Genomic DNA, 127,729 nt, shown 5'->3' on the forward strand with positions numbered 1-127,729 from the left:
TAAAGCCGTAACTATAGTTTGGCCAACCTGTTTTAAATCCAATAAGAATATAACTGAGTAGAACACGCTCACGTGACAAGATGTTGTTAGCCAGTTTATTTAATCTCCTAAGCACATCTCGAGAACGCAGACGAAAATGGGAAATGAAAGTTTGTCATGAAAACTGGAAAGCAACATATAACTTTTTTTTTTCTGTGGTCATTGAGTAACCCTAGCTTTTTCTTCGTTATATTTCGTTTTTATACTAAATTAGTATTGTGCCTCATTATTTATTTCTAATCTTCTTTTGGAATTTATGTTACTATTTTGCCGTCACTACTACCAACAGAATAAAGCGTCGTAAATTTCCTCTATGATATATCAAATAGATGTTAATGATGAATCAGACAATCCAAGGAATAATACATTCTTTGAACATTCCTACTATAATAGATCCTTTGAAGATGAAGATTAATTACGGTAGGTATAAGGCTGTGGGGCATTACCCCTTTCCCTTTAGAAAAGGTTCGGCATGGCGAGGTGGTTAAGGCGATCCACTCCTAATCTGAAGGTCGCGGGTTCCAATCTCCTTCACACCAAACATGTTCGCCCTTTCAGCCGTGGGGGCGTTATTATGTTACGGTCAATCCCACTATTCCTTGGTAAAAGAGTAGTCCAAGAATTGGCGGTGGGTGGTGATGACTAGCTTCCCACCCTCTAGTCTTACACTGCTAAATTAGAGACGGTTAGCGCAGATAGCTCTTGTGTAGCTTTGCGCGAAATTAGAACAAACAAACAATCCCCTTTAGAAACGATTTCACTGCCACATAAATATAACTAACGTGGTAATTTAAATACAGAATGCTGACATGGTAGTATATGTATTCTTGGCTGTCAGAAATAATATCTTGAGCATGAGGGAAATTAACTCTTTATTTCCTATGATATTATTGTTTCCTAGACGAAGTTGTAGTACAATTAATCACCTTATCAAAATGTAAAAACGAATAAAACCCATTACTATATGTTTCTCAAGTTTTTTTTTCTTTTTGCATTATATATTAGGCAAACGTGGTCAGAATGTCGATGAGTATCTTCCTTATACTGATCTTGAGATCAAGCCAGACATTCTGATTAAAAAGTGCTGTTGGGAACTGGTAAAACAATAATAAAATTGCTTTATTGCGAAAAAAACAAACATAAAAAAATCATAAATTACTAGCCAAGGAGCGGAGACATTAGAGAAATTTCCTTAGATACGAAAATACTCAAAAAGGAAATATAACAAAAACCTATAATTTTGATAAATTCGAAAACCCGAGCCATGTGATCACTTTAAGCATTGAATGGTTAAATGAACCTTCAAAGCTTTCAGCTACGTTTTGCTTCTGGTGCAGCAAGTTATATGTTACTCCTCTCTCATAATTAACCTCTACCATCAGTGACGTTACCGAGAAGGAAGTTTGAAGTCATTTCCATGGAACCAGGTGTTCTTGATGAAGTGTTTAACTATCTGCAGTTGAAAGCAACATCTATGAATGGTACTGAAAAAAGAATGCTGTATATCTCTTGAATAGATATCACTCCAGACACTTTTGCAATGAAACAAGAGCTTCAGCTGTTTGCGAAGATCATAGAGGTGAACCAATCCGTGATCTTTTGGTTATGCTTGGAGGGGTGACAACACGATGGAAAAAGACAGCGACATATCACTTTACTGGGAACTCTGTTGTTGGAACATTTTTTAAGCCATTTATTCTTAAAATCATCGAGTGAACACAGGAGGTTAGGATTGAAGTCAACTCCATTACATCATGCTTTCTGGTAAAGCTTCAAGATGATTTGATCAAAATATTGTACGATTGTTAATAGTATACTAAAACCATTCACGAATAGAAAACATAAATTCGTAAAAGAACAAAACGGAACTTATTAACAAATGAAAGACATCCCTTCCAGCTACCAAATGTAACCACCCTTAACTACTTATGTATTCATCTAATCTTTTCCTGAACTCAGTAAAACTTTGTGATTACACCACCCATGTTTGAAAATTAATACTTTCTGAACTGAAGACCACTCCTACACTGCCAAAGATTGAATTTATTATCCTTTGTCCTATCGTATTGAGGAAGGAAGCCCAAAACTGAACAATACAATGTTCTAAATGAAACCTTACAAGTGATCTATACCGTGAAATAATAATATCCTTTGTCTTGTGTTCTATATTTCTACAGATGATACCCCAAATCCTATTAGCCCTATTGCTAGCTACAATACACAGTTTAGATGACGTAACTGAATTTTCAATCACAACACCAAGAAGTATTTCTTCAACCACAGTATTTAATGTTTAATTTTTTGAATTTACTATGTTGATCATTAATACGATTTCTTGAACCTTTACTTAACCATACTGACTTATTCTGTGCTATTACCCCCCTTTTTGTGTAAAGAATATGTATATTCTGTATGCATACCAATGTTTCTCTAAATATTTCCACATCTCTTCAAGATCCCCCTCCCAACCCTCAAGTCCAATCCACAGAAGCGAGATCATGTCTCATTCCATCAGCATTGTTTTTCCTGAAATTTGGAATCAAGATACTATTCTTTTTCAATTTTACATGCAGTAAAATCCAAAACCTAATATTGCAATGATTGCTTGTACTTAAATGCTCATCAACCATGATTCGGTAAAATTCATATTAGATGCTAATATTAAATTGTTGATGTGAAAGATTTTGAAGGCAGCTCTTATGAATAGGAAAATGATCACCTTGACCAATAGAGTTGTTAAGAGGTTTTAACCACCATCTTATAAAGGTAAGTCTGTACCATTTTAAGGCATTTACGGATTTTTACTTGGACAAAGACCTGAAACTTATTGAGTCTATTGTCAGTCTTTCCCTTCTGACAAAATGGGAGTGTCTAGTGTTCTCAACTTACTTAGTCACTCTGTAAATTCTGGACTGTGCTATTTGTTTCACTGCAAAGTGTACGACACAGCACATCTCACGACTGGTATGTTCATCAACTTTGTGAACAGATGATTTGGCTTAAGGTCAAGCAGACATTCCATCATGACTCTGAACAAGTTCAGTAAGGAGGCGTACGAGAAGGTGATTTCACATCACATATCAGCTGTGTGGGTGGTATAAAACATTGATTAGAGACAAAAGATTCTGGAAGCTTTTTCACACAGACATTGTCCTACTCACAATTTCAGTTATGAACATACAAGCTGAGCTTATAGCAGAGGGTCACATTGTTGTCTGAAAAAATTATTTGGCTACATCCAAATGAAAACTCCACTTTCAACAGCTTTACAATTTTCCAAGCACTAAAAATTGCTACAGTTCCTCAATTTCTAAAGTGCCAACCAAAAGGTAATTACCTGGAGAACAACCAAAGCTTCTTGGCAGAAGCTATTGATCAACCAAAAGTACCTTTAAAAGATAAAGCTATTTTCGATGATGCAGTCAATTCAACTATTGAGAAGCTGTTTTTAAGCCTAGTTTTTTTTTATATTCAAAATAGACAATTATAAAATTATTTTTTATTCTTTTCTTAAATCAGAAATAGATTCATAGTTGAAATTTCTATCAAAATTAATAAATACTAGATCAGCAAATAGCCTTCTTCAAGTACATTTTTATAGTTCCAACCAACCATGGCGCGAAATAACTGAGTGTTGGAAAGCGTCTTCTGAATTATTAAATATATTGAAGTTTTTCTGTCTGTCTGAAGATAAAGCATGAAAATTAAAAGTGAACTAATTTATCTTTCTCATCACCACGTTACAAAATCATCTTTAGCAACACCTTGGTTTAAAAAATTAAACTTGCATTCATATTACATCACTCTTTAGAGAAATTACTAAAAGAATAATACACAAGCACAAAATACGCATACAAGAATATTTTCAATTATTGTAAATACACTCCCTTTCTACGAAGTTGTTAAAGAAAAAGGATATTACGGAAACAGCCATAGGTCAAATCTAAGTCAAACTAGTAATTTTCTAAAGACTTACTGTAATGCACTTTTCCCACCAGAAGGATGTTTATGTCAAGCTGCTTAATGCAAAAAGTACCCTAGGATTCACCCATTCAATCTCACTCAGCAAGGAAAGTTAAATCAACAGAGTGGCGTATAGGTGTAAATGAGAGAAAAGTTTTGCCTATATTTCGCTGCAGCAGTGATTCCAATGAATTTTTCTGCATCATCACACTTAGCGGGTTGTGTGAAAGTTGTTGGTAAAGTCCCTTAGAGACATCTCAAAGGATTGTAGCTAATAGGCAATGAAGATATCAGTCAAGTCCTTACAACTTGCTGACTTTCATACCTTATGGAGATGATTATCGTTGAGTGTGGGGAAAGGAAAATCTGTGGGAGGGGACACTTGGCGCAGCATGGCTGGGTGGATAAAGCACTCGACTCGTAATCCGAGGCTCGCCGGTTCGAATCCCCATCGCATCAAACATGCTCGCCCTTTCGGCCGTAGGAGCTTTATAATGTGCGGTCAATTCCACTATTCATTGGTAAAAGAGTAACCCAAGAGTTGGCGGTGATGACTAGCTACCTTCCATCTAATATTATACTGTTAATTTATGGGCGGCTAGCGCAGATAGCCCTCGAGTAGCTTTGCGCGAAATTCAAAACAAACCAAACCCTCGGAGGACTGGTGGAATATGACAACTTTGGATGGAGCTGACCAAAGCAGTTCTAGATGATAATCTTGTTACCATTTAGGTAAACCAACTGTAAGAACTATGTACAAATATGTGTTTATTATATTTCATCGTTACTTCACTTGTTATGAATGTTTGACTTCCTCGATGATTTTTTCGCATTTTATTAAAGGCAGTATAAATTATTAGTAGTAATTCATTGTTCTTTCGAGATGATTTTAATTACGTTTCATTTAAGTGCGATTTCGTGAGAAATCACATTTTACGTTTTTATTTTTTTAACGATTTTATTTAACATCCTCTTTTAAAGAGAGTCTTTCTTCAATCATCATATGAAAGATATTTTACCCTTTCTTTTTGTGATTTATTTGAAAGCGATTTTATTCTTATGTATTTTTGGTATTTAATTACCCGTTTATGTTTTATTTCATATATGTTGTTGCAAAAGTTTTTATCTCGTTCTTGAGTATATAAAAGGAGAGAGATTATTATTTTTTTTTAATTTCGCGCAAACCTACACGAGGGCTATCTGCGTTAGCCATCCCTAATTTAGCAGTGTAAAACTAGAGGGAAAACAGCTAGTCATCACATCCACCGCCAACTCTCGGGCTATTCTTTTGCCAACAAATAATGGGATTGACCGTCACAACATAATATCCCCCACGGCTGAAAGGATGGGCATATTTGGTATGATGGGGATTCGAACCAGCGACCTTCGGATTACGAGTCGAGCCCCTTAACCACCTGGCGAGAAAGGTTGAAATGAAATTATAACCTCAAATTTAATTACATAATGTGAGATTATAATTTGGTTTCAGCTGTTTTATTGAGCGATTTACTGCCATTTTTATTTTATCATGGTTAGCATTGAATTGTTTTTCCAACTTTTGATTATTACTACAGGGTGGCCCGTAAGTCCCTACCCATTTATATGTTATTATGTTATATTCAATTACGCATGTATTATAAATTTGTTTCTTTTTCTCAGACAAATATGGCCGATGTAAGCCCATTTACACTTGACAAGTACGTGGATATATTAGCGCAGCGAGAATGAGGGACAGCACACAGATACATAAGCTATATGGATGGGTAGGGACTTACGGGCCACCCTGTACATCCTATATTTTCCCCACATTCTCTGCGTCCCTCCCGCATCATATGCACAAGCCAGAAAATACAAACCTTCAAGTTATCAGACCCTGTTAAGAAAATCTAATTTAGATGTTTCTATTGTTTCACCAGGGAAAGTTCGACATTTGTGATAAGCACGCGGCTGAATGACAAGCGCCCCTTTAAAACGTTAGAATATTATTTGAGTAATATAAAAATACAAGTTAGGCTAGAGCAGACGGAAATTAATTAATTAATCTAATTATGAAGCTTGTTTGATACTTTGTCTGTTAGTTCGGTTTTGTGAATATTGATTCTATGTTTTGATGAAACAGTAGAGGCACAAGTGTCTTACACGCAAGAAAAGTTAGCAAACAAGTGAAGTTTTTGTATTAACATATGTGGATAATCCTATAAGCATTGTGCTTTTTCTTTTCTCTAAAAGAACTTGTCCAACAACAGAAATCTTATATTTATATCAGGAGCGGGATTAATTAGGTGAAAAACAAAATAAAACCGAGACTCAATTTTATAATGACGACATTTGCTTGAAATGACTGATGTAGAAAATTTTACGTTTAAGAGCAAGAAAACTTGTTTGGTTTGAATTTTGCGCAAAGCTACACGAGCGCTACCTGCCCCCAATTTAGCAGTGTAAGACTAGACGGAAGGCAGCTAGTCATCACCACCCACCGCAAACTACTATTTTACCAACGAATAGTGGGATTGACCGTAACATTATAACGCCCCCACGGCTGAAAGGGCGAGCATGTTTGGTCTGACAGGGATTCGAACCTGCGACCCTCGAATTACGAGTCGAGAGCAAGAAGAGAACATTAGAAGAACATGCCTTGATGTATAATGAATAAATATATAAGAAATAATCAATTTAATTAAAAATCAAGAAACCCATTGAAAATATACAGAAGGCTTGTAACAACAAAATACAAGAACCTTAACAAATTTTAGGAAAAGTGAATATAAAACGATATGAAAGAACGACAAAAAAGACAGAACAACAACACAACATGAATGCCAAGGAAAAACATCTGGATGTTAAACTACAGAAGTAATTCCGTCTTCCTGTTACTGTTATCTGTAACTGCTGGACTACACATCTTCAACAATCCTTTAAAAATGCCCAAATAGAAAAAAAATGTTTCTCAGTGTATTGGATCAAGGTATAACTTTACCAAGTTATAAGTCAATCTGACGAGAAATGAAGGAATGGTGGTCGATTGAGTTGTGTTTGGAAGATGAAGAAACGATAGCAGAACAGTACGTCTATCTCTGTTTAGACTTAATATACTAAATCCTAAAGTGAATATCATGGACTGTCAGAACACTGTTATTATCTTAATCATTTCCAAGTACCAAATGCTTCCGTTTCGTAATAGAACACCATTTTAAATACAACTTTCTCTATAGCCTATTCCTTTAAGTTTACATGAAGCGTTTGATGAAAGGGTAGCCAATGAGTGAATGATACAAGTAATTGTGTTGCACAGTTTTACGAACAGCACATAGCCATTATAAATTTTGCACTGAAACATCACAGTGAAGATAACTGGTAAACAGCCCTTTCTGCCAACTCTCGTCTAACCGAAAAGTGGGACTCGACCAACATTGTTATAATGTAACCACGTCCCCCAAAATATAGAGTGCATTTTAGAGGCAATGAGTCATAAAACATGAATTACACTTTCTAATTCGCTGTTCGAACACACTAACCAAGAAGTCATTTGTTCCATAGTAGCTAACGCTACTTCTGATGACGTCACGAGGAATCTTCATGTGAAAGACTTGCCTAACCACGTGATATCTGAAATGCTATTCTACGACTTAAGAGCAAATAATGTTTAAACAACTCTAGCATGACTTTAATAAAAAATCCCTAACTCATCAAATAGTCATCGGCCCAGACAAGTTTGTCTCTGCAAACTTCTTTTGTTTAGTTTTATAGCCAACAGAAAAGAAACCCGAGTTTTTCAAAGAAACAAATAATGGAAACGACAAAAGCACTAACAAATATAGTTATACTGGTTTAACAATACATTCAGCAAGTACATATTGTAGAATTACTTATTAAACTAAATTACACGCAATATTGGAAATAATTATGGAAAGGTGAGAACGTCCTGCACCAGAGTATTATTACGTGCTAATTTACTGTTATTAGTTGTTAACCAACCAATCAAAAAGTACTACGTCATTATAAAATCAAGTCTGTAAAACAATAGTTGTTTACACTATACCCAATAGCTGTTTTGAGAATCTAGTAATTTAAATACCAACCTGGAAGTTCCGACATGCATTCAACAAGGCTCGATGACCAATGGTATTTCATGCAAAAATATCGCATTTAACTCCATGTTTTAACAGGAAATGTGTGAAGAACTTCTAAGGAGATTTGTGAAACTGATACTGATGATGATTGAAGCATTCGAGGTAGAAAACTAAAACTCACAAGTCGATTTTAAGCATCTCAGAATGTTTGTTTACAAGATGGAATGGATCTTGTCAATGGTCGCATTGTAAATACAAAGGTGAATGTAACCATGACAACAGTAAGATATAAATTAGGCTAAAAGAGTCTCAAAAGAGCCACGTAGCTACTGAGAAGTAATCCGATTAAAATGTTGAAGGATGAATACGTTGATCTTTAAAGATTAATCTAAGCTTGAGTTGTTTGACAACAATCTGTTTATGGTGGAGAAGAGAGTGATATCATAATATATGTATGTTAATAGTGAAGCATGGGAAGAGGTCAGTACAAAGTTGGATCTGCATCTCATCCAGCAGTGTTAGTAATCTCCAGCATGCAGCAAACGTGATGAAATCACATCTTAATGGTGAAGATAATGGAACACTCACAACCATGGCTTGACCTGCAAAAATTCTAATATGATTTTTGTTGGCTCATACAAAATCTTACAAAGTCAGAAGGTGGCCAATCAAAGTTGACTAAATAATATAGGGCAAATGACACAATATTCAACTTTTACATTGTTAAACTGTATTACAGCACAAAAATAATGCATAATATTCTGTGTCAAACACAGAATTCTAGGGTTCTGTGGAATGTATTCATTTGTCTTTCGTATTTTCTATGATAACAGTTTGCACTAATAATAAGTTCACCATTCGGTTACCATTACTGGTTGGCTGTGATTTCAATACATGTGTTTCCATAACTATTTCTATGTTTCAGCATCTTAAAAAGTAAAACATTAAATGTTAAAGGATGTGAGTGAGAACTTTACTACATAATTCACACTGCTAAATATGACAGGCAAATCCTGTATAATGCATAGGCCTTCCTTCTCCACACAAATCCAACAAATAAGGTTATACTCCACAACCAGAGGCATATTACCTATTTCCACAATTCAGTCACTAAAGTTGGCCCCTTGATACCCACCCACATAAGGATGTGCCCCTCCCACCTTCTGAAAATCCTGTACTCATCAGTGAACATAAAATGTTACTGCACAGATAATCATCTCATATAGTATTTGTAAAGTCATCTACAACAAAATTTCTTGAAATACATTGGAAATAAAATGGAGTAGATAAATCACAACTTAATAAATCTGATAACCTGAGCATTTTGGTAAGGAAGGTCTGAAGAAAGTTTATTTGTTTTGTTGTTAAGTGCAAAACTACACAACAGACTATCTGTGCTTTGCACATTGTGGGCAGTGAAACTCAGTTTAACCCAAAGTTTAGTGTTTTGATCACTCAGACTTGCTGTGGGCAGAACAGAAGGAAGATTTATTTTCTGAAAGCTCAGATGACTAGGATTTTTTACACCAATATATAATTGTAGTGCTATTAATGAATCAACCAGTTCTTTTAAACCTGGAACACTTAGAATGACAAGCATAGATAAATCTTGTGATATGTTTAGTGACTGCTACAGCTTTAATTGAAAGCACCTGATTAAAGCCACAGTTTCAAAGCTTCCTTACAAATTATGTAATAAGGCACAGGAAAAAAAAATCTTCTGTTCATAAGGAAATTAACATTCAGGTGTCAACATATCCATTGATTTTTTGCCAGTTCTTTAAGTGGTTGACAATGACTTCCAAGGCAAAAGCTGTATTTATTAACTGTAATATTTATAGTAAAATCTGGCAGAATAAGACAGTGGACACTGTTGTCATTAACCTTGAGAAATGTCAAAAAGTGTAATTTCAATTAATGTTGTTTTATTGTTTTGATAGTTTGAGTTGTTAAAAGAAATGTTAATAGAAGGTTAATCCTTTAGTTCAGTTGGCACGAGTAATTTTTACACAAGATGCAATATTCCTCATCCTACTTACACTTGAAGCCTCATCAGTAATATTGAGGAAAACAGCAACTGGGCTTCAAATATTTTAGCCTAATTAAAAATAAAAGAAAACCATAAAAATTCTGCAAATTTTTCAGTCATATAATAACCCTTCGTTCAATATACATATAAAATATTCTTAACATATTTCAAGAACCTAAAAATATATACATACAAGAATGACCAAATTGCAAGTGCAAAGGGCGACATTTATTTCTGGTTTAGCACTATATACAGCAGCAATGAGAGTGAATAATGGCAGGTGGCATAACACTATCAAGTAATTGACAATTACATCAAGGCACAAAAAACGGATACTCAAAAATATATTCTATAGCTTTTTCTTCTCTCCACAAAACAAATCATAACCATGAATGTTCTACTAAACTTTAAAGACATGCACTTCTAGTAAAGAGTGCCTCTGCTTTTTTTTTTGTTATAACACCATGTAACTATAGTATAGGAATAAGCAATCATAGTATTGTACATAATCACAATTAAATGTCACCTGTTAACATGCAACTTGCAGATTAAAAATATTTAATATCAGTTGGCTGAATTGGTCTTAGATAGATAAAACTTTTCTTGTAGGTACTGCCAAAATGTTTGTCTGTTAAGAAATGATGATATAGTAGTTATGAATAATATCACAAGTTTTCATGATGTGAGGCCTGTCCAGCCCATTGACAAGCAAATATTTTTGATGTAAATTGATAAAAATGTTTTCACAGTAAGTATATGGACAATAATTGATGTAAAAAAAAGATTATAATGTGTAAAATATATAAATTCCAAAATCTCTACTGATGTCTAATTCATTATGAGTATGCATACACTTCTTTCAGATTTGTTGCATAAAAATCACAATTTCAACTTTCTTTTGAACTATTACTTAATAAAAAACTTTCTTGTCATAGAAAGCTTAAAACCAAAACAGCCACTCAAGATTTTCAGTAAGTTCCTCTAAACTGTTTTCAGTAAAGTTCCTATATTCTTAATGAATCATTACTCAACAGATTATGTACAAACCTAACAGTAAAAGTTCTATTACTATCACATTCAAAACAAAAGTGGATGCTGCCCCATCCTTAAAACCCAATAGTGAATATATATATATAGCTATATTTATATATATGTATATATATATATATATTTATTTATATTTATATATATATATATAATATTTACACATTTACTTACATCATTATGAAACAAGAAAAGAGCATGTGAAAGTTCAAATCTTATGTTTCTAACAGCATTATGTACACAATTGGCATACAACAACAAAAACAAAAATATCTATATAAGCAATGTCATGCACACTGGTATGCTGAAATTATCCATTCAGGCCAGCACCAATAAAAGTAATATTGTGTATATGGCCAGAAAGAAAACTTAAGTTTGTTTCTATCACTCATAAAACATTAAAAAATGTCAGTTAAGAGAAAATAGTTCACTTCCGAAATGTAAAGTCTGAAATCTTAACTATTCAGCTTTTAAGGAGCTCTTTAGATGTTCCTGTACAAAAGTATGCTCCTATTCATGTGTAAACCTATTTGTCTTCATGAAACACCTTACAGTATCTAGACTGCAACAGAAAGGTTAAGCAGGCTTCTGAAAATCTCATGGATGGCTATCGTCTCATAACAGGGTTCAAAGCTTGAGGGGTTAGACCTCCATTCAGATATCCATATGCAGTGTACATTGTGTTCTGTGGTCTTGATGCCTGAATAGACTCTTGATACTGGGCTTGAGGGTGCATGTTGAAGTTCACAACGCCCATGGGGACAGCAGCAGTCTGTAGCTGAGAGGAGTTGATGAACCCAGCATTGGTAATGTAACCTGCCGTGTTAACCATTGCTGCTGTTCCCGGAGGAGGTCCTTGTGGCATACGGTAGCCAACCCCATTTAAGGTCTGGTAACCTGCTGCCATTAGATTGTGACCAATTGCTACACTAGAGTTTCGCTGCATCTGCCGAGCATGATATCGATGGCTGTACTGACTGTAGCCATGGCCTGCATTGGACGGTATTGATCCTTGAGGCTGCAGGCTAGTAATCCCACGTTGCATTTGGGAAGGAGGAGGAGTGATATTTACCTGTGGTGAAGGAGGAGTTAGGTTTGGTGAGGGAGTCATAGTACTACAAGAAGGAGACATATGAGGAGGACCAATATCCATTATGCCATTAGTAAGCTGCTGAAGCTTTGCAAGGCTACAGCTGTAGTTAGCATGTGATTGGGGATTAGGTGTTGGTGTAGGATTTAGGGTAGGAGTACATGAGTAACTTGGTGATTGAAGGTGAAATCCTGCTGGGACTGTTGAAGATACTGCACAGGCAGAGACTGCTGAAGGAGGAAGACCAACATTGACATGAGTGAGGCGCTGCATATTTCCAGATATTGTGACAGAAACTGGATTTCCTATATTTACATTATGGTGTCCCTGCTGTTGAAATTGTTGTGAATGAGCAGCAACGGCAAGAGCTGGTGACTGGTGCTGGATCATTGTTACCACTGGCACGCCTACCATGTATGAACCAGCTGGGTTTCCTCCTGTTACTGCCATATTTACAGTATTCATGTAGTTAGGTGAGGAGCACATGGATGACTGTCCTACCAGTAAAGCATTCACGGAGGGAGAATTGACATTAACCATATTACTCTGTACGAAGTTTGACACAGGAGAAGAAACAGCATGTCCATGTGACACAGGAGTATGAGTGTTCTGTTGGGGGGTTGCTATCCTGTTACTATAATTTGCTAGGCCACTAGATGAATAGCCAAAGGAATGGAGGTGAGCTTGTCGCTGGGCTTGGGCAATAGCAGCTACGGCTGCAGCCATTGCCCCATGTGGTGGTTGAACAGCACTGCAACTATTCTGCAGCTGAGCACAGTCAGAGAATGGTTGTGGAGTTTGTGCTGGTTGAGGAGGTTCAACAGAATTTTGAGCCATCTCACTACTGCTAATAGAAGTTGGTGACTCCAGGCCCAATTGTGTGACATCTATCTCCACAGAGTTGAAACCACTATTTGAATTAACACTGTTTGTTGATGAGTCAGGAGTATAAACCCCCATATTAGCCAGGTCCTGCGGGGTGGGAGTTGAGTTGTGTTTTCCGACAACTCCACTAGGAGTGGATGGAGTGGAGGATGATGGCTGAGGTGTATGGTTGGCTTCCACAACAAGGTCCATTCTCTGTGAAAGGTCATAAGTGTGAAGATCAGTTTCTGGAGATGAGGTATGTAAGCATTCAAGATTACTGTGCAGTTCCCCAGTGAGGTTTTCATCAAATTTAGTGGTATCACTCAGCTGACTAGAAGCATCATTACTTAAATTGGTCAGTGCTTGTGCTTCCTGTGTGCAAGCCATAGAGTTTTCTATACCTGAGGAAATAGTGTTTTCTTGATGTTGCTCATGAAAAGTTTCATCTAGATTGCAGCTGTGTCGGTTGTGGGTAATACTAGGAGGAGGATTAGAGCCAGGTGTCTGTGGAGTAATTGGTGTAAGTGGAAGCTGATGAACAGATGTGTCTACTTCCAGCTGTTCTGCTACAGAATCTGTTGCATCTGATACAACAATTATTGGACTTGAAATTTCTTCATTTATTGGCAAATCTGCAGAAAGAGAGCAAGACACTGTGTCACCAAACTCTTCTGGTAAAATTGCATCTTCTACACATTCATCTTCTTCTATGTCATCACAACCAGAATGTGGAACATCAAAAGAGGTTATGGTGTTATCTTGCTCAGATGCCATTTGAGGAGGTCCATAATCTTCAGCACCCCAATCATGAGGGTGATCTTGGTCTCTTCTCAAAAGGTTAAAAACACTTTGTTCCGTTTCATCATTCAACTGGCCTTTCTCATCTAAGCAGTCAGGCTGTTCTTCTATATTAGTTTTATAGACTTCTTCAATACACGCCTGTGGTATCGTAATATAAGCTACTTGGAACGATTCACGATTTTCCTTATCATTAATAATTAGTGGCACATGAGCTTCCCGATCCACATGCTCTAGATCAGCAATGTTGTCCTTATCCCATTCAGTTACTCCACTCTCTTGGTCTTGGTACTGTTAAAATTAAGGAGTATTTGTTGTTTTAATTATCAAAATATACAAAAATACCAGTGAAACTTTACAAACTACTAGGCACATAAAGTGTAATTTTTTTTTAAATGCCTTATGTTTGTAAGTGATTTGACCAAATAATTAAAAAAAATTTTCCAAAGAAAATCCATCAGTGTCTAATACTTTGAAGTAGGTTTATATACATTAATGACAACTCTAAAAATGCACTACTACAAAAAATTCACTGAAAGTTGATGTGTAACTTTTTTATTACCTTAATGAGTAATTAATTATTTAACATGATTAATATTTCAACCAGCAAAACAGTACCTTACGATACTGGATGTCAATTTGTGGCAAAAACAACTATATCTTGCAACTGTAAGAATTTACCTACAACAATACAAAGTTGTGATAGTGACCATATAACATTTCAATAAAGATTAATTAATTAATTCTATGTGTTTCAGAAAGACAGAATACACAGTTCCAAATACTAACTAACTCTTGAATCAATAAATATGCTAAAAGAGATACAAAAACAAAAAAATCAGAGAATATTACAAAATAAAAAGTCCTCAAAAATAAACAAAGCTGTTGATTTGAAAAAATTAAGATTCATTAATATCCACAATTTTTATAATTATAGTATTACCTGCATTACATAATTGTGGTGATACTAAGGTCATATGATGTTGGGGTCACTGACTGTTTATTGTATAGTGGAAGTGGAACCCCATATTAAACTTTGCAAAGTAACATGAACTCAAGCAATTTGTGAAGAAAAGAGCAAGGATAAAATAAATCAGGAGATTTTCAAATGATCAAGAAAAAACACCAATGTACAAACAAACAGCAAGTAAATAATAAAGATTATCTGACTGAGATTCATAAAATAAATATTAACTTGCTTCAGTTTGTTTCAGTACTCAGAATCAGGAAATGTTAGAAATATAAGAAAACAGATTCTTAATGAACATCAGAACCAATATTTATGTTCTAATTTACATATTTTTTAACTTTTTTTTTTTTAGAAACACACAATAGTCTGGATTTGTTATTCAAATTAACTTGTGTACTTTAAGAATGGAACTTGCAACATTTTTTTTCCTACCCATTTCTTTTCAACACAACTGATGTTTTCTTAGTGGAAAGTTACACAATGGGTTCTCCCCACAAACTGTCCACAGCATGGAACCATTTGCAAGTCCATACACTTATCATCGACTCACAAAAGAATCTTTAACTTAAATAGCATCAAGCAGAATTTAATCTAACTAACACATCTACAATCAAGAACAATTTTAAGGTCCCACAAAAGATACAGAGTAACAAGTTATTATAGAGAGAGGTTCACATAAAAACAAAGGGCAAAAAAGGACAAATTACCTTTAATTTTGTGCTTGGTGCTGGATTTAACAAATCAGATTTCTCTTTAACAGGCACGTTTTCTTTGTCAGTGCTTTTCATAAACAATAACTTTTCATCAGGCTCAATCACTGATGCCTGCAGGATTGGTGGAGATGCATCTGGCTCAAAAGATGGACTCTGTACTTGTCCTAACGTTGCACTATCACAAGGAATAGCTGGCAACAGGACCGGTGGCATAAGACAGTTTTCTAGCTCTGGCATTTCTTCTGTGACGATAGATGTAATGCAAGTAGAAGAGGAATTATTTTTCAATTTTTTTCGCTTCTTGCGTTTATGGCTACTTTTTTTTTTGTTTGATGATAATCCTGATTTCTTTGACTTTAGCTTCTTCTCTGGTGAGTTTACACTCTTAAACTTCTCTGAATGATGCTTTGTCTTTTTGTTGGACTTTTCACTCTTGTGGGACTTATGGTTGGATTTCTCTTTTTCTTTACTGTGTTCATCTATGTAAAAAGTAAGAGTACAACAAAGGTAAAATTCCAACAACAAAAAAGTTATTATTATTATTATTTTTTTTTTATGGGATATGTTTCCAACATAAACAATTTTATTCTGCACGTTTATGATTACACAACTTAAAGTGGGCAACTGTTTGAATCGGTGTGAATAAACTTCCATAATATTTTGCGAGCCATAACAGACACCGTACAAACAATAAAACTAGCAGAAATATTCATGCACAACTCATTTTCCATGTCTTTCGTTTAAAACTTTGAGCAGTAACATGGACTTGTTTTCACTTAAATACACAGTACTAGAACACAGGCAATACTCACATAAGATAAATAAGCAATGACTAATAACAACTAGTTGGTGAAATTAATGTTGGCACAAAAATATAAAACCAGATCATACACAATGCACTAATAAATTTATTTGTGAGCATAAAACCTTGTTTTTAAAATGCAATTGTAAAATATTATTCTAGAAAGAATAATATTCAAGCAACTTGTTTAGTCACCTTTTAACCTTTTAATTTTTAACAGGAGCTCCTGCAACTTCAAGAATGCTCATACTGGGACTTTACTGAAAGCTAAACCACTGAAAGTATGTATCTCTTAACCGTATATTTCGTTTCACCACATCTGTTGTATGCTTCGTATCATTACTTTACTTCAAAATAACTCATGTTCCTCAGGGGATAGCATCAGAGTGATATCAATTTTGTGCAGATCACTGACACTGTTGACTGGTATGAAGTAGCAATCTTTTATTTATCACCAACATGTTCCTTTTAAACTTGAATTTATCCATAAATATCGCATGCCTATGGCCGTACTCAATCCACCATTTATGGTCATATTTTATTTCAACCTTTTGTTTCAATAACTCCTTCTCAACAGTTCTAGTTTCACTGAAATGCAAGCACTAATGTGTATCTTGCTGTTCTCAGATTTACATTCATACCTGTATTTAGAGTAAGACTGTCTTTTATTTCATTAAGAGCATGTCCCATGTTACTTACCACACTTCATAGAGTTTTTCTTATTTTTCATATATCTTAAACACTTTTATTATTAATAGTGTCAATTTCATAAATATTCTTCAATCTTGTACATACCTCCTACCTAGAACATAGTTTACTATTACTGGAAATGGTATAACTACCCATACGTTTACAGGCTTTTTACTAGCATGACACACTGGTTGGATGATAACAATAGTGTGATTGTAGTTCGGTGCAGTTCAGATTCACATAATAAAAAGAAGGGGCATCACCAAAGACATTACCACAGATTGTTACATTAAGATTTTATTTTTCCTTATTATTAACTGGGTTTCATGTCTCTATTTCACTGTGTGCAGTATTGTTTTGTATCGTACAATCAGTGTAAGTATAAAGCAGTGTTTTCTTCAAACAAAAAATTAACCACAATCAGAGTGTGTTAGTGAAGCATTGGTAATATAAAAATCAATGGTAAACTTCATTGTTACTATCCAAAAAGAAAAGCATATCACTTATTATATATAATTTAAAATCAGACCTGAACTTTGTAATAATCAGCAAAAATCATTTAAGTGAATATTGTTATCACAGTTCTTAAATACTGATCACATTCACAGGCTATATATGATTTTCAGAAAAGATACTTAAATGTATATGAAATTAATAATGAACTAATTTTCATGTTCACACATATATATATACACACACACAGACACACATGTGTGTGTGTGTGTGTGTCTGTCTGTACTTTTAACAAAACTATACAAAAATGTCCCATGTAAGAAAATGGTATTTAAAGGTTTTTTGTTTTATAAATTTTTATAAATCTCAGTTATAAACCATTTTTTGATTAAAAACATCTATAAACCACTATATTTTGTAGTAAAATGTGATCAAGAAACAGGTTGAATGAAGGCGCTGACACAAAGTATAGCAAGATTACATCATTATAATAATATGTAGTTCCAGGAAGGACAAAGAGAATAATATGTATATTTGTAAGTTCTATTGTGAAGCTAATGTTTCATTATTTAGACTAATTCCTATGAAATAAATTAACCATGTAGCCAACTCTATAGCATGACAGCAGGAACAACAACCACACTAAATTTAGATAGAAAACATATTCAAACAGTTTAACTTTTACATTTCCCCTTGTATTAAATATACAAAAGTATCAGGTGATTTTCTCACAACCTTAGTTTACACATATACAAACTGATTCCAATGAAGATATTATTTTTATGATAAACTTACTATCTTCAAGCTTCAGTTCTCCTCTTAAGGCAGCCAGTTTCTTTTTCTTCTTCTTCCTCTTTGATTTCCCTTCCTTTTGATTAATTTGTTTGTCACAGATTCTACGTTCCTTACAAGATTTTTCTTGGCTTGATACGTGACTCTCTGGACTTGAGCCATGATCTTTTTTCTGTTTTTTCTTCTTAGGTTCTGCATCCTCTATTTCATGGCCTGAACTGAGTAAACTCTTGTGTTTCTCAGAAGTATGCTCTCGCTTTCTTTTCCTTTTCAGTTTCAAAAGACTTTTCTTCTTTGACTTGTCCTTTTTCTTCGATGTATGTAAATTACTTTTAGACTCACCTTCATCTTTGCTTTTTTCTGTTTTTGAATTATCTTCACATCTCTTTTTATTTCCTTTAGTTTCCTCCAGTTCTTTACTATCAATTATCTTTATGTCTTTTTGTGTATTTTTACTTACCTCCAAAGCTTTCAGAGCCTCACCCGGGTTCAATTCTTCCTGAATTTTACTTTTATCTGTACTTGACTCTTTGAAGCTAATTTTTTTATCTGATTTTAAATCTTCTTCAACTTTGCTTTTACTTGCTTTGGTAATTTTTTCCTGATTTTTCTTTTTGTTTATTTTTGAATTTTCCTGAACTTTCTCTCTACTGTTTTTTGTTTCTTCAATCTTGTTTCTATTAATTGAACCTTGAGCTTGCTCGGCTGACTTGTTTATATCTATTCTTCTACAACCTGTTACAAGTGGTGGTTCAACTGAAGAACTGCTGTGGAGCTTCTCCTGTTTAGAACTTTGCTTTTCTTCATTCTATCAAAAATAAAATCTATACTCAGCAACAGGATCTGTAAGTGAAAAATTACTGAACTGGTTTTAAATCACAACTATAAGCTACAACTGCCTTAACATAAAACAACATTTTTATTATTTTTTTCACTAATATTTTAAAAACATCTCCATTTAAAGCAAAGTAATAAACTTTAAAACCCCTGCCCATGCCAAACACAAAGGAAGATAGCATCAGTTTGTCACACACATAAATGCAGACAGAAATAAACACTCATACTATGTATGTAAAAACCCCTAACACTATGTTTTAAACCATGACTTCAGAAACGTTTTGGCTCAATGCCCCCTCTTTGATATTAAGTACCCTGATTAAAGACCCTTACCTAGAAAATCCACACACAGGAAGTAACTACAATACTTAAAAGCTACAGATGCCTACTGTTTTCCTTACAACCATCCCCCTTTTGCTGTTTTAAATGGCACACAGTGTCTTTTCACATTAAGGTCATTTGAGGTTGTATATTAAAGAATTTCAGGTATGAGTGTCATAGTTGGATGTTTAAAACAAACAACAAGGCAAATGGGAAAAACACTAATATATTCCAGAGGTGGACTCAGCAGATAGCCTGATGTGGCATTGCTATAAGAAAATGCATACGTATTCCAAATGTATCTTGGATTGAAGAAAACAATTACTACTAATTACCTTAACTCTAAGAAAAGAGGTGCTATTAAAAGGAAAAATTTACATGAATTAATAAAAACTGCAGTAAATAAATAAGTAAAAAAAAAAAAACAGACTCTAGAGGACTTTAATGTCACCTTTTTAAAATGACAATTATCTAGTCAAATGAACTGTGACAAAAACTGAAAGTTTGGATAACCTGTAATCACAATGACACAAAATCTAAACACTTTATGGAAAGAAGTATTTTTTCTATTACATATGTGGATAATATAATATTTTAGAATATTAAGAAATTAGTTTTTAAATTTACTCAAAAAGAATTGACCAACACAATTTCCAGGTTCAAAGAAACCTGTATAAAAACATATTTATGCCTAAAATTTTACATCCCATTTCCTTGTGTAAAATTTTAATACTAAATTATGCATCATATAGTTGCCACTGATAAAAATTCCATAGTTTCTCAATATCTAATTTTAATATTTCTAGGTCTTGGAGTTGGTATATAATTGTCCTAAGTACCAACTTTAGATAAATCTCAACTGATCTGAAACAGTCTTTATTTACTCAAAAGAACAAAAATTATAATTTTAAAAATGAATAGATAAACAGTAACAGCCCTAATCTTGTTAACTTTGGGTACAAATCTTGCACTAAAAGAGCTTTGATTAAATTAACTAAAGATCCCTGTTACACATAAAAACTATTTTACTGGCATTACAGAAGCAGATCTCATATTCAGTCCCTCTCTAACTGTGTAGTGCTTAGCACCTTTCAAGTGGCTTTTTTGAGATATATTTGTGAAAGCTAAGCATCACAGTTTAACATACTTTTAAGCACTGTACTAATTCAAAAGGTGCATTTACATTTCTCATGGACTTTGCTACACACACACACACACGTCATATTTTTACACACCTCTGTACATAACAAGTCAGTTTCACCAATACAACTACCTCACCTTTTCAGATCCACTGGTTCCAGACGTCAAAGAAGGAATGAAATTCGTTGGTGTCCACCTCAAGAGGTTAGGATCAATCTCCAATCTTTGATTCCTACGGACTGCAGCTTTTGTCATGTAGCCCTCAAGCCACGTCTTGTCAATGATCAGATTTAAGCTGAAAAATACGAGATGTGAAAACATACACACACACTTTCACTAATGAAAATGGAATTTTTTTTTTTAGTGAATTAAGTTATTTACTATTAAGCTTTGATAAATTTTGATTCTCAGTACCAAATTAATCATCAAAATATAAAGTTATAGTCAGACTTGTTAAAATTCTTTACAAGAGCTGGAAGCAAAATTCTATGAAGAAATGTTACAGAAATCAACATACATAGCTGGACAAGTGAGAAACTGAAAAGAAAAATAAGTACATTTTGCATCGTAAGTCCTATCAAGCCAAGGAAGATGGTAAGAAATATCTGAAACCTTAATAAAAATGATAAAAAAAATTTGTTCAACTATTGATTCACTAATTCAAATTTACATTTCCTGTATACATTTTTTGAATCCTTCATAAATAAATGAATAAGTTGACTACATTTCTTACTGATATTTTACCTCTTCTCTTGGTTTTTAGACCATCAGTAAAAACATAAATAAAAAAAATTAATACACTTTACACACTCGCCAACATAAAAATAACAAACTAATCACAAAAACATTTTTCAATGAACCTTCAGTTTTAAACTGGTTCTCCGAGATTTGTACATTGGACACAGAAAGCACTTACAATTACTATTGTTACAAGACCCTTGACTTCAAGGCTACAAACACCAATAGCAGTTATTATTAAGATAATTTTTAATATTAGAATAACCTGTTGCATTTTAATTATTTCTACACAATTAGTTGCTACTGTTTAACAGTTTAAACAACTTGAAACGTTTATGATAATGGATCACTGAAGACTCAGGCTTCTGTACTTTAACTAAACCAAAATCTTGATTACAGTTTCATTAAACAGAAAGATTGGTAGAAAAATATCATTAATTTTTAACAATTAGAAAGCCAGAGATCTCAAAGTTTCACTTTTGTTAGTTCCTATTATTCCTATTCAAACAAGTACATCAAAATATAATTGTGATAACAAATAAACATCACAATACTTACCTGTCATCTTTGTACTTAAGCATTCCAGTAAGTTCAAGTATTGAACTTATGTCTGCAGTACTAATACCAGTTTCAGTGGATATATCTACAATAGTTATCATAGAAATACTGTTAAAATAATATACAAATGACTAGAAGACACAAATGTATTTAAAAATCTTGAATGCACTTTAGTTGATTAGGTCTTTGATTTCAATAACTGAATACTGACTTTACTATAAGATCCAAATCTAAAATGACAAAAAAGAAATTCTCTAAACCTACTAATCTTCTTTAGAAACCTGATAATACTACCTTACCATTTCATAAGATTAATTCTTTACTAAAACAATTTTGTTAATTATCCTGTATTTCATATGTAAATCACATTTCTTCAATCTTTTTTTTTAAATCAAGTTTATAAAGGAAAAACATATTTTCTCTATGTTGCATCTTAAATATGACACAAAACAACACCTAGCTACAACACTCAATGTTATAGTGTAAAAATAACAAGGTTTATATTTTTCCTTCTATAATCAGTTTAGACCAGAATGGAGTAGTAGCTTCAGTTTTTAAGATATCATATCAGCTTCAAGAATGACTTTTAAATTGGGTATTATTCATACTAAATTCATACATATTTTGCAATTTTGAAATGAAAGCTTAATAAAACAGTAGAGTAAATATGGATTAATATTTACCCTCTAACTTAATTTGGTTGTCCTTGTTTTTGCAGATGTACTCTAAGGTGACACTTTTCCAGTAAGAGATATAACTTAACTGACCCAAATCTGATAGAGGTTTCTCTGGTGTTCCAACAAGTCTTTCTTTCCTTGTTAATAAATAACCTTAAAGAAGAGTTTTAAGCTCTCAAAAAATCTTTAAAAAATCTATGCACAAATTTTAACTTTTTTTAATGAAAATCTTGATACTTCAAAAGTAATTTAATTTTTTCTTGTGAATAAAATAATAATAATATTAATTTCAACAACTAATTATAGTATTTATGTAAGTATTACTACATATAAATGCTCTTACCAATAATGAAAACTTTCAAAAGTCTACAGCAATCCCTCAAATATGCATGTAGTTTTATATTGCATAAAAATAATAAACTCTTATTAACTGAGATATCTTATTTTTCTTTATTATGTATTAATAAAGAAAAAGGGACGACCTGATAAGGAATTATTATTTTACTGAGGAGGAAATGCTATAATGTTTGTATAATATTAAAACTTGTTGGAATCGATCTTTATAATGGTTCTGCTATTCAAGAGGCAAAATAACAAGACATTCACAAGTTTTTAACCAATAACAACTTTGCATCTCTAATACACACACACACATTATATGTATATAATAATAATGATAAAATGCCTCTATACTAAAGGTAACTAATTTACAACTAAACCTATGTTAGGTCTTTAACCTCTATAATTTAATATTTTAATTTTATATAAATTCAAGTATCACATAAAAAGTCCAAAACATGTACTGTAACTTACTAAAGTCAATCAGAAATCGGCCATAACCCAATCTTTGGTACTGTGGCATAGTCATGATACACGAAACATTATACTTTTGTTGATAATATTTCTCCTGAAATTCACAGGCAGAAACAAAAATAAAATACTAATTCATATTAAACCAACATTGTTGTTTTTATTAACAAATTTCAATACATACTTACATGTATATGTATACACACACACAAACATATTAGCTGTTTTTTTTTTAAAAAAGTCTTATTTAAACTGATATTGTAAGGTCTATTTGACAGTGATCAATTCAAATACCTTTGTATGTTGAAAATAAGGAAGCTGAAGTTAACACAATATCATGAAATAGTAGTAATATGACAAGAGACAATTATGTATGAACAACCATGTAGTTCAAGCTTATAAACCTTTATTATGGACAAACTAATATATACTAAAACCTTTTAACATAACAGTCTAATTGCATTTTTCTATGAAAGTGGCAATGATTGTTATCTTGTTGGTAAGTGTTTAATAAGTAACAAACTTTCAGTATTGAAATTGTTCTAGTACTAACAAAGATGACAAAAATGTATATGCTAAAAGAAATTATATCATTTGTTCCTAACAGCAAGAAGCAAATGAACATACACATTTTATATGAATGTTTTATTAAAAAGATCTTAAGAACTAATATCTTGATTAACCCATTTAAATGTCTAAAGCTTTCAAAATTAAAATTCTATAATACTCAAGTAAAATATTTAAACAGACAAATCTTAAAGTATTCATAGTTTAAGATTATTCATAAATAAGTAATTGATTATACAACTAAAGAATAAACCAAACCACAAAAATGACTACATGTGATAATATCTCACATGGCTTTAAAAACAGCTACTGCATGCCAAATTTAAAATTAAATATCACTGTGACAAACTTGTACTTTGTTGTTCTTTAGTAGTAAAGCTATAGTTACTAATTAGCAGATATATATTGTTTTAAGGCTGTCATAATTAAAAGTTGTCCCCTTTTCATTATCTGGTAAAATGACAGAAGAAACAAAAACCTACAGTCTCATCAAAAGAACGCTGTCTTATAAACATAGGATTTGTATGTATTAACATTTTAAAAAGCTTTAACTAGAGCACAGTTTTCACAAAAAATTGGAGCATTTTCATACAATACCAATGTTAATGTTTAAAATGTTCAAGTATCAATTAATAATTTTTTGTATGAGAAACACATTGACTAAAATTCATTAAAAAAATTATAATTAAATGAAAAAAAAAAAAAACATTGTAAATAGTTCTGTAACCTATCAAGTAAAATCATTAATAAAAATCATTACCACACAAATTAAAAAATATAACAAATACTACCTTGGAGAAGTATCCCACAAAATGGCATCCTTTTTCATCATTTTTTGTCAGAACATAAAACAGAAATGGCTCAACATCATAATACAGAGTTTTATGATCCAAGAAGAGTTTGGCAAGTAAACAGAGGTTCTGACAATAGATTCTGTTGATATTACCATCTACTTCAAAGACAGATAGGTCATCTTTTCTATAGATTTCATTACCAGGAGGACATGTCCACAAACATTTTCTCTGTTAAGTAAGGAAACAAAGGTGAGTCTATTTATTATTAAACCTTCTCTTTAATTTTTAGGTATTAAATAAAAAAGAAATAAATATCTAAAGTCATTACTCAAAGAGCCACCTCTTTAGCTTATCATTTTTTCATACAGTCTAAAATATATCTCAATGATTAATCTAAACCAGGGGTGAGCAATGTATTTTCCAATGTGGCTAATGAAAACATTGGTCATGCTATCCAGAAAAAAAAATGTTAGTTTAATCAAAATAATTGCATTTCAAGTGTCCTTCAATGTGAAAATTGATGGGAGTTTTCATCAACAATTTTCATGAAATTTAGCTTAATATCTATGCTCAATGAGAATCTTAGGTCCACCTCTAAATTTATGTCAGTAAGCTGAGACCTGAATCTAGACTTGAGAAAATCTAGCGTAGAAAATGTTGACTCACATACTCATATGGATCCAAATATGGAAAATAATTTTGAAATTGCTATTTTTAAATTTGGAAGACTCTCATTTATCAGAATAGTGAGCCACATCTCTCTGATAGAATGTTTCTGTTTACCTTTTATGTGTTCTACACTTTACAAGGTAAGCATCTCATCTTCAAATCCACACTTATCCAAACATAAAACAGATGTAATTTCCTCACTGAAATTTCCTAAGTCAAATTGAAATGGATCATGCAAAAATTCAAATATTTAAATTCGGAGAAACATAATTCAAATTTTTGAGATAGATTTTTGATCCAGTTTACACAGATATCATCTTTAGCATTAATGAAATCACAGTCATTATTTTATAGAAAACTATTCAACTTTGTAAAATGTGCCAAATCATTCTTTTGTAATTGTTCTGCAAGGAGGTTTAGCTTTAATTGAAATTCATGAATAGACTGTGATTGCTTGCTTATTATTTTACCTCTTCCCTGAAGCTTCATATTCAAATTCAAGTGAGCCACCATGTCACACAAAAAGTGCTAATTACACTGCATGACAAAGTTTCAATTTCAGGGAAATTTTCAATCTTATCTTTCTCAACAAGACACTCTTTTATTTGAGGAAATAAGGAAGTAAATCATTCTAAGACTTTCTCTACTTAACCATCTTACATTTGCAAAATCAGTAAGTTCATCAAAAGTACTGTCACTGCATTTTTTCAAAGACTCAACAAACTGTCAATGGATGAGAGAGCTTCCATTTCTAATATAATTCACAATTTTTACAACAATGTCCATCAAATTTTTCAATTCATTACTTTTAGACATATGAGCACATAAATTTTCCTGATGCAAAATGCAATGGAAAAATGGCAGCATGGACTTCACATTTTCAATTAAATGCTACTTCAAAAGAGAAACAAATCCTAATTTCACCCCACTCATGGCGAGAGTACCATCTGTTGTGACAGAAACCAGTTTTTTAAAATCTAGATTGAATTATTTTGACACTTTAAGCAATTGTTCGAAAATGTGTTTTACACATGCTCAATCTCATAATCCACAAAGGCCAAGGATTTCTTCCCTCACTTGAACATCTGAAGTTACATATTGAACCCAAAATATCAACTGTGCAGTGTCATTAACATTTGTTGACTCATCCAGTGCTAAAGAAAAATACAAAGTCTTTTAGTTGTTCAAGCAACTGATTTTCTATGTCTTTTGCTAATTCTAGCATTCTGTAGACAATTGTTCTTCAACTTAATTGAAAGTTATTTACCTTTTGAAGAATATCATCTTTTATTTTTGAATCATAATTCTCCAACAGAGTTTCAATGACCACAATCAATATTTCTTTTACTAGTTTAGCATCAGAAAATGATTTCTTTTTTTGAGGTAGAATCCAAGCTACTTTATAGCTAGCTAAAGTAACTAGTTCTATTAATGATAAAAATCTTTTTAGGCCTTCCTTTTGTTCATGAAGTTGTGCTTTCAGATGGCTAATTTCATTCATACAAATTTTGCTATCAACTGGAAATTTTACATTAAATTCATTGTGAAAATTGTTAAAGTGTTGCATACTTTATTATTCTTAAAAACTTTGTTACATAAAAGACACTAACTTATTATTTGCTTCAATCACTGCAAATTTCAACTTTCATTAAATTCTCCTTTCATGTTTTTCCAGTCACATTCCATGATCTTTTCGGCAGTAATTCCAGAATCAATTAAATTGTCTTTATTTTCTGAGTGTCCACCATCATCTGGATTCTTTCATTTTCAAGTTATCCACTTATCCATATCATGGGATTAAAAACAAAATATATTTAAACAATTAAAAAATGTGCAATAAAAATGTTTGCAAGCACAAGCAAAACAATGCACACTTGATAACAAACATCTAAACCAGACTGATGTTACGAAATGGGCAGAGTCTGTGGCAGCCATGAAACGCACAACATTAACAATAACGTGAGGCAGTGCAGTTGCTGATTACCAATCTTGAGAAAAGAAAGAAATATATGATGGAAAAAGTTGATTCCTAAACTCAAGCTGGTCATAATTGTGCTATCCATTAGATATGGAGCTGCCCAACCATGATCAAAACAATATACATAAAAAAAAAATTGAACTGAAAAAACAAAGTACTATTACTACTAACAATGATGATCAGATTTACACTACACAAACTGGACTGGATACTCCAGCCATTTTGGTAGATTTTACACCAATGATTTACTCTAAACATTAGATGTTTTCAGCTGTGCAGGAACCAATTAGTTTCAAGTGTGAACTGCATTTAAGTCACACACTGTTAAAGACTATCTGTTATATAATAGTAGTGGTTCCCAATCTTTCTTATGCCCTGCACCTCTAAAAAAATTTTAATATGTTTTTGCACACCTCACAGTAATTATTTATTTAAGAATAAAGGTGAAGGTGGCCAAAACCAATTTTATAATTAGTTTTTAATGATATGTAAACAAAACCAAAACATTTGGAAAAGAAAAAATATTACAACAAACTAACAGTTGCATAAACCCTACATGGCCTACAAAAAATAAATTTTCATCCATGCATGAAATAAAATCCAGCACCCCCTGGAACGCTATCTCGCACTCCTGGTTTGGAACCACTGTATTATAGTCTTATTATGACAAACAGATCACACTATTGTTAAAAACAATATCTGCTTTTTAATATAGTGGGGAGTTTCCTAAACGTTATGAAATGTGATTATTAAATAAACTTGTTCTACATTATATTAACAAAGAATATTATACATTAATCACAAAAATTTACTTTTCACACATTTAGTTAATGTGATGTAATTCACCTGGAGTTTACAATAATTTTCTACACTGAAATAATTTATTTTTTCTTTGACATATATGTATATGTGTCAATATGCATGCACACACACACTTTTCCATTTCTCCCCAGTCTGCAAAAAAATCCCTATCCTGACACCAGAAGTTAGTGTGAAAAAAGAACCGATGAAGAAAATATACAATAGATAAGTTTCTTTACAAGGTTAGAGAAAAATTTACCAAAAACAAAGGTCAACAAATAAAAAAAAAGATTTTGTTCTTTCAAGTACTGTACATATCCGATGTTTCTTATTGATCTCATATTCATACACCAATAATGTGGTCTTAAAAACATTTCAAAAAATTAAAAGTTAAATATGAAATAGCAACCTTAATTTTTTGTTTACACTTTATTATCATCTTTATCATCTGTTTTTTAATATAAATCTCAAAAATAAAATGTTAACACTTTCCAGCAGTACAACTATTCCAGATGGCTCACACAACTAGTTAAGTTCAAAGAGTTATTTGGTTCCATGAACATGAGAAACCAGTTTCCTTGAGAAAAAAGTTAACAAAACATGCTGAATCTGCAGCATCAAAGGTTAAGCCATTTGTTTTCCAATCTTGTAGTATTAATACATTAAACCAACTATAATTTTAAAAATAAAATAAAAAATTCACTCACTCTGTGTCTCTGTAGAATATTTTTGCTTTTCAAGTACTTAAGGCAGAATTCACAAATGAAAAGCTTAGGTAATCTGAAAAGTTAATTCACATATATTAGCCAAAATACTGAGAAAGAAAAGAGGCTGTTTATGAAGCAAATGTTCCTAAAGAAAAAATACAAGTTTCCATGGATTAAATAGATGTTCTTAGAACATTGTAAATAAACAAGGAACAGATAACATTTTCATACACCTTAAACTCCATTTAATTAATTCTTTTATTAAGTTTTGTTAGAAATATCTAGAAAACATTGAAATATTCAAAATTTTTGTTTTAGATTCTTAACAAAGAGTTAAGAAGTTAAAAGCTTCAAGTTATAAAATGTTTTAAAATTAGTACAAGTTTCAAATATTGGTTCTAAACAGTACAGCAGTAACAAAAACTGTGTAACTGCATCAACTAATATGATGTTAAAAAAATGTAGTTTTACTTAGCATATTCTTGTGGGAAAGGAGATGAATACCACGTCTGAATGTCAAAGCAACCAAATTCAATGGAACTTGGGTAGTGGGTTGGAGCATCTGCAGGTAATGTTTCATGTCCCAAAGCCTAGAATATTATAAAGACATTCACCTGAGAAAAATAATACCTTTTTACAAGATGTTAATATACATGTGTAATACATTTTGGCAATGCTGAAAATCTCCTTAAAGAAATAGAGATACCTTTATCGTGACCATTTTCTCCAAGTTAACAGTAATTCTTTATGTACCATTCCAACTGAACAGCAAATAAATACAAAAAAATAACAAAACTCTTCAAGGTTTTCAAAAAAAGAGAGAGGGGAATTGGTACTCCCACTTGAAGTATAAAACAACTGAAAGTCACCAACAGGTGTGGCACTTGAAATTCTTTTAGACAGAATTAGGGTAAAATAACGTACAAAACCTTCTTTTTTCATTTCCTACATATATGTGTACCATAAATATTAAGCATGGGGACACATACACACCCTATTCAATTTTATTACTCATTGGGATCTGTACCAGCCTACCCTCAAACTGAAATTCTTTTAGGAAGAATTACGATGAATTAATCTGAGGCTTTGGGCATGGTGAAATACATCAATAGAAAGGGTTTGACCTCCAGATTCCAAAACTGTAATTATATCTCAAATTAATCAAGAGATAATGAAGCTATGAGCTAAAAGTTTGTAACTGGAAAAACAACAAACCAAAAGACCAGGATCTGATGTATGAGTCAAGGATAAATACAAACCAGTACAGAGTTCTTGGAAGTAACAATAGTATTTCACTCATTGTAATTAAATAAATAAGATATTCAAGCAAAATGAGAGTACAAACGTGAATCACGAGAACAAATACAGTTATGTTATTGAGCATTTTAAATGTAAAGTTTTGTCAGCTTTAAATTATAGCCAAGAGAATATGACATTACCTTCATTTTTTTTTTAATTCATCATTTAACCAGTTCAGTAACATAGCCCACACTCTAATAACCTTCATACCTTTCTCATTTCACCACATTATAAACTAGTTTTTGCATCTTTGTTCTCATAAAGATAACAGGTATACATCCTTAACTGATGATTGGTTGGTTAGTTGGTTGATTTAGTGTTTTATGGCACAAAGCAGCTAGGCTATCTGCATCAAATTAACTGACAGAAATAACAAATTTGTAAAATCATATAAACTATTTCTAGCATATTTCCTCAAAAAATTTTCAGAATCTGAGAAGTATTAAACATAATTAAAATTATAAATCTCTTAATTTGGAGTTTTATTTAAAAGCTATTTGCTATAAGGAAATTAAAAATCCATATCCATGAAAAAATAATTTTATGGGATAAGTCATTAAAATAGAAAATAAGAAGAAAAATCTGTTAAAAGACTTAAGCAAATACACTTAAAAATTATGAGGGTTTTAGTCTTCAAATCAATTTCTCCATATTCATGAACACTGAGCTTCTCTCAGAAGCTGCAACTTTCTACTTTAATTGTTTATAACACAGAAATACAGATATAATCCTCCAATTATCTCCAAAAGTAAATGACATTTTCAAAAGACCGGGTTAATCAGTTTTATAACTACTGAATGTCAAAGCCATGTTTAGGCTATTTTATATGAATGTCATATAAGGCACTTCTTAACTAAACTTTTTCCTTGACAAATGTCTTTGACTTACTTGTAATGAAATTTGTTGTGCTTTTCTGAAAAGATTAAGATCCTTTTCTGTTACTCCTGTAGGTAAATGTTGTTTATGTTGTCCTGTAGCGCCACCTGTCAAACAAAATGCTGGACATTTAAACTTCATGGAATTATTTCAATGCTTATTATATTTCGTGACAAGCTTAACACGAACATCACTTAACACAATTATTTAGAATAATTATGTAATACTTTTTTAATAAAGAAAAAAAAATTATAAGTGATTTCTAAATATTGCATATTAGCAAACTGCTCACATTTATACATTCCTAATGCTATTTCAAAAATCAATGTGGCAATAATTTTGTAAAATGATTAGAAGGCAGAGTCTGTTATTCTGGTGTTGAAACAAAGAATCATAAAGATTTTTATTTCATCACTGTAAAACATACTGATTTGTTCCTGTCCATCCAGACTTTGTGGACAGGATATCACAAGATTCAATGGAACCACACACAAAGTTCCAGACTTGATTAGCTTTAGGTCATAGCTTAAAGGTAACGGTCAAAATGGGGTATATAAAGGTTTCATAATATGGACTTGTTTTTCTAGTTTCTGAAATTACAAAATATTTATAAAAGTAATTTTATCAGTGTACTTCATCAGGAAAGCAAAAGAAAAACTCTTGTAAAAAATAATGAACTATTTTACAACATACTTGTAAATGTGATGTGGTGATATTTTAGAAGTACGCCTTTGAAAACTCACATATCATTCTTTTCTAAAATAAATAAATATCAATGGTTTGTTTTATTGAATTTCATGTAAAGCTACTTAAAGACTATCTGCACTAGCCGTTCCAGCTTTTAACTGACTGACAGATAGCTAGCTAGTCAACAGTAGTAACAGACAACTCTTGCATTAGCTCTGTCAGACCAATTAATGGGATTTGATCTCTACAGTACACAAATTTCTGAGCACTATTTTTGGTGGAAAAGGAGTGCAATTCACAGAACCTCAGATCAACCATCCTACACACTAACTAGCAACTGGCTAATGGCAGACACACCTTGGAAACAGATATCAGTCGACTTGCTTTAAATTATCTAAGAAACTTGATCTTCTAATATAAAAGGCTGTTACCTAGAAACAAAATTTACAAACTACTGTTTTTGATTTCAGTTGCACATAACATATTATTCATTTTTTTGTGGGTGGGGAAAAGGACAAGTTTTAACACCATTAAATTAAAAATAAAAAGGATATGGGACAAAAATTTTAGAAGCTTGTTTTGAAATCATACTTGTATTAATCTGTTCTGTCGACAAAAACAAGTCTTTTATCATGGGAGGGTTGTCTAAGAAGTGTGTTAATGTTTTACAGACTTCATATATCATTACTTCTACTCAACAAAATCTGACAGGCTTTATGAAGAGAATATGTGAAAACTACAAATAGCCTATTCTGGTCAATTTACTGCTTAGCAAAAAATTGAAAACAATTTTACCAATACTTTATGCCACATACATTAAAGAAAACAAAACAAAAGTTTGATTAAAAAAAACGTGTATTATGAGAATAAATGCAAAATGTATATTAGGATTTACAAGGAAAAATAAACAACAGAACAATTATCAATAGACAGTGATAAGACTGGTTTGGTTTTGGATTTTACACAAAGTTACTGGAGAGCTCTTTGCATTAGCTACTCCCAATTTAGAGGAAGAAGTTAATACCACCCACTGCCAACTCTTGAGTTACTAATGATAAAACATGTGCACGATTTAATACTATAAATGGAACAGTATCATTTCACTTGTCAATCACAACAATTTCACTCCTATCATGGAATATTTTAATTTAATGATCACTTATCAATGGGATTTGAAGTTAAAATAATGATTACGTTTTTTCTTTTCTTTAAAGAGCGAATAAATTAAAAACTTTTTTCTGATTCTGAATTAATGCAAAAGTCACTGATACAACATTTCCACCAAACTTTATCATACCAAAAGAAAGCGGCCATCAAAAAAAGTCCAAATACACACACAAATTACTTTCATAAGAGAAACCTTTGAACTTTGTATGTGGTCCACATATAAACAACATATTTGAGCCAGTTTTATAATACAGAATTAATATCTTCTTTTGTTACTCCCTCTTGTAAAAAATGATTTTCAAGAAATTATTTTCTACACAACTAGTATTACAAGTTTCTTTGTATATACACACACACATATATCATGGGAGATCACAACATTAATCGAAGTTTATTGTTTCTAACATTTTACCCAGAATAATTCAGTCATCTCTACCAGTGACTTACTATCCACCCTTCAATCTATCAGTCCATCTGTCAGATATTAATATACTATCCTAGAGCCTGTTAAAAATGACAGGGCTCATGCTTCCACCCTCACTCCACAGTATACCTTAACCTCACATTTCATAGGTAATTGAAAGAATTAAACTTTGTAAAACCAAGCTTAATTAATAGACAGAAAAGTGCAGTTGAGGCAGCCAAATATCGATAAATTCCTTTGCGAGCCAATCAAAATTAAGATGATTCATGAAATTAATTCATAGTATACTCATAGAATAATTATTAGTAAAAATTGGTTAGATTAATAATTTATAATATACAGAAAACCCAGTGCTTTTAGGTAACCTTACATTCTAACAATGGCTTTTACAGGTTTTTTAATAACAAAAGTATAACATCATATTGTTGTTAGTCTGTGCACTGAAACTATAAAATGAAATGTATACACAATAAAACAGGAAAAATATTTGATTTCTTAATTTAGTCTACATTGATTAAAGAGGTTTATATTATTATTATTATTATAAATGTTACTTATGTAACAGAATACAGTTTAATTCAGGTACAATTTAAGTTTAAAACTGGATCACACTTTTAATTTTTATAGTACATTTTATGCACTTGGTTCTAGGTTAAGTGATCCCACACTATGTTTTTAGGCTTATCATACGAACACTCACTACACTTATAAGGTTTCATTTTGGCTTTTATTACTCTTCATTATGTCAATTTGTGCTCTTAGCATACTTATGTATTTAAAATATCAGTTCACAAACAGAACACTCTGTTTCAACACTAAAGTATAAAAAAGGGGATCTGGGATATACTTTACTAATTTATAATAGGTGAAAAATACATTTACTAGTGACATGAAAAAATTTGAGTTCATTTGTTGTTAAGCCTAAAACTAAACAATGGGCTATCTACATTGTGCTCACCAAGAGTACTAAAACCCAGTTTTACAGTCATAAGCCTTCAGACTTGCCACTGTATCACTGAGGGATAGTATAAAAATATAATCTAATGGCTTGTTTCACCAAATAAGTGTAATAGGCAATTTATCGATCAAAAATTTTGTAACAAACTCCCCCCCCCACATTCCTATTTATAATTTTATTTGTTGTATGAGGTTTAAGCTACTTTACTAAAGCTGTCTTGTAAAGATACAATGGTCTAGTTGGTATCTTGTATATTGTTTTTAAGGTTAGCAATGGTGTATAAAAATCTGGTCAAATGTCTCGTTACATACGTCTGTAATACGTTATAAACGACCACACTAATAAAAATATACAAAATGAAATATGGGATAACTGGCATTCACAAACAAGTTTCTGGAAAATAAACTTGAAATGAGTAATGCATTTTTGCTTAATAACCACACTTTATTGCTGAAAACGTAACGTAAACAAATCCCAAAGTAATCAGTGATGTCGAGAAACCCACTTGTTGAGAAATTTATATGCAAAAACGGCTCGTTTGGGTTGAGAAAATATTTTACATAGAAGAGCAAACAACGTTTCGGCCTTCTTCGGTCATCGTCAGGTTCACAGAGAAAGAGGTAACTGACCGGAAGCTGACCACATGTTTGAAAGGGGTTGTGTGACTGAGTGTCGGAATGTAGAGGGCGGTATTAGATGTTTGAATATATAACTTTATTTATTTTATTATATTAATATAGGTATAAAGGCGTTCCTTTATATAGGTTTATTTTGGGTTTAAGTTGTTGTATAAGTAAGGCTTACGCATGTAAACAAACGCAAAATTAAAGAAGCCTTACTTAAACTTAAACCCAAAATAAACCAATATAAAGGAACGCTTTTATACCTATATTAATATAATAAAATAAATAAAATTATATATTCAAACATCTAATACCGCCCTCTACATTCCGACACTCAGTTACACAACCCCTTTCAAACATGTGGTCAGCTTCCGGTCAGTTACTCTTTTCTTTGTGAACCTGACGATGACCGAAGAAGGTCGAAACGTTGTTCGCTCTTCTATGTAAAATATCTTCTCAACCCAAACGAGCCGTTTTTGCATATAAAAATCCCAAAGTACATATTTAGAAAAGATCTAATTAAATGTGAAATAAGAATGAAAACTGGAGTTCAGAAAATATTCCAACATGCTACAGCTGTACAATACAAAATAGATCTGTGAATATGACTGAATACAATACACTAATTTTTCGAAAACTATTTGTAAAGCGAAGAAAAATAAAAAAAAAATTATGAATGAATGTTCAAGTTTTGATGCATTAGCGAAAATAAAAATACTGTCCGTAAACTCTTAACAGTAATATACCAATAATGGACGGTTAGATACATGCGTATAATATTTTCATAGAGACATTGGGTAACCTCAATTTGGCTAATTAGCACACAGATGGTTGTTGGGATTGAATTCAATAGGGAAAGAAATACATAAAGTGTCATAAAATACGACAGCGAGTGGCCTAGATGAAGTTGTATGGCGCCGATACACTTGCACACGATGCTCACGAAAATAAAACTGTGCATGGGTGCGGTAAAAAACGACTCACTGAACATGGAGAACTGGGAACCACATCACGAGTTAGAATATATATATATATATATATTTTTTTTTTGAAAGATTTAGCCCTGGTATCGTTCAAGCTGGAATTAACCAATCAACGAGTGACAGATGAAACGGAACTAATAGTTTCTTTTCTTTCACTCCAAATGACGAGTTTGCTTGGAATTATATGCTAATCATTTGGAAAACTGTCATTAAGAATACTAAACAAATTCTGGCATTAAAAAGTAATAATCTCCTACTGGAAAGAATTGAGAATCATCAAATGCTATATAAGTATATAGCAAATAAAAGTATAGTGGAAAAGCAGAAAGCATTTGAAATGTGGATATACCGAAGACTTGGAAGAGTGTCTTGGTCACATAAAAATAAATGGAGATATTTTAAAAAACATTATATATAAAAACAGAACTCGTGGATATCACAAAGAAAATAAAACAGTATACTTTGGGCAACGAAAAGGGGAAGTAAAGAGAACCGGAAAACGACAAAAAGTAAAATGGAAGGATAATAACAAACAGTGGACGGGATTTACGATCTCATATTGCTCAAGATGGGTTTAATTAAGCCACACAGTGTTGGCAGTTCAGTCCAGTCAACCTCTGTAACGGAGACGTCACAAAATGAATGAATGTATTAAAGACGACCACACTGCACGATCTGAAAACAACAACAGGCAGTCCTCAACAGTTGTGGCACTTACAATTCATTCAGGCAGTATTAGAGCAAGTTAATGTTCGAGATTTTTTCCATTATTTTTATTAGCCATATTTTTGTGCGCCAGCAGTACTAAGCGTAGGGCGCGCTTGTGTCCGATTCGATTTTATCAGGACGTCTACCAGTCTAACTTCAAACTGAAATTTTTTTACGCAAAATTAGGGTGAATTAAACTACGAAACCTTTGGCTTGGTCAATTACATCAACTGAAAGGTTTTGTTCTCCTGAGTCCAAAACTGTTATCAGATTTCAAATCGGTTAAAAGATGATGGAGTTAAGAGCTAGAAGTTTGTGCTTGAAAAACTCAAAGCCATTCTATGAGCCGATATGCTGCAGCTAAAAATGACATACGAACATGAGTCGTATTTCGAAAGATGTTTACATTTCATATTACTGACGGCATAGTACGAGTGTTGAATAAAATGAAATTTGGCGAAATATTCTGCACTATAGAACATATTAAATTATACAATTATCAACAGAGTCTATATGGAGTTCCATCAAATATTTCAAAGCCATTTATGCATCAATTTATTTGCCGGTCCGTAAATTTTCTGTTTAAGGGAGGTCCCCTATAGTCATCAGAGTTAAACACACACAATCACTGAACATAACTGTTAATCCCACTGTTTAATACTGGGATACTCCATTTATTTTACATGGAAAATGAGTAGTTTTAACTAATTAGCTATTGTCAATTATTTATATAAAGTGTTGTTAAAACTACTCAATGCAATGAATTTATGTGGATCATACCGGTAATGAATGGTATAAAAATAACACTTTGAGAGTTAATAACTCAGATGCTATTACTATACACAGAAAAGCTCTCCGCAACAAATACCTCGTAAATCAAGAAAGGTATGGCAGTTGCAAATCGTTATAACCTATCCATATGAAAATTGGTAAGCAACTAAAGATTTACAATGGCTATAAAAACACAGTATACAACATATATTAACGGAAGAGGCATGCTGTTTTTAATGCGTTTTGTTTGTTTATAATGATGTGCCCACCACGAATATGGAAAACCTGGTTTGTAGCGTTATAAACTGTTCTACAGATTTACCGCTGCGCCACTGGAGGGTTTTTATGCGCGAAACTCTTTATGAGGATCTGTGAGGATTAGGCTTGCTGCTCCCATCTCTTCCTCACATAAGTTTGTTTGGAATTTCGCGCAAAGTTACACGTAGGCTATCTGCGCTAGCCGTCTCTAATTTTGCAGTGTAAGACTGGAGGGAAGGCAACTAGCCATCACCACCCACCGCCAACTCTTGAGCTACTCTTTTACCAACGAATTGTGGGATTGACCGTCACATTATGATGTCTCCACGGCTGAAAGGGCGAGTATGTTTCGTGCGACCGGGATTCGAACCTCCGACCCTCAGATTACGAGTCGAGTGCCTTATCCACCTAGCCATGCCAGGCCCCTCCCCCTTACATAAAGGTGCTCCACAGAACTGCGTGAAAAGTCGCTTGGTAAACTTCACGCGTCTATTAACATCTGTCATGATATGGAACAGTCCAATGTCCCAGATTTGGCATACACAGCAGCATCTGTCCAGTAAACTTGACAATTCAAAAGAAGTGGCAACAAAACAGATGGTAAAACAAACACAACGTGTTGAGAGCGTGAGTGTGTGCATTTGGAAGATGAGAAATAAGAAAAGTTAGGCTTGTTGCACGAGGCATGATGATGACAGCTTCCAGTCTTGCTACACTCCAACACACATCTCTGTCTAATACGAAGGATATAATTATTTTCGAGTACAAGCTCTGTTCAGTGCAGTTCTTCTGCGTTATATTTTCACTGCATATAATTAATTATATGTTAAAAGGAACGGTTAATGCACAAACTCACTGGAATCTTGCAACAGTTTTTGTTTTAGCACTTACAAGTTCGTAAACTTACTACAAACCCATAGGGGCATCGTGGGCGTTATTGTTACAGTAAAGACACATCAAGCTATTTGCTCTGTCCACCGAAGGGAATCTAACTCCTGATTTTAGTGTTGTAAATCCATAGACTTACCGCTGTTCCTGCGGAGGACAAATGGCGATAGATAAATAACTCATTCATCTTAATTCTATTTTCACCAGCGTTGCTCGTTCCACGTAATATACCACTTTGTAGCCCCTGTGAAAGGAAAGCTAATGCTCGAAAATTAGCTTTAAGATAAATATACAAATGGATAATGCTTGTTAGCATAGAGAGATATTCTACATAAATTGAAATGAAAATTAGCTGTGAATGACTCCTCGGCAAATATTGAAAAATAAATCAAAGGCAACTCTAGAACCATGGCAGAAAATAATGTTAATAGTAACAGTATTCAACTTATGTTTGTGTTTGTTTTTGAATTTCGCGCTAAGATACACAAGAGCTATTTGCGCTTCTATCTTATGAAACAATACATTATATTATTTGTAAGTAAGGAGGTAGCCCAGATATATTTAAAATCAGCTGTACTCACTACCAGGCCCATTTTTAGTTTTGCTGTAACCGGAAGTTAGTATTAATTATAAAGTTTAGAAGCTCTTTGTGAGAACGAGATATCACATATACTTCTAATTACAATATATGTGGTATTATGTGGATTCATTAGCTTCCCGTTAAAAAGTTTCAAAATAATTTAAGGTCAATTTTGAGTTTAATCAAGTATCGTTTACACCATGTACTAGAAAATTTGTCGGTAATCACATTCATATATTTTCCCAGCCATTAAACTCATAAGTCTAAATGTATACTCCAAACATACATTGTGTTGCAGGGCTGATAAGACCACATACAGCCATTCCTAATTTTGAGCTACTATCTAGACTGATGACAGCCAGTCAGCAGCACACCAATATCCCCACTCTAACAATGCATTAACAGCTTAAAGTGCTGATTGGTTTGATTTGTTTTGAATTTTGCGCAAAGCTTCACGAGACCTATCAGCGTTAGCCGTCCCTAATTTAGTACTGAAAGACTAGAAGAAAGACAGCTAGTCATCACCACCCACCGCTAACTCTTGGGCTACTTTTTTTTTTTTTAAATCAACGAATAGTGAGATTGACCGTCATATTATAACGTCCCCATGTTTGGTGTGATGGAGACTGAGGTGCCGAAAAAATTTAATATTATCACACGAATATGAACCGTTAATTCCGAAATCCGAGCTCCATCACAGGTCAACTCGCACCCGGTACAAGCACACACACAAAATGGTGATTTAACTGTGACTGGATCATTTTATTTACAATAAATGTTAAAACTATACGTATCAAACACAATTATGGAGAATACTTATTTATGTGTCACATTCCAAATGTTTTACTTTACTGGCTATCCCTACTTCCTCAAATCTCTGTTTTAAGACTTAATTTAAATCGCGATTTCACTTAATGGAGTTAATTTTAATTTTAAAAATGACTTTTACATAATATATATTCTTTTTCTATATATAACAATTAGTGTATTTTCGTGTACAAATTTAGTTTTATATTTATAGGGGAGTTTCAGTTCGGTCAAAACTCGCAAAAAAGAAAACTTTATTAAACATTTCATACAGAATATTCTTAGATCACAGTATACGAATTGTCCATCTTATATGACTTATTTATAATAATTTTGCATATTAAAAATCAAAACATATTATCCCAAAATATAAACAGTCATGTGAAAGGTAGAAACAAAGCAAGCTTTTTACAGGTGGCGTTGCATGAAAGCACTATGTTAATTAAGAAATAAATTAAAACAATGGGTAATTATTCATGCATCAAGTAAGGGGGGGGGGGAAATCTTAGTTTACATTTTATTCACGTACTCGGATAACATACTTGGAAAAATATAATAAATTAAAATATAATTAAAAATCTACAACTAACTTTAATTTTTAATGCCTTTGACCGTTAACCCCAGTAGCCAGTTTAGAGAACACCTTTAGGTTACAGAATGTTTTATTCTGTCAGCATTAACCTTTTGCGCCTCTAAGAGACCCTCACAAAAAGAGTCCACTCATGTCCCGGGGAGTACCAACGGTGTAAGCAGCTAGTATCCACAACCGATAATCGTAGCTTCCAAACATTAATCTGTTAAATCTAACCATATTAATTCCAAGGTCATCTCTCACCTGCTTACCAACTAAGCTCCCCCCCCATGTGTGTGTGTGTGATCTCAACAGGCAGCTTTTATCATTGTAATGTTTTATAAATTGTATTCTAATCTACAATGACTGAAAAAGTGTTTAATAATTCTCAAGTCTTATAAAACAATGTTTGCAAGCCATGGCATGACCGGGTGGTTAAGGCATTCACCTCGTGAACTGAGGGTTGCGGGTTCGAATTACCGTCCCACCTAACATGTTCGCCCTTTCAGCCGGGAGGCGTTATAATGTTACGGTCAGTCCCACTATTCGTCGGTAAAAGAGTAGCATAATAGTTGGCGATGAGTGATGACGAGCTGCCTTCCCTCTAGTCTTACATTGCTAAATTAGGGACGGTTAGCGCAGATAACCCCCCTGTGTAGCTTTGCACAAAATTAAAAAACAAACAACGTTTGTATATCAAACATTGTGCGATAGTTGAATACTGTAAAAATATATTGAAGTAACTGCAATATGTGTATAAAGTTAAGACGTACTTGTGTGTATACATATATGTATGTGTGTGTATACGCTGAGACATATTTGCTAATACTAATTATTATTGCACTCCTCATTTCCTCAACAAAACACACACAGATCAGTTAACTGCAAGCAGTTTTTACCTTTATTACTAATTGTATGTTGTTGTGGTTAGAGGTTTATTTTTTAGTAACTTTACCAGAATATCAAAAATCCTCGAACGTTCACAAACTATTATGAAGCATGCAATACCATGCATTCTGTATTTTGTAAACTTCCACTACACGTTTAAATAAATACATTACCATCAATGTTTTCTTCAGTAATAAATGGCTTATTAACTCGGATTTCTTGACGAACCAGATGTGAATAAACGGTTTCTATGCGCACAAACGGGTTGCCATGGTGACTAATTTGATGCTGGAGTTCGCTCAAGTTGGTTAAATCATGTTTGTTTGTAGTTAAGCGCAAACCCACACAATAGGTTATCTGTACTCTACCCACCACGGGCATCAAAACCCAGTTTCCAGCATTGCAAGTCCACATACGTGTCGCTGTGCCACTGGGGAATTTGTAAAATCAAACAGGACGTATTAGCGATATAAAAATCACCTCCGACAAAGATACGTTACTGTGTACAAGACACTTGTGGGAATTTCCATAACGAAATACCTTATACTATAACTAAACCACTTTAATTCTTTTATCGACGTCTTCGGAGTTTAAAGAGTTCTACTATAACTAGTCTGAGTTATCAGGTCGGTACAAAAACAAGTCGGTGTACTTCAAAATCTTCACGCGTGGTTCTTGTAAACAAACCTAAAACTATTTCCTTTTATATAGCAAATTGAGTCCCTTCATTTTATACACACAAAGGACCCTGCAATGTAGTACTGGTATCTTGTTTCGTAATCAAACAAGATTTTTAACAAGTTGATCGTATATTTAATATTATATACACGTTCTTTGCGACAATCGACCCTTGTCTTTTCTCCCACGTTACCTTCCAGTTTCAAAAACTGCATTACGAGGTCGAAAATAAGTATTATAATATCAAGTTTGCGATCATTAGTAAGAAGAAAAATGAATACAATGCTGGGGAAATTACGTGGCCTGCGTTTAATATTTCACACATAAATTAGGCAAAAGAAAAAAAAATCGGTACAAGGAAAACCATACGTGATATATGTTGTCGCTCTGTAAATTAACGAGGCCTATAGTTAAACAAAGTATAACACATCATATGAATGTGTGTATGTGTGTGTGCTAGCCAACTGAAAGCCAGCCAAATATGCTTCACGTTTTTAACACACCGGAAATCGTCTTTTTTTAAGCGACTCACCGTTGCTGCATAATACTGTTTACCCACACACATACATACATACACTGCACCTTGGGTAAGCTAATATTACTACCTTTACAAACAATACACGTAGTAACATTATTGTTTTCCGTAAAAAAACCCATTATGGTGACGTGTCATTATTCCGATAAATGTATACTTCAACATTAATCATAATTTAACAACTGATAATTCAGATTGCACTAGACTATGAACATTAGATGTATATTTGTAAATTCTAGAACCTATTAATAAAATAATTAGCAGACTCAATCTATTATTTGTAGATTGTTTTGAATAATTAATTCTTATAAAGTTGCCAACAATTCTAATATTACTTATTTGAAGTAATAAAACATTAACGGAATAATTTAAAAAAGTGTAACAAAATATATACATTTTATCTTCATTGCAGTACAATATTAATATGCATTAGTCAATGTCTTCCAAGCAATTACCCTTTTCTATAAAATTATTAATTTTTTCAATTTATTAACATCCCCTTTTGTTGTTTCGCCTGTTTCAAACAACCCAAAACTTACAGCTAAACTGCCTAATGTGGTCACAAAAAATATGTCATTACCATGGCAACTCAGACAGAACAATCAGTAAATAGGATGCTGCACTGGATTGGTAAAATATTAATTCCCTGCACAAACTTCTATTTTACCTTGTCACAACCTGCAAGAGTGATAGCTTTTGTAATTTATTAATAAGCAACTGAGTTATCAAGTTTCATCAAATAAACTCAATCTATAAAAATTGAGTTTTCAAAAATCTACAAATAAGAATGTTTTGCCACTGTTACCAGTTCATTTTTTTAAAACATCTAATATAGTAAGTACTGATTTATACAGTTTAACCTCTAGGTTAGAATTAAGAATACTACACAAACCAAATCTTTATAAACCTACAAGCACAAACCTAAACAACCTTCAATCTACAGAAATAAATATTTATTTATTTATTCATGTTATAGAATACTCTTTTCATGTTTGTTTTAGTACAAAGACCTATTGAGCTATCTGTTGTGTTCACCACAGGGTATCAAGCCCTGGGTTTTAGCTCAGGAAGTTTGTAAACATACCATTAACACATTGAAAGACAAATACTGCTTACAAACACACATTAATGAGTGACTATACAAATTTCAACAGTATTATTTAGATCAGGGGTTCCCAACCGGTGGGTCGCGACCCCCCAAGGGGTCGCAAAGCCTTGGCAGGGGAGTCGCGTAGCCTTATTAGAAGTAGCTTGGGATAACATTAATTTTATTTCATCAATTACATTTTCATGTTGCGAGTGCCAAAAGGTTGGGAACCCCTGATTTAGATAATAAACTACTGAGAGAAAAATGTGTCATGATCTCTAAACTGTCTCCCGCTGGTACAGAGGTAAACCTACAGATTTACAATGCTAAAATCAGGGGTTCTATTCCTCTTGGTGGACTCAGCAGATAGCCTGATGTGGCTTTACTATAAGAAAACGCACTCCTAACTACTTGTTTTTATAATCTGACATTTAATAGTAACACTATTTTTTGTTATAAATTTTATGACCTAAAATGCGTATCAACTAGACCAAGGCTGAATTAACTGTTTTAAAAAAGACCAAATCAACTTATTTTGTGAAATTTTTTCCTTTGGTTCCAATGCCAAATGATTATATTTCTCAATGATTATATTTCAACTGCAAAATTACAGTGTATGTAATTTTTGACAAATACCCAAATGGAATTCAGAAATGACAGTTTAGCAGAGTAATACTTCAATCCTCTGCTGTTCTGGGGTATGACCATTTCAGGATTCAATTCATTAAAAGAACCAAATATTGTTACATAAGTGCCTTACTTTTCCCAGAACTGGCTTGGGAAAAGTTATCCTGTATGTTCCTTTTACTTTCAAAATTTATATTATACTTATGCTAAGCCTCTTAAGATTAGCTACTTCTTTAGAAAAGCATTAACTGCTTGATGTCACTTTCAGGAAGACTCCACATTGCAAACATATAATGGAACATACATCACTTTTACACATCTAATGTTAATGATCTAAAGAAAGGTTTAACTAATATAAAATAGGTTTTCAGCTTAATAAAGTTACTATATTTTTGTAAACCAATACTGATAACTGTTTTCTAACAAGACACAATATTTAATTACAGTGTTAGGCCCTCAACCCTTCACACAATGAAATATTTATACCTTGCAATCATTTCTCACCTCCCTTATTTTTATTGGCAAATTACTTTCAACATGAGCTTCTATTTGTGAAGTGTAGTGTGGCTTAAAAAAATCTAACCAAAATGAAAAAATTATGCAAAAAAAAAAAAAAAATCGAGCTACTTTATAATAAGTAGTGTGCAATCCCTCCAAAAAAACAGGTCACAAAAAGAAACAACCAAAAACTCTTATTACAGTTGTAAAATTAAGTACAACTTTCTTTAAAATATAGTACTCTTATTTAGCATATTACAAAGGAGAAGAATTTACTTGAAAATTTCCTGTTGTTCCTTTTCTTTGATGATGATGGAGTTAATGAATCACATTCTCTTTCTTCTTGAGAGGAGGCAACACTCTTTGAGGTTTGGTTATCACGAGACACAGAATATGATGATGATGTAAAGGTTTTGTCTTGTGTTGTATATAATGTAGAGGTCAGTGATGTCTGTGAATATGTTACTCTTGTACAAGTAAGTTTGAGAGCATCAGAAACTACAGATGATGAGGGCATCCACCCTGACTGCTGTGCAGTTTGTGAAGCTGTTAGTGGGCAATATTGAGTCATCAGACCCCCTAGAAACCTGTTGCATGTGGTAAAACTCATGTGGCTGATTATTCTCTTCATCAATTTCTACAGTCTCCTCTGTTGTGGCATTAGCCAGTTTCCGAGATTCTACTTCATCTTCTATCAAACTTTTGTGTCTTTTTCTTTTGTTAAGGGCAAATCCATCAATTTTTGCACACTCATGAGTATCACTAGCTTTGTAAAGATGTGAAAGACCATCAAACAAACCCTTTCCCTGTCCAGTGCTTGTAGCTCTGAGGGAAGAAGTTTTAAGAACAGATGTATGTGAATGAGTAGATGCAATACAAGATGAAGATGAACAGTTTGATTTGAAGAATAATGATGATGTGTTGAAAATAGAAGTTTGATGGATGCATGACGATTCTGTTAAACTGACCGTGCATTCAGTTAATTGTTTGGATTCCATGTTTTCCCCACCCTCACTCAGCTGCAATTCCTCAGAAGAATTAAAATCACCACTTACTCCTTGCCTTATATCAGATACAACCGAGGTAAGTGGCGTTGCTAAGGAGCTCAAAGCAACCCGGGATTTACGCTTATTTGTCGGGGTGAAAAACTTTGTCAGTCCATCAATCAATCCTTTGGTTTTGTTTGAGAGTGAGAATGTTTCAAATAAACCAGGAATGATAGCTTGAGACTGATCTTCCAACAATTCCAGCTTGTGTTCTAAAGTTCCTTCTTCAGCAAGATTAGAATGTGAAAATGTTGATGGTACAGTTATTCTATTTTTATCAACTTGCCCTACTTGCGATGTAATATTTTTCTTTGTCCTTCTTATTCTGCTTTGTTTTGACAATTGACTTCCTGATCTCTTCCTGTGTAAACAAACAAAATAAAACTTTATAAATTTCTAAATTGTCAGCATTTTTAAATCTGTACAATACAAAATACACACATATGAAAAAAAAAACAACAAAAAACATACACACACAAAAACAATACAAATTTATCTAAACATTTTAAGGTGACTTAAGATTTTGCCACCTGTCCAGGAAACTTTTCAAACAGGCTCAACATCATCAATTTGGACCACTGAAACATAAAAATCCTGACCTGCCCTTTGATAATTTGGATACAATTTTTATTAATGAAAGTATATAATGTTTTTTTTATAACTAAATTCCACATATAGTTCAGTTTAAACTCAATTTTTTATATGAAGTTATTTTGATTTCAAAGTACTTAGGTTCAAGAATAATAATTAATGTTATTTTTATGTTCACATTATATTAAGCCTAATTTATTTTAGCATTCAGTAATGTTATTGAGGGTTCCTGAACATTAAAGACTATAAACAGAATTTTACCACTTTTTTAAATTCAACGCATTTCCAGAATAATCTCAATACGGCTGCTCCAATGGAAAAAAAAGCAAAAATGATAATTCACTACACTGAGTCAGTTTAACCTTGCAACAATTCATTCCTTATAGGGAGAGGAATTTAAATTTAAATGCAACTTAGCTTAGAATACCTTTGTGTTTAATAATGTTACATTTTCTTTGTTTTTCAATTCATAACTATATTTGTTGCCGATAGCAGCTATGTACAAATAGTTTTACTCAAAATTCAAAATTGAACAAATATATGAAACACATTTTTCATTACATCAAAATACAGTACTATTTTTAACACAACACTGCAATTAAACTCAAATGTATATTTAATATTCTGAGTTACCATCATTGAATTAATCACTTATTACCCATTTATTGTAAAAATGAAAATGGTTGGAACTTTAGACCCATGAAAATTAGAGCACTGGTAGCAATTAAATGCAAAATGTGTTTCACATTAAATTTAAATCAATATTTGTAATAATGTGTGAAAAAAGGAATTTGAAAAATTAACCTACTCTAAATTTTGCTTTGCTCCATGCTATTACAACACAGAACAAATAGTTGTTTACAATAACAGTTGTCCGTGCAAAGTATCATAAAAGCTATTTAATGGTGTCATTGTTTTCACTTTATGGGTTCTTACAAAATTATGTTAGTGAACATTCAGACCACTTAACACCATCACATTCTACTGTTAAAAAATTACAAATGTCTTCTTCATTCCAGCAAAGTTGTATAAAAGCTTTCTGTTTTCACTTTATAATATCTGTGATACATCAACAGAACTTCTAGTAGTTTTCTTCTTACATTTGCACTTAGTAAAAATATAAGTACATGTAACAATAATATCATCACATCTAAACAGAATAATGATTTGAAAGATACTAAATGAAAATAGTGGATTAATTTACATCACATTAACATTAATTTTGTATCTTCCATTAGAAAATAACATCGTTTAAATGCTAATGACTGAACAGGTAATATGAATTAAGCTTTGTTTTTCTAAACTCGTACCATCTGAATTACGTACAACTGTACGTGCAGACTGATGTTAATAAAGTTGTTAGAAATAAAAGAAATGTTCAAAACAGATGAAATCACATACAATCAATCATTCTATGACTTGATATTTTACATTCTAAAGAAAGCACAGATTAAGTTTTTTGAATTATGCTTGACTTGGGGTATGTATTTAACCACTAAGCATAGTGTGCAGTTAATTGAAATTTATGGTTATGGCCACAATTAAACACAAATAGTTTTTTGGAGTTTTCCGAGCTAGAAAAAAGAAAACCAACTGAGAGTACAATGAACAGATGTATATGTTCCACCTCCTAACCTAATGAGGGGAGTAACTTCACAAATCAAGTATCTTGATTAAGTTTATTGATTACTTTCGTTAAAAGTATTTCACAATTACATCTGAAACAAATACTAAAATTTTTCAAATTGAATAATTTTTGTTTTTAGTATTAGTTGCATAATCAGACAGATTTTTCTAAAAAAATTGCATTTCATAATGTAGAAACACAATTTTCTGCACTTGCTAACGTTAATGGACATTAAGCACTCAATGCAAAATAATTACTTTGTGTAAGTTTCCAATAAAACATTTCTAAGAAAGTTTGAATTCTACCAAAAAACAATAATGTTTTTGTGTTCACAGTTTTTAAATATAAAACTGCACAAAAGTTATCTAAAACTCCAAAGTGTATATAAAAATATGTACAGTCACAAAAAGCAACCGGATAATTTATTGTGCACTTTGAAACCAAAATAACACAACTAACTATATTAGAAACTATATAATGAATACCAACAGTTTAGGTTGTTTATAAACTGAGTAAGAAAGTGTTACAGAAATCAACTTTTCAATAATTCTCTTGATCTATTTATATTCAACTAACGATTTTTTGTTTGTTTTTTTAGCACAAAGTTACACAGTGAACTATCTGTGCACTGTCCATCTTGGTGTATCAAACTGCAAATTTTAGAGAGTAAAGCCATGAGCTTATCACTGACACACTGGTAGGATGTTAACTAATGAAAGTTTATATTATTCAAGCAAAGCATTTTTAATGCTTGGAAGCACTCAATAACAGGTGAATATAGAGGAGCAAAGTGGTGTATCCTGGACACCAGAAAATGTAACACATAATCAACAGTAACAATTAAAAGTTCTGATGTTTTAACAATATAAATTGTACAAATGATTATTATTTTTTCTTACCTTTTGAGTTTCATATGCCTTTCATTTAAAGGTTTGTGTAAATCACAGTCTGAAGAAAGATTAGCCCTAGGAGGAAGGGGAAGATGAATAAATAAAACTGAAATTCCTAAACAATAATTTTGCACTCTGATAAAATGTTCAGACAGATTATTCATGATGAAACTTAGATGAATGGACAGCAACCATTATAGAAATACAAGAAGAGGATGACACTTTGAATGTCTTCCATCTTTCATCTTCAGGTGATTGTTGTCCATTCAGTTATGTTTCAGCAATTTTGCAAATTTTTTTAAACACCAGCAGAGATGACAACTATTTCAAATGACTGAGCATAATAATTGTAGACAGAACCCTTTATCATTTGTGGCTACTAGGCCTGACCAATGTCTCTAAGTTGTTTATTATTATTATATCTATTGTTGTTTACTACTGCTATAGACTGCTCATTTATGACTATGTTTTGCGTATTTCAAAAAATAAATAAAAAAAAATTCTTTTAAAATTATGTCTTTTATTTAGTTCAGAGTAACAAACATACTGGTAAAACAACACTGAACATGCACAAACAGTAAGCAGAAAAAGCATTTGTGTAAGGACTAGTTTATATCATGTTTATGACAATTATTGTAATAGTTTTGCAGCCTTTGCTTTCATGAGAATGTCTCTGGAAGGTTGGGAGTTATAACAACATTGTCCATTTGACTGCATACACATCTTGTGTGTTATAATACTGCTGAAAACTGAGGTGCCCAAGTTTGGTCTGAACCTGTTTTTGTTTTTAGTCACTAAACTAAATATCCTTTCACTGTCAGCATTAGAATGGAAGATTGTAAGAATTCCAAGCATAACCCTACACAGAATGTCATACTTCTGGTTGCCATTTCCATCCTTAACTGTAGACAGCTGAACCCGAAACTTGCCAACATTCAACTGAAGGACAGTTTCTGAGAAAGTATCAATTTAATAGTTCAAATATTGTCCTTCCAACTTGTCAATAATCTCGTGCTCATGTGTATTGACAAAAACAGGACACCTGTCTGTGAAGAAGCACAGAGAAGAGAAATCTTTGCTAATTTTAAGTTTTGGATCAGCAACCTCTGTGTGAATCAGAAGTTCATCATTTAGTGTTTCTTGACAGTGGTGTAGAAGTTGATCAGGTCCAGGTCCTTTTCATATTTAACAATGTATTCCTTGGCAGCATTTCCAATAGAAACTGCCTCATCACATTTGTGTAAGGATTCATTGTTGTAGTCAAGTTCAGTGATGTTGCCTTCAAGATATTCTGGCTTGATGTATCTGACAAGTATATTTTTAACTTGTGTAATCAGAGTTCTATGCATAATGTGTATGCAAGGTTCTTCTCTTTGCAATTTCAAATTGGCTTGCTCAAATAAAGGAATTGCAGACTGAAGAAAAAGACAAAGTAACAAGTTCATTTTGTTGTCCAAGAAAACTGTTAACTTTTCTAACTTGCTCTGCGCATAACTTTTCTTGGTTACTTCCTGCTAGCTTTCATTTTCTTCTTTTTTTCATTGATTGCATCTTCTTTAGTTCAAGGTCAGACTGTCTAAGCATATATTGAGCTATATCAAATGTTTCTTTGTCTGCTTTTGAAGACTGTTGTTTTGTGTCCCTGTGTGGCTGGGAGGGTGTCTTGACTGTGTCCCTGTGTGGCTGAGAGGATATCTTGACTGTCTCCCTGTGTGGCTGAGAGGATATCCTGACTGTTAAAGTCTTGCTGCCTGACTGAGCTGCATGTTTAGATCCTTTTGAATCTAGTTTTTCCTTTTCACATTGAAAATACTTCTTTATTGGCTTCCACATGTCCAATATTCTGTTAAGGCACACCCCAAGTGATAGCCATCTTGTGTTAACAAGTTGTTGAATTTTTCTTGTTTCTTTGTCATACAATTCTTGAAACTCTTTGAAATGTTGTTTTCTGCTAGCAATTTTGTCCAGAAAATAGTAGATATCTATCAATATATCAGAAACTGGGCAGGGCAGTTCTCTGGAAGCTTTATGGGCAGCAATATTCATGAGGTGACAGACATAGCCCATGAAGTAAATGCTAGGCTGTCGTCTTGAGATGTGTCCCATCACACCTTTACTTATACCAGACATAACTGAGGCATTGTCTGAAGAAAAACTAAGACAGCTTTTCCATGGAATTTTCCTTCTTGTCAGTTTGTGTTCCAAAAGCTTGAAAATATTCTCTCTTGTTGAAGCTTCTTTCCATTTCACCATTGTCAAAAGAGAACAAACAATTTTTCCAAGCAAGGGTCAAGATAGCGTACAACCACTGGATACAGTTTTGAGTCATCCATGTCTGTGGATCCATCTGTGGCTGAACTGTAAATAATGTTAGTAAGTATGCTTGAAATCGTTTTGTCATCTTCAGAACCCAACATTTGTACAATGGCTGTAGTTTTGGTTCTAGCACAGCCATATTTTTTCACTATATCAAAGTCTGGGAACATTTTTCTGAATAGATGTCCTGCATGATCGGCTACAGCTAGGGGTAAATTATGAGCAATGACGAATTGCATGAACACCACTTCTGCATTTATGGTTTCATATTCTGAATTCTTACTCATAAATGTTGTTATCTGCATCGTTTCTGTTTTCGCCTCAGCCTTTTGTTGGCGAGACACTGATTTTGTATGTCTAGAACAATCGTTTATCCTGCCACGCGCCACAGAAAAATCGATGTGACAAACTGTACAAAATGCATGACTGTCACTGACATTTAATGCAATGACCGGATATTTTGCACTATACTCTTTCCTGAATTTTTGATTCACAGTTTTAGTCCTTTTAGATTTGCCAGAAACAAGACAATCTGGTGAACAAGGCCTCTTTTTTCCATCTTGTGAACGATCGCATTTGTGTTTCTATGCCGCTTAGAAAACAAGAAATACCCATCTACGCGAGCGCTGATTGGCTGACAAGCACTGATGACGTAACTATGGATTCCCCCACGTACCCAGTATGGAGAAGCACTGCACTCAAACTATTGGTAGATGTCGGAGATACAAATATTTTTTTTATTATTTCAAGCACAAACATGATTACTGTAAGTAGCCATTTGGACTATGTCTTTTATTTATTATCAAAATTTATTTCTATCTCACTAGAAATTTTCTTTTCACCCCTTTCAAGCAGTGGGGGAACAATTTATCACTTTATTGTATAGGCCTATATAATATATAACAATTTGAGAGTTGCAACAAGTCGTAATATTTGTCTGTATGAGCATATAGTCGTAATGTATACACCAAAATCGTAATGATTACGCTCAAATCGTAATGGATAGCATCTCTGCACCAGTATGATAAGATACTGACTACAATGTCAGTGGATTCACCTCAAAAGTCCATGCGTTTCGTACAAAACAAACCTACAAAAAAACATGTTTTTAATGTGGTTGTTATGTAATTGCAGTTAAATTTTGAATGCTTGTCATATTCAGAAGAAATAAGCACACTTTAGATGTACTAACTATTTTAAATTGTTTTTGCATTTCATGTTGTTCAAATAAGAGCCTTCCTTTAAAAACTTCACAGATTCTGACATATATTCCAGACAGACTTAGTTCATATGTTTAGATATTTAACAACAGTTTCAAGTAGACTCTAATTTACACGTGTTGTTTTAATACAGGACTAAGTATTTAACACACTACAATTACACTCAAAATCCTGTATTTTTAAGTTTACTAATAGCAACAAACAATGCTAATGAATACAGATTATTTTCACTAAGTGTAGTCCTTATTTTTGGAACTGTACTACAAGCAGTTTAGTAAAACTCTAAGATCACTCACAGAAATCATCATTTATCATAACTAAATTCAAACTCTAAGTTTCTGTTTTAAACAATTCTTTATAAAAATGTAACTAAACAAACATGAATATTTAACTTCCATAATACCAGAAATAAATAGTTATAAGCAAAAGCTAACATAAATCTTACAGTAATATGCATTTCTGGATTGTTGTAAAAACATTTAGCTATTTTTTTTTATTCTTATACAATAAAATATATGAAAGGGTGTTACATGTTCTAAATATTCAGCATCTATATTAAAATGAAGTATTACACACTTGTCTCACAAAAGCCTAAAAATGTGTTTTTCTTATTATTTATAAGAAAACAAACAGAGAAAGATGTTGTGAAATAATTTTAAAAAATCTTTAAACCTAATCACATCAGAACTGTTAATAAGTAATATAACTGGTATCCAACAGTCCCAGCCATTTGTTTTTCAGAACATCAAGATAAAAAAAAAGTGCATAATTTCCAGAGAAAAGCACCTTAATTAAAGTTAATGATATCAATTATTTTCTTGACAATTTGTAATAAAATCTTACACCTAGTAGGAGATTTTCTGCTGCCATAATGGTATATATAACTTTGAAGTAGCAGCTTTTTCTGTCTCAAGTCAAACTTCTAGTAGGATTCTGGTTGAATAGCAGAGAAGTATAAAAGCCTTTGCCAAACATAAGCTACTGTCAAAAACTTTTCCTGCAACTCAAACGTGTAAATCTAACAACTGTAAACACAGTAAGCACTTACCCATGCATTGTTTTCCGTGCTTTAATCTTACTACTGCTTTGTTTTTTGTAGCGCTGCTTCACATTAGCTGCCACTTCATTGATTAACATTCGTCCTCCTCTGTTCTTAGAGTGATGTTCATCTAAACAAGGTTCACAACTCCAAGAGCCTAATAAAAAAAAGTTAAACAGAACAAGCAACATTACCATATACTAAACCATTAAAAGACACATTTGTGTTAAAATACTTGTTAATGAATGCTCATTATCCAATTATTTCTTTTGGAAATAATGAACAAGTAACAATGATAGCACTATGTGGCTCAAGCTTGGTTTTCATGGAAATTTCAGTCCATAATTCATTTTAAAGTTGATTAAAATTCTTCTGAACCTTTGAGAAACACAAAGCCATTAATGGTACAGAGATAGATATTGTCCATTTCAGTTGTATTCAAGATTATAGTTTTAAATTAAGAAGCATGGTACTTTAGCATGCAAAGTGTGAGAAGCTTTTACTCAATCAACAGCATAAAATTACTTGTACAGAGAAAAATTAGATGTGTTACTAAAGGTTTTATACTAAAGAGATGTCAACATCAACCTCCTAAACTACACACATTTCTTTTTCAGTATCCCAGTATACAGATATGTATCTGTAGGGTAACATGAAACTCTCACATTAAATGCATAATACCATGTTGAATGGCAAACTGTATAATGTTAGAACATGCACACTTTGACATTTTACCCACACATATAGAAGTAAAATGCATCTTTTGCAGGTTTCTTGAAGCATACGAAAAATTAAAACTCCTGTTGAATTTAATTTACCCATTGTATTGTTAACAGATAAACTTTTATAACTAGCAGATCCCAGTGTTTTTGCATCTGACATCTTCATTAAAGTAGTACAGATGCCACTTACACACACCTAAGATGTGTGTCTAAAACATGATAAACATGCACTAAAACATGATGAAACATGCAGAGAGGGTTAAATAAATAAAACAGAAATACCTTTTGGCATCTTTGTCAGTGGTGGTTTCAAACATCCCATGTGAAAACCTTGATCACAGGAGTCACAAAACAACAAGTCTTCCTAGAAAAGTTATTAAATAAACTAGAATTAAGCCTTTCACTAGAATATTTATTTTACTTCCAAGCACTTACTTACAAAAATAATGTTATACATATATATCAATACGAACCACAAAAAAATTTAAGATACTGCATGTAACAATGTTTTCTTAGTTGTTCTTTAAGTGAAAATAAAACCAACACAATTATAAAAATTATATCTATAATTCCATTTTTGAGTTTTGTTTTTAGCTATTTTATTCAAACATCTTTTATTACATTGAACAAAGTATCTCCAATATAAACATGTATGGAGAACTTTAGTATTACATACTATACAAGTAAGGTTTACAATTTAGTATGTAAAAAGCAGATATAAGATGCTTCCATTACTGCAATGTTAATTTCAATAAAGAAGTAATAATAACAACATTATAGAGTTTAGGATAGATTTTAATAATAATTAAAATCATTTCCACATTACAATAATAAAATCTGATTAATATGTCATGTTAATATTGATTAAAGATTTGACACTTTATTCAAGATAACATATTGCTAATGATAAAATCTTGCCCAGATTATGAAATAGAATTTTTTAACGGCACGAGAAATCTTCATATTAAACCCATAACAATTAATGGAAATACTGTTAATTGTTTAACAGCAAGGATACCAAACTAAAGAAACAACTTTTATAAGTAAGAACATTATATTTAATTAGTTCATTACCCAACTGATCCTAATTTTTGGTCTAATATTAACATAACAAGAAAAATATTTGCTGTTTAGAATAGATAGCTGAGGGTTTATTATAAATAACATGAAATATATAAAAATAAAGATTATTTCTTGTCCTATTACTTACTGCTTGATTTCTACTTCCACACACTTTACAAGTTTTACATTCAATACACTGCCACCTGGTGTTCAGTACACGTGCTGTCAGTTCTGGAGAATATTTCAGACAGTTTGGGTGTCCTGAAACAAATTATTCATATAAATAATGTTTTTTTTTTTTAATCACAACAATAAAACAAAAACTTCATGTGGGAAACAATTTAAAAAAAATGTGTCACAAAAACTTGGCATACTAGTAACTGGTCTAAATCTTAAGTAAAATAAATTATTAGTAGACAGATTACTCTAACAGACACAGATTGAGTCTATTTCTTAGGCACATTCTTGAATTCTATTTATAAATGAGTAGTTTAAATATTTTGGTATTCCATTTTTGAAATGGAAATTGTTAACTGAATCACTGACACAATAAGATGGCAATGATAAATTACTGTGGAACAATGAATCAAAATATACATAAAGGAGACAATTAAAAAACAAAGGTACAACTTGAATATTAATATAAAACATAAATTATATTTTACACACACTGTACAGAACATCTTCCCTAAACCGTTTATGTTCAACTATGGTTGTAAAGCTATTATTAAAAAGGATTTTCTATATTATCATATTTACATAAAACAAAAAATATACACAAAAATCACTAATTAAAAAGGCTTATTCCCTTTGTCACTCGAGAAGGTTTTACGCTCCTGTTTTGGGTAGTGCTCAACAATGTACATCCTCACTTAGCAACAAAACTGTTACCTAATTGTTATTTAGGCCAACTATGGAGTTTATATCCAATGCTCAATATTTATGATTTGTTTTTATTCTTTAGATAACTTTGGTGATATGGCAGCGAAGTAGTTAAATTCAGAAGTTTTATGACATTGAGCTGCAGACAAAAACAATAAAATTTACCAAACAGTGTTTCAGTCGAGCCTTATGTTACGTTTATGTATTGGGCCTACTAAGGCTTATTATATTTTACTACAAATAAGCCTATTTAAAAAAAACACTGGATCTATAACGTTTGTAAAAGTTTTAAGCGATGAATAAATATTAATTAATAAATATTCTTTTGGCATTTTAACACTACATTAGCCATTTGGTCTTAAAATATAAAGAAAAATAAACATTCATTATTAACATATATCTTTCATCTTTCGTGCAGTCGAAAAAGTTGAAAACGTTTGTTATAATATCCGCATTCTTTTCTATATCTTGACCTACAATACAGTGAATGTTTAAGCCTCAGAGTGGTGTACATGTATTTTGGTTTACAATAACATTTCATTTTTCTACGTAGTTTTTACTAAAAAATGTGGTGGTTACAGACTTACATCGATACTGATAAAATATGTGAAGATAAATACAAATTCGCTTTAGTTAAGTTACACAATTTTCTTTAATCATTCGGCAATGGTTTCCCCCTTTTTTTTTTTTTTTTTTTACTAGTTTTCAGTTATAGTAACGTACGGTGGTAGGTAGAGGTAATATTTCAACAAATTCTCGCAATATTAAGATCCCCTGAACACCCACAGGTAAGACGCCTGCTGTTACTTTAGCATGGAAGTCGCAAACCATGACGTGAACACTAATTTCTGTTGCCCTTGGTGCGTCCCCGTTTCGCGAGAAAAACCTGGTACACAAGACAAGTCTATATATATATAACCACATTACCTAGAGAGAAATTTCAAACTCTTCGGTACCTCGGGCGACAAACTACTGATCTCTTCTTTCGACTTTCAAGGTTCTCACTCACACTACTGTAGTTACGACAAGCGGAAACTTAACAAAGCAATCATTTATTTCCTGTAATTATCACTGACACACTAAATACAGAAAGAAGCGTTTCCTTAGCTACAGGGCATATTTGTTTCTTCTCTAAAGCTGTCAACAACAGTATCATTGTTGGCGTCGTGTCACAATAGCCCTTTCTAATAAATAGCACATCACTCACTACTACACGCGAAATATTTTATAAGCATTTTGTATCCAAATAACAATATCAATGTCTTGTTTTTATATACTTTTATATCGATTTTTTTACTTTGATTTTTCTTCTTTCGAAATCAATGTACATTTTAACAAAAACAAATTTGTTTTTGTTGTCCAATGAAAGATGTGTGGTTTTAAAAGCAGTCTTTAAGGAATAACTGCGAACATCGACCTAATAGTACTGGAAGCCATAAATATCAACAGCTCAATTGAAAAAGTAAAGAAAATCACAAAGATGCCACACGGAAAATCGTATATATACCGACAGCAACTAAACAAGAAACGTTATGAAAATTCAAAAGACACAGCCCATAATTTGTTAGTTTATGAGATTTGTTTGCTTTCGTTTCCGAATTTCGTGCAAAGCTACACGAAGGCTATATGCGCTAGCCGTCCTTAATTTGGCAATGATAGACTATAGGGAAGACAGCTAATCAACACCACCCACGGCCACACTCACAGCTAACGAATAGTGGGATTAATCGTTATATGACAAAAGGAATAAGCTTTTTATAGTTAGTGATTTTTGTTTTATGCAAATATGATAAAGTAGAAAAACATTTACCTATGGTTATAAAGCTATCATTAAATCAAGATAAACAATTTAGGGAAGATGTTATCTACATTGTGTTGTACCTTTATGTTTTTGTAATTGTTTCCATTATGTATGTTTTGAATCATAGTTTCAGTTATTTATTATCATCTTATTGTCTCAATAATTTAATTAACAATTTTCATTTACAAAATGGAATATAAAAATATTTAAATATATTTAAACAGAATTTAAGAATGTGTCTAAAAAATAGACTTAATATGTGTCTGGATCAGTCAATACTTCTTAAAAGGTCGGTCAGTGATCAGCTACGTAGCTTAAAGTACCAGACATTTCACAAGAGTTACTTAAAAAAACAACTAAAAACTAAAGAACTTCAAAGCTAACTGTGCGAATCACAAACGCTACTAGAATATGGGTAAGATGACTCGTGTCATGGAGTTCATTAAGAAGCAGAAGCCTTCAAAGCAAAATGTAAAGGGTCAAATACATTGTGATCCCAAATAATACAGCCATGTTCAACTATTTATACACCTAACACAAATATATTTAAACATGTCTGTATTATTTATTACATGTATACATAAAACTACAGGATAGAAAGAAATCAAAGGCCGAGTAGCAAGATTATTTACTTCAAGTTTCATTCATTTGTGTTATATTTCAATATTTTATAATCCCCCTATAAAAATCCATTAATTCCTATAATTCCTCTTATAATTTAAAACATTCAGTTAAGGTGGGACAAAATTTAACATTCAAAATATACACATTACAAAATAATAGGTATCCGAAAACAATTTAAACCTTACTTACATGTATTGTTTATTTTAGGAGGTTAACTTACCGCTATTTCCACAATCGGCGCACGAGATAAGCTCCTCCGAAACCCCTTCTCTGTTACTCTCAGCTGTTCCCCGACAAAAGCTACAAAGAGGAATTGGTACCGCTTTCTACATAATAATATAACGAGATTACATGATTAGCTCTCATCCATCCACAATGTATTAAAAACCAAATGTTAGAGAAACATATGAGCAATGCCACGTGTAATAAAACAATAATTATCTGTGATGTCTACTATACTAATGATCCTCAAAGTGTGAGGCACACAGTTCTGGGGGGGCATGATCGCGATGGGATAAGGTAAAGGGTATCATAGCGAAAAAAAGGGTTAGGTTTGTTTTGAATTTCGCGCAAAGCTACACGAGGACTATCTGCGCTAGCCGTTCCTAATTTAGCAGAGTAAGACTAGAAAGAAGACAGCTAGTCATCACCACCCACCGTCACATTATAACACCCCCACAGCTGAGAGGGCGAGAATGTTTGGTGTCACGGGGATTCGAACACGAGACTCTTGGATTAGGAGTCGAGTGCCTCAACCAGCTAACCGAGCTGGGTCAGAATAAAAAAGGGAATGACCTAAAGAGTTTGAGAAACACTGTAACAAATGTAGCTATGTCGGTGCGATTAAATAGCCCACTAAAAATATTAAACTGAAATATGTAGCTGCCAGTTCTGGCAATAATAACAAACAAAATTAACGTGAAAGTTGAAACAAATAAAATCTCACATTTGTGACCAATTATGTATACTGCAATCTTTCGTAAGCAACTGATGCAGCTCATGTTTAAATACATCTAACACACTATTAAAAAGAAATAAATCATTGCATAAGTAGCCGAATTAGGCCTAGCTAACAGACTTACAACCTGGTTACGTACTTCATGTTAGTAACGCCACTTGTAAAGTGTATATTAATTCCACTACTTATCCCACTTACATGAGATTTATTACTTCCCCGTAATAATACGCCTCAAAGCTTTCAATTTATTTATTACCTTATTCTTCTCGAAAATTACTATATACACATACACACACTTTTATCGGGTAACATTATTTCTAACCACCCGCTCTACTGCCAACCAAAAAGGTTGGGGGATATAGTGATGAGGTTGTTTGTCCGCCTGTCTTACAAACACTTCCTCTTTGCATGACCTACATCTAAAATCGTATGTTTCAATTACACCTCTAAGGTCACTTCCGTTTGAAATAGGAAAGAAACCTACTGATTTAAAGTTAAAAAGGTCAAGGGTTCCGAAAAAAACAAGAAAAAAATAGGTTTCTGTGCAAAATAAAACATGCAACAAACATATACAAGCACGCCACATTAATCATCAGAACAAAGCAAAAATAAAGTTAATTCTGGCTATCCTTCTGATGGCTGTATTTTTTATTTATATTTACATAACTGTACATTTAACTATCGTATTGTTAATTTTATATACCGATTTAAAGACGTTTAAAGTCATAAACGTTTGTTGTTTTTTTTCGCACAAAGCTGCACGAGGTATATCTGCGCTAGCCGTCCCTAATTTAGTACTGTGAAACTAGAGGGAAGGCAGCTTGTCATCACCACCCACCGCCAGCACTTTAGCTACTCTCTTACCAACAAATAGTGGGATTGACCGTCACATTATAACGCTCCCAGGGCTGAAAGGGCGACTGTATTTGATGTAACTGGGATTCGAAACCGCGACCCTAAGATTACGAGTCGAGTGCCTTAACCACTTGGCCATGCCGGGCCTTAAACGGTTGGTATAAAGGCTTATAAATCACAATGATGCTACTAAAAAGTACTAATATATTGAATTATACAACAGGAATAGTGTCTTATAACTGGCAAGTCATTCACGTAAATGAATTTCAAGTACCAGTTATGTTTTACTCTATTACTATGCATGATATCCGTCAATTACCAAGCACGTGCAAAGTTGTTGTTTTTAAGCTTTACTGTTTATGTATTTGATGTTTGAACCGCTTAACACTAGCTTGTAAAAGGTGATTTGCAAAATTCATTTAACATGGCTTGGTAGTCAATTAATATTTAATACTTAAAACATCCTAATCTTACACAACAATTTTAAGTCAGTTTTAAACGTCAATTAAAATATTTATTCATTCTGAAATACGGCTTTTACTTATCAAATTCAGATTCTCCTCAATTTTATTCACTGCTTAATACGTTTCAAATTACGAAGTATTTTATCTCACATAAGGAATAAAGTTTTTGCTTGTAGTTATGAATATATAAAAATTAAGTAGAATACAGCTGCCGTTGGTTTCCTATAATCTTGGAACGGTTTCCTCAGTTACTATTTAACTTTGCACCACTGTATGTGCGCGCTACAACGTTATAATGCGTCCAAAGTGTTATACTGGTGTTAATCTCCAAACTTATAACACTCGCATAATTACAGCTACAAATAATTACCGTGCTGTACTATGAGTTCACAAGGCGTTGCGTACGGCATAATAAAATGCACTTTTTTGCTTTCTTATAACTGTTTTACTTTTTCACATATGTCATGACTTTTTTTTTTTATTAATCTTACAGTTTTTGATGTACAAATCTAAACATTTTTCTTGAAAAGAAATATTGTATAATAATGCATACAACATTAGTATTACACCTATTACATTTTTAAAACCACCATTATTTTCTCAGTCCTTTAGGGATTTTCATGAATTGTTGTAACAAATGGATTCTATTATAATTTTCAGACCACTACTGTGTTTGTTGTATCTCTGATGAGTTCTGGATTGAGTGAAACGCGTCGTCGGTAATTGGATATGACAGATGTAGTGTGGTTTGAATAATAATTATTCACTCCGCTTATTATTGAAAATCTGCAAGGTACTAGACAAAAAAATATGTTGTGCTCAAAAGTGCTCTGAAAATGTCGCAAAAATTTAAATTAATTATAAAATATACAGTTAATTTCAAGTGATACTACTTCTATTTTAATGTTTCTGACTGTTATTATCCAATGTAATTCCAAGTATCTGGTTATAGAAGAATATGAATGAAATTTTTTGTGTTGCATGCTCCCTCTAATAAGTATTTTATTACAAGAAAAAAAATGCAAGTGTATACAATACGGTGATAGAAAACTATAAATACGCCGTCATCATGCCCTTTGGCTAAGGTTTCGCGATCCTTATAACTGTATAAATGGGAGTTTTATTTTCCTCACCACCCCCTACGCTTTGAACAACAGCGGTGTGAAAACACCCTGCTGTTCTCCATTTACTTTAGCAAAAAAAAAAAAAAAAAAAAAAACGCCAACACATTTCTTCAACTAGTGGGTGCTCAAAAACCTGCCTCTCACCAAGAAGGAGGCTATTGTATTGAAACTTAGTATACTCAACATACACGTTTTTTTTTTTCTTGAGCTTATGTTGGTTTCTCACACACACGCACTTTTGATGTCATCCCCCCCTTCCCCCAGAGGGGACCTGTTTTCAGTTGCGCAAATTCACTCTTGCAAGCAGGTATACGATACCCTTCCATGCTTGGTTTAGCAAGCCAGTAAGCTTATTAATTGATCTCCGTCAGAGAGATAACGTTAACAAAGCCGGGTAAATTAAACAGTGGCACAAGAGACTGAGGTATCACGTCACAAGAGAAACATTTCTTAAGTATACGAGGAAATAAATAGTTCGTAAACACGGTTGATTTCGTGATAGATTCCATTTCGAAATTTGTTTGGGTTATTAAAAAACAAATATTACTGCGTCAAAACACAGTTAAAACATTTTCAGTTCTTTATCCGAACACATAACGACAGTTAAACCCTTACAGTTTATCACTGTAATTGTTTTTTTTATTCACATAATGTTAAGGGTCAGAGTTGTTTGTTTTTAATAGGATTTACTCTAGCACTATCGACGAGTGTACGTATATTTTTCAATGTGAAGACAAGTTCTTACGTAAAGTGTTAATTTGTTTGTTTTTTAAATTTCGCGCAGAGCTACACGAGCGCTATCTGCGCTAGCTGTCCCTAATTTAGCAATGTAAGGCTAGAGGGAAATGCAGCTAGTCATCACCACCTACCGCCAAGTTTGGGGGTGTTATTATGTGATGGTCAATCTCACTATTCGTTGGTAAGAGAAGTGCGCATTTTAAAACCTTAAAAAAGCACACACACAAGAAAATGAACTTCAATAAGCGAGCACGCTATCACCCATCCACTTGTTCTCTCGCATGTCGACACTTCTCTCAACAAACATCATACAGACACACACACAAACACTCGCCTCGTCAATCGATATATTTAGGTTACAGCAATAGGTAAAAGCAGCTCCAACGTGTAGCAACACCCGGATAATCTTTGAAGTAACAACTATCACTTCGCATCTTTATACGTCTTTGTTGGTGTTTAAGTACACATATCTCAGACGGTTTCCCTGCGAACACTACACGGCTTAAACATTAGAAGTTAAAAAAATAATCCACATCAGAAACGAATACTTACTATTTTATTATATACTAATAAACATGCAAAATTGATTCTCAAAAAATTATTAAAAAGTCAGTTCATCACGTTTGCTAAAACTCAGTTTACTTATGCGAATTTAAATTTAACAGACTATCTTATGGTCATTCACCACAATATTATTATTATTTATTTACCATTTTAAACAAAGATTGCAAAAAATTATTTAAATGACGCCATATTTCCATTTATTTATTTATTTTTGTATGGTAGTGACTTACGAAGTTTACTTTTCTGTGACTATACACAATCACGTTAGGTCAAACAATACTGTGAATAATAGTTACAGTTGTTATTATTTGCCGAGAAAACACCGCATTGTTTTTTTTTTTTAATTTCAATATTCTTGTTGCTATTAACGACGTTTTATAGGGAGACCTCAAATTACATATTTTAATTTTAAGATAATTCTGTTGCTTGGTTCATTGTGCATGTGTGTACCAACATCATGATGTGAAACTCTGAAATAATGAATGTGGTACGTAAAAAAAACAAACAAACTTCATTGTACTTACGTCTACGAGAATGTCATTCTTAGCATTCTAAAAGAAAAACTAAACAATTCCTTAGGCCCATATTAAAATATAAGTATCATATCATAGACAGCCTAATCGCAGTCGTCAAAAGTAATTTATGTAATCGACAATGGTTAAGAATGAAAGTATTGGGTCTTTAGAATCTATCCTTTGAACAAACAAATTCTCAATTGACAAAATCCCCCCTCCAAATATATAAAAAAATAGCCTTTAACTGTTCACTTTACCTCAAGACCTTCCAATTTTATTACAGTTTCTTTCAGGTTATTAAAAGTTCCTTAGGCTTAAAGGAATTCAGATTGTTGACAAAAAATGTGAAGTACATAACAAGCAACAAAACACGCTACTTGCCGTTGAACCACATTCTTTTACGAATTGTTTTAACAACTTTATTAGAATTTTTTTGTTTTTGTTTTTTTATAGCAAAGCCACATCGGGCTATCTGCTGAGCCCACCGAGGGGAATCGAACCCTTGATTTTAACGTTATAAATCCAGAGACATACCGCTGTAATAGAGGGGGCGCCCCAAGAATTTATAAATCGTTATTTATTGTAAAGATAAAGATAAAAGCATTAATACATTCACAGAAACGATATACATAACTTTAACTAACTACGCCAAAAACAAACAAACGATTTCGCACAAACGGGGGAATAATTGAAACTACACCACAAACAACACAGTGGAAATAGAAGAATGGAATTTATACAACGATGGAAATACACCATTTATTCGATTTAATCTCTGTTCTCACGCAAAGACTCACGATTCACGAAGCTACAACCCTAAAAATAAGTCGGGAGCAGTTACAGTGATCACATTCACAGCCACCCACACAAAATTAAACACTAACGCTGTGTAGTCAGCTGTGAGTGAGTAGCTGGTCTGTTTGTTTGTTTTGAATTTCGCGCAAGGCTACACGAGGGCTATATGCGTTAAGCCGTCCAAAATTTAGCAGTGTAAGACTAGAGGGAAGGCAGCTAGTTGTCATCACCCACCGCTAACTCTTGGGCTACTCTTTTACCAACGAATACTGGGATTGACTGTGCCTTATAACGCCCCCACTGCTGAAAGGGCGGGCATGTTTGGTGCGATGGGAATTCTAACCCGTGACGAGTACCTTAACCACTTGGCCATGTCGGGCCTGACAGTAGCTGATCCTAATAAAACGGGAAGATAATAAATAAAAGCAGATACGTAAAATATATCTAAAAATGATCAGATCTTTAAATAGTTATTCTTAATACAGCAATATATTTTCGAACTTCAACGTCTAATTTTTGGTCACATACGCAACGATATAATGAAAATAATATAGAACAGTAAACAAAAAACACATTAAAATCCACCTACTTTTGACAGAAAGTTGTCTTAAGATTTCATTCATTAAATATATCACAAGTATTGAACTGGAGAAATTTAATACGAAACAGATAATCAAGTGGATCCACATCACCGTTTATTTTCCCATAACGTGTCAAGCTAGAAACCAGGTACCTTTTTACTGGTACAACAAAATTACTGAGTATTACATACTATATGCATATACCTTGCTCAATATGGATTTAAAAATCGTTAATGGATGCTTTGGTTTCAAAGCACCGTGTGTTCGCTACAGCAAGCAATAAATACGGGGTCTTAGCTCGTGGTGTAACTAACTATGTGTCATCGGTTTTTGTGAGTCAGCGGCCACACAATGCACGAATGATCATGGAAAATCAATAACGTCCCTGGGAACTCGACGAGCCAAAGTTACTTACTGGGAAGAGACTTCACTGAGGTCAGCGTGGGATTTTGTATCCCCGATTTTCGCACACATGTGTAAGAAAAATGTTTCACAGAACAACACGATGGCCCGTTAATTTTTGAGAATATTGATTGGTTTTGTTTGTTTTCTGAATTTCGCACAAAGCTACACGTGAGCTATCTGCGCTCGCCATCACTAATTTAGCAACGTGAGACTAACGGGAAGACAGCTAGTTATCACCATCCACCGCCAAATCTTGGGTTACTCTTTTACCAATGAATAGTGGGATTGAGCATTACATTATAACACCCCCACGGCTGAAAGGATGAGCATGTTTAGTGTAACGGGAGGAAGAATATTGAAAATATTGAGCTCTGCGAATTTGTGTTTAGTTTGTGTTCAAAATGTTTATTGGATACAAATTCGGACATTTTTAGTAATTTCCTATGACGTATGTGAATACTAATGAAACTTCAACTCTACTGTGTACTTTGTAAATCAGACATACGATAGTAACCAATAGGCTAATTTTTTTTAACACTGGGCGTAAGCTATTCACCAATTGGCTAACCTTTTTAGACATGAGTTGTTGCTTTTCTGACATTGTGTATCGACCGGGTCGGGCGTAGTTAATGGGCCATCGACGACAGAACGAGCCGCGAGGCGATGAAAACGCCACCAGCAACATTAATTCTTTAAGCCGAAAGGGATAAAACTTTCTCCACATGAAAAAAATAAATAAATAAAACAAAAGGGTAGCACTCCCATGCTCCACCCAGCTTCATGTTTAATATCTGTCTTACCATTTCAGTCAACTAAGCTTCAGCAGTTACGAGCATGTGGTGTAATGAACGTGTATACTTGTTACATGATATTACAAACGATTTGACCGTATTTACAGAAATGTCGAAAATCACAGACGTCCATAAATATGTTAAGGTTTATCAAAACATACGTTTTTATAATACATGTATTTTATTTCAGTTTAAAGCGAATGGCAGTAAAACTGATTTAAAAGATTAGTGCCAAAGCAAAACAAACTGAAAAGCCACGCACCATTAAGTACGTACCATAAAACACCACTCTGTGTGTGTGCGTGTGTTTATGAATAATATTAACACATTTACATATTTATAAAACCTGACTGACTGGACCACGCTTTATCATTTTAGAGCTAACATTAAAAACACGAAATGTAAAGAACCGAAAATATGAGCACGCATATGTCGATTTTAAAGTAAAAATATTTGTTACACGCAAGACGTGTATTATTAATAAATTTTTATTGCTCTATATGACTTTATCGTAGTTCAAATCAAGGTTAACTATAGCATAAGATATACAAACAAGAATACTCGAACGAACACACAGTTATTACTCAACTTAAGTTTTATAACGTTATAGCATGCAATATTTGATAATGACAATTCACACCTGATGTTTACAAACAATCAAACAATAGAAGACGAGCACAGAAATAAAATAAGATTGTGTGTAATTGAGAAGATGTGTTGAAAGGTACCACTGCTGATGTGAAAACTTTTGTAGCTAAGGAAATATAATTATTGACAGGAAACGTACGTAGAGAAGGTTAAAGGAAATAAGTCACATTTTATTTAAATACCATAAATAATTAATGTAATAAACAAAATATTTTAAATCTTTGTTGTCATCACACAAACTAACGTGTACTAGTTAGCAGTCATTGTAGATTTAATTTACAAATTCTAAGTGTGCAGAAAAACGGAAAAAAATATATTCATGTTCTCACGAAATTTCTTGCCTTTTAAAATGTAAATATAGCTGTGATTTTTTTCCTGGATTAGTAGAGAATATACAATAAGAAAGTTTACACACTTTAACATACGAGTATTTCAAATACTGTATATAATTAACATGAAAAAAACATAGAAAAGGCCCTTTGAATTTATGTAAAAAACACTAGGGAGTTTACTCACAAATAAGTATGGGTTTCATTTAAAGAGAAATACCACCATATACGAACGACCCACTCGCCTAATCATGCTTATAGATCCATTTAACGTGGTCCAAACAACTCCAGATAGAGAGTGTTTAAAGAATCTCCAATAGTTGTTGACGACCGGTATGGCTAGGTGGGTAAAGGCGTTCAACTCGTAATCTGAGTGTCGCGGGTTCGAATCCCGGTCGCACCAAACATGATTGCCCTTTCAGCCGTTGGGGCGTTATAATGTGACGGTAAATCCCACTATTCGTTGACAAAAGAGTAGCCCAAAAGTTTACGGTGAGTGGTGATAACCACTTACACTGCTAAACTAAGGACTGCTAGCGCAGATAACTCTCGTGTAGCTTTGCGCGAAATTAGAAAAAAACAAAAAAAAAAAAAACAACAAAAAACCAATAGTTGTTGGCTGTTGAAGCAGCTACTTACAAATAAAAGAAACCTATGGGCTAACTGGTGATCTTAAAACTATCCTAATGAATATTACAGTCAACACGTAAACCATAATTTAACAACTAACCAGACCTGGCACGTATCACTGTTGACCCGAAGATGCTTTATTTTGATAAAAGTGTTAATACCCATACCAGCTGTCCTGAAACACATTTTTATTTCAAGTGGGTTTCATCACGAACAGACCTGGCATGAACCCTATGTCACACCGTGGAGGGGGGGGGTCACTTCATTGAATGGGTACGTTAGCTAGCACTCTATTGGAAGATAAAATAAGCTTACAAATGCTACTCAGTCGTATTTACCAGAGCTTACGATAACGTGAAAGTTTTAAGTCAGCTAACACTAAACTCTTAATATCAATAACAAGTTCTTTCTTTCAGGCAAACGCAAAAAAACCAAAATACAAACTAGACCATGACAATGTACAAGTAAAAAATGGCGCAGCAGTGTACTGTAATTCTGCCAAAGATCACGAACAATTCCTCCCAACGTCAGTGTTAGCTTGTTTTCCTGTCTCCCACAAACCACAACTGCATTCCCCATGCCTTCCCCTTTCCAACCAGACCAACTAGTCACAAGAACAAATACTTATACCGGTGCGAGGTTTATCAGTACCATCAAGGTCAAATCATCAGCCTCTGAAACAGTCAACGCAAAAGAAAGATTTTAAGATTTTAAATAAGGTACTATAAACAGGATGCATTTATTGCCGTTACGACATTTTGTGTCCAATCAAGCCAGCTACATACAAAAACCGATGAATGATATTAATACTTTCTACAGTTCGGTATCATGATTGCAAAACGGTTAGCAAACATAACTCAGTAAAAAAAAAAAAAAAAAACACGTCAGACAACTTACTAACTAATGTGTGTGATATAGCCGTTTTGTGTCCAACCAACCCAGCTGCATACAAAAAGTGATGAATGATATTAATACTTTCTACAGTTCGGTATCATGATAACAAAACGGTTAGCAAACATAATCCAATAAAAAAATACACGTCAGACAACTTTCTAACTGATGTGTGGGATTAAGTCATTTTGTGTCCAACCAACCCAGCTACATACAAAAAACGATGAATGATAGATATATAATACTTCCTACAGATCGGTATCATGATTGCAAAACGGTTAGCAAACATAACCCAATAAAAAATACACGTCAGACAACTTTCTAAGAATGAACACACTAATATGTGGGACTAGGTCGTTTTGTATCGGATTACTTAATAAAGTTGAACTCGCGAAAGCTACTCAGTTACTTTTTCATTCAAAAGAAGATATAAAATAATTATGTATACTTAGTTTTTACCTGTCCTGAAACTTTGCGCGCATTTCGACGAATGCAAGTATATTTTAATAGATATTTTGAATAACAACATATTAAAAGCTTATCGAGGTATTTAGAAAAGTCTAACATCAGATCGCAGAATAGCATCATAAGTTTTTTATTGATAGTATTAAGTACGGCGAAGCTTAGCCCTAACTAAACTAAAACAAAAAACGCAACCGAGTTATTGCGTAAATTTTTCTCGTTATTGAAGATAGGCCGTACTTAATGTTTGACTAATGTTAGGCTTAAGACAAGTGGACTTAAAAATTTCGGTACCTGCGGTGAAAATAATTTTGCATTGTTCTAGAAATCCTGTATTTATAAAATAGTACTGTTCAATAAAAAAATACTAATTTGATCACAAATGTTTTGCGGGTCTCTCCAGGCAAATAAATAAGAACTGGCTTATATACGCTAGATGTAACGAGGGGTAAATAATGGTGTTTCGATACATGAAACACACAAAGCTTTTCACATCGAAAAAATTGTAACGGTGAATGGAATGGTGCTGACGAATCACCACACTTCTGATTTACTTTCCCTATATACAGCACATCAGTTATTCAAGTTTCATTCACTGTATACAGATGAAGTTCGCTATTATGGAGTATATTTGAATGTCTATATCAAGAAATCCTTCTCTGCATGGTGGTGTTGGGTCATGCTGAAAACCTTGAATTATTTTATATCTTTTATCTTGTCATTCAACCACGACACGGCGTTGCACGAGTTCAACTTATTCAGTAACAAACACGCAATGACTTATAATTTGGTTTACCTCAGATTTAGAACTGACGTAAATCTGATTATATCGGTCTGACTATACAGGATTTGTTAAAAGTTATCGCCTACACGATATCCGTAATAACATTTTAATAATATGATAGTTTTCTAAAAGTAAGTAATTATGCTTCGAAAATGACAATTCCTCACCATTTAGTATAAGGGGGCTGTTATTCTAAATTAAGAAATAAAAAAATTCAAGTGGGCGTCGTTGAATTTAAAGAGTTTTATCTCTTAGTATTTTAACCCACACCTAAAAATATGAGAAATTTAATTATATTTACCAATTTTCTATCGGGTCAAAAACCTTGTTCAATTTTTTGTACAGAAAATAAGTGTACAAATTTTACTGTCTAATAAACCAACATGTACATTTTAGTGTCAGTGCAAAATATTATGACGGAAGAAATAATATACTTTTAAAAACAAACAAAAAAATTAGACAATAAAGTTCCAAACGACTCGCACTTTTTTGATAGCGACATCTACAATGCATAACAAATGACTTTAATTAATAAATAAGAAACAGGAGTACTTTAAGGTTTTAATATATAACAACCTAAGATTTATGTATCTAGTTACGTAATCCATAATTCTAAAAATACTACACAAGCAAAACAATAATAATTGAAAACACAAAGAAACTAGATGTACTTCCTTATCCCCGAAAATGTTCTGTTTCTAGAGTATATAAAACCAAAACTAAGAGTAACAAATATTTTTATTTTTGCCGTGTTATTGCCTGTATAGTGCATAATTTTTGTCGTTATACAGGACATGCGCAAGTTGCAACTTTAAGCATCTATTATGCGAGGTGTTTTTAATATTTGACAGACAATACACTCTAGGCAACCACTGTCCTCCCCTTTGGAGAAATTACGTCAATATCTCGTTATTGAAGAATTAAACATGATCAAAGAAAAAAAAAGCAGTGAGTGATTCCTGTGTACAAACAAACATAATAATAAACTAGGAACTTAACATAAACATTTTTTTAGTGGGAAGTTTCCTATGGTACTCTCACGCTGATTTCTGTACCGTTATAAAGTCGCTTGGTACAGGCAACAGTTTATATACTTATGTAAATATGCTTCCATCATACCTCAGTGAAACCCAAAATAAACGTTTTTGGTGCTTCGATGACTCAGTTTAACTGCAAAACTGTTTGTTTCAAAGATTCGCGCAAAGATATATTGAGGTTATCTGCACACAGCCGCCTCTGGTTTTAAGCTGAGGAAGACAACAACCACCGCCAACTCGAATAGTGACATTTGCCTGTCACTCTTAAAACACACGTACAGCTTCAAACTGCGAAGAGCGCTTGCAACAATGAACCATGATTCTTCAGGTTCATAGTAGGGGTACACTAACCAATACAGCATTCCAAGCAAACTAGATTATGAGTTTCTAGTTCAAATTATCAAACGAATTATACAGAAGAATGGTTACTATTAATTACTCATAAATTTGCCAAATTGTATGAAATTATACTAATTAAAGAGCGTTTATTGTCACGTGGTATTAGCTTAAGCAATCAGATGCTTGATACTGCGGGTGATGACATGAAACTGTTAATCAAGTTTCCATAGCGTTTTGTTTTCCCTACCTTCGTGTCTCAAGGTAAACAAAAAATGTGGCCTAGTTAACTAATGAACGAATATTTGCTTTAAAATTCTTTTTTAATGTTCTAAATGTAGCTACCAGTTTTCCCGCCAATTTTGATTTCATTTCTTTAAATCGCACACTTAATAATTTTCTGGCCCCATAAGTTTTTCACACCTGAGGTGTATTTGATAAATTTTAAGATAATTGGACCAACGGAAAATAAACTAGTCAACACCACACACCATTAATTCTTCGCCCGGCATGACCAGGTGGTTAAGACACTTGTAATCCGAGGGTCGCAGAGGCATTATGATGTGACGATAAAAGAGTAACCCAAGAGTTGGCGGTGGGTGGTGATGACTAGTTTCCTTCCCACTAGTCTTACACTGCTGAATTAAGGACGGCTTGCGCAGGTAGCTCTCGTGTAGCTTTGTGCGAAATTCAAAACAAACAAACAAGTAATTCTTTTGCTACTCTAATAGAACAGTGAAACTGACCGTCAGAGGTCTGCTGTTGTAAAACGTATGTGACACAATATATAACTCTTATTTTAGACTTGAAATGTGCGGTATTAAGTAAATGTTTTAAGATATATGTACGCAGTTACTATTACATTCAATTAAAACCCTAAATATTCATATTAGAAAGCCGCGTAAAAAAAAACTACATTATTCTACTTGATACTTTCCAAGAATCTGAAAACATAAATAGCTGTAAAATGTTTTGGGACTTATCTCTAAACACACTCAATCTAGATACAAGTAACAAGCCAAATATTAGTAATTATTCAATATCGCACGTTCTTCTGTGTGTATCTAAAACTAAACGTGGTAATAGAAAATATATCTATAAATGCGGAAGTGAACCAGTCAGATTTTTTCTCGTACGGTGAAACTTTCTTTTGAGGAAGTATTAATTTGTTACTTAACCTAAAATCTGAAGAGTGATTAACGTACTAATATAAACATACATCGTACTTGTTATTGATTTAAACAAAAATATCAAAAGAAAAACAACTACAAGCTTAGCTACTTGTCTAGAGAGCTGCTTCATAACTTCATAACAATGAATTGAAATACTTTATATGGTAATATAGCTCTGTAAACCTGTAGTTGTTAATGCATTAACTTACACGTATTATCGAGTTAGAAAGGCTAACTTGGATAACTAGGTTAGTCCCAATTTGAACAACCATTTTAATTTCTCAAATAAATTATATTCCCATTTGGGGCTGTAAAGGGCGTATTTATACGGTGTTAATTTTACCTATTTTCTACTTGTAGTGAATAATACATGTAGTTACTTTGAACTAATGATTGTTACTGCCATACCCACAACTGGCCAGAGAGAGCTAGGTTCTAATTAACACCCCCTTACTGAGTTCGATTAAAGTTAACTGGTTTTTCGCCTTTGTTTGATACTTACCAATGAAACAGGTTATTTCACAACGCTTTTTCGTTATTTCCCTTTAGGGATTTACCCTTTGCAGTATTATGCAACTGGTGTAACTGATTATTAACTTCTGTATTCCTTGCAAGATGTTTAATATATTTATTTTTTCATTGCTGTTTGTGGTGAGTTTTTATCGCTTATGTATAACTGACGACGTTTTTCTGTCACATGCTGACATATACAGTACTGGAAATAATTGTTCTGGTTCGTTTGGAATTCGGCGCAAAGCTACACGAGAGCTATTTGCGCTAGCCGTCCCTAATTTAGCAATGAAAGACTAGAGGGAAGTGAACTAGTTATCGCCTCCTACCTATCGCCTGCTCTTGAGCTACTCTTCCACTGACGAATAGAAAGATTGATTGTGATGTTCTAACTAACACCTCTATGGATCAAATGGCGAGTATGTTTGGGATTCAAACCCACGTCCCTTAGATTGCGAGTCCTGCGTCCTCATGACCTAAACATGTGAAAATAATTATAGAAATGGTGAATAAACGGATATCAAATGCAAATACTATGGCATCGCCCACCTCTATCGTATGAACACAAAATGCACCAGAGTACAGGCCACGCGCTAATAGCTTACTCTGTGGTTGGCTATCATCCAAGAATCAGACTGTGCCAGGTGTAAAGTACAGACAATAATATTATTCCTAAAAGAACAGAGATGCGTTTATTGTCCCTACCCCCATTTTAGCTGGTTGAAACTACTCAAGCGATATACTGGAAACGAAATTTTGTGGTTGAACAGAACCTTTATGGAAACTACTACTGTTGGAGACAGAAGTGATCTAGAATTATGGTCCAATCTCTTTAAATGTGACCTGAAAGTAACTAGGGTATGTTCTTTATGTGTGACCCGACACTTCAGTGGTAATTTTGTCAGTGACCTAGCTGTAGATATGGGTAAGAATGTTACCTCCACCACACAAATATACATATTAAGCATGAAACGTTACTAGTGGATGAGTCGCTTCTTGAAAAATCCTGTTTAGCAGAAATAACCAAACTAAAAAGTTACGGTAAATGTTGCTGGAGATTTACACAAAACTCATAGCATCGTGACTGGAGACTGGTAGAAATTGATCTGAACAGAGTTCATATATGAAAATTATTGAGACTTTTGGGGAAATTAAGATGATTAAAAGTTAATCAAATGCCTTAGATAAACTGTGGGGAGTAATACAGTGCATATGTTTCACAGTCAAACACTAATAAAATTTGCGATAACATTAAACAACCCAACTGCTATGTCTAGGGTAAGTATAAAATACTAGTGATCTACATAGTACCTTTTATTGCCACGGTTAAAATTTACAGAAACTTATCTATAAAACAAGATTTAAAACTTAAAATCTTAAAAGTTGATTTTTACAAATAATTCATTTTCAAAAATTATACGCATAAAGTCTTAGTTTATAAATTGCGATAAGATATTGAATATGAACAAATGTTTAATACTGGATGAACCAGAGCAGTAACTTAAGCAGCTAGTGTTTGGTTTGAATTTCGCGCAAAGCTTCACGAGGGCTATCTGCGCTCTTACGCAGCTAAACGGAATACAACAAATCGAACTGTTTTGTGGCTTTTTTTTTTTGGAAAATAAAAATCACAGTTTTTTTTAGTATATTTGATTGGAATTCACAATAAATAGAAGAAAAACATTTTTCTTTCTGCGTGTCTGTGTCAAATTAAATACTAGCGTTGTAGAGCATAAAATTCCAAGGAAACTAGACAGTATGAGTCGTTCCTGATGGAAACTGGAAGAGCATCCGTGATTCACTGGTAAACGTGAGAAAGATGCTCAAAAAACGTTAAACCAAAAGAGTAACCACAGAAAAATATTTACAGGCAAGTGCGTATCAAACCTGTCATTTCTAGGATACCTTTAAGAAGTAAGAAGTGAATGTATTTTATACGTAACCAATCCTCACGACCACAAATTAAATAACACCCAAAACGGCACTAACGTTTCTTAAAAGTAGTTTCTATGTATTAAACTCCACTTTCATATTTTTCTTATTATTATTTTAAAACAATTTATTTTCGATTCTGCCAAATGTGACACTTGTGTCTCACACACATTACTTCACTAATTAAACACTATCGTGCTCACATATCAAACCAAACTAGAAATGTTTATAAGCGCGTAAATAGCGCCCCCTATTTATCTTTCAAGTATTATATGAGAGCATAAAAAAATTGACACTCGTGACATACTTCAAACAAATATACATGTACTAATGTAGTTGCGAGAACAAGTTTCACTTGACGACACTGATGAACGCACTAAGTATGGATTTAACAAACATTAACTTTATATTAACGTACTAAGTACGGCTAAGCATCAGCGAATCGAATACAGTTCGGTAGGTCGATGCTTCAATCTATCCACTGGCTCTTATTAATTCTTCAATATGCACACATATACACTTATACTGGTTTGTACCTTGCCTAAGTAATAATAATAAAAGTAACAATGGGCGTGTAGGGTATCACGTACAGTGGAAAATTTCATAATCCGTGTAACAATCTATTCGAATTCAACACCCACGCAATTAAAGTTAAAATAAACTTTCAATATACACGCATGTACGTTTTACTTCTTTCTGTACGAAATGCCACAACTCACAATCCGAATTAACTGAAAAAAAAAAAGTCTGTTAATCATGCATTACTTTTCGGTAAGTGTGTCGTTGAATTAGAAATGTAACTGAAGATTAGTAATTATAAAACTTGTTTGTTTTTTTTTAATTTCGCGCAAAGCTTCACAAAGGCTATCCGCGCTAGCCGTCCCTAATTTAGCAGTGTAAGACTAGAGGGAGGGCAATTAGTCATCACCACCCACCGCCAACTCTTGGGTTACTCTTTTATCAACGAATAGTGGGATTGACTGTCACATTATAACGTCCCAACGGCTGAAAGGGCGACTATATTTGGTGCGACGGGGATTCGAACTCGCGACCCTCGTATTACGAGCCGAGTGCCTTAACCACTTGGCCATGCTGGTGGGCCTTATAAAACTTCGAGTCTCCCGAGGGTACAGCGGTAAGTCTACGGATCTATAATTGTAAAATCACGGGTTCTATGGACTCGGCAGATAGCCCGATGTGGCTTTACTATAAGAAAACACATACATTCACATACAAAACTTCGTCCACTTATACAAATTTTTAACAACAACAACAAAACGACATTATTAATTGCTACCATTCGAAATATTTCTTACTGAAGACACATTTATATAACGAATACATTTTTCCTCTTTATTCATTGATCAAAATAATAACTCAGTAAACACTGAAGGATGATAGCAAAAAATAAAAGGTATTTGTGTTCGTTTTTGTACAACCATCCATAAAGTTTTATTGTTTATATTTTGAATATAATTCCACAACGCGCGATCTCCAGATCTCGCGAATTCAGTGATCTTATCTACTACTGTCCTATTTATTGACATATTGTTTGTTTGTTTGAAGTTAGGCACAAAGCTTAACAATGAGCTACCTGTGCTCTGCTCACCACGGGTATCGAAACACGGTTCTAGCCCACAGATATGCCGTTGTGCTATTGGGGTCAATCACCGTTAAGGAAAAGATAAACAACGTTTAATACATGGCCCGTATTAACTTGGAGGAACAACAACAACGAAAGACATGAAATTATGCTTTTGAAACGTGTTTTCTACTGATGTTCTAAACAGACATTTGTATGAGCAAACACAAAATAAAACAAGAACTTTTAAATCTTTGTGTGTAACCACTTTCATAACTTCTTCAATTTTTTAATTAATGCGAAATTTGACCAACATTTTTAGGTTGATATGTGTAACCATTTTTATGACTTCCTAAATTCAAACCTAACGCAGAATCCGACCAAAATTGTTGGGCTGCTCTGTGTGTGTGTATAACCATTTTTGTGACTTCCTAAATTCAAAACAAACAACACGAAATATGACCAAACTTTTTAAACAAGTATTTATCAATTTTCATAACTCTCGTCAATTGTCACAATACGAGCAATATTCTGGTAAATTCCACTTTCCGCCCTACTCGAATTTCTCCTAAGTAATACAACTTACAAAATCGTTTGTATAATATCACACCTTTCTTCTTAACAAACAAACCAGTTCAACAAGATTCCAACACTTGCAGATTCTTCAGGAATCGTTACTACTGTCCAACCTACCCTGACGTGACGGATGACCTTAAACCACATGTCAGTGCGAATCTGCATAAAACTTAACACGTGCGACAATAGAAGGAAATTATACCCTTATCAGACGTAGTTCTATAATTATCAAGAGAGTAATAGTAAAATCACTTGCGCTTGTTTAAAATTAAGTTTCTTTCGTTATATTGGTACAGTGTAAAATTAAAAACATCAACAAAGCCTTTCAGGCAATGTGTATATTCGCAGTAAAGTTATTTTAATTAAAACTGATTTTACTAGTTGTCTTAACCCTGATTTTAACGAGTAGTTGTAAAATCGTGGGGGTTCACCTATTACATCATACTGAGTAATTTGATGTTTTGAGACAACTTGAGTGGGTAATGAACAAAACGACTTTAAATGTACGATGTTTCGACAAGACTACGTCATCCTCAGGTAGAAGAAATTTACACACACACAATGGAACAAAGGTCACATGACAAGAGACTGTTTCACAGCCTAGTAGTGCTAATTTTATGTTGTTACCAAACAGTGTAAATAAATTAGCAGTAAAAAGTATGGAGTCATTAATTTTCCCTGCAAAACACACACAGACCTCAACAGAAATCGATCGGGTTGATTTCAACAACGTTGGTATTTCTGTTTAAGCCTATGTATAGCGCAGATAGCCTTCTTGCAGCTTTGCGCGAAATTCAAAACAAACTAAACTGATCCTGTGTATAATTCATGGTCCCTACAACCAATAATTAAGATTCCACAAGCAATCGCTTATTACCGTGTTAAACTAGATCAATTCAATATAAATCAGCAAACCGAGATAAATAACGTTATCTGATTGGTTGTTACCAGTGCTTGTTTATTTCTTTGTTTCTGAATTTCGCGCAAAGCTACACGAGAGCTATCTGCGCTAGCCGTCCCTAATTTAGCAGTGTAAGACTAGAGGGAAGGCAGCTGGTAATAACCACCCACCGCTAACTCTTGGGCCACTCTTTTACCAACGAATAGTGGGATTGAACGTCACATTATAACGTCCCCACGGCTGAAAAAGCGAGCATGTTTGGTGCGACGGGGATTCGAACCCGCGACTCTCAGATTACGAGTCGACTGCCTTAACCAGCTGGCCATGCCGGGCCTCTTTCAGTGCATAAAGAAAACTTCCAACTTTTATGACAGCTTAAAAAGTGTTGAAATAGGAATTTAATAACAAAATATAATCGGTCATGAAAATGTAATTAATAATATTACAGCTGCGAAATAAATTTATATTAATGTTACCTAATTTAACATCTTTACATGCGGTATCAGGGGAAGTACATTTATGCTTTCAATTCATAAACTCAATCGGAATTTTAGTTCCAACCAAGTGTTAAACTTTTATAACAATATCAGTAAGATTCACCACAACGCCTTCTCGGTGAGCTTGAGATTGTTAAAAATGGTGCAACATCTACAAGTTCGTATATAAAAATAATACTATTAACCTACTTTTATTATGATTGCAGTCACCTCAAAATGGTTGTTTCTCTTGCGGTTGTAAAAAGAAAAAGAAAGGACAAAACACAAACGCAAATAGAACAACGTAAGGAACCCAACAACAGCCGGCAGATGGCGAACTAAAGATCGCTTGAGAACGAACACACGATTTTGGATCAAAAACAACGTAAAACAGCAGAGTAGAAAATGTGGTCGCAGTAAACACGGTATTGCAAAAAGAAAAAATACAACAACAATGCTACACGTTTATCACTTAAGGTATCACGATTAGCACTTAAAAAATACCAACAACAATACAAAGCATTACTGACAAAGTTAACAGATGCGTTCTTCTAAATTTAAATAAGAAATATAATATACATACCAGATTAACTACCAGTTAACTTACAAAAAGCCAAAGTAACTCACATTGTTAGTTAAGCACAAAATACCATATGCGCTATCTTTTCGGTAACCGCCAAAATTCGTTTTTTTTTTTCTCTTATAAGCCCTTAGATTTCCCGCAGACATTTTTAGTAACAAGTTTTTGTGCAACGTCGTAATCAAAGTCCGTGTTTGATTCAATACGCATATATATTTATGCATAATAAAAGAAACGGTAAAATACACGGAACGACTTGAATTTATTGTACTTTTTTAACAAAGTTAAACAAAAAAGTAGGCACGAAATATCCCTCAGTTCAAGGGTTTGAATATATTCCTGTCCTAACATCAGCTTTCCTAAAGATGTTGTCGTTAATGTGTAATGATAATCAATTATAAGCAAAACAGGTTTGTACTATCTTTAACGTGTGTGCCAGTTCTTGTTTTGTCTAAAACTATTTTCTGACAATACGAAAAATTCGTTTTGTTTTCCACTGGATAACTGTCGTTATGAAAACCTAATTTCAAAGGCTCGTGTAACCAGATGTTTCGTGCCGCTGAACGTTAAACCTTGGCAATTCTTTTTTATTTTGTCGAACGACGAAAATTCTTCCCCGCAAAGCTACTCTAGGGTTTATCTGTACTAAGACTAGATGGTCGGCAGTTAGTCATCACCACCCACCGCCAACTCTTGGGCTACTCTTTTACCAACGAATAGTGGGACTGATCATAACGTTATAATGCCCCAACGGCTGTAATTGTAATTTAGCCGCGACTCTCGGATTACGAGTCGAGTGCCTTAACCACCTAACACTACATTTATCAATCACGTTGACAAGTACACCGAATACGAGCTGCATGCTACCAGGTATTAACACATCACAGCTCACGAGAACCATGTCTTGATGCATTGTATTTTGTGAATCCATTTAAAGAAAAAATAATTTCTTTTAAAAAGCTAAAAACTGGCAACTTTCATGTTGTATCGGTAACTATGTAAACGATCAATAAGTTACAAATAAACAAGTATGACTGGAATATTTTAGACCAAACTAAAAAAGAGGGCGCTGGTGACTAGCCATAAATTATAATTTAAACTTTATACTTACTGATCGTGCAATCGTTTAAGTGTTATTCACCGGTCTTTTTTTCATATGTTTAAGCTTCTAATAAAATTCTTTAACCGTGTAATAACTAAATTACCTGTGTGTGTGTGTGTGTTTTTTTTTTATCGATTAACTACATGGAAGTATTTAGGTTGTTGAAGCGTGTCCTTATGTATAAACATTTGATATAACTATAAGGAAGTTAACTACTGGCAATGTCTAGCCTATTGGTACAGAACAAGTTTTTCAGCTTTGCAAAAAAACAAACAACAAAACAACTCACATTTTCATTTGTAAGAAACGCGTACTTTGATTTCCCATTCACGGGACAACCTTAGAAACATTCTTATTTAACTGGAACAAGAAAGACTATATACTTTAACCCTGCATAACTAAACGTATTCAAATACGCACTTAAAACAAAACCTCAAAAAATAGTTACACGAACGAAAACTTTTCCATTCTGCATTTTATGATATTTTGGTGTTTAGAGGTCTCGCTTAGAGTGATTTTTCTGTTTAGTTAATTTAATAAACTGGTAAAATAATCCATATTCAACCAGCCCCTCAATCTTTTCCCATGGGAAATACATATTTAGCACAAATTTGAAAGGTGTATTTGAAGCAGATAGTGTCATGTGTGTAATACACTAACAAATTCAATTTTGCGTCTTACGCTCTACTATAAGCCCCTTTTAACAATAAAAAAATCAATAAAAGATTCTATTTCCTAACTATCCTAGCTAAAAGCCAATACTTTATGTTAAAGTGCGATTATCAACTGGCTACACAAATATAAATGAGGTATGCTGAAGTTATACGGCGTTTCCTTTCCAAAAATTATAGATTCGCTACTGATATTGTAATCATACTATAATGGAACTCCTGCTTGTATGATACTGGAAAAACTTTTTTTATTACACTACGTTCAACTCCTAATTTCGCGAAATTTTTATACTGTTTGCATGTAGATTTGCAATAGGGGTAATAATTTTCCTGTTTCGCCTCCGTTCCCTGTATGAAGGTCTAGGCATGACGTTACGAATAGTCACACACGGATCTAATGCATTGGCACTATCTGTATAAATATAATAGTACTGTCTGTTGTATTTCCATGTAAATACTTAACAGGGTGTGGATAAATCTTTACCAAAATTGGCATGGAGGTTCATTAGGTCCATGGAGAAATACACAAAAATTTCAAATTTTGTATATTGCAGCTTTACGAGTGTTTTTGCGGTTTTTGTTTTTACCACTACTTCACCCCTGTTGATGGATCTTCACCAAATTTGGCATGTAGGTTTGTTGGGTTCATGAGGAGATACACGCAAATTTATGGTTTCATATTTTGTGCTTTGCCGTTTTTATGGGCATTCCGAGGTTTTCTAAAATTATATATAAAGGAAACAACTTTTCATGTCCTAATATAACCTTTCATTAATCATGAATTAGCATAACTTCTGTCCAAAGTACCGGCACCCCTAGCTAATGTGCATACATATACATTACTCTAAAAACACACACACAAATTCAAGAAAAAGTATAGCTAACCTTCTAACCACGCATCAACATGCCAAAATAAACCTATGATTTTTAAAATCAAACCCAAATTTGTTTTCCTTTATGCTTATATCTTTATAATAGGGCATGATTAATATGTTCCAATAAATGTGATATTTATTCATTTAAGAAGTTCTGAATATCTTTTCATTTTGTAGCTAACAAAACATTATTGCACATATAAATAATTTATCATGTTTTTTTGAAAATCAGTTCTAAATTAATTTTTAGCCAACAGTACTCTTTTTAGAGTTATAAGTAAGGTAAGGTGCTTAACTCCATTCCAGGTGTTTTATATTACACATATGAAAGTGTTTAGTACCAATGTGGTACTCCAACAATTGAATGCAAAAAGCAAATAATTTAAATCTGATTTATTATTTCACTCAAAGTAAACCTATTTGGTGTCTTTTTGTTTTTCAATATAATAATATAACAAATACAGGGTGTCCCAAAATAACGTTTACACTCTTTGACTGTGTATAGCTAATAAACCGTTTCATTTGTTTCACATTTGACTTGTGTTCAAGAACGGCAGATAATCAGCTTACAATCGAGCACAAAATATTCATTCTCAAAACTTTTTGGAAAGTCGAAAACAAAGCTGAAGTGCAAAGACGTTTTACTAGAAAGTTCCATATACATGCGCCATCTCGCCCTAGCATTTCACGCATCATCGCCAAGTTTGATGAACATGAAACTCTTCACCATATGAGAAAATGTCGCTCCGGTCGAAAAAGATCATCAACAAGCCCAACAAGAGAGCAAGAGGTCATTGATAATGTTCTGAATTCTCCAAGAACATCAATGCGCCAACTGTCTCGTGAAACAGGTATCCCTAAATCCAGCGTTCCCAATTCAAAAGTTTCATCCCATCGCTTGTTCACGCTCTGAATGAAGATGACCCTGATCGAAGGGTTTAGTTCTGTGAATGGTATCTTGCTAGATGTGCAGGCGATGATGAATTTCCACTCAAAATTGTTTGGAGTGACGAAGCAACGTTTAAGCTGAATGGCTCAATAAATCAACACAACTGCACCTACTGGGCAACAGAAAATCCACATGTTACAGAGGAACATCACTTGAATTTTCCTGGAGTGACTGTGTGGTGTGGTCTGTCCGCTAGGGGACTCATAGGACCATTCTTTTTCCAAGACACCGTAACAGGATTGAATTATCTCAATATGCTACACGAGTTTGCCATGCCATGTTTCCAAAAACAATTTGGAGAAGAAGAGTGTTTTTTCCAGCAGGATGGCACTCCACCCCACTTCCATCACGACGTGAGAGCTTATCTGGATGCATCTATGCCAGACAGATGGATTGGACAAAGAGAAAGTGTAGAATTTCCTATCACCAGATTTGACACCCATGGATTTCTTTTTGTGGGGGTTTCTGAAAGACAAAGTTTACAGCACAAAAAGGGCAACAATTGACGAATTGAGAGTTGCAATTGAAGAACAATGTGCTTTAATACCAGATGAGATGGTGTTTGATGTGTGCACTTCCATTTCTTCCCGTTATGAGATATGTCTGGAGCAGAACGGATTTCAGTTTGAACACCTGAAGTGAAGCAAGCAAATTGTGACAGTTTACAATTTCAACCAAGAAGAGTTTTCCTTGGGAAGAATTTTATTTGTTATTTTTTCTCTTGCTTTCAATATTAAATCTTTAAATAAATCCTTTGGCTATCATATGTATCTTGTTTCATTGTTAAAATCAATAAACAAGGCAAGTTATAATGATCCAAAGAGTGTAAACGTTATTTTGGAACACCCTGTAATTGTAATAGTATAACTAAATATGTAAATAAGGCACAGATCTTTAGCTATTTAAATAGGTCCTCTTACAATTATTTGCACACTTCACAAATGTAACTTGTTTATAAAGAAGACAAGATTCTGTTAAGACTTATTAAGGAATTTTGTATTTGTTAAAAAATTAGATGGGGGTTATTAAAGAAGTTCATTCTCAGAGAATATGTTTCTTTAACTTATTTTACTTCTTCTGCATATATATGAAACCAACATGTAAATTCAGTACTCATAATGAAAGGAATCCATTAAGGTTTTACAGTGATGAAAGTAAAAAAACAAAAAAGAGGTACCAGTTAATGCCAAAATAACAGTAATTCTACATCATTACTGACTGAGAGATTGACAAACCTATGGCTAAAGCAAGTTTATGTTCAAAGTGACAAATTAATTTATCCATCAATCAGCACTTTTTACACCAATATAAATTCACGGTTTCACTTTCTAACATAAAGTTGACATCATTAAGGTAAAAATGTTTCTAAGATCCAGAATTCCCTTGGTAAACTTAAACTCACTGGTTTTAAAGACAATGTAGTCAAGTAGCCTTGAAAAGCTCCTAGTAATATAGCATAAGGTTAATTTCCAGTATATGCTTTCTCAATAAATTTCGCTATTACTACTTGCCACTAGATTGGTACAAACTTGTATGATCATATACTGAAAAAAGAAACACTTTCTGATAATACTAAGCACAAAGAGATGAGTTCAATAGCAAATCCTAAACTGTAGCAGTTTTCAATCACAACATACCTGTAAACTTTAATACTGACAAAAAACAGTTTATTAGTTTTGTCCTGATTACACATATTTTTATAGTTTAGCAATTTTCTCCCTGAAGCCTTCAGCATATGACAGCAACTGAACAAAATACATTTAATTAATTAATAATCACACTAAATATAAGTGGCCTAATGATAATATTGTCTCATGATACATTAATTATAATCATACTCTGCTAACTTAGAAGAGGCATTCACATCTGAAGATTAAAATAAATATTATTACACTATACTAAAAATCTAAAGGTTTATGTCAAGACAACAGAAAAATAGAGGGGCGAAGTGTTTGGCCACAAGATAGCAGTAGCGAGATTGGTTGATCATATTTCATGCATACAAAATAATTAAACAGAAAACGAGAGCTACACAGAAGATTTATTAACAATTAAACCTGGGTATAACTTAAAATTGGAATCTTTCCTGTTTGGCCATTTGTCAAGTTAATCTAGTTACTCATAATCTGCCCATCCTGACAGGATCTCACCAGACGAGATAAAAAAATAAATGACCTTGGGCTTCATTTGTACCAGTGAGAGCAGTCTCAGAAGCTACCAACTTAAACATCAGACAGGGAATTCCTGTTTGTCATTAAAGGCAGATGTTCCTACGATTTGATCCATTTTTATAGTTCTTTCAGTTCTGAATGAAAAATTTTTTTTGCTTTATATTTTGAATATTTGGCAGATAACATCATTTGCAGGATCGTACTCAAGCATGATGTGTCATGCATCACGTCTACATACGTAGGGCCCTAAGGCATGTTAACATGAAGAAGTACAGAATCTGGCAGTAAAAGCAATTACATGTAATCACCTGCCTAACCAACATAATATTAAAAAAAATGTCCAAAGACAAAAGCTAGAAAACTCTGAAATGAAACAAAAAATAAATTTTGGATCATTTTAAACAGCATTAAATTTGACAATTGCAGGTTATTATAACCTTAGTCCTGCTGGAAAGAAAAACAACCAAAGCCCCTAGGAATCAGTCATCAGATATTTTAGTGTCAGTTGAAGTTTTACATGTGAAGGAGATTTGGTTTAGTTTCAAGCTTAATTATACAATATAATAAACATATTTCCAATTGGAAAACAACATCTGATTAGTCTTTTTACATAGTTATTGCAAGTGGAACAGGCATTACAAAAAACAAACTTCCTAGTCCTTAAATGCCAGGAGATATTTGGATGCTACAGAATTAAATCTTACTAGGACAGTAATCTAGGTTTTTCTGATAACCCATTTTGCTGAACAGTAGAAAGCCTACTTATATAACTTTTATAAGTGAGAGTTTAAATAAGATAACATAATTCTATGAAGGAGTGTACAATTTCTAAATGAATCTGAATAATATAGCTTACATTTTCAAAAAGAATGTACACCTAAGCCTCATACATGCTACTGTATGAATTATCTTATAAAGAACGAAAATATATTTATCCACCTATTAATTTTCATAAGTTACTTATTTTTCTAACCAATAAAAAAAAATCTAAACAGCAAATTTTCAATTGCTTAGTTCTCCTACAAGTGATAAAATTAGAATTTCATGCAACTATCCAAAAAACAAATTTTAAAATATTTAACGTACACCATTAATACTGTTATAGCATTACCATTTTTGGCACAAATGTTGAATGCCTAAAGCACAGATGTATCTTCAACTATAAATGAGTACTTGTGAAAGGAATAGATCTTTGTTTTTGTCACATTTTGTGTAGTCTCCAAATGCAGTCTTATATTAACATCTACTGTAGTAAAATTGAAACCAAAGTCTTTAACTCACGTTAAATAATGGTGCTTCTAAAGACAAGTTCTTGTTGCTTCTGCTGCCAGAAGTATCAATATCTGAAAGGCTTGTTCCTCCCACTCTACCAACCTTGTAAAGTCGTCCTTCTTGAAGCAGTCGACCACTAGCCAGAGCTCTTTTGACAGCAAACCTCAGCTGTTTTCGGAGGTCTAACTCTGAATAGTTGTCAACTGTGTAAATCTGCTTCACGTGCTTTTCTATGGACCATAAAGTTGACCCACCAGGATCTCCCAGATCTCTGATTACTTTTTGTAGTAATTTCACCAGATCTGTTGCCTTTGTTATCCTTTTAGAAGGGGTTTTCACTTGAGAACTTCCTGCTGGGTCTTTATAAGAGCACAATCCTTTGTTATACACCTATTAAAAAAATAATAACTTGAAATAAAACAGAATGTCATACTGATATTATACACGAAAGTTACATTACAAATTACCTTTTGGCACCAAAGGTGGATGGATGCTATGTCTTCATCCGTGTGTGTGTGTGTGTGTGTGTGCATGCATGCACACACATTTGTGAGATTTCTCAAAAACAACTGAATGGATTTGGACAAAAGTTGGCATACACTTGAACTATGACCCAGCATGGACAGATTAGATTTCGGAGGATTAAGGCCAAACATCATTGTCACAAGATCCAAACAATCGCTATCTGTTAATATAAGGTTCTATTTCTCACACTACAATTCAGTCAAATATTAATTAGATTCTGATGAAACTTGGAGGACATATGTAGAATATTATTCCTCATTGTCCTGCCAAAAATGGTCCATGTGTGTTGATAACGACAGACATACAGACAAGATGAATACTTAGTACTAGATTTATGCATTCTGTGGAGTGCCCCTAGTTACAAATGTTTTACATGTCCTATTACTAAGATATCAAACAAGTGTACATGCCTACGATGAGCACATTTTCTGTTTAAATCTTATTCTCATTATCCATGAAATAAAATTAAATCTGGGTACATAATCTATACAGGTTGGTAATCAAAGGGTTAAAGAAAAAGTTACAAAAGGCAGCAACAAGAAGAGGTTTCTTGACTTCAACATTTCATTGTCTTACATTAGTTGTTTACATTAAATTTACATTTGGATGCATTCTTCAATAAAGTTACATGCTGTCAAATTTCAACCCAAAGGATAAAAGTATTAGAATGAGTCAAGTGACAAATGGCTATTCAATCACACAGATAGCACCAGGTTAAATAATACGTCATCACTCTCTTACACACATACAAACACTGAAAGCAAAGGAATTTAAATCAGTTCAAAGGACGTTATCAGCCAACTATAAGTCAAATCTGAGTTTGTAACTGTTCAGAAATAATTTGGCAGATGAGGTTAGTAGTTGGATCCCAAACCATAAATGCATTATTCTAAACTTTTATTTCAAACATCCCTATTCAACTGCTGAAATAAAGCTTATAGGAAAATTATTGGCTCCTAATAATAAATACTTTCAGTTCTACAGCAAACCAAAAACAAGTCAACAGATTTCTAATCCTCTTGTTAAAATTACTGATAAATTACAGTAGTACAAAAAATCTCCACATTACCTTAAGCACTGTGCCCTCAACAACAGCCAATTCCAACTGTTCCACAATAAAGTCTCGGCTTACTTTGTTATTCTGTCGAACAGCACTGCAGATCCTATCAATGGAAGGTCGTTGCTTCTGATACTTGATTTTATTTATAGCTTCTAGTATCCATCTTGTAGGATTTGATTGTACATGCCCAGAATCACCATTACCTCCCATATTACCATCACTTATTGCTTCAACGTCCTTCATGATGATGAGCAAGTCAAATGCACTGTTCTACAAGCCATCTTTTTCTGTAGTACTATAGTCTGAAGTATTTCTACAGTCAGTACTGCAAGTTAAAACAGTCCTTTAACCAACATCCATTTTCAAAAGTAGGACAGGATATATGTAGCAAAAATCCAAATGACTTACTCCAACAGAACACTGAGTTAAAGACCTACAGTAAACTGTCTTTCTGAAATAGTTAAAGAAAAAACTCTTGTATTATGTTAACTAATACCACAATTTGGATCTATATGTGAAACTAATATAAACAAGTGTAAAACTATAGCTTCATTTTTAATTACAGCAACATACCCCCATAATATTACTACAATACATATATCTGTAAAACCAAAATCACTACATTAAATCTCATTTTACCAGCAATCCTGACTTTTACACTTTTGTTTGGTTCATAACTATTAAACTCAAACTGAAATAAATGTCCTATTGCAACAGTCAGATTAAGTTGTTTAGGACTCCAATCTTCATAATAAAAGACTGAGTAAAGAGTCCAGTTAGAATATAGTTTTCTAAACTTATTATATAAAGTCTTATATTTGTAATACGTTTCTTTAAAAAACATCACCGACTCACTTAAAATTAAAATCTAATTGCTATATACAACACTACACACCTTTCTTCTTTCCCTATACTTAATGACCAAACCAAAATATAATTGATCAAAAACTAAAGCTGAACAATTATTGGGTCATTGATTTTCTACAGCATTCAATAAAATGGTTATTTTTATTGGCTTAGTTTTAAAAAATCATACCCCAATATTCAGGGTACTAAATCAACAAGCAATGACCAATTCAAATGTACACAAATCTTAAAACTTCATAATATTAAAAGACCATTAAATCTGCATATTATAATTTTACAGAAATGACTGAAGCTTGAAGAACTTGATTTCCATTGTTATTAATATAACATATTGATTAGGGACATTAATGGACCTATTGGTCCAACCTGGCTATCCCATCTTCTAAACTGTTAAATAAAAAATAAAGAAAACCCCTCAAAGTTAGCCCTTATTACTCATATACTTATCAAGTTTCTTTTAAATTCACTTACATTTACTGCCTCTACAACACCAGAAGGACACCCATTCCAAAGGTCAACAATCCTGTTAAAATATAAAACTCTTTCAGTTGCAGCTGGCATCTATCCTGCCAACATCTATGTTTATGTCCCATAGTCCTACCGTCAAGTATGAAAAAGGTTGATGCATTAACACTATCAATTCCCTTAACAATCTTTAAACACCTCAATTAGTTCCTCTCTAATTCATTTTATCAAGAGAAAAAACTGTTTCAGAGATCTTAACCTTTCCTTGTAGGACAACCCCTCTATCCTAAACACTATTTTAGCAGTTTAAATACAAGACAACTTGGCAACCTACTTGAAAAGTTACAAAACACTTGCTTATGCTGCAGTTTAAAACTAATAATATCAACATTTCTTTAAATAAAATGTCTTTCTGTTTGGTTTTTTAGCTGTATATTTTAAACATATTTTTACAATTTTATTATAATTTTTAAATGAAAAAAACAAACATACTTCTAGTTTAGACCTAAATATACAAGAGCATTTACTAGATGTTTGTTATACTAGCATATACACTAACAGTTGTCTAATATAATAGTTACCACTACTTCATAACATTTGGACATCTCTCTGTATCTTACAATTTAATAATTCATTACCTTAAGTGTGTCTGACCTGCTCTGTGATCAAGTGCATAACAGACATATTTAATAATACTAAATTACTTGTGTAAATTGTCTGAATGGAATATAGGGTGAAACATGAAATAACTGCATTATGTCAAATCCATTACTAATTATAATATCAATAAAGGATTAATAAACAATACAATTTTACACTATTATATACAAAATACATAAATACAGAATTTACTATATAATCCAGTTTGAAGTTATTTTATTTAGTACAGCAACAAAAGTAAAAAAAAAAAAAAACTTTCACTTTTTTTTCTAGTAGCAAAATTCTATGCATTATTTCAAACTATAATAATTTTTAAATAAAAGTCAACAAAAATATGTTGAATTATACATTTCAAATTATTTATTAGAAAATGACTGTGTATGTGTGTGCTCCAAAATTCGATTTACTCTCAATATCACGTGTAGAACTAAAAAAAATATTTTATTAAACACACTTAAGTTATAAGATTAAGTAAATAAACATCGCCGTTTTATTATTTTCAATATTCGTCAAATACAACGTTAAGTCTGGTAACGAGTTAATGAATTAACCAAAATGTCAAACAATCTTCAATAAATTATTTCACTAATTTTAGGGCTTTTAATATTCTTTATCATCTCATTAAATTCCACAAATTAACTTCAACAAAGTTTTTCAATAACAAAAATATCTACATAATCTAAAATGGTGAGCAAAAGCGTACTTTGATTTGAGGTTAATTTTTAATCATGTTTGTGCAGATAACCGAGGCGATTTCTATTTACGTTGTTATAACAACTTGTGCTTCTAAATCAGATACAGTAATGAACATAAGCTCTAACACTAGTAACAATCACAAAGCTAACAGTTATAAACTTGTTCTATGCTACTGTATTTTAACTTACCTAAATAGTATCTAAACGAACACATTTAAATCAATAACTGAGTCCGAATGACATAATCTTGCATCTATGTCAGATTTCGAAACAGTTAACACCGAAATTATAATCCCCAGTAGGCCTAACTAATATTCTCCCGAGGGACGGTGTTGGAGCCCGCGGTTTCCGGCTAAACGTACACAACCTGCATCGTGAAAATCGTCATTCAAAAAAATTATTACTATTTGAAACTGTCAGCAAAAGATTCCTCTCAATCAAAAAACAACGACTTATAAACAGAACTCAATTTACATATTTTTCCTTTTCATATGCCCATTTCACGCCAGTTATCAGCAACAATCAAGCGTACATTTACGACTGAAAATATTAAAAACCACCTTCTCAAACACACCAAAACAAAATGGCTCGTATTATAAATATGGCTGCTAAGAACGGTCTATGCAATATTCATGTTGGGAGAATTTAAGAACAGCTTCTTTCAAACGGCACGTTTATTTTTCATTTCTAGAATATTTTATTACATAAAAATCCATAATATTCCACATAATAATACATAAAATATATTTCTAATAATATATTACCTAAAATCTCCTATTGTTTTATAACAGTTTATAAACTCATAACATTTAAGAAAGAGAGATGCTACTAGTTTCCTCTGTCTGCATGAATGAGTTACAAGATAGATTGTTATAGCTTACTTCATTGGCTTATTGAATAAAATGCTGGCGTCTGGTTGGTCATCCTTTGCTAAATATGTCACTTTATATGAAAGAAAATATAGATTTTGTTACCCCATCTTTTGACGGTGCTAACAAACATGAGTTAAAGTTGTACGTTAATTGGCTCAACAGTGAAATTCCCAAATGAGTTTTCAATATGTCAAAACTTAAGACCCCTATAATAAAAGCGTATTATACAGGAAAAATAACAATTTTGACGTACCTTATTAGAGTATATAATTTGCGCTCTTTACATTTGAAGATAATTCATGGTTTAAGTGGTAATTTTGTGACTTTCTTATTTTGTTAGATGTATAACAATGGGTATCTAGCACGTGAGTCGTTTTCTAAATATTTTCTGTTGTCGGTTTCTTTTTAATATTTTAATAGGGCCTGGCATGGCCTAGCGCGTTAAGGCGTGCGCTTCGTAATCTGAGAGTCGCGGGTTCGCGCCCGAGTCGTGCCAAACATGCTCGCCCTCCCAGCCGTGGGGGCGTTATAATGTGTCGGTCAATCCCACTATTCGTTGGTAAAAGAGTAGCCCAAGAGTTGGCGGTGGGTGGTGATGACTAGCTGCCTTCCCTCTAGTCTTACACTGCTAAATTAGGGACAGATAGCCCTCAAGTAGCTTTGTGCGAAATTCCAAACACAATTTAATATTTTAATTCATCTTTTTAAAAAAGTTTTTGTTCTACCTGATCTTTCACATCTTAAATTTATATTATCATGATCTCGTATTTACATACAATTTTCTTAATTTTGTATCGTCGTAGCTCCCCGCTAGTACAGTGGTAAGTCTCCGGATTTACAACGCTAAAATCAGGGGTTCGATTTCCCTCAAGGGGCTACGCAGATAGCCCTATGTGGCTTTGCTATAAGAAAAAACACACTGTATCGTCGTTATATTTTAAATTTATTTTCGTTTCGAATCCACTTAACGCTAAACTCTCTCTTTTTAAACTTGTCATCGTAATTTATAACTCACACAAAATATGTAAAAATTTAAAAAACAGCAATTATCATGAACAGATAATAACAAAAAGCCTAGATAATAAAATAAAAGTCATGTTAGACAGCATGAAACAAGCTTGGAAGGTAAAGGAAAATGCAGTACAAAAACTTTTAAAATTGGCGTTGTAGTATGGAATATCACGTAAAGAAAGAACTTTTGGGTTTGCATGCCAAACATGCTGACCACAAAAATCACGTTCGACGCCCTACTTGTTTGTTTTGGTGCAAAATCACTCAGTAGACTATTTTGAGCTATGTTCGTTGCGGGGATCAATGCTCGAACTGAAGTTACCTCTGAACCCTCGGAGGACTGTTCACGAAACTAAAATTAGAGAATACAAGAGCATGTTTGAAATTCAAACGAAATAAAACTAAAATTCAAATATATATATCAAAGTTTAAAAAAAAGAGATACTAGTAAAATCAAATATCAAACAGAGTGTTATCATACTTTAAATTCTCTGACTGACTATTGGGAATTACTGAGAACAAAGGTATTCAATAACACGAGTTATTGCATTCAAATATACTTGTGTATATAGATATGTGTGTGTGCGGAAACTATACTGCACATGACTTGTTATAAATTTGATCTTTTCACGTCTGTGCTGTAATTTTGAGATCAGTTAGGAAAAAATATTATTTTATACTAATTTGTAATGTAATGAAACATCTGTAATACATACTGGAAAAAGAAAATAATAATATTCCATACACACGCGAAAATGTATGCGTGTTTTCTTATAGCAAAGCCACATTGGGCTGTGTGCTCAGCCCACCAAGGGGAATCAAACCCCTGATTTTAGCGTTGTAAATCTGTAGACTTACCGCTGTACTAGCGGGGGACCAAAGTGTGTGTACGAATATGTGTGAATTATTGGTATGAGTTATTACAAATTTTATGATTTGTACATGTAAGCTTAAATATCTTTATTTGACTGTGGGTCTTTAGAAGATTGTTTATCTGGATGCGCCCTCCAGTGGCACAACAATGTGTCCCTGGACTTACAACACTAGAAACTGGGCAGACCACAGATAGCCCACTGTGTAGCTTTATGATTAATGAACACAAACAAACTTCTTCAATTATTTGACATTTACAAATGTTTATATCACGGTACTTAATAATAAGATTATTTTCAATGTTTTCATAATTTAACTTATCCCCTGGTGGTTCAGCGATAATTCTGAGAGCTAAAAACGGGGCTTTAATATCTGTAATTGGCACAGCACTGATCTCTCACTCTGTAACTTTGTTTATGAAAACAAAACCCCTTTAACTTCACATGGTTCTTTCTGCATTGTTTGCTTATACTAACGCAAAGCCACGTAATACGTAATCAATATTCTGTTCATCTCAGGGGACGATTTGTTGTTGTTGTTTGGAATTTCGCACAAAGCTACTCGACGCCGCCCCTAATTTAGCATAAGACTAGAGGAAGGCAGCTAGTCATCACCACCCACCGCCAAGCTACTCTTTTACCAACGAATTGTGATTGACCGTCACATTATAACGCCCTCACGGCTTGTTTGGCGCGACTCGGGCGCGAACCCGCGAACCTCGGATTACGAAGCGCACGCCTTAACGCGCTAGGCCATGCCAGGCCTCTCAGGGACGAACGTCGGATGATAGTTTTGCAAGTATTTACTGGTTTGTTTTTGAATTTCGCTCAAAGCTCCACGAGGGCTATCTGCGCTAGCCCTCCCTAATTTAGCAGTGTAAAACTAGAGGGAAGGCAACTAGTCATCACCATCAACCGCCAACTGTTGGGCTACTCTTTTACCAACGAAGAGTGGGATTGATCGTAACATTATAACACTTTCACGGCTGAAAGGGCGATCATGTTTAATGTCACGGGGATTCGAACCGGGGACCCCATATTACTATTGGGAGTTAACCAACCATCTAACGGTATTCTTTTAAAAGTAATCGCAGCAACATGATAAAAATACTTTGATCTCCAAACGGAATTACTTCGTGGACGTATAGAGAATTTTTTGTTTTTTTCGATAGGAACACAAATTTTCTTCAGATAGATTTCAACAAGTTCAAATTACGATTAAATATTGTAATATCCTACGAAATACAGACAAATCGGTAAACTAGTTTTGATAAATTGTTAACACTCCATATTTAAATTTGCTGGTCACAGATGCTATATATGAGAGAACAGTCATAAGTCTTAGGTGTCTTCTTCAATAACCAGGTTGATATTAATACATAAACATTTGCATCCCACATATTTATGCCAAAAGTCATTTGACAAAAAGTTGATGTGATAAACTTCAAATACTTCCTTACGCCATGTCGCAAAGCTACATGGGGGCTATCAGCACTGGCCGTCCCTAATTTAGCAGTGTAAGACTAGAAGGAAGGCAGCTAGTCATCACCGTCCCACCGTCAACTCTTGGGCTACTCTTTTACCAATGAATAGTGGGATGGATCGTCACATTATAACGCCCCCACGGCTAAAAGAGCGAACATATTTGGTGCGACGGGGATTCGAACCCGCGACCCTTAGATTACGAGTCAAACGCCTTAACCCACCTGGCCATGCCGGGCCTCACTGTTTTGTAACACTTAGCAAAATAATTTGCTTTTATAACGAGAGTCATATTATCAGTATAAAGATTTCATTGGTTTTCGAATTTCCCGCAAAACTATACGAGGGCTATCTGCGCTGGCCGTCCCTAATTTAGCAGTGTTAGACAAGAGGGAAGGTAGCTAATCATCATTACCTACCTCCAAATCTTTTACCAAAGAATAGTGGGAGTAATTGTCACGTTATAAGGTCTCCATGGCGAAAAGGGCGAGCATGTTTGGTATGACGGGAATTCGAACCTGCGATCCTCGCATTATGAGTCGAGCACCCTGACCACTTGGCCATGCCGGGGCCTCAGTATAAAGATATCAACCATTTTTTGACTATACATATATTAAATTAATAACACATAATAGAGGGCCTGTGTTTGAGCCTTGAGGAACTCCACAGCGAATATTTCTGAAAGTATACCTTGAATTGAAGAACAACGTTGTCTGTTTTCAAACAAGATTTTAAGATGTCATACATTTTATCTTGTAGACCATAATGGTTGCATTTAAAAAGTGAAACTGTATTATTAACGCAGTCAAATGTCTTGGCAATGTCTGGGTCACAAAATAAAATCGATTTCTTGGCTTCACAGATAAGCCTTGATAATCTTTCTTTTAAATGTCAACAAACATTTTTAAGTTGATTTGTACTTAAACCAAATAGTGAATTATTTATAACACTATTTTGTGAAAAACAAACAAGCAATAATTATAAAGTATACGTTCATTAACACGAGTAAAGCAGATGAAATACATATCGCCTGATAATGTTCCACTCTATATCTCAGAACGGCTGGTATGGATATTAACACTTTTATTGATAAAAAGAGATACATTTTTATTTCAAGTGGGTTTCTCGTCATCAAGAATGTTCTGCTTTGTTTAGATCTCCACCCTATAAATGGGTACCATTTGGGTAGCTTGAAGTACCTTAGGATTTTCTCTTGTGGTACATACTTCATCTGAAAATACAGTTAAGGGTTCATTTATTGGTTCGCTTGTATATTTCATCATTCCAACCCGATGAAGAAGAGTTTGAAAGTCCACCAATTGCTGTGTGTATTTCAGTCGCTGTTGTTGGTCCAAGACAAATGGATTGAACTATTGATTTATCTTGACACTTGACGTTAATCAGGATGACACCCTGCAGAGTAAAACTGTCGTTAATACTTTTAGTATCTGCAATAAGATAACTCGACTTAATACAAATTTCGTGAGGTTTTGCCTCTACTTTCTTTAGTACCACCAAACTCTTTGTTGATAGTTCGACAAATGTCACTAAAGTTTCTCATTTTGAAAACATTATCAAAATATCTGGCCTTATGGTCATATACTAGATACTAAATGAGGTCTCAAATTCGAAGTATTTATTTTTGGAAGAAATATGACCTGTTTGTTTAGAACGACGATAAAGTCGTTGCTTTCTTTTTATCTTACGTAATAATATCATTGTCGTTTAAATGGTTACGTTTCATTATTTAATGTTGCAACTTGAACAAACGGACAAGTTGCATCAATGTTTTTCGGTTTTTTTAAATGAGGAAAAATCTGAACTGATGACAGGTTCTTTATTCATAAAATGGTTCCTGTTATCAGAACTTAAAGTATAAATGAAATTCTTTTGACTGTCACCATTAATAGCTTTTTTTTTTTTTTTTTTGGCTATAAATTTAGGAGGATTTGACAAGACAGTAAAGGATTAAATTATAATGGTGAGAAACATTACAATAGATCAGCGCCCGGCATGGTCAGGTGGTTAAGGCAGTCGACTCGTAATCTGAGTGTTGCGGTTTCGAATCCCCGTTACACCAAACATGCTCGTACTTTCAGCCGTGTGGGCGTTACAATTTGACGGTCAATCCCACTATTCATTGGTAAAAGAGTAGCCCAAGAGTTGGCAGTGGATGGTGATGACTAGCTGCCTTCCCTCTAGTCTTACACTGCTAAATTAGAATATTTGGTGCGATAGGGATTCAAACCCTCGACCCTCAGATTACGAGCGCCTTAACCACCTGGCCATGCCGGGCCTCTGCATGTTTATCCCATTTAAGGTTATTCTGAATGATAGTTCCAAGAATCCTAGTTGAATCAACCCTGGATAAAGCATTTCCGTTCATTATCAAATCGGAATTAATCTGTTTCCTTGAAACAATCATATATTGTAAAATTATGAATATTTTAAACAAGACAATCATTAACAAGTCAAGTGGCAATACAAAGCAGTTCATCATTCACTGTTTTGTTTGTTTGTTTTTGAATTTCGCGCAAAGCTACACAAGGGCTATCTGCGATAGCCGTCCCTACTTTAGCAGTTTAAGACTAGAGGGAAGGCAGTTAGTCATCACCAATCACTACCAACTCTTAGGCTACTCTTTTATCAACGAATAGTGGAATTTACCGTCACGGCTGAAAGGTGCAAGCATATTTTGTGTGACGGATACCGCCTTTACCAAAAACTGCTGTATAAGTTACCATACAGTGTATTTCTATATTACATGTATTTTGTGACTTTAAATCTATTGGAGTATTTCCTCGAAGAGAAAATATGTTTTACACACATTCCTGTATCTCATTGCGACATAAATTTAGATCATTGTTCAAACTAAAATTTTCCTTTATTAAAAGATCTAATTTCTTTTCCATTTGATTGGCGAACTCTTCCATACAGGCTAAGTAATTACTATCATGTTCGACCAACAAACACACGTTCTTGAAGCACTTAACTGATTCTCACCTTTTATTTCTGTCTGAGATTTTTCTTTGTCCTAGTTGTCAATGTTGTGTCCACCTAGTGGAATGGAACTCCCGATTTTAGCGTTGCAAACCCCTAAGACTTACTGCTGCCCCACCGGGAAACTTCAATGTTGCAAACGTTGATTTTCGCCTTATCAGAAATTAAACACGACGGTTTACTTTCCATTTAAAACACTCCCATTGTCTGTTGAATTTAAACAAAGTACTAAAATCTTGGTATGTAATATTAACACACTTAATATGATACTTTAATCGATATAAGGTATAGGAAATAACAGTATCTTCAGACTGGTGAGGCTCACCAGATGCAACTTTCAAAAAGTAGATTTTACTAATGTTCCTGCCTGTAGCCATCTGTCTTTGATGTACCCTTCAAAGCAAATTAGCAAATTATTTCGACACTATGTAAATTAGTATTATTTCTGTTAACAATATTCGTGAATTTTACTTCCCCTTTATATATTATCCCTTTTTTAGAAAAAATATTTCTTCAATATTTTTTCTTTCCTTGGTATGGAGAGAGAGACACCATACGGTTTTATTAAAACAGATACTTCTAATTGTATGCAAGATCTACCTATGATGATTCAGGAGTGGAACCATTCCACAGTGAATTAAATAAACTAGTCTTAGAGGAAAGCATGACACTACACCACAACGTTAAACGTGAATATTATATTGGGAAATTCTGGGAGATAAAAGCGAATAAAAGGGAAATTTTAAATCTTAATACACAAAAATTCTCACAGTTATAATTAAAGCATGTTGTATTTGATATAAATGGAACAGTACTACGTGTTTTTATTTCACCATAAGTTTATTAACATTTGGATTAACGTCTTATTTCAGTTCCCACAATTCAATTTATTTATTTTTTGTCGTTTAACTTTCGCAGTTTCAATATCCGTTTATAAAACCTTATTGATATTTATACTGGGACTTCTTGCAAGGATAAGCCACTATTGCGAGTGGGGGTTACAAACTTGAATTGTGAAAACAGATTGAGTTGGGTAATGTCACCATTAGTTTGTTTGTAGTTAATTAATTAAGCACAAAGCTACCCAAAGGAAGATATGTTCTCTGTCAACCACGTTTATCAATAATCGGTTTCTAGTGCTGTAAGTCCGCAAACATAGCGCTGTATCACTGGGGAGGGCACCATTATTTCGTCTTGTTTGCTGCCAAACAATCTTTTGACAATACTCTTGGTGACAATAACAAAAACTGCAAAACTCAATAAAACAGTCCAACTTTCTTAGCCGTCCTCTAGTGACTCAGCCATAAGATGATGGGTTATAAATTATAAGATTTATCGCTATAAGAAAAGAGTATAAAAGTGTATGTACAACATTAAGTACACTTAGTTCTAACTTCATCATATCGTTTACTATTACTGAATACATTTTTATTGCATTTCACGAGGTTAGACCGATAAGTATAAACATAGAAACTTGTAAAATATCCCATTTAATACAGATGTCAGTTATATGTATTATAATAGAATTAAAAGAAATTACTTGCGTCTTCCTGTGGGATGCCGAAATAATTTGGAGCTGTAATATAAACATAAAGTTATTAACAAATTAGTAAGTAGGTTTAAACTATCGTATATTCTTCTACAATCGCAATATATGGTTATTGCGCTCCGTTCACAAATTGCGAGTTGCAGGATTGAAACCCGTCGTATAACATGCTCGTCCTTTCACTTGTAGCGGCTTTGTAATGTTAGGGTCAATCCACTATTCACTGATGAAGATTGGACCAACAGTTGACACTTGGTGGTGCCAACTAACTGCCTTCCTTCTAGTCTATCATTTCAGAGTTAGGGATAGCTTTGGACGAAACTGGACAAAAAAGAACGATTTATGTGTGGTAATTTTCTTGGCTTGGTATCGAATCCAAGATCTCTCTGACTTAAAAAGCATGATTTACCACCTGAACTAACAGGTTAACTAACAGGTAAAACGTGAGGTACGTTTTAAATGAGGAACATAAAACAAATAAGTGATGAACAATAAACAGTGCAAAATTACTTTTTGCTTGTGAGCGTTACGTAGACTTAACAATGGCTGAAATTTGCTTTTATTACTTTTATTTCTATACTTCGTATCGTATCACACAAAAACGGGCCCGGTATGGCCAATTGTGTTAAGGCGTTCGACTCGTACTCCTCGCCGTGGGGACGTTATAATGTTACGGTCAATCCCACTATTCGTTGGTGAAAGAGTAGCCCAAGAGTTGGCGGTGGGTGGTGATGACTAGTTGCCTTCCCTCTAGTTTTACACTACTAAATTAGGGACGGCTAGCGCAGATAGCCCTCGAATAGCTTTACGCGAAATTCAAAACAAACAAACACACAAAAACAATAACGACATATAAAGTCATAAAAAGGACGACATAGTTCTATTTCATTCTAATTGTAGGTCTATGTGGAAAATAACTTAACATCATTAACGTATTTAATACTATGGGTTAGATCAAGCACATATAACTACATGTTCCAAACATTATTCAAGTGTATGTTAATACGTTTTCTGAGTTCATACATTAACCCATTGTTTAAGGCTTCGTCATTTCTGGTGATTCCCCATATTACTTCATACCAAGTAATAATGCTTAACATGTTTTTATGTCGTTTTACTCACCGCTTAGTAGCCAAAACCACTTTAGATTTGTGAACAACATTATGGCTTTTGGCCCAAATTACAATTCGGTATTACACGATCAAATGTTTCGTAACCTCTACGTCAAAAAATACTTTTAATTATTTCATTTGGTAAACGGGAAAGAAATGTGTTATACTATCGTATTGATTTAACACCTAATTTTCCTTGTTACAATATTTAACGTTGAAAACTGACCTAATAAAAATTGTCAATTTTAACCAGTAAAATATCTTGGAAACCCAGTAGTAATTACCCATATTAATTTATTGTATTTTTTTTTTGCTCATATGTGTCTGTGAGTCATGTTAATAGGGGTTTTGTTTGTCAAAAAAATTCATGAGCCAACGAATAATTTTGCGAGTTAATTCTAGGAATAAAATGATTTCCACAACCTTGATTCGAAAGTGCCGTTTTGTCGGTGTCCTTAACTTTTTAAAGAAAAGCTACAGTTAACTTTGTCTTGGTGTGAAATCAAACACCGAATTTTCGCCCACTGTTCGAAAACGTGCAGCTAATTCAACTAGTGACTTATTTTCGAAGTATTAAAAGAGAACTAAAGGGACTTCTAAACAAGCAAAAGTTCGAAAATAGTGTTAAATAAATTATGTTACATCAACCAGAAAAGTAACTGGAAGTTATAACGCGTGTTACTTTTTTTATATTGTATTTAATAAGTTAAAGCTGTAAACATATTGCTAACTCCTACTGCTATATTTGCGCCCCCTACAGCGTCACAGTGTTATGTCTACGAACTTAGAACACTAGAAATCGAGTTTCGATCCCCGTGGTGAGCATGGCGTAGATATCTCATTGTGTGGCTTTGTGCTCAACTTTAAGCAAACCAACAACTACAACCTTCTCTTGAGTTTTCATATTAAAAGACGTTGGTTTATGGAATCTCTTTTGTCATACACATCTTGCCGAGGTATATTTTGGCACGTACATTTTTTACATTGGATTGTATAATTTACAGATTAATTAACCCACAGGCCCGGCATGGCCAAGCGCATTAAGGCGTGCGACTCGTAATCTGAGGGTCGCGGGTTCGCATCCGCGTCGCGCCAAACATGCTCGCCCTCCCACCCGTGGGGGCGTTATAATGTGACGGTCAATCCCACTATTCGTTGGTGAAAGAGTAGCCTAAGAGTTGGCGGTAGGTGGTGATGACTAGCTCCCTGCCCTCTAGTCTTACACTGCCAAATTAGGGACGGCTAGCGCAGATAACCATTGTGTGGCTTTGCGCGAAATTCAAACCAAACTAAATTAATTTTGAGTCGATTGACATTATTTATGTTAATCTTGACAAAAAAGGTTTAAGGCACTTGTTGTACCTTTAACTGATCACAGGACGAATGGTCCAAAGATACTGTGTAAACATAAACGGCCCAGATGCAAAGAGTGATTAGCTCAGGGATCTCCAAACGTTTTTGGACAAGGACTGGGAGGTAGATCTTTTTAGGTTCTGTAGGCCGGAGTGGTCACATTAAAATTAAGTAGGAATTCATACATGTTCAGAACACATCACAAATCTAGTTATCAGAATTCATACATGTTCAGAACACATCACAAATCTAGTTATCAGAATTCATACATGTTCAGAACACATCACAAATCTAGTTATCAGAATTCATACATGTTCAGAACACATCACTTATCTACTTATCAGAATGCATACATGTTCAGAACACATCACTTATCTACTTATCAGAATGCATACATGTTCAGAACACATCACTAATTAGTTATCAGAATTCATACATGATCAGAAGACATCACTAATTAGTTATCAGAATTCATACATGATCAGAAGACATCACTAATCTAGTTATCATAAAAGCACATTTTGAAAATAGTTAAGATGCACAATCGTCTTTTTTTTTACATTAGTGAGAAGCATAAAACCGGTGCTTTACTGACAAAATTACATTTAACTGAGGTTTAAAGTTAGTGCATGGACGAGCGCGTAAGGCGTGCGACTCGTAATCCGAGGGTCGCGGGTTCGCGCCCGCGTCGCGCTAAACATGCTCGCCCTCCCAGCCGTGGGGGTGTATAATGTGACGGTCAATCCCACTATTCGTTGGTAAAAGAGTATCCCAAGAGTTGGCGGTGGGTGGTGATGACTATCTGCCTTCCCTTTAGTCTTACACTGCTAAATTAGGGACGGCTAGCACAGATAGCCCTCGAGTAGCTTTGTGCGAAATTCCAAAACAACTCAAAGTTAGTGTTCCCTATCATCAAAACTGATTGCAAATGTTCATCAGATAAGGCTGATCTGTAACTAGATTTCATGTACTTCATCTTTGAAAATGTCTTTTCACAGAAATAGATAGTGATAAAAACTGAAATGAATCGAAGTTAAAAGTTTTTTTTTTTAAATAAACATATTAATCACTTGAAAGGATTTATAAAACGCTTTCAATTTCTCTTTTGTGTATTTGCCCGTCAATATGTCATTGGATTGCAGATCAATCACTTCAATTTGAACTTCAGGTGGCAGTTCATTAATAACACAATCAAGCGGGTTTTGGAAGATCCTTATTTCTGTTGCACTCGCATCAAGATCAGAAAAACGCTCCTTGAACTATAGTTTTAGGTCAGAAAGGATATGTTATGCAATCCTGCGGAGGAATGGAGATCTCGCTTCTTGCTTGAACTTTTCACAACATGGAAAGTGTATGAAGCAATTCTTAATCAACTGGGACTCAAAAGAATTAGTTTTTGCCAAAATGCTTTCACTTGGTATACATGTCGCAGTAAAGCTAATTTCCAAAGCCATTCACTATTTATGAGTGACGGTTGAGGGTGGTTATTTTCATTTTAAAAATTTCAATCTCAGTTCTAAGCTCCAAAAATCTCGACATAATCTTCCCAAAGTTAAGCCACCGAACTGAAGTGTGGTAGAGCAAGTCGGGATATGTTGCTTATATTTCCATCAAATATTCACGTAATTGACGATGGTTGAGTCCATGAGAGTGAATGAAGTTCACTGTTGAAACTACAGGTTTCATGACACATGACAGGTACAGATATTTCTTCACACAGTGGTTTCTGATGAATAAGGCAGTGAAGAACCATAGACTGGGAACAACCTGCACTTCAACAGCTTTGTAAAGGTGCCCAACTAAACCATTTCCTGCACCACAGAATACTTTTACCAGCATCTATTGAAGCACATTTCAGCGGTTGTACTGAATTAGTGATCTTTCGATTTTTCTGAAAATGTCCTAACCCGTGATCGTTCCATGCATACTGTGCACAGAAGCTAATTCTTCAGTCACTTCAAAATTAATGACACCGCGAATAAACAATAACAACTTTGAAGTGTTGGAAACATCTATTGACTTGTCAAGCTCGATGGAAAAACACTCGAACTCTTTGGCCATGTCTTTCAGCTAAGACACAATATTGCTTTCAATGCCCTGGGCTCTGCGAGCAACTGTATTCGCCAAAAGGCTATAGTTTTAAATAAGTCTGCTCTTTCTGGACACGCTTCTTCGGCTGCGTCAATCATATATAATTCAATTAGCATCGGTAACTGGGTTTCCTTGCTTGGCTAACAGGTGTGTTACTCGGAAACTTGTTTTTGTTGCAGCTACATTCCTGGCTTTGTTCCTGTTAAATATAAACTGTTTTGACAATAAGTCACGTTTCAAGGTTTCGAATTTGTCTGTAGCTCTCCCGTGAACTGAGAATAGTTTGACGAGTGTGTGGTTTGGTAATGTATAGGAATGTTGTATTACTTTGTTGACGAGTGTGTGGTTTGGTAATGTATAGGAATGTTGTATTACTTTGGTACTGCAGTATTCTCGTTGCATATTAAGCACAACGCTTTAATACGTGATCAATAACGAAATAGTCCACACTCCAATGTTCTTTAAAAACACGACATTCAGAGTCAACTTTTTTTTTCTTGCCTTGTCTTGACATAGTAACTAGGAATAGATGTGAACTTGAACATAAAGTAAACAGCAGCATTTTCTGACACACGCTAAGGTACAGGGCAGGCGTATTAAAACACGCTGCTTCAAGGCACTGGGATCGATAAGTGAGAGCATGCATTATTAAGTTTGTTTGTATTGAATTTCGCGCAAAGCTACTCTAGGACTATCTGCGTTAGCCGTCCCTAATTTAGCAGTGTAAGACTAGAGCGAAGGCCGGTAGTCATCATCACCCACCGCCAACTCTTGGGCTACTCTTTTACCAAAGAATAGTGGGATTGACCGTCACATTATAACGCCACCACAGCTGAAAGGGTGAAGATGTTTGGTACGACGGACATTCGAACCCGCAACCCTCAGATTACGAGTCGATCGCCTTAACACACCTGCCCATGCCGGGCCTACGTTTTTTGAGTTACTAGATTAAAGTCAGGCCCCTCGTGTCTGCGACTACTTCAAGATCCAGAGGAACTGATAAGAGCTGTAGCGTAAAAATTGTCGATTGTGAAAAATTCGATTACAAAAAGGACACAATGAAGATAACAAATGGTTCTGCAAGAGCAGTGTTTGCAGAGAAAAGTCCTTCCTGCGGATATCTCTGCTGGCTATAGATCAATCAGATAAAGGAATTGATTTCTTCTTTTGGTAAAAGAAACTTTAAATCAACTAGAAGGAAATGCCATGTATTAGTGAAAGGGAATAGAGGTTAAACCAACTACCCGTCAAGTTCAGCAATAGAACTTATCAATTATTCTAAAGACTTTTTGAATTTATCTTATCACTTCAAAATATCAAAACTTTGTCATATAGAATGCAAAAGATAACAAATGATGGAAAGAATCTGAGTTTGTTTGTTTTTTGAATTTCACGTAAAGGTCCACGAGGACTATCTGCGGTAGCCGTCCCTAATTTAGCAGTTTAAGACTAAAGGTAATATAACTAGTCATCTCCACCCGACAACTCTTTGGATACTACTTTACTAACGAATAATGGTATTAATGTTACATTATAATGCTCCCACAGCTGAAACAACGAGCATGTTTGATGTGATGGGGATTCGAACCCGCGACCCTCAGATTAGAAATCCAAAGCACTAACCACCTTACCATGCCGGGTCTACTGTGTCTCATAAATTTTCATATAGAGCATTTGCAAAATTTATCAGTTGTCTTATGTTGTTTGACCAAAAGGCTAGAAAGGCTGTGTACTATGCTTCTGGGGTTTTCTATGATAATGTGGAGTTTTGTAAACAAATAGTTGATACCATTCATAATCAAAATGTCACATTACGTTAAGACCTCTGGAAGTGATTAAGCATTTTCTCAAATAAGAGTTTGACTATCGTACTGGCGTACACAACTGCACAATACTGATTACAGTTTGAGTAGCAGTTAAAATGGTAGTTTTTTGTGGATTTTGAGACTATTATCAAACTCCTTTATTATTGTCCATTAAAAAAAAGAGTTGATCACCATCCTCTTGTAGATGACTGCAGGTTGATGGTCAAGTTGAACATGAGCCACCGAGCGAGAGTAAAAAAAACCAAAAAACATCGGTATTGTACCTCTCAAATACATGAAACTCTTCAAGTAGATGAGACCTTTTTGGTAGTAGACTAGAAGGTAAAATAAGCCATTATGCTTTCGATAGATTGTTTGTTTGGTTTGTTTTGAATTTCACGCAAAGTTACTCGAGAGCTATCTGCGCTAGCCGTCCCTAATTTAGCAGTGCAAGACTAAAAGGAAGGCAGCTAGTCATCACAATCTACCACCAACTTTTGGGCTACTTTTTACCAAAGAATAACGGGATTGACCGTCACATTATAACGCCACCATGGCTGAAAGGGCAAGCATATTTGGTGTGACGGAGATACGAACCCGCGACCCTCAGATTACGAGTCGAACGCCTTAACCCACCTGGCCATGCCGGGTCTCTTTCGATAGAAGACACTTGAACATTACGGAAAGAAAGGTATGTAATGGAATGGAACCATGAACCATGGGATATACAAGAAGTGAGTGAAGACTTACGAATGATGTGGATGAAAAAGGAGACGGAGATGATGCTCACGGATATTCAATTATCTGTTATAAGCACATACTATTTGGGATTCAAAGCAGGACAAGTTGGCAACTCTTTCACTTTATGAGAGTATTATGACATGGATGACCCATAATTCATATCATATTACAAAACAGTTACGTCCAGTCAAATAATACAAAACGTTACCAGAATGGAATGCTATTATTAGGTATGCTTTTATTTCATGGAAATCAAAATGTTTAAATGAAACATTTTGTGCATACTGAGACCTGGGATGATAAAGAATGCGTGTTACACATTTTGTTGTTGCAATGAATGCAGTTATAGGTTTTGTGAATATAGGGTGAAAAGTAATCTCCCCAAATGAACAATTTTATACATAGCAGAATGATGGTGGTTTGATAAGCACTGGAGTTTTCATTTTTACGTTGCAGCGTGGAAAGAGCAAAAATTCTTCAGATAATGAAGAAACTGCAGAAGAAGAAGAAGAAGATGTCGTGGTAAAAGATGAAAATGAAAAACAGTGGTTTATGAGGTGTATGAGGATGTATTTACCTCAAGTCATGAAGTTCACATTTGTGAATCACTGACTTTCTGTAGCTTTGTTCATGCACCAAATTCAATAAGAATTGAATACCAGTAGCGTGGAAATAATAAACGGAAGAAGATATAGAAGATAGATGTTCTCAACAGTTTTTAAAATGATGATGTACATGATGAAACTGTCTGCTAAGTATGTCAGCATCGCTTTCTGCCAATAAAAACAAAGGAAAGGTAGAAATCCTAAGGTGCTAGGAGAAACAAAGATATAGCAACTTTCCATAAGGATGCAGTATAGTTGGTTGATACTGCTTGTGTCGAATTTATTGATACGAAGCACGATTCTTCAAGTTGTTAGGAATTTGAAAGCCATTTACAATCAGTCGTGTTCGTTGCACTGAAATAGGACAATATGAATGATTTTACGCCTGAAGAGTTTAATGTTGGTTGGATGCAACGCCCTAGGTGTGGTAAAAATACACACTGAATCTTTCAAAACAAAAATGAGGAAAATATATTGAAGCTTTCAAAACAAAAATTGAGGCTATCTTTATGGAAGTTGTGGTAGATAAAATAAACAAATTAGGGTCTGGGTGAATACTTAAGATACTTTGTACCTTGTTTCCAGATACTCAACCTTCCAGATGAGACAGACGTGCGGCAGCATGCTACCATTTTGAATAAAATTTCAAAAGCATGGCACGTGTAGTATTGTCCCAAGAGGCATTTAGAATTCATTTGCATCAACGATCAAGTATCTTGTACCTGAAGTCAGGTTCAAGATTACCTCGATGGTGGGATTGGTAACATTTCAAATATGAGTTTGTTTTGAATTTCGCACAAAGCTACACAAGGGCTATCTGCGCTAGCTGTCCCTAATTTAGCAGTGTAAAACTAGAGGAAATGCAGCTAGTCATCACCATCCACTGCCAACTCTTGGGCTTCTTTTACCAACGAACAGTGGAATTGACTGTAACATTATAACGTCCTCACAGCTGAAAGGGTGAGCATGTTTGGTGTGACGGGGATTCGAACCCGCGGATTACGAGTCAAATGCCTTAACCACCTGGCCATGTAGGGCCAAATTTCAAGTATTACATACTCAAGATAGTAACTACGTGAATTACACAAGTGATAAAAAAAGATAAAAAAAAACTTATAACATAATTGAAATCAAAATAAAATAGAGCAGTGAATGCAACATAAGTTTAAGTTTGTAAGCTTTATTGCATTAGAATGCATAGTTAGATCAGCATGACCAGGTGGTTAAAGCGCTCGACTCTTAATCTGAGGGTCGTGGATTCGAATCCCTATCACACCAAACATGCTCGCCCTTTTAGCCGTGGAGGCGTTATAATGTGACAGTCAATCCCACTATTCGTTGATAAAAGGGTAGCTCAAGAGTTGGCGATGGGTGGTGATGACTAGTAACCTTCCCTGCAGTTTTACACTGCTAAATTAGTGACGGCTAGCGCAGATATCCCTCGTGTAACTTTGCGCGAAAATAAAAAACAAACAAACAAGAATGCATATTGGTAACATTTTGTTTCATTCATACTGCTTATCTAGATTTATGTACTGTTAACTATTGTAATGTATGGAATATGTTAACGGCCGCATTTTCTACCAAATTCATCCAATTTAAAATAAAAGAAACTAATTCAGACTTGTCATTTTTTATTTTATCGATTACGGTATTTTCGTCTCCACAATGCTTTTTTACAGTCATCAAAACATTTCAAAAATAGCACCCCTGGTCCATGAGGCCTCTGTTAATATTGTCTCAGTTACTATTTTCGCCAATTTTGACCCGGGAGTGACTAATTTTCTGGAATGCTGAGCTAATAATCAGCGTCATTGGACTTCAAACCTTGATAAGCCAATCAACTCACTTCACACTTTTAGCTGTAGGAAAATTATTTATTTTTTAGGATATAGATTAACAGCAAGGATTCATATGCTTTATCGCGATTAGCCAATTTGGTTAAGTAGCAGAGTTGATACTTTCATAGTATCCCATTGAAACAAAATTGAAATGTTGACATTAATTTTAGGTAAGGGACGCTAACTGATATAAGGTAGTTGGTGTTTACATCTTTTCGGTAGAGGCACTGTTATGCAGAAAAAACTGCATGTGAAAAAATGATAGTTATATAAAATTATTTTAGTATGTTCGGTCATTCTAAATTAAGAATATTCAATACTTTTTGTTGTTGTACTTAAATGTTTTAAATATGTTCAGTAATGTTTCTGACAAAATGGAATATACTACTGAAAGAAATAAAAACGAGAAACAAAAACGTTATAATTTTCTTTTATTTGTCATAGAGTAAAATCCACAGTTTTGAATGTTCGATCCAACTGGTCCCCTGCTGGTCTTTGGACTTGCACTGCTAAAAAATCAGGAGTTCAATTCTTCTAGGTGGACACACCAAGTAGCCCTAGGTGTCTCTGCTATAATGGGACACAGATACGCATGAAACATTGACGAACTGGACAAAGACAATTATTCTAATTCGCCTACCGGTCCGGCATGGCCAGGTGGGTTAAGGCGTTCGACTCGTAATCTGAGGGTCGCGGGTTCGAATCCTTGTCGCATCAAACATGCTCACCCTTTCAGCTGTGGGAACGTTATAATGGGACAGTCAATCCCACTATTCGTTGGTAAAAGAGTAGCTCAAGAGTTAGCGGTGGGTGGTGTTGACTAGGTGCTTTCCCTCTAATCTTACACTGCTAAATTAGGGACGGCTAGTGCAGATAGCCCTCGAGTAGCTTTGTGTGAAATTCAAAACAAAGCTAACATTATAATGCCCCTACGGCTCAATGGACGAGCATGTTAGATGTGACGGGAATTCGATCAGGCGACCTTCAGATAGCGAGTCGAACGCCTCAACTAATTGGCTATGTCGAGCGTGTAATCTTCTATGATCATACTGTGATAATTGTAAAACACATTTGATAATATTTTAATAACTATAATTATAAATCGAACTTGTCAGATACAATATTGCAGAATTTAATCAAACCAAGCATAGTAAATATTTTTCATTTCATTTTCGGATTGATATTTTAGACAGTAAAAACTTACTGCGGGTATCTAATGTTTAAAAATTGATTTAATATGTTCTTTCCAGTTTAATCTATAATATATATTATTACAAGATCCTTATTACTTTCAGTTTTGTAGAAATAAATCAGTGTTCATATTATTATTGGTAGATAAATATTTTCAAATACAGTTTACATAAATTATTGGTTCGTTTGTTTTGAATTTGCGCAAAGCTACTCGAAGGCTATCTGCGCTAGCCATCCCTTATTTATTTCAACTTATAAATTATTTAAATTTATAAAAGAAACATTATGAATTTATTTTAATTTCTTACGGTTTTCGGTTAAGAGACAAACTGTCAGATCTCTATCGCATTTATCGCGACTCTGGGCATTTGTTAGGGTAGAAGGTTATGTATATATATATTTTACGTAGAGATCTGTAATGACAATTTTGTTTGATTTTTAATGATTTTCAGTTTAATGTAATTCATATTATTGTTAATATCTCTGGTAATAGTTTGAATTTTTCGTTCTGTTACCACTATTATTTTTTGTATTTATATCAAGTGATTACATTTAATTAACATTTCTTTATTATTCAGATAAGTACAGTCATTATCATGAAAAGTCTTGAAAAACTGATGTATTTATTTATATCCTCTCTATAAAGGTGGATTAATAAAGAAAAAAAAAACGCTTAACTCACAATATGAAGGTGGCGGGTTCGAGTCCCCGTCTTATAAAAGTATGCTTGTTCTTTCCATTATGGGGGCATTATAATGTTACGGTCAATCCCACCATTCGTTAGTTGAAAATTAATACAAGAGTGGGTGGTGAGGACTAGCTGCCTTTCTTCTAGTCTTCTGCTCCTAAATTAGAGACGACTAGTGCAGATAGTCCTCGTGTAGTTTTGAGCGAAATTTAAACCAATAATACTTTCCATTGTGTAGATAACCCATTGTGTAGCTTAGTGCATAACAACGAATACAAATATAAAATGCATATTCAGACTAGCTTTAAACAGTACCTGTTATTTCAGTTTTAGTTGGTTTTTTTTTTATAAAGGTTGTCTGAAATCATATAAAAATGTATTACTATTATAGATCACTTCTCCACAAAAGTATTATGTGTGTAATGCTTGTTACATTATGTATCGAAAACTTAATATTGCATTTGAGTTTCTTTAAACAAATATAAATTGAACATGCCATCGTTAATAAGAAATAATGATTTATATTAGGATTAAAATAATGCATTAGAGATTTAAAACTGATTTAATTTTAATAATTCATGTCTTCTCGAACAGTCACATTTTCCCTTTCATTTATAACTTTATTATACAATTTTAGTCTAGTGTTGATAGTATAAACAGATGCCATTCTTGACATGACAATGTGTACGACCTTGTGATGTTCTAATTTGAAATTCGAGTTAAACGTCATTTTTGTTTTTGGCATCATTTTTTTCAAATTTTAGAGTTCAGTTGACAGGAGATTTCCTACCCAGTAAAAGTTAATATACATATTTCATGTTTTAGTCTATAACAGTGCAAGGTGAGCAAGTTGAACCCGACTACTTAATACAGGCGCAAAGCCAGAGAGCTCTAAATATAACTCAAACTGAAACACTGTGAAATTCAAGTGTTAGTTTGAATTTCACTGTAACTACGACTCCAGTTTACTTTATAACGTTCCACTTTAACGCGAAGCAAAGTTATACTGTTCGCGCACGGCAAACGTAAACAATGAAATCACGAGGGAGAGCTTTACGAGCTCTTGCGTTAAATTATAATGAAAGTAAACAAAGGAAAGAGCTTTAGTTGCTCTTGTTTACGGAAAAAAAAAAAGTTAAAATTGACATTATTTCCAGATAACTTTTCGCTGCAGCTTAAAGATTACTATAACAGTATACAATTCTGAACTTTCAGGCACGGCCATGCCATTAAATAGATTAATAAACCTCAGTTTGTTAATACAGGAATCTCCATGGTTTGCATTCATTACTTCAGCTAACTGAAGAGGGAATAATGGCTTGACTGTCTAAATCCGTTATGCGATTTGTCCCTAGGGGAAAAAACATTAGCTGCTTTATTTCATGCTTCACTACTCCTGTAACAAAATCGTACAAATTACACTTGCTTCTGAAGAAAGTGAAAACTTAGTAATGAATTTAAACTCCTCACTACGTCGAATAGAAGAACTATGAATTTTTATTTTTTTTAACTAAACGGGTAGAACGTACAAAATACGTTTCTGTACTACTGTGCATAGAAAAACAACGTCTCAGGAGAGGTCCGTGAGAAACTTGGGAATTTTCTTGGTCATTGCTCCTTAAGAAAGAACCTGAAACACTGAAAATTAGAAAAAATATTAAACCTGAAACACTGATAATTAGTAAAAAAAAAAAAAAAGAGTCCGAGGGGTAGAAACATGAAAAGCCAGTAAAATCCAGCTGTAAATAAATAAAATTGCGCAAACACAACTACTTAAGATGGATAGGAAAAAAAAGCTGAAATGAGCAACAAACTTCATACAACAGAGCGAGAATGGTTGATTTGAAGTGCTTCTTACAGGTGAATATAAGTTGTTTGGGAACAATCAGTGATAGTTTGTTCAATGACAGGAAATGAACATACGACATCCACAGTGAAGCATGTTGGAGAACCAATAAAACCGTGGGCTGCATCTTCTTCAATAGTATTGTAGATTTATACAGAATTGATGGCACCCTGACTACTGACAACTACAGGCCGATTCTTATCCATTATGTTGCTCCATTAGGGCAAAGATTCATACTCCAGCAAGACATGATCTTGAGTCTGTAGAAAATATGGTAAAACGAATTAACAAGAAGCCGAGTGAACAATCGCAATAATGGCTTATCGTGCAAGATGTCCCAGTATTAATGTCACTACGGTTTTATAAGCTTATATTGAAACTGAGAAGGTCAAACGGCAAAATGAAAAAAAAAAAAAAAAAATGTGGGAAGTAAAACAGGACGTTAATTCAAACGTTAATAAACTTTTGTTGAAACAAGAACACGTTGTACTGTTCTATTTGAAACAAATATAATGCGTTACTTATAACTTAATTTTCGTGTAATAAGATTCAAAACTTATTTGCTTCTTATCTCCCGAAATTTCTCAAAAATAATATTGACGTTTAATGTTTTGGTATAGTGTCACACTTTCATCTTAGACTAGTTTATTTAATTCACTGTGGAATGGTTCCACTCTTGGAACATCTTAGGTAGATCGTGCATACAATTAGACGTATCTGTTTTAATAAAACCGTATGGTGTTTCTCTCTCCATACCAAGAAAAGAAAGAATATTAAATACATATTTTAAAAAAAAGTATGATATGTAAAGGGGTTCTAAAACTCAAGAATATTGTGGGAATAAAACTGATATAAATAATGTCAAAATAATTTATTAATTTGCTTTTAAGTGAATTTTTTGAAAAGTTTACATTCAAGACAGATGGCTACAAGCAGTAGCTATGGGAAAATTGCTACTCGAAAGTTGCAGCTGGTAAACCTTACCAGTCTGGAGATACTGTTATTAAAAACTGAGTTAAACATTAAGTTGCCAATTGTTTATATAATGTATTACAATTTACCTTCGTATGTAACTAATCTTAACTCGAGTTTCATTCCTTACGTCCTGACCGGAATTTTAACACATGAAATGAAATTGTAATTTAAATTTATTTTGGTTGTGTTTACTTACTGTAAGAGTAATCCGTATACAGCTATTCCCACTGTGGTAAGTTTTAACGTTTGCTAGAAAAAATTGTATTTAAACTCGGTTACACAAGGTATTATGTTGTGCCCCACCGGTAAGTCTTCAGATTTACCGCTGTACTAATAGATGGGGTAAGGATAAAGCTACGTAAGAAATAACAGAATTTCTATACAGGTATACCTAAGTTGCAGGAGAAAGTAAGAAACCCTATAAGCCTGAATTTAAACCTTTAACTGTTAACAATTTATTTACAGCAAGAGATTCTTTAATCATATCTTAAACTCGTTAGTGCTTGCTAAAACTTAAATAACCAAAACGAAGCCTTATTATTTCTTGAAATTAGCCTTCTTTCGGAAACCTAAATGTCCTTACAAAAGTTAAGTGAGGGCTAAAACGGGATTTATCAGCCAATAATAGATGAACATTATTAAACTACTGTAACATGTAGATACTTAACGTTTTGTATACTATACGATCGGTGATTATAGAGAGCCAACAACAAAATAATTCATATGATTACAAACATTCACAGAATACACTAACTTTATATGGAGACGTTACAAAAGTAATAATTTTAAACAAAACAAAACGTTGAAATGTAAAATGATGAAGAAATGGCAGTGCTAAAAATAGTGGAAAGAATGTAGGGGTGATACAACTTTACATAAATCATATCCCTATATGACTTAAACTTTACTGTTACATTACAAAATTCACAAGTACAAAATGGTTACGAGTTCGGTCAATTCAACTAACGTTGGGTAGTACTTCTTTAGAAGTCCTAGGATGTTTGCTACACTGCACTGAAAACTACTATGATAGACCATTATATTACGATAAATAAACTGCATACCAAGATTTGGAAATATATAACTACCAACTGTAGTAGTAATGAATTTAAAATGTGTATTTTGGAATGTAATAGTAGTAATGAAGTTGAAATGTGTATTTTGGAATGTAACATCAAATTTTAATATTGAAAACAATGTATAGCTGTGTCAGCCCGGTATTTCTGTTTGCATTTTTCTTGGCACATCCATCCCTTTGTTATTTTACAGTTACAGAATGTTTTGGTTTATTATTTACATGTTCAATGTAATTATATTTAATTATCAAGCTCGTCCCATTCCATTCTTTGAACTCAAATTACGAGTTTTGTTTACACGAGAACGTTTAAAAAATATTTACATACTGTTTCGGGGAATTGAGATTTAACCTGAAGAATTTATTAAATTGGGAATTTACTAAACAACTGGTTAGTAATTTTATTTAAATATATTTTTTACTGAGTCGAAGCTAATTCAATGGATTAAAGTTCAAATGAAATGCAGAGAAATTGTATAGTATAGGAAAACACCAAGAGGAATGCACTTTTCCACTGTTTTGGGATTTTTAATTGTTGGTTAAAACTTCCTGGGAGGTCCTACTTATTTAAATATATTTATGAAAAAGCGAGTATTAATTCAGAAGAATTTTAAATAAATGTTTAGTGTTGACAAGTAAATAATTAAAACATTCGTTTAACTGTGTAAACCACACACAAAAAGAAGTTTTTAGTATTTAACTCCTCAAAATGTCTTTTTCATTAATTTGAAATATCAAGCAACAACCTCTTTCCAACAGAGTTTAAACAATCACTTAATGATTGAAGAAAAAACTTTAAAAACCTTTTAACTCTAAATGGCGGTTATCATCATTTGATGCTGCTGTCTTCATTTCTGTATGTTAATGAAGAGAATAAATGTTTGTTCAAAAGTGCGACAGTCTTCAGTCACAATCAGTTTTATTTGAAACTGGGAAGTGCCAACGGACACGCAACCAGGATGGAATTTGTTTAACAAGGACAGGCCTCTCTTTCAACCCATCACTTTCTAAACGACAATTGATAAATATTTATTTTTATCATAACGGTAACTTGGAGATCGACCACAAACTAAGTTTATGAGCTTGGATTAGAAAAGTGTTCAACTTTCTAAATATGAATTTTCATATTTTTCACAGATCTTAATTTTATTTTTATGGTTAAGGGGAGGTGAGAGCTCGAGCTCCATGAGCTATCCCTTTATTACCCGCATGAAGGATCGTTTTAAGTTCAAAATCTTCACAATTTATCATTCTTCTCGTTTCAGTGAACACATAAGTTTAGTCTCATAACGTTACTTGACATGATTAATCATAGCTATATATTTTGTAATTTACATATACAACGTTGAAACGGTACGTACTTATAAGCTCGAAAGATGCCATTTGAAGAAATATTCTTTTTTTAAATCAGACACACAGTTGTATATTGAATTATTCACATTTAAATATAAAAGTATTAGAAATGCGTTTGCAGCTTAATGCCATATCAAATGTCAAACAAGAACAACAAGCGTATAAATTAATGTTCATTTTTTTAAACACAAATCCGTTTGAAGCATTAATTAACCTGACATTGATCGTATCTTTGGAAGACTTTCTAGTACTAGAATTAAACCTACAGTGTAATAGCTTCTTGAAAAGCTTACTTTTGTAACAAAGTAATTTCTTAATTAGGCTTGCATATTCATTAAGGTTATAATCGATGATTAATTAAGCTTCAGAATATTAATTATCAAAATGATTTCAATTCTAGAGCATCGTTCACAGTGAAAAGAAATGTTGGATTTAATGTTTTAAGCTTCTAATTTATTGTACTTATATATCAAAACAAGTGGTCTCAGTTGTTTTAACTGTTTCGCAAAGTATTTCAGCTATTATGTTTAAAGCCTGAGTGCAAATATCATCAATATATATATATGCCCTAGCCGTCCCTAATTTAGCAGTGTAAGACTAGAGGAAAGGCAGCTAGTCATCACCACCCAACGCCAACTCTTAGGCTACTCTTTTACCAACAAATAGTGGGATTGACAGAAAATTATAACGCCCCCGCGGCTGAAAGGGCAAACATGTTTGGTGTGACTGGGATTCGAACCCACGGATTACGAATCGAATGCCTTAACCACCTGGCCATGCCCATTGGTGGTAAGATACAAATTAGAAGCCTAGTAGACGAATTATCCTAGCATAAATGGTTTGAAGCAGTCATTTCTTCTAAGTTTTTTTGATGACCTTATTCATAACTAAAAATAGTTATCAAAAACTTTCAATAAAATTTCTTTAATTTTTTATTTCTTTATGTCTATTTAATACATTCTTATGTTTGTCACAGAATATTTCTATTTAAAGTTTCTATATTTTTCATAAAAGTTAGAAAATTAGCGATGATTTAGAAATTAAAATAGTTGATAATGATATTAATAGAAATATTTTGGTAAAAGAAAATATTTTGCTTTTCCAAAGCGAAGTTTACCCTCTTTTAATAGTAATGTACCATACCATTCTGTTATAGGCATTATAACTTCAGTTATTCAGATTTTGTAAAATTTGTAATAAATTACAATATTTTATTATTAATGTTGAAATATTGAAACAAAAATTAATATTTAGTGGATTTAATAACCCGCTGTATAGTTTTGTGATAAATTCCGAACAAATAAGCCTTTCTCTCCACAATATATATATATATATATTTATCAAAACGCCTCAAGAAGAGCATCTCTGGCCTACCGTCCGTGTAAATATTGTCTCAGTTATTATTTCTAGCAATTTTGACCAGGGAATGGCCTATTTTCTAGCATGCTGAGCTAAGGACCAGAGTTATTAAAGTTTAAACCATGATAAGCCACTCAAATTCACTTCGTGCTTTTAGCTGTAGAAAGCCTAATTATTTATTTTTTGGGTAACACGATTAAAAGCAAGGATTTATATGCTTTACCGCGATTAGTCAATTTGGCTAAGTGTAGCCCTACGTAGATTACATGAGTTGCTACGACTGAACCTCAAGTATCATATCCAGGCCTGTTACATTTATATCGAACTGGGTGCGTTCAGGTTGAAAATATTAAATTCTATTTATAATATTCTATTTTTTACTAACTTGTCTTTGAATATGTTTAAGTGCGAAGAAATGTAAAACTTCGGTTTCAACTAGAATCAAGCTCAACAATTTGACTTTTGTTTGTTTGTTGTTAAGTTCAGTGATATCCTCTAACACAGTTATTTCCAGTTAACGTTATAATTTGTTTCGAATTGAGCACAGAGCTACTCTATGAGCTATGTGTGCTTTGCCCACCATGGGGATTGAAACTCGATTTCTAGTGTTGCAAGTTAGGAAAGATATCAATGTGCCACTGGGGGCGCTCGAACGTTATAAGCCTTCAGATTTATCACTGATAATTATATAAAAATCATTTTAGTATGTCCAGTCATTCTAAATTAAGAACATTCAATTTATATTAATATTCTATTTAAATATTTTGAATTTGTTCAGTAATGTTTCGAAACAAATGAAATATACTGCTAAATGAAGTAAAAACGCTGATTTGTTTGTTTCGAATTTCGCGCACGCAAAGCTACACGAGAGTTATCTGCACTATCTGTCCCTAATTTAGCAGTGTAAAACTAGAGGGAAGGCAGTTAGTCATCCTCATCCACCGTCAACCCTTGGGCTACTCTTTTACCAACGAATAGTTGGATTGACCGTCATATTATAATGCTCCCACGGCTGAAACAGCGACCATGTTTGGTGTGTTGGGGATTCGAACCCGCGACCCTCAGATTACGAGTCGAACGCCTTAACCTACCTGGCCATGCCGACCTTTAAAACGATCGAATTTCCTTTTATTTATCATAAAGTTGAATCCATAGTTTTGAGTGTTCGAACAAATTGGTCTCCCGGTGGGACAGCGGTAAGTCTTGAAACTTACATTGCTAAAATCAGGGATTCGATTACCCTTGGTGGAGATAGCATATTGTCCTATGTGGCATTGCTATAATAAGCCATATAATCGAACTGATTGCTGACATAGAAACATTTTTATACAATACTTCTTAATATATCATTGAGACATAATACAAGTTGAGGAGAGGTTGGATACGAAGATAAGAGAAGGAAACGTTATGTAAGCTTAATGAAACAAAATTATACAGTACTGTGAGTGTCATATAAAATGTGAATTTATATTGGTTATGATGTGTTTTCATGCACAAAACTTTGTTTTATTTTTTTACATATTCTATAATGTAATTCGGATCATCTGGCATTATATGTGAAGTCATAAAGGTCACAACGAATGACCACTCTCTTGTTACGCCCGCTTGTTCTTTATTTTGTTTTATCTTTCACATTTTTTTTCTGCTTATAAATGCTATAAAACAATTCTATCTATTGACTTTGTTTATGTCAAAGATAAACAAATAATTTATAACCTTTATAACGTTTGTTGTTGTTTTTAAACATAAAGCTGCACAATGGACTATTTGTACCCTGGCTTCCATGGGCATCGAAATCTAAACATTGGCGTCGTTAACTTGGGATCCGGTCCGGCACAGCTCGGTGGTTAAGGCAATCGACTCGTAATCCGAGGGTCGCGGGCTCGAATCCCCGTCGCACCAAACATGCTCTCCCTTTCAGTCGTGGGAAAGTTATAATGTGACGGTCAATCCCACTATTTGTTGGTAAAAGAGTAGCCCAGGAGTTGGCGGTGAGTGGTGATGACTAGCAGCCTTCCCTCTATTCTTACACTGCTACATTAGGGACGAGCGCAAATAGCCCTCGAGCAGCTTTGCCCAAATTTCAAAACAAACCACACCAAGATAGAACTGTCTTCGTGCGGTCGCACCAAACATGCTCGCCCTTTCAGTTGTGGGGGCGTTATAATGTCGTAACATTATATCAATCCCACTATTCGTTGGTAAAAGAGTAGCCCAAGAGCTGGCAGTGGATGGGTGGTGATGACTAGCTGCCTTCCCTCTAGTCTTACACTGCTAAATTAGAGACGACTAGCGCAGATATCCCTCGAGTAGCTTTGCGCGAAATTCAAAACAAACTGTCTTCGTGAAATTAATATTTTCACAAATTATTTGATCTACCACTTTCAACTATTTATGTTCTTCACTAACTACATGTTCGTGGCAGTAATAGATTTAGAAATTTCTCTTATCGTTAACTACATCAGTTCTGAATTTGAAGTTAAATAATTATTTCATCCTTGTTTCACTTCATTTAAATTTTTACCTGGTTATTTTTAAAACTACTTATTTCTTCCATTGCCACCGTTTCTTCATATAAGTACTATCAATAACTGTCTTATTGCGAATTATCTTTTGTTCGTTTTTTAATTTCACGCAAAGCTACACGAGGGCTATCTACGCTAGCCGTCTCTAATTTAGCAGTGTAAGGCTAGAGGGAAGGCATGTAGCCTAAGAGTTAGCGGTGGGTGGTGATGACTAACTGCTTTCCCTCTAGTCTTACACTGCTAAATTAGGGACGGCTAGCGCAGGTATATCTTGTGTAACTTTGCGCAAAATTCAAAACAAACAAAACTAAACCTTCGCGTAGCTTTATTCGAAATTCAAACACCAAACAAACGATCCTCGCGGTGGACGCAGCCGATAACCTGATGTGTCTTTGGCTTTGTTATAACAAAACATACACTAATTTGCGACTCATTGATATAAATAGTTTGGTTCACGCCTACTGTTACAGAAAACTGTTTTATGAATTAGGCCCCTAAAAACTGATTTAAGCTAAAGATCAAACTCTGAGGAATAACAGAAGATAAACGTTTACGGTTTTTTTTTCTAGCTTCACTCCGCCCTTGACACGTGTTATGAAGCATAATTCCTAATTTATTAACGCCATCTTCTATATTGGTCATTATTGTTATAAATTATACAGTTGTCCACAAACGTTATCCATATGAAAGAACGTCTTGGGATCAGCTGAATGAAAGAATGTAAAAATTAAGATAAAGAGATTACTCTAAAAGCTAGTACAACGATAAGTCTATGGATTTACAATGGTAAAATCAGAGGTTCGATTCCACTTGGTGGGCTCAGCAGATAGCCCGATGTGGCTTTGCCATAAGAAAGACACACACATATCACTCAAAAAAGTCGAAATATTGATATAGATAAACAAATAAAGCTTTCAGTGCTTATTTATATATATTTTCTGTGTCGTATTTAAAGTTATATGTTTATTCTTCGTAGATTTTTTTAGCCGCGGCATAAAGGCTTATAGAACAGCTCTGAGTCCTCCCCCAAGTACAAACTTTTAGTTAATAGCTCCGTTACCTCTTGCCCTATTTGAAATGTAATTACAATTTTCGACTTAAGAGTTAAACCATATCAATTGATGTATTTGATTACGCCAGAGGTCTCGAAGATTAATTTATTTTAATCCTGTGTAAAACAATTTCAATTTAGGGGTAGACTGGTAGAGATTCTGACGAGTAATAAAATCGAATCGAGTATATGCACGCTATACGATTAGTATTGCTGGGGCACTAAAATATAGCTAATAAAACGGAAACAAAGGTCTTGTAGATTAATATACTTTAATTCCGTCAAAAATAATATCAAGTGCTGCGGCTTTTGAAAATTTCCTTTTTTTAACAGCTCTGAAACTCTCATGAATAATTATCTTGCTATTTTCAGTATGTAGTCTATTTACTTACATTGCACTTGTGTATATATATGAAAGGAGGGAAACCGAAACTTTAAGTGGTTTCAGAGTACATTCCCGATTTTTATCTAACATAATCAACCAGCAGAACCCGCTGGTTAAAAAACTATATCAGCCAGTTTAGTCTAAAGATAGATATATTAATACGAGTAGAAGTAACGTGTAAACACCCTCATAAGTGAAACAATGTTTCATACAATCAGCTTCTTAGTCAGAATAATCGAACTTAGAATATTTTATTATTAAATAATTACCTTTTGATCGAAAGTTTTTTTTAAAAAAAGTAGTGCTTTCCATATGTTTGATACAAGGCACAAGTATTCTCTAGGAAATAAACTGTGTTTATTTTTGACGCGAAAAGCAACAGCTCAAACAAGCATCTGCATGCCTAGAGAGGTCAGTGATTAGAAAGTGAGAAAATTTTAACAGAAAAACCACTTTCTCAGCTGCTCACATAAAATTATTTTGTGCTATTCTTTGTATTATTTGATTAAAAAATATTTTGTGAACTAGTATCATTGACGTAAAAAGTAGTAGGACTAACACAGAAGGACGGAGCAAGGCCCGTATCCTACCTCCATGATTATTAACTCTCGTTTGATTTGTTTGTTGTTTTTTTAATTTCACGTAAAGCTATGAGGTCTATCTGCGCTAGCCGTCCCTAATCTAACAGTGAACAACTAGAAGAAATGCAGCTAGTCATCACCACCCTCCGGCAACTCTTGGGATACTCTTTTACCAACAAATAGTGAGATTGATTGTAACATTATAACGCCCCCAGGGTTGAAAGGGCAAGCATGTTTTGTGTGACTGGGATTCAAACCCGCGACCGTTGGATTACGACTCAAGTGCCTTAATCACCTGGCAATGCCGAGCCTGGTCAAATTTGAAAAAAAAATATTTTATGTTGCATTCTTAATCATAAATACAGACTTTTGAAAAATTTGGTGTTGCTTTGATAAAGCATGAGATGCATATTTTGTGAAAAATCATAAGACTTGAATGCAGTAATCAAACGAAGTTAACCACCAAAATGTCTCTACTTGTTTTTAAATATTCAATAATTTTTTGAACGAAGTTTCAATCGTGAGACATTGCTCTAAGTTTGTTTTTTTTTACATAAACTGAATCGTCATATTTTTTGTTTTCTGTTCAGACAAAATTGATTTTTCGTATGTCATGTATTTTCAAATCATTTTTTGAAACTTTTTGCTCTTTTATGTTCGGCTTGACTTACACTCGTGCACTGTGTAAAAATGTACAACAAAAATGGGCACATTTCAGAAGAGAGAGGACCCCATCCTTCAAGGAAGATTCTCAAGATGGGGAGTCAAACAAGAGATCTTTTAACCAAGAAGGAAAGAACAGTGAATATTTTATCAGGGCTTAAAAATGTGTTTGACAATTGCAATTTGTATTCAAAATGGGAAAGTCTGAATATTATTTTTTTATAATGCGTTTTTCCTATAACTTCTATAATAAAGAGTTTATTAACTAAGATTTATATGAAAGTTTGTAAGGTATAAAAAATAAAATAAAATTGTCAGCAATGTTTGTGTCAAGTTTGAATAGGTTTTAATGAGTGTGCAACATGAGACTTTAAAATTATTAGTCTACTTTGACACTTTGGTTGAAAACAAGTATCATAATTTTATAGTCATTTTGATAGAAAGTTAAAAAAAAAGTCCTTTATACTCCAGGTATTTGTAGAAGATCTTTGTTTATTTTATTTTAACCAACGTTTTGCCTTTGCGGCTTTATAAGGCTTACTACATACAATCCTGCAAACGCGAAACGCTGGTCAAAATATTTTGGTGGTCGGCTTCGTTTGATTACCAAACTCAAGTTTTATGATTTTTCATAAAGTATGCATCTTATGCTTTATTAATATAACGTCAAATTTTCCAAAAATCTGTATTCATGAATAAAAATACATCATAAAGAGTTTGTTTGTTTGTTTTAAAACGAGACCACGTTACACTAAACATACTCTACCTTTAAGCTGTGTGGGCGTTATAGCGGTAGGGTCAATCCCACTATCCGTTGGCAAAAGAGTAGTCCAAAAGCTGCCTTCCCTCTGGTCTTACACTGCAAGATTAGAGACGCTAGAGCAGATAAGTCTTTTAGCTTTGCTTGAAATTAGAAAACAAACAAACAAATCAAGCTAGACTCAGTAATCATAGAGGTGAGATATTTGTCTTGGGTTTGTCCTTCTATGCTAGTCTTACTAATTTTTTTATTTATCTGGATATATAGAGGGTTTTTTTCCCTAAACGTTTCATCGAAATATGTAAATTTCTCTAGTATGCACTACAAACATTTTGAAAGACAACGGAAATGTTTTCCAGTCAGTGTACATGTTGGATAGAAAATATTTTGTTGTAATGATTATATCTTTTCTTGAAAGACGTAACCAACCATTGCGATAAAATATTTTCTGTCCAGGCAAGTACACTGGCTGTAGGAAGTTATCGCTATTGCAAAGTTATTTATATTAGACGAGAAATATTTATTCAATTTAACAATAATCATAATTTCTTTTCACCAACTTAAATTAAAAAAACAACAAAAAACATGTTTTATTAGTCTTTCCTCAAAATGCCATATAGCGTATATTAGATAATATTTAAATCAATGCTGAAAAACTGCAATTGATCTTAACATACATTGAAATGAGGTAACCAGTTCTCTAAAAATAGTTATCTTACTGTCCACAAACACTAATATCTCACATATAAGACAACAGTAAGTCTGGGGATGGCCCGGCATGTCCGAGCGCGTTAGGCGTGCGACTCGTAATCCGAGGGTCGCGGGTTCGCATCCCAGTCGGGCTAAACATGCTCGTCCTTTCAGCCGTGGGGGCGTTATAATATACGATCAATCCCACTATTCGTTGGTAAAAGAGTAGTCCAAGAGTTGGCGGTGGGTGGTGATGACTAGCTGCCTTCCCTCTAGTCTTACACTGCAAAATTAGGGACGGCTCAGGTTTCTCCTCCTGGTTGGGGGTTGTGTAGTAGGCTAACAATTTACTCACTTAAAAAACCAGCCTGTTAATGAATCCGCAAGCGATTGCGGCCCTATGTTCCTTCATGGAATCGAGAGGCGTAATAATAATAATAAATAATAAGTCTGAGGATATAAAATGCTAAAACCCGGAATTTACGTTCCACGGTGGACACAACAAATAGCCTAATGTGGTTCTGCTTTAAAACAAACAGACACATAATGTCTGAAGATTACGCATTAAAGACAACATACTGTAAAGCAGGGGTTCCCAACCGGTGGGTCGCGATCCCCAGGAGACCGAAGCCTTGGCAGGGGTCGCGTAGCCTTGTTAGAAGTAGCTTGGGATAACATTAATTTTATTTCATCAGTTACATTTTCATGCTCTTACATTTTTTGTTTCGGTGCAAAGCAAAACGTGTGCTACGTTAGTTCAATGTCATTAGGTGATATTATGGGTGTATGTATGCGTGCCTGTGAGTGAATGTGCCTGCGTGAATGTGTATGTGTCTGCAACTGTATGTATGTGTGTACTAGTGAGTAGCGAGTATGTGAGTGCACGCGCATGTACGTATGCTTGTGTGTCTGTTTAGCTGTGATTAAGTGTGTGTGTGCTCGCTGTCGACACGTGAATCACATGTCCGTTGCTGATTGGTGGATGACGAATCGCGCGACTGGCCACGCTCCCTTCCCTCCCAATACTTACCCCATCATTACTCTACCTGCATCCCCCACAAGTAGTCAGTGTAAGATCTACAGTTGCCAAAGCGTTCATTATTCAACATTTTTATTTTATTTTAACAAGGAGATAAGTAAGCAGTAGAGGTGAGTTGTGTCCATGGCTAAACGGCGCAGATACTCAGAATGCTACCTCAACATTGGCTTCACCACTGTGCTCGCCAACGACGGCATCGAGAAACCACAGTGTGTTTTGTGCCATGCTGTCCTGAGTGCAGAGTCAATGAAACCATCAAAACTCAAGCGTCATCTCGAGACGAAACATCCAGAACACGCAAAGAAGGGTTTGGATTTCTTCAAACGGCATGAACTGTGTCTTAAAAGCCAAAGAATCGATAGAAGTGGGTCGTTTCAGCAGCAGAGTGCAGCTGTAGTGGAAGCTTCATATGAGATTGCATTCGAAATTGCTAAACAAAAAAAGCCTCACACGATTGGAGAAACACTTCTTAAACCCACCATGATGAAAGCAGTAAATCTTATTCTTGGAGAAGCCAGTGCAAAGAAGATGCAGCAAGTATCCCTGTCAAATAATATTATACTATACAGAGGCGCATTTCTAAAATGTTTATGGATGTGAAGGAACAGGTTTTGACTGAAATCAAGGGTTCCCCTTTGTTCTCCTTTCAGCTCGACGAGTCAACAGATGTAAGCTCATGTTCTCAGTTGCTTGTCTTTGTGAGATACATTAATTCAGGTGACATCAAAGACGAATTATTATTCTGCAGTGCACTTGAAACCACAACAAAAGCTGATGATGTCATGGAAAAAGTTTCAACTTTTTTTCAAGACAAAGATCTTCAATGGGAAAACGTGTGTGGGGTTTGTACGGATGGGGCACCGGCTATGCTGGAATCGAAATCAGGATTCCAGTCGAGAGTGAAGAAGCTAGCACCTCAAGCAAAGGGCATCCACTGCATGATTCACCGATATGCTCTCGCCAGTAAGACTCTGCAGGAAGTGCTTGAATCAGTAATCAAAATTGTAAATTATGTGAAGACTCAAGCACTCAACACTCGCCTATTCAAAGAACTATGCAAAGACATGAATGATGACCACGAAGTCCTTCTCTTCTACACAGCAGTACGTTGGTTGTCGAAAGGAAACGTTATTAATCGTGTCTTTGAAATGAAAGATGAAATAAAGCTATTCCTGGAGACTCAAGAAAGAAAAGATCTTGTAGCTCACTTCGAAGATGAAGCATGGAATAAAAGGGTTGCGTACCTAGCCGACATTTTTTGACCAGCTGAACAAGCTCAATTTGAAGCTTCAAGGAAGGGAAACACGTGTTCTCATTTTTCAAGATAGTCTTCGGGCCTTTGTTTCCAAACTGCAGAACTGGCGTCGGAAAACCAATCTTGGAAACACCGCTATGTTTGAAAAACTTTGTGGAGTGACGGATGAGTCTCAAATCCAACTGGATCAGTTCCTCAAGGATGAGATTACCGAACATCTTCAGTCTCTAAAAAAGGAAGTCGAGCGTTACTTCCTTGAGCTATCACAGGAACAGGAGGCCCTGGTAAGGAACCCATTTTGTACTGAACTTGATGTATTCAGCATCCCAGATGATATCCAAAATGAATTTCTGGATCTAAGGAACGACTCTTCAGCTCGCGATCTCTTCAAGGTGAAATCCGTGACTCAGTTCTGGTGCGCTATGTATCAGTCATACTCCAAAGTCAGCATGATAGCTTTACGTGTTCTTGTTCCATTTGCTTCTATCTACTTGTGTGAGACAGGATTTTCCACTCTTGTCAATATAAAAACAAAGAATAGGAACAGATTGGATGTTGGAGATGACATGAGACTGGCTCTAACAAACGCTCGGCCACGAATTTCAAAGCTTGGTGTTGAAATGCAACATCAAGCATCTCACTAGCTGGGTTGGACAGCTGTTCAAACCTATGTTAATATTATTTTAAGAAATATATGTTCCTTTTGTGAATTCAGGTTGGACCAATGTGATTTAATTTGCTAATAAATAATTACAGAATTTTAAAATATTTTTTAGATGTTTCTTTCCCTCTCCTTCACAGAAAATAAAAGAAAAATTAAGCTGCTGATAGTAAGCCCTAAGTTGGAGGTCACATGGGTTTCAAACTTTTAGGTAAGGGATCACGAGTGCTAAAAGGTTGGGAACCCCTGCTGTAAAGGTTCAAAATGATTAGATATTCAGAATGTAATTGAGGTGGGAAAAACCTAAAAAAAATAAATCCTATATTGCACAAGGAGTTGGAAAACACACGACATACTTATAAATTACCTTTGGATGTCCTTGAATTTAAAAAGCTCACCCTAGTGAGTGCTTGTATATAGAAGTATTGTTATAAAAGAGAATTTATTGACCAGATGAAGAAAAAACACCTGTTATCGATATGTATGAAAGTGACAATTGAATATATATTTGTCATTGGGAAAAACCATGGTCACCAAGGTTTAAACAGGTAGAATTCATGTGTAAAATGAAGTTGAAAAACCTAATACTTTTGATCAACTTATCATTTATAACACAAACACAGCCGTCTGACGATCCAGAAGTAAGTCTGGGAACTTCTAATGCTAACAATCATGGTAAGCAAAGCAAAGATAGTCCATTGTG

At 33.8% G+C, this 127,729-nt stretch overlaps 1 protein-coding gene across 1 annotated transcript; it reads right to left on the minus strand.

Annotated features, from left to right (window-relative positions):
- Nucleotides 1-11,603: 11,603 nt before the first annotated feature.
- Nucleotides 11,604-91,184, minus strand: LOC143233960 (uncharacterized). Its single transcript, XM_076470895.1, is given in 22 exon segments — nucleotides 11,604-14,191; nucleotides 15,578-16,062; nucleotides 18,324-19,128; nucleotides 20,757-20,913; nucleotides 21,915-21,999; nucleotides 22,598-22,744; nucleotides 23,405-23,498; nucleotides 24,760-24,990; nucleotides 28,918-28,990; nucleotides 29,389-29,507; nucleotides 31,105-31,199; nucleotides 45,107-45,410; nucleotides 45,412-46,237; nucleotides 48,994-49,059; nucleotides 53,569-53,716; nucleotides 54,564-54,645; nucleotides 55,492-55,604; nucleotides 58,871-58,976; nucleotides 86,336-86,716; nucleotides 87,921-88,362; nucleotides 89,250-89,301; nucleotides 90,788-91,184. Coding segments are annotated over 20 exon segments (6,990 nt in total). The 5' UTR covers nucleotides 88,155-88,362; nucleotides 89,250-89,301; nucleotides 90,788-91,184; the 3' UTR covers nucleotides 11,604-11,752.
- Nucleotides 91,185-127,729: the final 36,545 nt, after the last annotated feature.

Source organism: Tachypleus tridentatus, chromosome 12 (genome assembly GCF_004210375.1).
Source record: "Tachypleus tridentatus isolate NWPU-2018 chromosome 12, ASM421037v1, whole genome shotgun sequence".
NCBI lineage: Eukaryota > Metazoa > Arthropoda > Merostomata > Xiphosura > Limulidae > Tachypleus > Tachypleus tridentatus.